A 128514-nucleotide genomic window follows, 5' to 3' on the forward strand; every position below is an offset into this window, starting at 1 on the left:
ATGTTATAATCCAGTTAAATACATAAATAAAATAATAATATTTGGGAAATTCAAAGATTCTGCTGACACGCAAGTGATCCAAAAGTGGATTTAGGATGAAGAAAATAAAGGTTATCAAATGCCCTTCTGGTGGGCTCTGGTTCATAATCATCCAGTTTTAGGATGTGTTATCAAATGATGTCGAATGAGCATTGGGATGTAATTTGAGGGGACATTTGTCGCTCACCTCTATCCATCCCTACACTTGGGCCCATAAATTGAGCCATGTAAACATGTAAAAATCATGTTGAAGTTCCTTCTACATTGGTAGGCATAGTGATTTAAAGTGAGTTTGTTATTGATCAAGGTTCTTGGTATAAATGTTTAATTGATGGTAGAAGGTAAAAAATAAGTGTAAGGATTCTCATGCAGAAACAAATTTTCAACATCCACCCATATCAATACATCATTATCCATCCTTATTTTCACTTTATATCTCATCTCTCTAATATCTACAGTTCATCCATCCTTCGATATTTCATAAATAATTACTATCGATCACCTTTTCCTCTCACCATCATTCAGATTCCTATCTTTTGCTCATATAAAATGCCCTTTTTGTCCCCTAATCCCCATTTATAAGGTTGTAATTCTCAATTCTGTTCATTTTGGCGACAAACATTGCTCATCACAATATCATACATTCAATGTCAATTATAAATACTACTGCATAAGCTCAATTATCAATGAAAACTTAACCACCGTAAATTTGAGTTTATTGAAGCAGATAAGGAGAAGCTATGTGCGAAGTACTGCATTGACACATCTGGAGGCCATACATTTGTGCAGCTAAAAAATACTTGTTCAAGGAATCATTCCTTTTTGCATATTTTGCTCCATGTAAGTGACAACAGATATACTAGGTTCATTCTATGGAATTTATATGTTTTAAACAACTATAATAATTATATATGTGCGTTACCAAGCTTGAAATGATTAATTCTATTTTTTGGAGTGATTTTCTAATCTTTTGATTTTTTTAGTATTTTATGTATTTTTTGACATCATAGTCTTAAAGAATTTAGTTTTTGAGTTGCAATATTTTTATGAAATTATGAACATTTTATTCATGATAATATTACTTTTTAAAGTCATAAAGCATATTTATAGCTTTATATTGCATTTATATGAATTCATGTAAGATTTTTAGCATCCTTATTGTTGTGTCACATGCTATCATTCAATTCATCAAATGGCTACTGGTCAGTGATTTACGCAATGACAAGTAAAAGTTGCGATTATGGTATAGCTAATAAATTATGATGCAACTAATTGTGATACCATAATAGCCAATCATTAACTGATGCCATTTAAAATTTTTATTTACAGTGATGACATGGCCCAAAAGAAAAATAATGAATTTAAATCACAATAAATTATGATGCAAAGATCGAGAGAGAAATAGGAAATAAATCTTTAAAAGTCAAAAGTTATGGTGCTAGACATAGCACAAATGTGTAAGACTGTCATTGGTGTGTGATGTGGAACTGACATGTCAGTGTGTAATGCTGAGGTATTTTATTACTTAAAGTAGCACTGACGTGGCATGCAAGAATGTGTTGCCACATCACACAATCATTGTGTAAATTTATCTTTTCTATGCAAATGACTCATGTCAATGTGTCATTTGATTAAAAAATGCATTGACATGGTTCATAGTGCCACCTCAGTATGTCACACAATCATTAACTAGTAAAATATTTTTTTCTGTCTATCTTTTCTGTGCAAGACGTGTTTCCCTCTCAGAATTGAGGTTCACAGAAAGAAAGGAGATTGTGCATATCATTAAACAAGAAAAATTTTGAACTTTCAACTGCCAATGAAAAATGAGTAACCAACATCATTGCTAAAGAGGAGGGAGAAAAATGGAGCACCAGATATTATCCAACTTCAAATCTTGATATCTATCTCTCTAGGAGTCCAATTGAGCTGAAATTTTGAGGGTAGTTTCATATTTACCCCTTTTATATATTTTCCCTTTTATCTATATAGATGTATTTTTGTAAAAATTATTCTTCAACTTTCTTCCTAATGTTTTGGCATAATTGAGTGACAGTGAGGTTTTTAGATGTATCAAGCTTGTTCTTGGTATTTTGGGTGTTTCAGAAGAGTCAATAGATAAAATGGGGAGCTTATCTACACTCTCAGGTTTCCTTGATCCTAGAAGAACATAAGGCTCTATGGTTAGCATCCTGACCTTAAATTGATTTTTAAGCATCAATGTTAGGTTAATCACCCTTCCATTTCATCATCTTATTTTACAATCACATTGTACTTATCAGTCATGTCTTACCTCTTTTACATTGCCATATCTCCATCATGCAATTTATTCGTTCATTCCATATTTATCTATCTATCTACATGCTTTCTTATCTCATTATCATTACTCCTTGGTCTCACTCATTCTTCTAACATACTCATCATCACTATTTACTCTTTAATATCTTAAATATTCATCTTAATTTTATTAATAATTATGACCCTCTCACATTACATTTTTTCATCTTTGGACCCCATATTTTTATACATATCTCATTTCATCCCATTAATCATTATTTAAAGAATATTAAATCCTTATGTAACATTCCTTCTGTAGATGATATGCGCTCATCATTAGTGAATTTTATTTAAATGAGTAAATATTTATATTTTTATTAATTAAACTCAAAAAACACCAATGCCAAATTAAAAGCCTTATTTTGAGTTCATCGGTAGGTGATTAGATTTTTTTTTCAATGTTTGTATCTATATTTTTATTCCATTTTACAAATGGTTTTGAGTTGTTGTTCACTGTAAGAACCCAAAAAAATATGATTTAATAAGTGAAGAAAAATATAATTTAATGTGATATTTGATAATAAATCATATATCAGTAGAAAAAATTAAATGAACTTTATGTGAGAAATATTTAACGTCTAAACTGAATCATCCCTGCTTAATGAGTCCTACCTAACAAAAAAAATCCCAGCTCACGGATATTGTTCTACATAGAATCACCATCTTCTCCTTTGAAAACTAAGTCTATATAAGACCTCTTTTGTTACATTCCGTCTATCAACTGGCTTACTAACTTTTATTTGAAATATCATCAATGTTAGGTTAATCACCAATAAACTACAAAAATATATCTTCATGTTTTAATTAGTAATATTTATGTTTCATTAATGAAGAGGTTGAAGCAAGATTTTTTGAAGAGTCTATTGCGGTTAACATGTCTATAACGGCCACCCATTCCACAAAAAATATACAACCATATACAATGACTGACTACATTTGGTTCTATAAGCATACCTGCGCCCATTTCTTCAACCACAATAAAAAAGAATATTTCTTTCTTAATGTTTATCTTAAACTTCATCATATTTATCTGTATTTTATATCCATCCTCTTCCTATAACAAATTTTCAACGTCAACTAAATATAGATAGAGTTACCTTCTTTACTTTGGCATAGCTGAGCTACTTGCTAAAATATTTAGGCAAGTGTAAGAATGTCTGGGGGATTTAGAGAGGTTCAGTGTGGGCGTACCGATTTCCATAAAGCCACCCTATGGGGACTGAAAGATGGGAGAGACTAGAGCCAGAGATAGATGGAGAGAGAGAGAGACAGAGAGAGACAGAGAGAGAGACAGAGAGAGACAGAGAGAGACAGAGAGAGAGACAGAGAGACAGAGAGAGAGAGAGACAGAGAGAGAGACAGAGAGAGAGACAGAGAGACAGAGAGAGAGACAGAGAGAGAGACAGAGAGACAGAGAGAGAGAGAGACAGAGAGAGAGAGACAGAGAGACAGAGAGACAGAGAGAGAGAGAGAGAGAGAGAGACAGAGAGACAGAGAGAGAGAGAGAGACAGAGACAGAGAGGTGAGAGAGAGAGAGAGAGACAGAGAGACAGAGAGTTGAGAGAGAGAGACAGAGACAGAGAGACACAGAGAGAGAGAGACAGAGAGGTGAGAGAGAGAAGGATAGCGACTACTGACTGGGGAGAAATGGGTAACCTCCCTAACGAGGGCTAGAGAGAGAAAGTAGATAAACAGGTGAACAACCCTAGGAATTCAGGACCACTCATGAGTGGCCGACTGATCGTTTCAACATGACAATAATAAAGTTGTCGACACATTATCCAAGAGATATGCTTCTTACAGGGTTGTCAGAGTTACTTCTCTCTCTCTCTCTAGAATTCTAGGTATCTCTCTTGCTCGTCAGTGTCATTTCACTCTATCAGTCATTCTCTGTCTACCCCTCTATATCTTTCTTCACTCAATCAGTCTCTTCGTACATTCTCTCTCTACCCCTCTATATTTCCTCCACCATATCGGTCTCTTTCTACATTCTCCCGCTACCCCCTATATCTTTCTTCACTCTATCAGTCTCTTCCAACACTCCCTCTCTAACCCTCTTCATCTTTCTTTACTCTATCAGTCTCATTCTACATTCTCTCTCTACCCCTCTACATCTTCCTCCACTCTATCAGTTTCTTTCTACACTCTCTCTCTACCCCTCTACATCTTCCTTCACTCTATCAGTCTCTTTGTACTTTCTCTCTCTAGCCCTCTGTATCTTTCTTCTCTCTAGCCTGTCCTTATCTCTTTAACAAAGTAACAGGGTGGAGGGACGGCAATCGGCGGTAGGCGCCCCCACACTCACGTGGGTTCGCCGGCAGATATAATACGGTAGAGCAATTTCACTGCCCTATTCCCTCTCCATGAGCCCGAGTCATGTTATTTCCCCTCTTCCTCCCGTTGCTCTTTCTCTCTCCATTTTCCTCCATCTCTCTCTCTCTCTCTTTCTTTTCCTTTCTATTTTTCTTTCTCCCACTCTCCCTTTCTCTCTCTCTCTCTTAGTCTCTCTCACCCTCTTTCTCTTTCTCTCTCGCGCTCACTTTCTCTCTCTCGCTCTCACTCTCTTTCTCCCTCTCTCTCACTCTCTCACTATCTCCTTTTCTCACTCTCGCTCTCTCTTTCTCTCACTCTCACTTCCTCATTTTCCTCCATCTCTCTTTCTCTCCTATCTCACTCTTTTCCTTTCTCACATTCTTTCTTTTTCTCTCTTTCTCTCTGTCCCACTCATTCTCACTCTCTCTTTCTCTCTCACTCTCAGTCTCTCTCTTTCACTCTCTCACAGTCCCTCCCTTTCTTATCTTCTCTCTCTCTCACTCATTCTCACTCTCTCTCTTTCACTCTCTCACAGTCCCTCCCTTTCTTATCTTCTCTCTCTCTCTCTCTGTCTCACTCATTCTCACTCTCTCTCTTTCACTCTCTCACAGTCCCTCCCTTTCTTATCTTCTCTCTCTCTCTCTGTCTCACTCATTCTCACTCTCTCTTTCTCTTTCTCTTTCTCTCTCACTCTCTCTCTCTTTAAGTCTCTCACTTTCTCACTCTCTCACAGTTCCTCCCTTTCTTCTCTCTCTCTCTCTCTTTCTATCAATCCGTCTCTCTTTCTCTCTCTCAATGATGAAGAAGGGCCAACCTTAGATCGTAATTATGGGGCATAACGCGAGCGAAAATGCAGATGACGAGGCGCGCTTCTCTCTATAAACCACCCCTCCTCGCGCATCCTCTTCCTCCCTTTTCTCTCTCTTTCTCTCTCTATATCGCTCTATGGCTTCTCAGCGAACGTCCTCTTTGTAATCTTCCACAGCTTTCTTGAACTGAACGGTGGGTGCTCAGCGAGGCCCTCCCATCGCTCCAGTTGAAGAACGCTGTGGAAAACTACAACGAGAGTCAAAGGAACCACGTCTTCTTCCCCGGAGAGAATTCTCCTCTCTCTCTCTCTCTCCATTTCAATCTCTCTCTACTTGTCTCTCTCTTTCTCTCTCTACTTGTCTCTCTCTTTCTCTCTCTCTCTCGCCTTCTCTTCATCTATCTCTTTCTCTACCTGTCTCTCTCTCGCCTTTTCTTCATCTCTCTCTACATATCTCTCTCTCTCTCTCTCGCCGTCTCTACATCTCTCTCTCTCGCCGTCTCTACATCTCTCTCTCTCGCCGTCTCTACATCTCTCTCTCTCTCACCGTCTCTACATCTCTCTCTCTCTCGCCGTCTCTACATCTCTCTCTCTCTCTCTATTTCTCTCTACCTGTCTCTCTCTCGCCTTTTCTTCATCTCTCTCTACTTATCTCTCTCTCTCGCCGTCTCTACATCTCTCTCTCTCTATTTCTCTCTACCTGTCTCTCTCTCTCTTTCGCCTTCTCTACATATCGCTCTCTCTGTCGCTCTACCTGTCTCTCTTTCTCTCTTTCGCCTTCTCTACATATCGCTCTCTCTGTCGCTCTACCTGTCTCTCTTTCTCTCTCTCGCGTTTTCTTCGTCTCTCTCTACCTGTCTCTCTTTCTCTCTCTCATATTCTCTACATCTCGCTCTCTCTATCTCTCTCAACCTGTCTCTCTATCTCTCTACCAGTCTCTCTTTCACTCTCTCGCCTTTTCTTCGTCTCTCTCTATCTGTCTCTCTTTCACTCTCGCGCCTGTTTTTCATCTCTCTACTTCTCTCTCTCTCTCTCTCGCCTTTTCTTCGTCTCTCGCTATCTGTGTCTCTCTGTCTCTCTCGCGCCTGTTTTTCATCTCTCTAGTCTCTCTCGCCTTTTCTTCGTCTCTCTCTACCTGTCTCTCTCTCGCCTTCTTTCCATCGTTCTATCTCTCTCTCTCTCGCCTTCTCTCCATCGCTCTATCTCTCTCTCTCGCCTTCTCTCCATCTCTCTCGTTCTATCTCTCGACTTCTCTCCATCTCTCTCTCATCTTCTCTCCATAGATTTCTCTCTCGCAACCTGTCTCTCTCTTTCTCTCTCTATATCTCTCTCTACCTGTCTCTCTCTTTCTCTCTCTATATCTCTCTCTACCTGTCTCTCTCGCTTCCTCTCCATCTCTCTCTTTCTCCCTCGCCTTCTCTCTCTATATCTCTCTCTACCTGTCTCTCTCGCTTCCTCTCCATCTCTCTCTTTCTCCCTCGCCTTCTCTCTCTATATCTCTCTCTACCTGTCTCTCTCGCTTCCTCTCCATCTCTCTCTCTCTCCCTCGCCTTCTCTCTCTATATCTCTCTCTACCTGTCGCTCTCGCTTGCTCTCCATCTCTCGCCTTCTCTCTCTACCTGTCTCTCTCGCTTCCTCTCCATCTCTCTCTGTATTTCTCTCTACCTATCTGTCTCTCTTGCTCTCCATCTCTCTCTTTCTCTCTCGCCTTCTCTCTCTACCTGTCTCTCTCGCCTCCTCTCTATAAGTGTACCCATCTATCCATCTATCTATTTATCTACCTTTCTTTTTTAGGATGATCGATTCAACGGTATTTATGAGAAGTTTTTGAAAGTCACCATGGATTGATTTTTTTATCTAATTTTTTCATCATAAAATGTATAACACTGACAGCAATCTTTAAAAAATTGGCGAGCCAAGACGAGGATACGAGAGAGAGGGAGAGAGATAGATTGCGAGGGAGATGGATTGGTAGATATAGATGATAGAGAGAGATGGATCGATGAGAGGTAGATATATAGATAGATAGAGAGATAGTGAGAGATTTGGATAGCGAGAGGGATACATAGATAGAGAGAGATGGATAGATGAGAGGTAGATATATAGATAGAGAGATAGATAGATAGATAGATAGAGAGATAGAGAGGGAGGGAGGGAAATATATATATAGAGAGAGAGGGAGTGAAAGCGTTTTTCCATAAAACATTGTGAACTACATTCGTTGGTATTTATAGTATATAGTTATAGTTATATAATGTAACAGTGATCTGTTATAATCATAGCCGTTATAACAAGTTATAACAAGCTATAATGAAATGAATCGTGGCCGTTAGATCTTATCTAGTGTCACCTATCTATGTTGAATCCTAACTATGTTTAATCCTATATTTAATCCTTTCATCAATTCTCATAACGAGTATAAGGGGTACGTGTCAGCATTTTACTAGTTACTCTTTATTAAAGTCCCTATTGGTGCACGTCAGCTCCATGTTGGCTAGTTTTCTGACTCCTCTTCAGGGAGGAGAGATCTATAGATAGAAAGATAGATAGATAGAGAGGGATAGGGAGAAGGAGAGAAAGATAGATATATAGATAGATGTGGGAGAGAGGGAGGGAAATATATATAGAGAGGGGGGGGGAGAGAGAGAGAGAGAGAGAGAGAGAGAGAGAGAGAGAGAGAGAGAGAGGGGATGGATGGAGGGAGAGAGAGATAGAGAGAGAGGAAGAAGGAGAGAGAGGGAGAGAGAGAGAGAACATCTCAGATGAGCTCCTTACAGAGTCCTTGGGGGTTGTTCTTAGATGACCAAGCTTTTCAATGGAGAGGTTATATAGCAAGGTTATTTTCTCCAAGCTTATTAAGTATGTGGTTTGAGGTTGAAATTTGTTGGCAATTGGTATAATTCTGTAAAAGATAATTTATCGTATAACTTCTAATGTATTGTATAATTTATTATGTAGTACTAACTTGTTGGGAAATAAAGTATATTGAACAATATATTTTAAAGCAGCATGAGTGGAATAGACCTGCTTAACCTTTCACAAGTTGTGCACTATTTTAAGATGAACAGATATATGAATACACTATTTTAGGTAGTTGCCTATTTAGATGAAAGAATAAATAGTTATGGAGAAAGGCGAAGTCACTTTCAGTAAGAAACTATTTTGCTTTTTTTTAAAATATGCTGAGATAAACTATTGTTGTTCTCATCAAGGTTTCCACTCTCCAAAGAAAAATATTTAAACTGCCCTCACAATTACTCATTACCTAAGGAAAAATATAGTTGACATATATAATATGGAAAACTGTAGCATCTAGAAATAGTCATTCAATTTCAGTGGCATGTGACTTCATTAATTTGCTTACAAATTCTTTGACAACTTTCCAGATGCTAAATTCTTTAACAGCTTATTTTGCTAAATCAGAATACATAAATAAAATATATTATTAAATCATCACAGTGTTCTACAAATTGTGGACAAAACTATTATCAGTTGAAAATTAACTAATTTTGAGCCATATGTAAATCTTATGATATATTATTAACTTTAATTATTGTCCAAATGGCTTACTAGGCTAAATCATCACAGTGTTCCAAAAAGCTGAGATGGTATCATGATACCGCATCATTAAAACCGGGTAATGTTCCAGTTCATGATGATAGACAATCAAAGGAGGGACTTTAGTTTGTATATAAAACCATTATCACTTAGAAATTAACTAATTTTGAGCCACATGTATATCTTATAATATAATATTAACTTTAATTATTGTCCAAATGGCTTACTAGGCTAAATCATCACAGTGTTGCACAAAGCTGCGGCGGTATCACGATCCCAAACCATTCAAACTGGGTAACATTCCAGTTCATGACGATAGACAATCAAAGTAGGGACTTTAGTTTGTAGACAAACTATTATCAGTTAAGAATTAACTTATTTTGAGCTATAGGTAAATCTTATGACATATTATTAACTTTAATTATTGTCCAAATGGATTATAGGTTAAATCATCACAGTGTTCCACTAAGCTGCGACCGTATCCTGATCCCACATCATTCAAACCGATTAACATTCCAGTTCATGACGATAGAAAATCAATGGAGGGACTTTAGTTTGTAGACAAAACTATTATTAGTTAAGAATTAAGTAATTTTGAGCCATAGGTAAATCTTATGATATATTATTAACTTTAATTATTTTCCAAATGGATTACTTGGTAAATCGTCACAGTTTTCCACTAAGCTGCGACCGTATCGTGATCCCACATCATTCAAACCAGATAATGTTCCAGTTTATGACAACAGAGAAATCTATTATCAGTTAAATATTAATTAATTTTGAGCCATAGGTAAATCATATGATATCATATTAACTTTAATTATTCTCCAAATAGATTACTAGGCTAAATCATCAGTGTTCCACTAAGCTGTGACGGTATTGTGATCCCACATCATTCAAACCGGATAATGTTCCCGTTTATGACGACAGAGAAATCTATTATCAGTTAAATATTAATTAATTTTGAGCCATTGGTAAATCATATGATATAATATTAACTTTAATCATTGTCCAAATGGATTACTAGGCTAAATAATCAGTGTTCCACTAAGATGCTACGGTATTGTGGTCCCACATCATTCAAACTGGATAATGTTCCCGTTTATGACGACAGAGAAATCTATTATCAGTTAAATATTAATTAATTTTGAGCCATTGATAGATTATATGATACTAGGTGGGCCCGCTCGCAATGCTCGCTTGGGGTAGAGAGAGAAGGCATGGCCGTTTTTATTTTTTTTAGAGCAGGTTTTGGGCATCAGTTATTCTTTAAATCATAAATCAGTATCTCGAATTCTTTAAATAATAAATGTTAACAATAAATCATCGCCAGATTTTGGAAAACTTAAAAAATCAACAAAAAAGGATAAACCTCTATAGAGAGAGAAGAGAGAAAGCAGGGTCGTTCTCATCCTGGGAGAGAAGAAAAAAATCCCATCTTCGGCCGCTTTGACAAATCACACGGAACTAAAGCTTGTGGATTTTCCTTGGCTGCCGGTGGAGGAAGGCGGGGCGAGAGAGGATCTGGATACTTAAATGCCAAGATGTATGCAGCGTCTTGGCGGTGAGGCAGTTGCACTGCCGCTTGTCTCCGGCGGCCCCGCCATACGACAGATGGCAGCAAACGAAGCAGAAGATCTTTTTACGAAGGAAGAAGCTAACAGAGATGGCGCCCTCGTAGGAAAAGATGATATTTTACAGAAAGAGAGAGAGAGAGGAGGAGCGGGAATTCATAAGGAGGAGTTGATTACCACCATCTGTCGGCTCATCATCTCTGAAGAATTCCTCGGACTGGCCTTCTTTCATGGGGTGGATCTTTTGCCCCAACGACGGCCATGATGATGATGTTGATTTTTGGATCTTTTGCCATGAAGAATTTATGAAGTCTTTGAAATCTATGGAAATCTGCCCTCGAAAATCAGAAATCGATTGTGTATTGGATTACAGAATTTAGATTTCCGTAGATTTCTGTAGATTTCCGTACATTTCTGTAGATTTCAAATTATTGTATTGCAGTACTAGGAAGGCTCCATACCTGCTTTTTGATATTGAGTGGGCTCAAATGGAAAAAGAGAGGCGGACTCTTCCATGTACAAAGTTTTTTGGGTACGGTGTTGGCTTTTTTTTATTCCTACGCAGATAAAGCTACATCAAATCTAGAACCATTTTTCGAATTGCAGTCTTTCTCTTCGTCCTTCTCCTTTCCCAAACACTTGTGTTAGACAGTTCGCTCAATGCAACAATTTCTTCAGCATCTGTTGTTGATCCATTTTCAGCAGAAAATACATTAATTTTAAAAAATTGATTCAAAATTCGAAATTCATCTACCGTTGATTCATTTTCAGCAGAAAATAGATTCAAAATTCATTAATTTCATTAAAATACATTGAAATTTTCACTGAAATACATTTTTAACAGAAAATATATTCAAAAGACATTAATTTCAGCAGAGAACTGAGCTGTTGCTTCTGCATCTTCTTCGCCAGCACCATCCTTTTTGCCGATTCGTCAGCCAATCAGCATCCAGAAGCGTCCAGAAGGGCTCGACCTCCGCCCGGCTTGAGCGGCGGCGGGGCGGGGGCGAGGGGGAAGGGGGGGCGTGGGCGGCAGGGAGGGGACGCGGGAGGCCGGGCCGACGGCGGGGAGGGGACAAGGGAGGCTGGGAGAGGAGGCCGGGGCAACGGTGGGAGGGGGCTCTCTCACTCTCTCTCTTCTCTCTCCCTCTCTATCTTCTCTCTCACTCTCTCTCCTCTCTCTCTTCTCTCTCACTCTCTCTCCTCTCTCCCTCTCTCTCTTCTCTCTCACTCTCTCTCCTCTCTCCCTCTCTCCCCCTCTCTCTCTTCTCTCTCCCTCTCCCTCTCTCTCTCTTCTCTCTCCCTCTCTCTCCTCTCTCCCTCTCTCCCCCTCTCTCTCTTCTCTCTCCCTCTCCCTCTCTCTCTCTTCTCTCTCACTCTCTCTCCTCTCTCCCTCTATCACTCTCTCTCCTCTCTCCCTCTCTCTCTCTTCTCTCTCACTCTCTTTTCAGCCAATCAGAGGCCAGAAGGCTACACCAATTCCTATTATAGTAGTATAGATAATAGTAACTTCAATTATTGTCTTAATGGCTGACCAGGCTGAATTATCACAGTGTTAAAATAGGCCGCCACGGTATCGTGAACCCACACCATTCGATCTGTAATGCTGACACGTCATTCGAGGTGTGGCCCAACTATGCGAGTTCAAGTCTGCGATGGAGGACAGCAGAACGACCAGCTGGACCTATAAAGAGGCCCGACTTGTTCGATCTGGCCAATGAACAGACTACGTTGAGAATTTGAGATTTGTTCGTTCGTTCCTCGTGGCCGGAGGAATTTGGCAATGGCGATCCAGTACGCGCTGGTGGCGAGGGGATCGACGGTGCTGGCTGAGTTTGCCGGATCAGCGCTAACGAACGCCGGTCCGATCGCCAGGCAAGTTCTTGATCGGATTCCAGGCGGCGATGATTGCCACGTCTCGTATTCGCAGGACCGATACATCTTCCATGTCAAGCGCACCGACGGCATCACCGTCCTCTGCGTGGCTGATGACGCCGCCGGCCGTGAGATCCCTTGTTTTTTCTTGTTTTTATCCGAATTTTCTGTCGTTTTGGTGGTTTTTTTCTACAATTTCTATTTAATCTTCGCATCCGTCGTGTTTAGGATTTTGCTGGGAGGTGTGATTTTGAATTTTATGAATCCTAAATGAAATTTTTGGGGAATGGAATATCCAGAAATGGGTTAATTATGTTACTTTTCGTTTTGAGTTTCTAGCGGAATTTCATTTTCTCCTGATGTATAGAGATTTGTGCGTTCGGTGAAACCTTAGATTATGCTTTCTTCTATCTCCTTTATAATGCCATATTTTTTCTAGGTTACCTATATTTCTCTAATTTCCTGGCTGTCTCAGCTTCCCTCCGGGTGTAGGACTTTGCAAAGAGGTTACCTATATTTCTCTACCGTGTGGGTTACTGAATCTTCGGTGTAAGCCAGCTATATATAAATTTCCAGTGGACGTTCACATTCTTCGGGTGTTTAGATATTTATGTGTTCAGTGAAACCTTAGATTACTCTCTCTCTCTCTCTCTCTCTCTCTCTCTATATATATATATATATATATATATATATATATATATATATATGTATATATATATATATTTCGACCAATTTTTTCTCCAATTTCCTGTTGTTCACGGCTTCCTACCGTGTGTGTAGTTTTAAAATTTCATGATACCGTGTGGGTTTCTGAATTGGCGGTGGAAGTCTTATGAGAGGAATGTCCTACGTCAGAGGATTTTATAAACCTTGTTGGAATAAGTTTTTGGTGGACTTTGATATTTACCAGATGTTTAGATTTTTGTTCCTTGTATCCCTCTTTGGAGTTAATCCGATTGTCTAAGATTTCTGACGGGGGGAGGGAACCTGATATGATACCCCCGACAATTCTTGATGAGAATTTGAGATTGACGAAGTCAAGAAGGGAACTTCACCGAAGAGTTGTCCAAGAGAAGCAACAGGACTAGACAAATCGCAGGATCATAAGGAACTAAACACAGTAAAGGATTGAAATGCGGCTAGGTTGGCGACTTTCGTCAGGATTGGAGGACCTCCGCTCTCTGGCATCTGGACGTAGCCTCTCACAGAATTCTTGTTTTCATAGGAGACCACTCTCTTATTTTAGTGCTTCTTCCTTGGTCGAAATAATTATTTTTTTGGATTTTAGGCATGTAGTAAAATTACTATTCTTTGGTATGACATACTTTCAGCTATTCCTTTAATTAGCTTTGCAATGCAATTATCGGCACCATGCTTTGTTTTTATATTGCTGTGTCTCCCATCATGATTTTAGAATAAATGACTGATATACTGGTAGAAAATAAGACCGTCGACCAGACGGTCTCAGTATACCGAATCAAGAAGACAAGTCGACTGAAGATCGAAATGACACAACGTGACAAGAGTTCGAAGTAGAAGGTGGTAAGAACGAAATGAGATCCAGAGATCCCCCGAGACTGGCAGCCGGGAAGCTCCTTCCGACTGCTCCAGCTCCGGTGCTGCACAGGCCTCAGACGATGAGAAGAATACCGTGATTCCCCCTTTGCCCCTGCGTATTATTTTATAACCGACGGGTGACGCTTCAGTCGCCTTTTTCCGTAACGGTTCCCGCCCTTTTGAACCGTCTTCTCTGATAGGCTCGACTGAAATGCTTATCAATGACCAACTTTAAACATTGTACAATCTGGCTTGTGTGATCACTTTGGGTGCCTCAATAATTTTCTGTATTGATATATACTATTGATTTTTCTGTAGCTTCTGCTAAATATGCTGTTTCTGTGAAACTAGAAATCTTATTCTTTTAAGTCTGAATTCAATTGATTTTATTATCAAGTATATATCCACGATTGACTCTGTGAAGTAAGTTTAGAATGTTTGAAAAAAAACCTTATAATATTATTTCGTTCAGATTTGGTACTAGTCTTATGAAACAATCTTACCTCTCACAATGGCAGGAAGAATTCCTTTTTCCTTTTTGGAGGACATCCATGCGAGGTTTATCAAGACTTATGGCCGAGCTTGCCACAGTGCGCCTGCCTATGCGATGAACGAAGAATTCTCGCGGATTCTAAGTCAGCAAATGGATTATTACTCTAATGATCCCAATGCGGACCGGGTGAATCGCCTTAGAGGAGAAATGAACCAGGTGATGGGTTGTTTTTCTTTTGATTTTACTGAAAATATTTAAGATAGTTAAACTAGAAGAAGAAAATCTACACCCAAAAAATGAAGTTTTGGAGATTACTTTCCATTCAGAAAATGTGTGCCAAATTAGAGACTGCATCGGTATTTTCGCTCCCAAAATGGAATATTCACACTTTCAACCCTCTATATTCTGCTTTTGCCTTTTTTTGTGAACGTTTCTATGATACTATTCATTTTTTATTGTGCATTCACCCCGTTAAGTTTTCCAGAAATATTCGTAAACAAGCCAAGAGTGCCAGACAAAATCTTCATCCGTGGTTTTTATTTTTCTTATAATTTAAGAACTATTTAATAAATATATGTGGTTTCTGCAGGTTCGGAATGTTATGATTGAAAACATTGACAAGGTTCTTGAAAGAGGTGACCGTCTGGAATTTCTTGTCGATAAGACTAAAGATATGCAAGCGAGCACCCACAGATTCAGGAAACAAGCTCGCCGTCTCAGAAGCTCTGTCTGGTGGCGAAACATAAAGCTGATGTAAGTTCTCAACTATTTGATGATACATCTCACTTTTTTTATCAGAAAATTTTGGAGTCTTTCTGGATTGTGTATTTACTTTTAAAAAAAATTAACTTTTCAGGATATTATTGATTCTGCTGCTATTGGTCGTGATCTATGTTTTGGTGGCATTAGCTTGTCATGGGATTACCTTACCGGCGTGTATTAGGTAAACCTCATAGGTATATTTATGATTATACATATCTTAACATGTCTTTTCTAAATATGGAATGTTTCTGTGTGTATATGCAAACAGTTGGTCAAATATGCAAATTTGGTCAAACCCACAGCTCCGATGTCTTATGAATGAATTCCACAATTAGATCCTCTTTAGGATGATACTTTAATCATCACAATTCATGATCATATTTTTTTTGGTGTTTTTATTCAAGATGGTTAGTTTATGTTATAATTTGATTTCCTTCAAGTAGAGAATGAGGGGAGATTGAGAGAAATAGGGTTTCACAAATATAGTGGGGGAAATTGAACCAGGAGAAATTATACAAACTCGGAGTCTCCCCTAGAAATCTATCTTACATGCACCAAATGGAGAACAACCTCTTGGCTGATTTTCTTTCCAAATTTGAGGTAAATTATTTATACCCTCAAGGTGCTTTTAAAATATGCTTTTATTTTTATTTTAAAATTACAAATACTCTCTTTCCCTCTCATTTTCTCTTTCCTTCCCACTCTATCCTACTCTCTCTCTAATTCAGTCCCCTGTCTCTGATGCCCTTGCAGTATCATTATACATTTCTCTTTTGTCTAGCTTGAGAAATTTAATCCGCTTGATACGCAGATCGTGTTTAGTGGAACCAGTAGAAATAGGAACATTACATTCTCCATGACTGACTTAATCCTTAATGCATTTGTCCTTGAAGCATCAATTCATGTCGATACTTTATTTTATTTGCTGCATTGGTTCCGCAAGCAAAATTACAGGTTTATCTTTTCGTATTAACTTTTAGCTCTTACTTTTAGTTAAATACTATGCCTTTGACTTTTTATTGTTGACTTTGAGAATGACGAGTCAACCTGACCAGACCAAGACCAGACCAAACTTCAGGTCTAGGTTTAGTTTTTTTGCTACAACCAAGACCGAGACCAGACCAAACTTAAGGTCTAGATTTAGTTTTTTGCTAAAACGAAGATCGAGACCAGACCAGACTTCAAGTCTAGGTTTAGTTTTTTGCTAAAACCATGACCGAGAACAGACTTTGGCTTGCGCTGCTTATTCCTTGGTCCTCTCCAATGAACTTTATGGTCGATATCTGGAAGGTTCTTATAATCTTTCAACCATCTAGCTGGATAAATTACTAATACTTGAATGTACACAAGTTTAGGTTCATAAATTGATTTTCCAAACTTTTTTTTGCTCCTGTCTCTACCCCAAAGGTAATTAGTTAATGAACATATTTTACTTGGGAACATGGACATAAAAACAATAAGTTAATGGCTCTAGATGAAGACCAAGTTTGGTTCTAAATGAGTTTCTTATTAATACATAATATCTAGCTCAATATACTGTGGTATACAATTTATCATCTACCATTATCTTATTTTTATTAAGTAAATATTATGTGGATTGACTACGAAATGGAGGGAACATGGGATGTAAGAAGACATTATTCAAATCTAAATTTTAAATTCTCCCATGTCCTATCTCCTTGGATTTTCCCATCTCCCACACCCAATTTTCCAACAAAATGCCCAAATTGACGTTGTAGTCATACAGATTAACTAGCTATGTAAACCTCGTTAGGGTTTGACGATCCAGGTCCAGTCTGTACTTAAGGATCGGTCTGGTTCTGGTCTGGTGCTGTCCGGTCCCCGTCTGGCCCTGGTCCAGTCACGTTGACTAATCAAAGTCGAAGAACAAAAGTCAAAGTAAAAAAAATCTTATGGACTTCTCATCAAAGTGAAAAATTATTGCAAAGTCACCCATAAAGCCCATCTTGAAAAAAGAAAAGAGGAATAAAGTAAAAAGAGAAAGAAAAAAGATTGAAAGAAGAATAATAGAAAAATTAAAGAATTAGAAAGGAAGAAGAAAAGGAAGAAGAAGGAAATAAACATAATGATAAGTAAGAAAACCAGGAGAAAGAGGAAGAAGGAAAGAGCAGGGGGAAAAGGTAACAAACAACGAAGAAAAAGTTAAAGAAGAAAAGAAAATGAGAAGAAGAATACTATAATAAGACAAAAAGAAGATGGAAAGAAGAACAGAGAATAACACAGTAAGAAGGAAATAAAAAGAGAAGAAAAAGAAAATAAAAGAACAGATGATGAAAAGGAATATAATAAAAAGGGAAGAAAACTAAAAGAAACAGTGAAAAGTTTTTCTTGAAGCGTAGAGTGATGGAGATAGAGAAAGAAGTGGGTAAACCTAACATATCTTGAAAAACAATGAAGCAAACTTGGCAGAGTTGGAGGAGAGAGAAACAAGGATAAATGAGATATTCTCAAGATCGAGAGCAAGAAAGAGGGATTCAGAGAGTGGAAGAGTGTTCATGAGAATGTGTGCGCGAGAGGGAGATAGATAGATAGAGATAGATAGAAATAGAGATAGAGAGATAGATAGATAGAGATAGATAGACATAGATATAGAGAGTGATAACACCCTAAATTCAGTCTTTATTTCATGCTATTCGCACAATTTTATGCATTTAAAGAGCATAAAATGGGGTTGTTATCATCCATTTACATGAAAATACTGTTTTCAAGTGATTTCTGATTTTTCCCTAATTTTCTGTTAATTCTATGAATTTTAAGGGATTTATTTGAGCTTGAAATAATTATTTTTGAATGAAAATGGTAAGTTTAATATTTAATTTCAAGCTTTATCAGTACAGGGATGAATCAGTGAATTTTCTAGAATTTTCTGGGATTTTTAGGATTTTCTAGGAATTTTCTGAGATTTATTTGAAGAAGAAATGCATTTTTTCTAAGAAAAAAGATATATTTATAAGAAAAAATTGAGTATTAAGTATATTTTTGAACTTTGAAGGGCTTTTTATAAAATTTCGTTGCAATGATACTCTCAAAACAGCTGTTGGTCATGGTTGCAGGCGTAAAGATATTATTTAAAGTATTCTAGGGTTTTATTGCAATTATATCATTTTTTAATGTTTTTTAGAAAAAAAATCGGAGGAGAGAGAATGTGCTGTGGACATATACACGATTACCTGTGGGGCAGCGTCAGGCGGCAATTCCAACTCTTAAGGAGGACTTTATTACAAAAGTGCTAGAGGGATTTTCGGGCGTCTGATTTGGCCTTATCACCGCCGTCGGATCAGCATCCGACGGCGCTTGATGAGGGTCAGCACCGTGAGGTAAGTTCACCGCCCGCACGGTGCGTACAACGCGCACGCACGGGTGGTGACGTGGTGCTTGCGGATTCGCCCGGGCTGCAAGAAACGCATGCGAAGGTGCATGTTATATTTACAATGCTGATTTTCTCACCTATTTTTCTTTCTATTTTTATTTTCGCCAGGGGGTACATGGCGCAACGAGAATGCACCCGCCTGAAGAAGTTGAAAAGTCGCCTCCAATAAAAAGACGACACCTCAGCGAGCGGTTAGAAGAAGAAAAAATTTAAATAAATGATTTTATCCAATGGCTAATATTGGTTTGAATTCATTTATTCATAATTTTCGATCCAGATGTCCGATTGAGATATTTTTTTATGGATTTTCTCGTCTTGATCCCCTCTTTCTATCTCTATTTGAGATCAAGCCTACATTGATAGATAAAAATTAATTACTAATTAGGGTTAAAATGGTAATTTTTGTCATTTTACCTAGGTATAAAAGCCAAATTTTTAGAGGGTCATTCTTGATGGTGCTCTATCACAACTGCAAGACAGAGTGGAGCTCTAGCTTGGATAAACCTATCTGGTACCTTTTTCTTCTTTGTATTTGAACTTTTAGTGTATTTTGGATAATGGTTTAGTGAAATTTCTTCTTCATTCTTCTTGATCTTGGTCTGAACTTCTTGATCTTAGCTAGGCTTGAGCGGAAGGTACAGGCCCTTACTGAGATTGAGAGGAGAGAATGAGAGATTTACCTAGCTATTCCAAGTGCACATTAAAAACTATAAAAACTTCAATTTCTAGGAGAGTAAATTTCCCTTTGTATTATCTAATTGTGTAGTTATTTTTGAATTATAAGACCTACAAAACCAACCAACTCAAATCAAAATTTCCCTCTCAACCTCTCTAATTGACCCCTTGGACCATTTTCTTTGGATCAAAGAAGCCAATTTAGAGCTCCCTATTTCTTCCCATCTCTTCTACCCCCCTTTCTAAATTTCTCATCTAATTAGGGTAATTTGATCTTCATTGAAGATCAAATTAACTCTAATTAGGGTTGAATTACCAACAAAACCATCAAATTGAATTCCTTACTAGCTTCCCTTGGACGACACTCGTACTTATCACTACACATCTTAAGTAGAGTTTTTATAAATTTTATTGTATAAGCTAAAATTGACAATGACAAGGGTTAAAAATTGCATAAAATTTACCCCTATTTTTGGCTTATCAGAGAGATAGAGAGAGATGGATATAGATAGATAGAGATAGATAGAGAGAGAGATATATATGGAGAGAGATAGATACATAAAAGAGAGAGATGGAGAGAGATAGCGAGAGAGATAAAGAGATAGATATATAGATAGAAAGAGGGGGGGAAGCGATCAGTGGGAAGGCGGAGCACGACCAGGGAGTATGACCAGGTGGGAGGGACCAATAATATATTTTTTATTTATTATTTATTATCCGGTTCCGATCTGCCTTGACCATCGGACTGGCTCCAGCTCGAGCAGCCGGTCCACCCTAAAATGTTGGACTGATGGTCCCAGTTTGGACTGGTATGACTGATCCCCAGTCCAAAATGTCAAACCCCAAACACCGTTATCCAATTACAAACACTTTCATCCTTTCTGATTTCTTTCATCATCGGTAGTCTTGGAGAGGCTCTAGATACATAGAGCCATCTTTCAGAGAAATCAAACCATAATTAGATCCTTCGTAGTTGTTTTTACCATACACAAGAAATTTGCATCAAAATTAACTTTGTGCATTGCACATGCTCTAATGTCAAATAAAATTTAAACTGTCCCAAAAAGGCTCAAATTATAATAAATGTGGTAGAATATCTCTTGATATTTTCATTGAACCATATAATAGATCTAACACCTGAAATAACTTATAATCATCGATTTTTCATTCCTTGGGTCAGGGGAAACAGAGATTTATACAATTTGGTTCCATTTAAACATCGATGAGACACACTTCTGGAATGGAGTGATAATTTTTTTAAGAACTCTTTATTTTCCTCACTGAATAAGGAATAACTAACATGCGTGCAGTCAAGTCTAGCAGAAAGTTCGTCAAAAACCTTACCAATGAAGTCATAGATCATTTAGAATATTGAAATAATATGAATCAAAGGGGAATATTTATTCAGAAAATTTTCCCATATATATATATTTGTTTAGTTTTTTATGACCGGGAAAACTACATATATCTAAAAACTAATATTATAGGGTTATAAAATAAATGGAACATAATAACCATATATTAAAAAACAAGAGATAAGATGATACACCTCATTACACATCTTATTATTTATGATTTCATAAATATGAAAATTCAAAACTATGGATCATGTATCAGTATTATAAACATATAAAATAATTTATTTGGAATCAAATGGTTATCATAAATGTTATGTGAAAGACGTTCTGGTTGAAAGATAAAAGTTGTGAATTTGACTTGTTTTATTTTAATTTTATTTTCATTCTTTATATGAATTTATATTATATCAAGGAAAAAATTAACTAATCAAATCCAATTGAGAACATTAAATAAAAAAGATAAAATATATATTTCTACTTGTATGATATTGTATGATCGGTATTGTGGTCTGAAGGAAAGTGAGTATGATTTAGAATGAATAATCAATACATATATGTGACTGAGACTTATCCGGAGTGATTGATAGTGAAATCTGAGAATCGAAATTGTTATAACTTTTTATGAAAAGAGAGTTGTAGAGAGGATGGTTGAAATTTGATTAAAAGCACAATATTTAGCTATATTGCTGATAGTTTATCAGAGATAATTATTTCACAAAGGAATTACATAAAAGGTATAACAGTAGGATCCCTCTGACGGAGAACATTCATGGAGACTGAGACGTCTAACGGAGATAAGCAAGGAGCCGACTGAAGTATGAGAATGCCAAGGTAGTTGAGGCAAGAGAGATGTGTTGGGTTTGTCACAACTGACATCCACGATAAGATTTCCACAACAGAAGAAAATATGAATAAAATCAGAGCTTGAAAACTCAGAAAAAAATCCTCAATGATCATATCACCTTGCACAAAATCAAAACCAGTACTTTTGTTATTTCAACTAGTCATGTCAACCCGTGTAGATGACTTGCCTCTATATGTATCCAGGTTATGCTTCGCAGGTCAAATAGTTGTTCTTCTAATCAAAGCGGCTAGAATTCTACGATAATGTTCTCACTATTCTAGTTACTCCATGAAGGGAGGGATCTTCAAGTATATCCTCCAACGACCAATATTTTTTGGCCATGCCCCTTCATGCCCAATATATCATTAAAATAGCTCCTTGTAGACTAGATAAGTTAATTAATTATGCGTATTAATTACTATGGAATATGTTTAACCTAATCAATAGGTTAAGTCTCCATCACGTAGGTGCCAAACTTCAGTATGCACCAGCCTGATAAATAACTCCATCAGCCAAATAAATCTTATTGACAATCTCAATAAATAGACTGCAGCAAACATGTTGATTATTTAATAAAGAATTGATTTCACCAGATCAATAGGTTGAATATCCAAAAGGCGAGCAGTTAAACTATATGTATTTGAGAAGGTGAAAGGAACTATATAAATTATTTCATGTAACATTTATATGAAAATATATAATATATATGATAAGCCAAAAATTGGTGTGATTATATGCAAGTTTTGATGTGTCGTTTGGATTTAAACTTATGCAATAAAGTTATAAATTCCCTTTTTCAAAATATCGAAAGAATAGGATGAGAAAGGGGTCGAACCACAGGGAGGCACTTCTCAAGAATTTTTATTCTAATTTCTATGAATTAATTCAACAATGAATTATTTTTCGTATTTAACGGGCCTTAATTGTGTTTAATTTTGTTTTATAATTACTCAAAAGTAAGTACAATATTTATAGTGATCTTAATATTTTCGATCAGAACACTCTGGATAGGATAATTTGGATTCTTGTGTCAAAGTAATTTGGATTGCCAAGATTCAAATCAAGATGATTTATCAAAACAATCTTTTATGTATTAAGAGTGCAAATTAATAAGCAAGAAAGGGATTTTAAAATTGGGCTTGAAGATTGACGACTTTTTGGATGAAATTTTGGATTTAGGTATTTTAGATGTGGAATTGAATTTTACAACAATAAATTTTAGAGAGAAAGTAGGAGAGCTAACCTAGAGAGAGAAAATGGAAAGAATTGGGGAAAATGAATTATACATGGAATTCGAGTCTAATCTAGGGATCTAAGATGTAATATGAGATCAGAAACAATGTAGAACTAAGAAGTTAAAGTCAGATCTTGAATCAAATTCAAATTCCAATGCTAATCACTATAAAAATCATTTCCAAGGGCATGTACAATTCGCCCATAACTTGGCGTTTAAAATCGTTCAAAAAGAAGTTCAAATGGTGAAGAAGAAACTTACAACTTTAATTCTTGAAGCAAGATCTGTCGACTTCAGAAGAAAATCCTGTGTCCATCCTCCCCAAACAACTTGGGGGAGAGCTTCCTCAGTTGTTTTCCCCTTCTTCCCTACCTCTATTTAAAATTTAACTCATGGACCGTAGAGGGTGAAAAGACAATCCTACCCTCAAATTTTGGGCACAATCGGACGACTAGATATCAAGATATTGCCATTTTACTGGCGATTAATCCTAGCTGTTAGATCTTTTTATCTCTCCTCCACACAGGTAAGAAATACAGTTTTCTGATACACCGACGCTATTTCCTTGTTTTATCCACCTCGGATCGTGTGCTGCCACGTTTTTGTGCGCTCCCAAAGGATTGAATCATTTGTTATTCACGAAGCTTTATAAGTGGCTAGGAGGGTGCAACGTCACCCATTCGCATTCCCATAAAAGATTAAAATAAAACAAGTTCTCTTTCTTTAATTCTTAAAATAAATGCACACAAAAGTGGTTCACCACATGCATTTGTTGTGCGTGGCTATCAATTTCCGTGCATTTATTGCATGAAATATTCCAAAAGGACAAAATTTTACCTTTTCTCCTTGCCGCCCGCGCCAGGTATTATCAAGGTAATGATTTTCTCATTATGGCATCACGCATTGCGATGCCATAATGAGCAAATAAAATGCTAATTTGGCGCATACAATCATTTGCCTGAATTTTCGGGCGAGTGATGTGGATGCCAAGTAATTTAACTGAATTTTTTTTAAAAAATGCCAAATAAATTGTAAAAAATATTCTTTTATTTCTAAAAATTATTCTTGGCTATATAATGGTCAGAAAATTATAAAAAACATGGAAAATCTAAACAAATTAGTAAAAACATTAACGACATCTAGCCAAGTATTTTATGTCATAAAAAATCTTTAATGCACCGAGGTATAGTATAATCTAAAAAATATAAAAAATTAAAACAATCATGAAACTATAGTGCAAGCCATTTATGTCCATTTAGTATGGTAACATAGAAATATGGCTACTAGAACACATATATGTACGTAATATTCATCAATTTTACATTATAAATTGCAAGTTATCAATATATATCATATATTATCTTCTCAAAACTCCTATAATGACTTAGGTAATGGTCAATCAACAACTCTAACCAGTAATATTAGTTACCTTAATCAAGGACTTGATTGAATTTTCTTCCTAAAGTTTGGCACCTTTCATACCAAGGGAAAGTGATCCCATCTTGGACATACAACCACCTTCATGCACTTGCTAATGTGTTTTAGGTAGGAATATATGAAGCCCCATGATTAGGGGCTTGTTGGTCATAGTCAAACCATAATCATCCATACACAACATGTTATTGGTGTCTCAGGCTAAAGGACAACTTATAAAAATGTGGCATGAATTGACTTGATTCAAGTATTCATATAAACTCAATAAAATTTGTCATTAAACTCAAACATCTCCACAAAATAATCATGGGATTAACTGTCCTTATTAATTGATCAAACGTAGAAAGTGAAATTATATATATGTATATATAATCATGTCCTTCTAAAATATCACATGGTAATAATTTCTATGATATTCATTTATATATAATAACATAATTTTATTCTAATATTTTCATCATTCTGCATATCCGAGGGATTCATTACTAACATCGCTCTTGACAAATAATGAATATAATTTATATCAAGGGATCAGTCCATATAAATCTATCAAGATGCACTTCCAATAATTATAAAATATATTTATTTTTTAAACCTTGTGTGTGTTGGGTTCTAGAGGTTTTGATTTGGATGAACATAAGGATTCCTCCAGCGGAAGGCTTATAACAAAATCATAAAGACATAAAAAAAAGCAAGAAATGAAGCACCTATGCAAGGATCACATCTATTATTTCTCTTATCCTTAATCGAATCTCCCTCTTCACCCTGGAAATACGCGGTCCATGACACATCGAATCTCCCTCTTCACCCTGGAAATATCCATTCAAACTCTGTTGGCGTCGTTACATCGTCACGGTTGCATCTGGAGTGGAAAGGAGGTGTGGCGAGAAGGGAGAAGAAAGGGAAGGCCCCTAAATAATTCTGGCCTTGGTGAATTTCATTCAATACCTTCCCCTATTTATACTTAGTGGGAATTTTTTATAAAATCCCGCAAAACTTAAGTACATATTCTGATGTCCAAAAAACCATTTGCTTGTGACCCTTTTCTTTAAAATAAAACAGGTTGCCTTGATTCGTCCATGGAAAACACATTTCCCTGGATGCGGAAGCGTGTCGATCGATGCAGAATCAATCTTTAAACTAAAAATTGAATGTACCTTTTTGGGGAACTTATTCTACCCTTGACATGCTCACTTTGAGATTGTTCCAAAGTTGTTCATGCGTTCAGTCTCTAAAAGTATCCACGCGATCACTCGGCACTTCGATATCCACCTCTTCTTGTTCAACTCTCCTTGGAGACTCTCTCCTTGGTTGAGTAGTGATGTACAGAATGAAGAAAGGGAGGAGCTCTCAAATTTGTCTTGCATGGGTGGTTAAAATGAGTGCCATTTCCCTCTTTATATTTCACTTAAGGTTTTTCTCAAAACCTTACAAAGTAAAATATATCCACCAAATGTCCTTGTGACCTTGTGTGTGACCCTCTAGGCCCGTGTATCATTCTAGTCAATAACTTTAGTGGCTCAATAACATTTATTGACCAATCTTATTAATTAACTATATCAAAATATATATTAATTAAATAAGGATCGATTTAACCCAATCAATAGGTTAAGTTTCCAGCCCGTGGGGTGCCACGCTACACCTTGTGGTCTAGAAGACACTGAGTAGTGTTGAACTCTCTCATGGAACCTTTATCGTCATCGGTTACCATATATGTATAATCCATCATCCGCGCGAGACTCTTGAATGACTTAGCGTATGGTTTATCATCAAACCTTAATCCGTCATTCGATTAATACTCATGCGTAATGGAGATCATCAGAGAACACCTTCTCCAATATCCTCACTACCCTGGCCAGGGATGTTTCTACATCGTCTTCCTTGAGTCGATCTCCTCTTATACCAAGGGTGGATGATCCCATCTTGATCACTCAATCATCTCTGTGAGCTTACTACTACGTCCGAGCTAAGACTTGCTTGAATCCCATGATTAGAGGCTCTTAAGTCGTAGTCAAAATGTAGTCATCCATTCACGAGATATCCTTGGTGTCTCAGGTTGGTGGATCACTTATACAACATTGACATGAATCAACCCGACTGAAGTTTAGGTATAATACCATTCAAGGATTCGTACGGATCAATTCAGTGAACTCTTTCTCCAATGAGCACCCGCTATTTGTCCTTAGTGTCGCCACACTAATAGCCACATGATCAGCTATACTTATCATATATGTAGGATCAGCCAGTGCTATTCTATCTGGATAATTCAATGTCCATATCTACTATCCATCGAATAGGAATATTTGGAATACATGTTTAAAGACTAGTCATCATTATATTATAATTTCATTATAATTTACGAAGTCATTGCACATATTCATGGACTTCATTATAAGCATCACACATAATAATAATGAACGTAAATATTTTATTCAATGAACTTAAATAAACACGGTAGTGTTATTGGCTTGAAAGCCACATAATGTCCATCACTAGGTCCATGTATCAGTCCAGTCAACGACTCTAATGACTCAATAACCTATATTGGCATCCAAATATAGACCAATTAATGTCAGACCAATTTATATGAATCGATAGGTTGAGTCTCTAACATGTGGGTGCCAAGCTACACCTCGTGCTCAAGAAGATACAAAGGAGAATGTATCATCTTCGGTTACCATGTACATATAGTCCCTCATCCACTTGGCGATCCAAGGCAAACTTAGCATATAGTCAACTTTCCAACCCTAATCGGCCATCCGAGTTAGTACTAATGCGTTCGAAAATCATTGGAGAACTCTTCTTTGATATTTCACTACCTTGGCCAAGGACCTCATCGCATCATGTTTCTTGAAGTGACAACTCAATCGTCTATTAATTAACATGAGTGAATGTGGTTTATTAATTAACATGAGTGAGATACGTAATGTGTGATTGGATTGCCTATCACATATATTTCCATTAATATGCCCATAATTTTCTGTGTTTAAGGCTTGGATGCCTTTCATTTGATAGGAATGTAGTAATTAAGTGAGGTGGTTCTAAAGAATAACACCTAGGATAAGATTTGGAAACAGACCACACCTATATAAATTATTATTTTCACACAAATAAGTTATACCTAAAATAGATAATATTAAATGTTTCAGTACATTCTAACAACACAAAAGAAATATCATAAAAATATATTGCATATAACTTTTTGATATTTCATTAATCTATCATAATTGATCTCTCCATGGGCCATCTTCACATAGGCAAAAAATATACTATCATGTAAAGCTATTAATGTGAATATCTGGCTTGGAATATTTACTAACTTATACATTTGTATTTACTAACTTATATGCGTGAAAATGATTCATTTTATGAAATAATACCTTACATAATAAAATATATAATCAATTAACTATACTTATATATTTATGATTTAATTATTTTTTATCATACTAATAAAATTAATTTAATCCAATATTTAATTGTCATAGTAAACTTATTTCAATAACCAATAATATATACATTCCAACTCGAAAAATATTTTCATAAATATTTAATTTTGTATATACTTCATGATTTAAATAAATGTAATGCATATTTTGCAACAGTAAAATGGGCAAGATGCATACATTTCATTTTAAGCATAAAATATGTTGTCTAATTTCAAAGAACTACATAAAATATAAATTAATAGGATTTTTTATGATAATATAAATTGTCATATTATTTTTCAATAACAATATCATGATATTGATGGAAATATATGTGGCCGGCAAGCCAATCACACATTCCGCATCTCGTTCCATGTTCATTCATACAACATATTCATTCTAGTACACGTGTGATGCATATAATGAAGTCCATAAATACATGATCGGACTTAGTGAATTATGATGAGATCGCAATACGGAGATCACTAGTTTTAAAGCATGTGTTCTATACATTCCTATTCGAAGGATACGCGAGAAGGACATCGAAGTATCCGGATAGAATAACACTATCTAGCCACACTCATATGATGAGTATGGCCGGTCCCGTAGCCATTAGTGTGGCAACACTAAGGATAAATAGTGGGTGTTCTTTAGTGGAAAGAGTTAACTGAATTGATCTGTACGAATCCCTGAATGGTATTATACCGAATTGTCAATCAGGTTGATTCACGTCACGGTTGTGTAAGTGGTCCTTAAACCTGAGACACCAAAGACATCTTGTGGACGGACGACTGTACTTTGGCTTTGGCCGACGAGTCTCTAATCACAGGATTCTAAATGGTCTTAGTCGAGGTACATGATGAGGCTCATGAAGATGATTGAGTGGTCAAGATGGGATCATCCACCCTCAGTATAAGAAGTGATAGCTCAAGGAAGACGATGCGATGAAGTCCTTGGCCAAGGCAGTGATATATCGGAGAAGAGTTCTCTGATGATTTTCAAATGCATCAGTAGTAACTCGGATGACTGATTGGGGTTTAACCTTTGACCATACCCTAAGTCGTCCAAGGAGCGTCAAGTGGATGAGGGATTATACATACACGATAACTGATGACAAACAGGTTCCATGAGTGAGTCAATATACACTCCTTTGTATCTTCTAGGACACGAGGTGTAGCTTGGCACCCCACGTGTCGATGTTTCGACCTATCGATTGGGTTAAATCGATCCGACATTAATTAATCTATATGATATAGTTAATTACTTTGGAAGGCCAATAAAGGTTATTGGGCTGTTGGAGTTGTTAACTAGACTGACACAAGGGCCTAGAGGGTCACACGCAAATGGTCTTTTTGACGTTGGAAGATATACTTAAGTTTTGGGGGTTTTTATAAAAAATACCCACTTAGTATAAATAGAGGAAGGCCCTGAATGAAATTCACCCAGGCCAGAACTGTTCAGGGGCCTTCGCCTTCTTCTCCACTCTCCCCACACCCCCTCTCCATCCCTGATGTGATCGGGATGACATAACGACGCCGACGGAGAAAGAATGGGGTTCATCAATGAGAAGAAGTAGATCCGACGTGCCGAGGATCGTGTCGATACGTCTAGAGGCTGCACACTTGAGCAGCTCAACTCGTCTTGCTCCGGGATCGAAGAAATCACGAATGAGATTCATGAAAAGCTACCTCATTTTCTTGATGCCATTCAATTCGCAAAAGTCTTTCGTGCGAATGGTTTTATTTTGTTCATCCATGTCAAGGCCTCTAGAACCCAACAGATATTACATTAGTAGTAATGAAAACAGTAATGTTCTAAAATATCGACATCAATGTTACCTATGAAAAGACTATGAATGAGTTTGGCAAACATTTTTTTCTGTATCTAATATTGACTAATTAAACTTTGTAAATTAGGCTTTTTGTAACCAATATGTGTTTATTAACTAGGTTCTATTCAATTTTCCAACAAGTACCATAGATGAAAACCATGCATCATGAGAAAAATCTTATTCGCTGACTTTATGATGGTTTGATTAAAAAGTTAATTTATTTTTGTTTGAAACTAATATTCAAAATAATATTACCTACTTTTTAAGTAATAATGGGAAATAATTAATCTTTAATAAAAATACTATTAATGATATTCCTGCAAATGATATTGATGATTTATGGATTGAGAAATGTTCAAAATAAATTGTATATCCTATTTTCCATGAGTGAAATACAAAAGCTGCACAAACCAGACATCAAGTGAGAGAATGGAATTCTTAATGTTGTTGTTCATCAGGAGAATAAAAATGAAAACATTCCACTATTTAATATATATATTAAATAAAATTAAAATTAAATACTTCACTATTGAATATAGTCAAGATATAAAATCATTTATTTAATGGATAATCATGTTATACAAAATCCACCAAAGTAAGTACCAATAAAGCTACGAAGTGATATGTTTTACTCGAACACCATGCACCGTTCCTGTAATTCCTCAACTTATTTTATTTTCGAATTATAATTTTAGGATATGATAAACTACAGTTTCCTACTTTTGAATGATGTGTGTTCTCTTAATGAAGCTTGTGATTATGTGAATTATTTAGGGTCACTGTAATGAAATACAGTAATCAGTAGAAACCATAATACTAATTTCTAATTATAATATCGATAAAGAGCCAAATATAGACCATATTTGGCTATATTCACACCTTTCATGTTTCCTCGTCTATTTGTATTTATATTTGTAGGTACCTACTAGTCCTATCATTATTTCATTGGAAGTTACAATAGCATTAGCTACTAAGACAAGTTTTATTTGTATTTTTATACCATATTAAATGAATATAAACAAATAAAATTTATTTAGATTTTTATAAATTATTAAATGAATATAAACCAAGAAAATTTATTTAGATTTTTCTCTTTGAGAAAAGAGATCCTTATGGATGAAATTTTCTTAATCTGATTTCTAAAGTAGATGATTATTTTAAGCACTAATAGTAGCTAAGGAATAATCATAGTTCTTAAAAATTACAAATAAGATACAAAATGTCGTCATGTTTAAAAACTTAATAAAAATATTATTCTTTATATATTCTGATAATTCTAAAATACATATTTTATGTATACTAAAAGCCACTTGATATAATGACTTATATGACTTAAAAAATCTAAAAATTACCAATATATGTGGAATATATATCTATTTTCCATGTATGATACAATAAAAATATCTTATTGTATTTAAAAATAAAATTTTAATTTTAATTAAAAAAAGATGAGCTAGAAATTTTTGGGTGTGAGGCTTCGCCGATCGAGAAATCCTAAGCTCAGTACTTGGAGGCTTTGCCAATTGAGAACTCCTCAGTTCAGCTCAGACCTTGGAGGCTTCGCCGATCGACAACACTTAGGAGGCTTTGCCAATGGAGAACACCTCAATCTCTAGAGGCTTTGCCGATTGAGAAAACCTTAGTGAGCCTTCGCCCATTGAAAACACCTTGGAGGCTTCGCCGATTGAGAACACCTCAAGCTCGTTAACTCAGGGTTAAGCCAAACCCTTATTTTTACAAGGGCAAGTTTCTATAAAATTTACCAATAAATTTAATAGTACGAGTTAAAATGATTTAAAATATTGACGCCTTATCTGTGTTAGCTTTAACTCATCCATCGATTTTTGGAGCTAAAGTTATACTCATCTATTTAATTTAATGGGTAGTTAGACCTTAACACTAAGAGGTAGTTGGAAGTTATAATGCTAAATATAAGTATCAATACATCATACCAGTTGACGGTAAAAGTGGATTTGGGTAGTTGCACTTACTCTTACTATTAAAATCTAAAAATCTGGGTAGTTACTGCTTTGTCTTGGTGACCACCTTAGATCATCTTTCAAAAAAAAAGATTTGTTGAGAATATCTCTGTTTTATTTTTGAATAAACTAAACATTATAGGCCTCTTCAAATTCATGAAAACTTCAATGTATTTAACATGATGGAGTTTGAGCTTAAAATCTTTTCTTAAGTTTTAATTTTAAATTTTATCACATGAGAAATACTTTTACCTGTGTTCTCCATATGAGTGATGTGAATCATTGATGCACATAAGCCGATAAAATCCAATGATTTGAATACAAAGACTAAAGATAAAATTAATTTAATGGTTTTGGAGACAGAGTTTAAAAGTATGTATTTTATTCTCTCATATTATAGAAATACGATACATCATCCAATGATCAATGTCCAAAATGTAATGATATTCCATCAAATCTTATCGAGGCTTAGGAGGGGTCAGCAGCCTAGAATTGTTATCCACCATAAATCATAACTTATATCAGAAGTAGAATCAGATCTACCTTGGGTAAAGCAGATATGCTTGGGTAAATCAAAGGGCAACATACATCAAGATATAAATTCACAAATAGTTATGATCTACCTAAATCTTAAATAATTTTATCCAGGTAATTATAAAATGATTCGTGGAATATTTAGATCATCAATATCAACTTAGATTTTAGTTCACCATTCCCGCTTCCTTATGAAGTAATCGTCATGACGGACATTGAAATTTAGTGTCTCCCATTATCAATCAAACAATACATCTGATTTCTTTTAATAGCTATCCCTGTAGTCTTAGATAAAGACCCGTATTTTGAAAGTTTACTAATGAATTAAGATTAAACTCAAGTTGCAGATTGCAGAGAGTTTAAGATCACATCAAAAAAATTGATGTTTAATCAATATACAAATATTGAAAATTTAAATTCCTGAATAAATAACATATACATTATTTATTGATACTGTTACCAGTGGGCAAAGAGACAGCAAGTATTAGCAGTACATAAGGAAATGTTTTATGCTACCTTTATTTGTACTATTGATGTCTTACTAATATCATTTAATGTGACTGATATTTTGTTATTAAGATAAAAATAAACAAACTTAAAACAAAAGTCCGTTTTGATTTCAACCAGCAGTTTCAATCCCTAATATCTTATATCAATCCTCACAAATGTCACATCAGATCTTTCATTGTTCACTTGAACATTTTATTCACATTCATTATACCCATAGTTCTCTCTTTTACACCAAAGTTACCTCAACAAAATACACTTCGCAATCTGGAGAAATGGCTCAAGAAAGATGAAAAACATAGAAGTAGTTGTTCAGAAACAGGATCGAATTCATTTAGATCATCTCCAGACAGTTCAGGAATCTAAAATTATGAAGAGAATGAGACTTTTCATCATAAAAAATTTTATGTCCTTGCACATAATTTTTTTACACTATTCAAGAACTTTCATGTAATTAAAGATCTGAGAAGAGGCCAAATGCAGGGGTTTATTGCCCTCCAAACCAACCCACATGCAACAGGAGACCTTTTGATGACGAAATACATACTCATCCCCCTCGTCTCCAGTGCCGTACAATGGCAATATACATAAACTCAGGTTATACTGCTCTTCTAATGGGACATCCTGATTGACTCGTCTTAGGGCCTGATATCCCACCCACTAGTCCGCCTCTGCTTCACGGGTCTGCTCCGGCTGCCGCCGCCTTCTGGGGAGAACCCATGGCCCGATTGGGTAGATCTTCGGTCCCCCGGGGCAGCCGGCATCGAAGATGTCTTTTCGTACATTTCCAGTGGGCATTGACCCAGAATTCCTCGTTGATCCTGCTTAGAAAGCCCTGGGTTCTGCTCGAATGCCAGAGACACGGGCCAGGACTTGGAACCGGACGGTGGCAGCGGCGGCGGCGGCGGAGGCGATGGCAATAGTGGCGGCGGCTGCATTGCCAGCGGAAGCTTCTGTCTCTCCACTGTTGGGGGGTGCCACTCCGGCATATCATCATCGTCATCGTCATCGTCAAAGCAAGACCTGCGTCCCGGCATCCTGGGATGACCAGATGACCCGTCTTTCGCCACCATGGGTCTTTTCTCCGTCTCCACCCCAACAATTGGGCAGGGCACAGGCTGAGTAGAGCCGCCAAAGTCGAACTCCGGCAAGTCCTCCTCATTGGCCGGTTCGGTCATGGAGCGTTGACCAGATGAGGAAAAGTCAACGCTGGGCTGAGATGGAGGCGGATGCTTCATATTCTCTGCTGCATCTTTCATGAGAAGGTTGACAGCGCTGGATAAGATGCTGTGTAAGTCCATCTGAGAAGTCAAGGGTTGGAGCTGGGGAAGGAGAGCCATCAGATCGCCGGGGTTGACGACGGAGGACGAGGACGAGCCACCATCGACGGCGTCGATTGGATCAACGGACTCGGCCGGTGGCTGCTCGTCACCCTTTGGAGGTTCTGAAGTGGGTTTGGTTCTGCGCCAGATGACGCATCCGATGAGAGAGTTTTGGTCTTGTTCGACGGCCTCCATGCCCTTTAAGAAGCCGTGTTTGGCCAAGATGGTGATCACAGCGTCGCTCCGGGGACAGACGTAAAGGTCAACGCCGGGGGAGAACTGGGCGTACCCGACTCTCTGTTGCTCTTTGTAGCTCTTGGCCACCTGCACATTTATAAATTATCATGCTTAGAACGTTAATAGAACTTTAATGCATTTTTCTCATTATTGGTCAAGCATTGTAGATTTGATGGTCAGCAGGCATCTCACCTCCTTCATGCCCTTCAGTCCAGACTGCGGCGTTCCCACTTTCCAGTGAATAGAGATGACCTAGATAACATCAATATGGGTTATCGCATAAGTAATGTTTTTAGATAAGCAGTAATTGGAGCCAGGTTTTATTGTAACAGTCTAAATATTTCGTGACATGAAAATAAATGTGGATTATTTTTTTTAGCAGTAGATATAGCTGCCTGAGAAGACTCACCATCAGCGCACGGTTACGGGAACGGGGGAGTTCTTGGACAAACTTTTCAAATGCTTCCAGCCTGACTTTTCCTTTGATGTCAACAAACTTTGCCCAGCTGGGATCCAAAATCTTCTCGCCGCTGCATGAGAGAGGCCACGGATGACTTCAATCTCTTAGCAGTTGCAAATTTGGTTTTTTGTGAATAAAAAATAAGAATCAGATTTTTAATAAAGTCAAGAATGACGCTCACAAGGCCCGAAAGTTTACTCATATGTCCAATTAATATAGTACGGCAAAGGAAGATATTGCTAAAATTGGTTATTTGAGACTTGCTAAATCATTTTATTCAGACTTGCAAAATCAAGTTTAGGACAAATTTCAAGCAGATTAGATAAGATTGAGCTAGCATTTTATCCAGACTGTCATTTGGTGTTATGTGATGATACCAAATGTACCGAAAAACTTCAATAGAACATGTAAGATAATGTGCCCGTACAGAACCTGATAGCCGAGAGAATATTGGAAACACAGGATTGCAGGCCGGATTCAAACCCAAGAATAAACAAGTGAAGCGCATGAGAGCTCCACACTAGTCTTTGCAATTGATACAGAAGAAAAGACATTAAAGGAGAACAAACTTATCAGGTGAAAATTGTACTTAGTATTTGAATAATTTGTTTGGATTGCATCAGTCAGACAGAGAAATGATGGCTTTCACCACACATGACCACAAATACTCATTGAAGGATGCCACACATGCAATTTGGAAGAAGTCCACCAAGTTTCAAACCGCCAAGTCTTTCTGTCATTTTTAGAACCACCAAGGGCGTTCTGGATTTTTTCACTTTAGATTAAAATGATAATTCTGCTGTATCTCTCTCCCTCTGGCAAAGTCCATATCAACCGCATTCCGTCGTCACTGTTCGTCTCCTCTCATGACCATCAATTATCTGCTGCCTCCATGTGATCTCCTCACCAGATTCTTTCAGCAGGCGCCTTCTGGAACAATCCTTATCTCCTTCCTCCAGACCAATCCTCTCCCTTTTCCTCTTTTGATTATCCTCAACACAGGAGCTCTCCTCTGTGATTCTGAGCCTTAATTTATATTCCTATGTAATGAGCCATCAGTGACCACAAGTTTTTCTATCATTTTTAATATTAAATGCTTAAACGTCTTTCCTTCCCTCTGCTATAGATACATCGCCAGCGAGTACCCCTCACCCTGTCGGAAGATCTTGTCTGGCAGGTCGAACCGGATGGGCTGCTCTGCTATAAACAAACAGAATTCAGGACACAGGTACTTATCAAATGGAGTCATCTCCCTAATTTTGAAGCGAAATGGGAGGATGCAATCCAGATTGAAGGATGCTTCCCCAACTTTCAACTTGCAGACAAGTAAGTAGTCTTTTCAAGGGGGAAGTATTGTTAGAGGATCCCGTTCCGGGTCTACTGCAAGACAGTCTGAGACCATTAAAGACCAGTGCCTAGATGCACAGGCCCAATGAGGCTGGTCCATTGGGGCAATTATTGCAGGAGCTACAACTGCCCTAATGGCCTACACGACAGGCGAACTTCCAGCGAACTGGTGGAGCTCTCTCCTTCTCTCTCTCTCTGTGGCTCTCCCTAAACCCTAACCTTGTTCTCTCACCCTGCCCTCTCTACTCAGGTGACTCAACCTCCGATGATCCAGTAGCACGCCACTAATTTGATGCTATTGCAAGCGTCTATGACCTCCCTTTCCTCTATCCTCAAATTTCCTATTTTTCTCCTTGCTGCTTCTTCTGAACTTATCACGTGCATTGGTCACAAGGAATAGATTACTTTTCAACATACTACCACGGGGTTCTACCAATTTTGAATCAAGATGACTGTCAACTCCAAACTATAGGTGAATACAACACTATTTTTTGTGAATGGGTCACCCAACAATGACAGAAAGAGAGAAAGATAGACAAACAGCATAGAGATAAGACAGCAAATTCTGCAGATTCTCAGGTGAGCATTCTAGTTTTCAGAGGTAAACCCTCTCCTGGACCTGCACGGGAAGTGATGGAACAAAGGGAGAAAACTGTCATTTCCCCTACTTCATTGTTAAAGTCAAGGTCTTTGTGGACCAACTTCCATATGTTCCAAAAACCGTAAGAAAATGCCCGCCATAAGGGTATGATGCTTTAACGGAATGATTATCCTACATAAAAATCTAGATATACAATATGACGTTCCAAAGTAGCTGAACAGTCGGAGCAGTTCCGATAACATATACGTTTTTGGGCTGAATTTACAGAATCAATCGGTAAGAGTATGTGATTATTGGCTGAATTGCTTCCAAAGAGTAACATAGGACAATCAGAAACAGCATATAATACTTAAAAATTAATGAAACTGACCAGAAATGAAGTAGTAAAAGCCGTCGTAGAAAGTATAGAGGTTGAAAAAGTATTTCGTCGAAGAACAGAGACCAGACATGATGATTGAGACTACAGTGGATTAGGATGAACAAGAAGGGTAAAACTATGGATTGCTCACCAGTTGGAAATGGTATGATAGATGTGAGTGAAGAAGGGGGAGATGAAACTTCTTGCTTGTAGAACATTAAAAAAGTATCAATTTATTCATTTAATATGGCAGGCACGAAAAAAAGAAGTGAGTTGAAGATTGGGAAATATTGTCCAGAACATTAGGATAAAAGAGGGAAGGATTCTAGAAGCCTGATGATTGACTAGTGCATGGATCTAGCATGTTTCCCTTCTGCAATGATGCATTTCATTTGGAATCAAGTTAAAATTTAAGGGTCTCACATTATTATGTTTTTTTACTTATCGATGTAGCATGTCTTCAAGCTTGATTCTGAAGCAACTGAACATCAAGCTTTAAGTAATATGTAGAAGAAAAAGAAATAACCGCATGGTGCTTTGGCAGACTGAGATGTTTCTTAATTTTCTTCAGTTTTTTCTTCTAACCAGAAGATAAAATGATGGCTCATCCGTGGGAGCGGACGAGTTATTGTGACTTCCTAAAAATCAAGGCTCAAGAAGAGATGAGGATAATCAATGAATTATTTTACAGAAACAAGTCATGATGTTATCAAAAGTTACTTTGAAATGCCAATCGAAGGCCATGAATGTAGTGCCTATATTTTCAAATGACTAGATTTTTCCATGGACAAGTTCACGGTTGTCTGCTTTTAATGAAATTATGATTGCCGCGAAGAGCTATTCATCCTAGAAGCAAGCAATTCTCTTCCTGATACCATTCCCTGATCATCAGAGAACATTTTATACAGGACCTCTGGAGGACATGATCCTTACCATTAGATTTTCAATTACTTGCACATTAAGTTGTGGATAACGATGGATGATCCATTTTATGGGCAGCCATGAGCCTCTCCAATCCAAATGAAGGCCACAGTCCGCTACCAGTTTATTTGAGACGAGGGGTACGAATGATTAAGGCTACACTAAAAGGGAATAAGAGGTGGCAAAGCAAATATACCAGGTGCGACTTCAGGAGTGAACCAAAAATGAAATCGAATTCCTGTAAGAAAGCAATTTTTCTGTTTTTATATTTCTTGTAATTTTCCTCTTTTAGTGTTTGTTCCCAAATTGAGTGTAAAAGTCACCACTCTGACGCGTGTACACAAGACTTCAAAACGACTGTATAAAAGTCACTGCTCTGACATGTGGAATTCCGGGAAACTGATTGATTCCTTAGTGTGTTTACACTACCAATACCACTCCTGTGATATGACATCTATCAACTGACAAAAAAAGTAAGGTGAAAAATCACAGGTCAAGGTTACTATTATTCAGAAAGACCAAAATATCAACCACTGCGTCTGTGGTTGATCGTACAAAAACTATCACTCATTCAGCCTTAATAACAGCTGTACAGAAACGGTGAGAATATTATCTAACTAAACATACTATAATTTCTCTAATTATTAATTCAAAACGCATCGAAACATAAGGGTAGGTTTGATACGATCACAGCTGGGGAGCGTGATCGATCCTCGGTAACAAGATTTCCAATAACAATGTTCATCCCCCGATGTGTCCAATGTCGATCACCAAGAGAGGAGAGAGGGAGAGACGAGAGAGTAGTTTCCTAGGTGGTAAGGCGAAAACGGGAATGGTCAAGGGAGAGGCTGAACAAAGGACGGGGTAGGGATCCACCGGAGGCTGAGTCGCCTGAAGACATGATGAAGAAGAGATAATCGCGCGGACCAGGATCGTAGAGAAGGGGAGACAGAGCTTAGACATAGAGGAGAGGAGAGGAGGGATACGAGTGACCAAATAAGATAACTTCCACTCTGCCCTCCTAAACGGAGAGCTGTGCCATTTAAAGGGAACATGGGAGGGGAGGGGCCCAGATGCACTGGGCCCAGATGCACTTAATGGTCAAAAGACAAGACTGTCCCCCAGAGGGCCAGGGATCATCAACCTTACCCATAGATGTACTGAACCAGAGCTAATCTTCCCTAAGCAAACATACTATATTTTCTCTAATTATTGGTTCGAAACACATCGAAACCTAAGGACAACTTCGGCAGTCGCGGGGAGAGTTGGTGCTCCGGTTATCTATCAGCCGGCTGAGAATTTGTCAGTGACGTTTTGCTGGGACTTTTAATGGAGCATTTGCGCACGTTTCTGAAAATTTATTAGCGAGATTGAACCTGAAGTGCTTGATGAATCATTTGGATCGATTTGAGACTTTGGATACCAACATGGGCCAAATATGAACCATAAAGAACTGGGTTTAGAGAGTTCATTGTTTCTGAAGCCATTCAGACATCATCTTTCATGTTTCTTGGGTTGGTGACAACTCAAGAGACAAATTCCACAGTACGGTTAGCAATAAACTTTCATATCACGAAACAAGTGACGAAGAAAAATTTATCCCCAGATGCTGGGAAGAACCTGTTGACAAACTCTCCCCATGAGCTTGGCTTTTGCTAAAGACAAGAGATTCAAGAGTTTTGTTTGTTCTGTTCTCCAGTACTCATCATTTCAACCGCAGAACTAGTAAATGTTGCTTTAGCCTTACATATTTGACTGATTTACAATATGAGCCTCAAACAATTTCAGCAGAAGTACGGATTTAGGAATGGTATAGTCGAACTTTAGATCACAGTTCAGAATATTTTATTGATCAGTTATACTACCTAGTCTGCCGGGAACACAATGTCCGGCGATGGAGAATCGTGTCCACTGAAAACAAAGATGAAGTATGAATTGACTCAAGGAACTGCAATTTATTCAGTCATGCAGAGAACAAGATATTGACATTAGAGATATACTGTGTAGGTTCTATGTAAATACTTGGACCAGAGCGAAATATCATCCTGTAGAAATATGATCTTTATTGTCATGTTTTTTAACTTTGTTTCATCTTTAAATCCTCCATTTTAATATATTGAACTTGCACTCTTATGGATCGTTTAAATAGGTTTGTTTCGGTCTCTTTTGAAACCCCCATATAAATGGGGTTTTCAGTTAGTAATCGATATTTGTGGGGCACTCCCGGAAGAAGATAAGAATCTTCTCTCAAAATGAAAATTACGCAGAAATCCTTCTTTGAGTCAGATATCTAAGACCCTTAATCTCTCCTAGATAGTTGTCCTTCCGTACCTGCCATAAACATTAGCAAAAGTACCTTCTGGTTGTTATTTACAAACCTCAGACATGACAAGGGTGATAACGGTAAAGTCGCATCAATAGAAGATTATGAATGATGATAATTAATTTATCAAGAATTGATTTAGGTAGGTTGCGAGTATTTGTTGCATAGGAAATGACCAGGCTACAAGCAGTCTTGTAAAGAGACGCATTCCCCGTTTTAAGAAACTGCCTGCGCAGAAATTTTATTTATTTACGGTATTACTGATAAAAATCTGAAGCTTGATGAATGCAGCTGACAGGTGGAGACGTTATTTTACCAGGAATAGGACAGCAAGGTTGAATACGACTTCAGAACGAGTGTCTGACATCTCTACACAGTGACAGGACTTTCAAATGTATTTTCTTAAAGAACTTTTATCCGTTTTACAAAGAAGTTGTTTTGATATTATGACATTTTGTGGTGAAACAATCATTATTTCCTTATTTTGGAATTTAATGGGATTTCAAAACCAGATCTAGTTGAAGGGATAGCTTCAGTGAGAAGGCACAACTAATTCCAAAGGTTCTACTGAATCTTGATTTTCATTTTCAAGACATTTGTTCACAAAGCATACGAGATTTGTAGAAAATAAATAACGAAAAATAAACATTAGAAGCTAACAGAGAGTTCAGGACGTGACATAATAACTTGTTTGCAGAAAAATGAGTGGAAAAGGTGTAAAAAGCAACAATAACAAGTAATTCAAAGAACCTTTTGAAGACAGCAACAGCCGAGACTTCAGTTGACAAATTGAGCTGCAATGTCCCATCCCACAATACTTTAACGTCTCCCGCAGGTCCAGCAAAAGATGGGGTTCCCAAATCAAGGGACGGTTCTTTCTCAACCATTCCAATAGGGTTGTCAATTACAGTTCCAGTTTCAGAAGGTGAAGCACCGGCCTTAACAGACCCATCTCCATTATCCAAACAACTCACACTTCTCTTCCTTTGTGCATAAGCTAGAAGGGCATCACATGCCTTCTTATAAGTCTCAGAAGAAATTTCAGAAGCACCAGGATCGCTCTTTGTTGACTCCTGAGAATCTATTTTAGGGTAATATGATGCATAACCTTGATTAGACTCAGTGACAGGAACATTAAGATGTCTGACTGGATCCATTGTATATCCGTGATTTAACAATCCTGGGGCAGCTCCCACGTAGAAAACGCTTCCATTATTATTCTTGATGTCAACGCTTAAATCACAAGCAGGGATTCCTGTCTGGTAGTTCACGAGCTGAGAGAATATAGGGGCCTTACTTTCAAAAGAAACATCTGTTTGGACTCCAGACATAAGATTCGGTTGAACAGAATCCCTCCCGACAGAGAAGTAGGGCAGATTTGGAATAAAATTTTGGGAAATGGGCGTCTGTGAGAAATCAACAGATGGAAAGTTTACAAGAGATGGTCCTGCAACGCCGGATGAAAATGACACCTTGTCAAAGCCAGATCCCTGAAATTCTGTGCCTTTCATTTGCAAACCTAATGCACAGTAATTTGGGTCAACCTGTGCCCAATTATTATTCATAAATTCAGGCTGATTATGCATTACAAGCATCCTTTGGTTGTCCCTTCGAGTGTTTAATTCAGAGAACACTTGATGTGTTCCATTCTGCAAGTTGTTTCTCGAATCCATATTACGAGCTGTAGACACATCGGGGGGAAACTTGTCACCAGCACAAAAGCTAGCCTCTCTATACACTGAAGATTCTCCTGAAAACTGTTGCGAACCATCAATTGAGGGAAATTTCTGACCATGCATAAACTCGGCTTCCCCTGTACCATAACGATTCTTCTGATCTTCAAGATTCCCATTATTTACCCGGAGATTCCACATCCTTTACTCAACACGATTGTTGAAATCACTGAGCTACGTAAACGAGAGTACCAATGCCTGCATAGAAGAAGATTAGATAAGCGAGAAACCATCAGTATTAGCACATAAATGCACAAAATAAAATGAAATTTTTATTTACAACAAACGAATCCCTCTTATACATGAAACCAAGGGAAGACCTCAAGTAAACAGAAAAACCTAACCAATCCTAAAAGTAAGTGCCATTCTAAGAACACAGTCAATCAAAGAAAGAGATGGTAAGAGAAAACATGGGTTTTGTTTAAATTTGGCGCCCATAAGGCAACAGAAAACCGTTTCATAATTCACAAAGACTTTCAGCAACTCTTAAGTTCACGCAATCAACACTGGCAAGAATGCAATCATACGAGAGGAAAAGTTGAGTAGGATGGAAAAACTATATCCACTATCTGCTAAAAGAAATTTACAGAAAACGATATCCCTATCAGCATTTAGATACCACCAATGACATCAGTGGAAAATTTCTAAGACAGTGAGGCAGATATGAAATAATCAACGACCTTTATTTGGAAATCTAGTCATACCAGTGAGATCTAAAATCTTGAAAGGCTCCTTGCCAGATAGGAGACCGAGTCAGGAAAGGCTCACTAGGGAAGAAATTACATGGTAACCACCCAGAGAAAGTTACTACAGGGCGAGGAATTAAAGCTGGGGAAGGAGGAAGATCAGGCATCGCCAGAGAGGAGTCATTTAGGGTGTGGAGCCATCTCGGAGGAGCTTGGCTGCATATGGCAAAAATGCTCGAGACAAGAGCACTTTCAGTGACAGAGATGAGTGCATAGGGATCAAAGCAGGAAGGGACTCCAAAGATTGTTCATGTCATTCCTGGAACTGCCATGCAAGGTGAGCGAACTTATCTTTATTCCGGGTTGACTTTGGCCATGCATCATGTTTCGAGCGGAATGCATTGGAACAGTCCCCCCTTGACACAGAACTGTTTCCTTCCTGCCCATCACATATCTTTGTAAGCCGGGCAGAGTCTTTCAATTTTGAAATTGTAATATTATGTCTGCCTATTCAAGACAGACAGAAGGTTAATGAAAGTAAGTTATTCTACTGATTAGTTAGGGTTTATTCCCTTGCTCCCAGGGCAGTGGGCTCCTCCAGTCACTCTGTCTCAACTTTCCCTCTCCTTCATTCATCAATGTCGACAATCTTCTCACCTGCGACAGAAATCAGGGGTCGACAAGATCAAGAAGGAAGAGGAGTAATATGTGCGAACTAAGAAAACTCCAGCTTCTGGATATCTTGATAATGGCAAATAATGAGCCTCCAATGAGCTCAGTAACAAGTCAATCAACGCCAGTAAATCAGTCCAGTTGTTTGTTATGGAGCATGATCGAAGCACCAGTATGAAGCATTCCAAGGCCTCATCGTGGATCCAACGGTTCAAAGCACCTGTGGCAGTTTCTTCCTCTTTCCTTTGTCTATTCTCTAGAATTTCTCTACATCTACTGCCTTATTCTCATCAGAAACTCTCAATGAACGTGAGAGGGGAATCCAGACTATTTTACCAAAATTTCCTGATTCCATCCAGTAAGTGGAGCTAATCCTTGAGGGAATAACCATGATCAAGAACCAATTTGGCTTCACCATTAGAAGTTTCAGATCAAATAATGTAAAACAATACTTCATACATGAATCAGTTTCGGACCAAGGAATCATACACGAATCACCAGGAGTGAACAAAATACACAATGGAGTGCGATTGGTGAGAAAAAGATTGGACATGTAGAAACTACAACGACCCTATTTATTCAAGAACAAGTTCCAAATATTTTTGAGCTGAAGCCCTTTTGAATGAAGTTTATCTAATCGACTGACTAACGTCAAGGAAATTAGGATATTTAAGACCGTCAGGATCGACGTCAAAATACTTTGCCAAGGTAAATTGGAAAAATAATCTGCCTCCTAAATATTTGGAACGTGCACAATGTTTGGAACTTGTTCTTTCATATGCATAATGTTTTACACAGGCATCCTTCCCTGAGTTTTTTATCTCTTTCCTTGTAACTGTTATTGGACTGTAAGTGGCTAGACCCATACCAGATAACTTAAATAATGTTGTCTATTATTATTCTGAGCCCATTAGTGACTAACTTCTACTATGTCCTTAAAATATACCTGATATTTAATTCAATAGTAACAGAATTATGAATTTGATTTTCTTATTTCCAAACCCTATTGAAATAAGCAAACATGACCAAGTGTAAACCATCATCCATGCCTATTGGTTCAACTGTAAAACTGGATGTCAGTGAAGAAGATCCACCCATGAATTGAGAGCAATATCAGAGGTTGATTGGCAAGCTTCTCTCTAAATCATACCCAGCCTGAAATAGTGTTTACTGTAGGACTTTCTGAGCCCATTTTATGCAAGATCTCTGAGAGACTCATAGGCAAGCATTCCTCTCTGGCAGCAAACATGGGATAGGAGCAGAACAAGTAAATGTAAAGAACAAATTCAGCCCTTTACCTGTAAATGGTATTTAAACCAGTGAACTATGAGAAATAGATTAAGATTCTTCTTTGAGAAATCATAATATGGCCGGAAACGGTGGGAGGAACATTAACTGCAGTGTTCTGCAAGGAGCACTCTTCAGCAAGGGATTTAAGATGCTTCTGAGCAGATGACAAAAGTCCAATACCCCTCTCTCATCTCCATTAGTAGGTTCTTGAGGACCCTTCACTTGTTTACATAGAGAGGCCACGCCACTCACTAAAGTAAAAGAACTCACCCGTCATCCACAGAAATCAATTCCAATGTGATCCGGACAAGAAAATGACTCCAATTCGGGTATTTCATTGCATTGGTATCTAGGATGAGTAGATAGCACCAAGGAAAAATGCAATGACGAACCACATTCAGTATAACTTGTATATGTGGCCCTGCCCAGGAACACTGATATACAGAAGCTCCCTTGATGGGAATACAAATTCTTACAAGCATATCATGTTTGATGTCTCGATGTTGTATTGATATGTGTAGATCACCCTAATTCAACTAAGTTTATCATGAAGCAAAAGCAGATAAAGTATGATATTCCTTTCATATATAGACACATTCAGATACATGATCAGACCCCAAAATCAAAGCGCTCTGCAAAAAAACGGCAGAATAGAGACATGCTGTAACCCACATGAGACATCAATGGGATACTACAACAGACTTATCGTCCGATAATAAATTGAATTCATCCATGTGGCAAGTATTTCCCTGATTTTTGGAGGAGACCTGTGATAAGAATCTCTGGAGGATTTACCTGGAGAAGAGGAAGAAGAAAAGAAGGCTAACTGCTGCCACGTCAGACCAAACATCAGGCAACTTATAGGCAGAGGACCCCGCCTATAAATAAGAAGTGTCAAGAGAGGAAGGAAGAAGATAATGACATAACTCAATAGAGTACATGGCTGGGTATACATATACCCTAGGAGAGAGAGAATGATAAGAGGGCTAATGGGCTTATAGAATAGGGCCCATTAGCCCATGAGGCTGACTATCTCACTAACACCCCCCCGCAAGCGAAGTATGGATGTCATCCATGCCGAGCTTGGACACTGCACGTTGCAGGAGAGGTCGAGATAGTCCTTTGGTAAGGACATCAGCAGCTTGATCAGCGGATGGAACAAATTCCAAGTCAAAGATGCCCTCGTCCACGCGCTCCTTGAAGAAGTAGCGGTGGAGTTCCATATGCTTGATCCGTCCCCGTTGGCCAGGGTTCTTTGCCAAGGCGATTGCCGACTTGTTGTCGCAGTAGAAGTGGATCGGGCCGGAATACTCCACACGAAGGTCATGGAGAATTCCGTATATCCACTGGCCTTCAGAGGCCCCATCGGCAAGTGCCCAGTATTCGGCTTCAGCACTGGAGCGGGACACTTTGTAATGCTTGCTGCTCTTCCAACTGACAAGACTGCCGAAGACAAAAGTGCAGTACCCCGTGGTGGAACGACAGTCCACAACTGAGCCGGCAAAGTCCGCATCCGTGTACACCTTCACGGTCCGCTCCATACTCTGAGGAAAGAACAAGCCCTTCCCGTGGCAGCCCTTTAAGTACGCAAGTACCCGGTTGGCCGCCTGACGATGGATCTCCCGCGGAGAGTGCATGAACTGACTGAGGATGTTGACGGCGAAACTGATGTCGGGGCGGGTGTGGGTCAAGTACAGGAGTTTCCCCACCACCTGCTGGTACTGATATGCGTTCACCGGTGCTGAGTCCTCCCCCTTACCCAACTTGACGTTAGGGTCGATGGGAGTAGTAACCGGTGCACACTCAGTCATTCCGGTCAAGGCCAGTAGGTCAACGGCATACTTCTGCTGTGACACAAAGATCCCCCGGGGGGAGTAGGCCACCTCAAGGCCGAGGAAGTAGCGAAGAGGCCCGAGGGCCTTGATTTCGAACTCCTTCGCCAACGCAGAGCTGAGGCGGCCGGCCTCTGCAGAATCGGACCCCGTAATGAGGATGTCGTCGACGTACACGGCCAAGATGGAGACACCCGCGGAACTGTGACGGAAGAATAGGGAGACATCCCCATTGCTCTGAGTGTAGCCCTCGGTCTTCATGACCGAAGAGAACCGACCGAACCACATCCGCGGTGACTGTTTCAGTCCATAGAGACTTCCGCAGCCGGCAAGCGGTGCCGGGGGCCAAGGGTATACCGGGAGGTGGCTGCATGTACACCTCCTCCGTCAAGTCACCGTGGAGAAAAGCATTCTTCACATCGAACTGTCGTATCGGCCAGTCGGAATGAGCATAGCGCCAAGAGGAGACGGACTGTTTCCATCTTCGCCACAGGAGAGAAGGTCTCGAAGTAGTCCACGCCATACGACTGAGTAAACCCCCCAGCCACAAGTTGAGACTTGAGGCGCTTGAGAGTACCATCAGCATGATGCTTCTTGGCATGAATCCACTTGCAATCCACCGCCCTCTTGCCAGGAGGAAGTGGGACGACTTCCCAAGTGTGGTTCTTGAGCAAGGACTGCATCTCCTCATCCATCGCCGCTTTCCAATGAGGAGAAGCAAGAGCATCGGATAGGCGGCGAGGAGGATGCGACTCGATGTGAAAGAAAGGACGGTAGGAAGGGCTTAGCCCATCAAAGAGAGATAGTGAGATAAGGGGTAGAGAGGTGTGCGGCGCACTGGCGAACCCCTTTCCAAGGCGATAGGCCATCCCAACTGAGCATCATCATCAGTAGACGAGGGTGACGCATCGTCCGACGGAGGAGCGGAAGCAAAAGAGGGAGAAGAAGATAGCTCCCCGGGGGTAGGGGGAGGCTCCCCGGGGGAAGATGGTGCACTAGGAGAAGGATACGGTGCACCAAGAGTAGGAGGTAGCTCCCCGGGGTGAGAGGTGGACTGCCCGGGGTTAGGAGGTGCACTGGGAGGATACGGTGCACCGGGAGGTGAGACAGTAGGAGGCAAGGGAGAGAAGGTGGCTGGGGGCCGGCGGTGGAGGAATGGGTCCCACAAAGCGGAAAGGGTTCCAAGGAAGGAGTCGAAGGCGCCTCAACCAGCGGAAGGCGTGGCGAGGTAGAATCACCGAAGTAAGACTCATGCTCGGCAAAGGTGGCGTTGCGAGATGAAAAATCTCCGAGGCGGAGGGTGGTAGCAACGGTAACCTTTCTGGAGAAAGCGTACCCGGCGAGCGCGCGGAGAGCTCGAGCATCGAGCCGTGCAGTGGGAGCCGTATTGTGGGCGTCGCCGTGCACCCGAAGATGCGAGGAGGAGTCCAGTCCGCAGTGAGAGATGGGGAACGCCGTGGAGAGACGATCCAGTGGGCTGACAAACCCGAGGGCTGGGAGGGAGGCGGTTTACAAGATGGGTACTCGTTAAGACCGCCTCACTGTCGCCCACGGAACAGAATAGTTCAGCAGAAGGGTGCAGGCGGTCGGCGTGACATACCCGATCCGACGTTCTGCCATACCGTTCTGTTCGGGGTGGCCACAAGAGGACTCGTGGAGAATCCCATGGTCAGCAAAGTCGTGGCCAGCTCGGTGTTGTGAAGTCCCGGGCGTTATCGGAGCGGAAGCGCTGAATACCTCGGCCAAACTGAGTACGAACCATGGTGCAGAAGTGACGGACCGTCGGGCAACCTCAGATTTGGCGGTCAACAAGTAGACCCATGTGTAGCAGGTGGCCTCGTCAACAAAGATCTGAAAGTATCGGTGGCCCTTTAGGCTAGCCTGCGGGGCGGGTCCCCAAACATCACTATGGATGCGAAATAATGGAGTGGAGGAGTGCGAGGTGGACGGAGAGAAAGATGAGCAGCGGTGCTTCGCCAGTTGACAGGCATCACACACGATAGTCTGAAGGTCCAATCCAGTACACATCGAAGGAAAGAGGCGCTGTAAAACTGAAAATGGCGGGTGACCCAGCCGTTGGTGAGCCAACTGGAGGCGTCCCATACGCTGCACATCCGCCCGGTCGGAGTTGGCGGTGAAGCAGGAAGCACCGAGCGCCCCATCGTCCAACAACAACAACCCGTTCTCCGCCTAATCGGTGTAGTCCGACCCACCTTGTCAGATAGAAACATCCGTCAGACTGGAGGTGAAAAGAACAGGACAAACTGTCAACCAAACGCTGAGGAGACATAAGTATAGCTCGCAGGGCGGGGACATGAAGAACATTGCTGACCACTCCGAGGCCGTCTACAAACACTGCCCCAATTCCAGCAACACGCAACCGTCCACCACCGGCTGTAATAACTGTACGGTCCCCACTATGCCTTTCGTAGGATACAAATCGGTCATTGAACGGGGTCATGTGTTCGGTTGCCCCCAAATCAAGAACCCAGCTCGTATCCGATCTGAGAGGCGAGTAAACCGTACCACAATACCACTGTTCAGACTGAGGAGAGAAACGCGCAAATCCACCAAAATGTGCCGTCGACTGAGTCGGAGTCTGCATAGTAGCCACTTGGTCACGGAGACGGGCCAAGTCGGCTTGGAGCTGCTCAAGAGTCACCGGGCTGGTAGAAGAGATAGAGGAGGAGGCAACCATAGCTCTCCCTTCGGTAGCCTCCTTTTTCCGGTTGTCGTACTGACGCTTCTTGCACCACTTGCGGAGATGTCCAGGCTTGCTGCAGTAGGAGCAAATCAGCCCGGAGGGGGCCGCCTCGCGGGGAGCAGGAGCGGCGAGGGAGGCCGGGCGAGGAGGGCAGTCGAGTCACGAGCTGCCTCCGAGGAGAGTGCCAATGACATGAAAATGACTCTCCTCTTCCTGGAGTTCCTTCACCAAGTCATCAATGGAAGGAAGGCCTTCCTTGCGATGGAGGGCACGGCGCCGAGTGTCGTCATACTCCTTGTTTAGGCCATAAAGAAACCCCAAGAGGCGTAGGCGAAGAGTGTTCTGGAATGACTTGCACGTCGGATCATCCGTCAGCAAGTAGTAGTCCACCTCGTCCCACAGCTTCTTGTGTTCCAGCGCATAGTCCGAGATGGACAGTGCGCCTTGGCGAGTTGCTGGCTTTAGCAACGAGCATAAGAGGCGCCAGTTGTCCCCTTCGGCCGCAAAATTTGTTGGCCTGGTCCCAAAACCCTTCACGGTGGAGCAGCGAGGAACCTTTCACGGAACGAGGTGCCAGGGAGGTCGTGTAGAGCCATCCAAGGACGAAGTGTTCCTCGGCTTCCCACGCCGCATAGTGTGGATGGGTCGATGGAAGCGGGGCTTGTGTGCAATGCTTGAACAGTTGGCGAGCCTTGAGAGTAGTCTCGACAAAGTGACGCCACTGTAACAAATTCGGGCCCTGGAGACACGTCGTGTCGGGAACCGCCGGCAGAGAATGAGTAACCTTGTGTGACAAGGGTTCTCGTTGAAAGTCTGCATCGGTGAAGCCATCATCTGGGACGGCCGGTTGACGCGTCTGGCCCGTGGAGTAAAGTTCCTCCGACATCAGAGCCATGGTCTCTACGGAGACGGCTGTTGTGACTGAGGTTGCGGCCCGTGCTGCGGCTGCGGCTGCGGCGGCGGCTGCGGTTGCTGGCAGTAGCTGCGGCTGCTGCTTCGGCGGCGGCTGCGGCTGTTGGCTGTGGCTGCTGCTTCAGCGGCGGCTGCGGCTGCGGTGGCTGCTTCGGCGGCTGCTGCGGCTTCTGCTGCTGCTTCGGCGGTGGCTGAGGCAGCTGGCTGCGGCTGCGGCTGTGCGCGGCTGTGGCTGTGCGCGGTTGCGGCTGCGGCTGTGCGCGGTTGCGGCTGCGGCTGTGCGCGGCTGTGGCTGGCGCGCGGCTGCAGCTAGCGAGCGGCTGCGGCTGTGCGCGGTTGCGGCTGCGGTTGTGCGCGGCTGTGGCTGGCGCGCGGCTGCGGCTGCGGCTGTGCGTGGCTGCAGCTGGCGAGCGGCTGCGACTGCGGCTGTGCGCGGCTGCGGCTGGCACTCGGTTGCAGTTTCGGCTAGGGCTGCGGCTGCGGCTGGCGCTCGGCTGCGGCTGCGGCTAGGGTTTTGGCTTCGGCTGGTTCTCCGGAAGCTCCGCGGGCTGGCTACAGCTCGCGCTGTGGCTGATCCGTCGGTCACGCTCCGGATTCGCTAGACAGCGAGAGGGTGATGTCAAACCCTAGATGGAAGAGCTCTGGAGCTCTGATACCATGTCAAGAGAGGAAGGAAGAAGATAATGACATAACTCAATAGAGTACATGGCTGGGTATACATATACCCTAGGAGGGAGAGAATGATAAGAGGGCTAATGGGCTTATAGGATAGGGCCCATTAGCCCATAAGGCTGACTATCTCACTAACAGTGGGCAATATGGCTTCACCGCAATGAGGTGGTGTACAAAGGGCCACATGTCTCTGCCAAGGGACTTATGTGCAAAGCTGAAGGCCTCATGGTGACTTGGCTTCCCCATCTTGTAAATCGAGAGGTTAGGGTTTGTATAGGGCATCCATGGTCCAATTGGGAGGTTCACTGATTCATCGGGTGTTCATCCCTAGTTCAAAAAAAAAAAAAAAAAATTTGGGAGGCAGAAGTCTTGTTAGGGATGTACTTGTACAAAGTTGGTGACCACTACTCTGTCGGTGATTGCCATCATACAATTTTCTTCTTCAAAAAAAAGTATTTCCCCAACTTTCTAGCTTTTATAGGACATTTCTAATTTTATTCCTGATTGAAAGCACATAAAACATCCGGAAAACAACGCAATTAGCATCAAATGGAGTCAGTATGAAATGTAAGTTTCACATTTAAAGTCGGACACATTCCTCTCTCTCTCTCTCCATGCAACTCCCTACGTCAATTCGTAAATCCAATAATCTAAGAGAATTCTCTAAACTTCTCAGGTTCCCAAGTTATACACCAAAGTTTGTGTTCTGCAAACTTTTTTTTCTTGAAGAAGTGTGTTCTACAAACATTATGCCCAACAAATTACCACTGGGCAGGCGTGTGAGATATATGAGAAGAAATTACGCACTGAAGTAACCTTAATAAAAGGAAGGAAACGGATTACTTCCACAAACACAATATAATTATCAAAAAAAGGCCAAAATGATCGGTTGCCCTCAGTGCGTCCATCATATCATTGACATCTACTATCACCGCGAAAGTAATTTGAAGGCAACTTCACCCCGAACAACCCACCACAATTAAAAAAACACAAACATAAAAAATACTTCAATACAATATGTCCCAGCGGATTCGATACGAATGCCTTCAGACGTAAATCAAAATAGCAAATCGGCCAGGCAATCCGTAAGACAAGCACACAGAACACCATAAGCGCAAACAGCGAAGCTTCGCAGCCATAGGAAATCCGTCGGAGAAATAATCATTCATAAATAAAATAAACTCCAAAAATTCACCTCAAATCGTCTCATTCCTGTACTGGTATGATACATGAGTTGTGTTTCAGGACTCAAATCTCAATTATACAAGAGTATGCTCTCACGATGGCGGAAGAACTCGACGATTTCACCAGGATCCTTTGCCCCATAGCCATCATTTCACCGGTTTGTGCAAGATCAACGCAGAAGAAGATTTGACGAACACGGGAGAAGAAGAGGAATAACAAAAGCCCTACTAGTAGCCCCTATTTAAAGGCGCTTAGACGGATGACGAAACTCAAACGTCCCGCTCCTTATCATTCCGGTTCTCAACTATCCGTCTTTTTCCCGTTCCGTCTTACTCTGTCTCGTCCCGTGCCGTCCTACTCTGTCTCTTCCCACCTCAACCCGTTCCGTCCTGCCCGTCTCGTCCCGTTCCGTCTTACCCCGTCTCGTCTTGTTCCGTCTTACTCCGTCTCGCCCCGTTCCGTCTAAAACCGTCTCGTCCTGTCTCTTCCCGTTCCGTCTTACTCAGTATCGTTCCGTCTCGTCCTGTTCCGTCTTACGCCGTCTCGTCCCGTTCCGTCTTGCCCAGTCTCGTCCCGTCCCGTCTCGTCCAGTTCCGTCTTACTCAGTCTCGTCCCGCCGCGTCCCGTTCCGTCTTACGCCGTCTCATCCCGTCTCATATCGTCCTCTTCATTTCCGTTTCTCTCTCGTCTCGCTCTGTTCCGTCCCATTCCTATGTCTCATTCCGTTCTGTCTCTATGTCTCGTCCCGTTCCAACTCATTCCGTCCCGCTCCGACTCATTCTGTCTCATCCCGTCATCTTGGGCTAGTGATTTAGTCTAGTTTTACAGTCGTTCTTGCTCCGTTCCATCAACCTTTCCGTTTTCTGTTCTGTCATTCGTTCCGTCGTCCATCTCGTCCAGTTCCTTGAATAGGCAGCAGACTGAAATAGCAGATGACTGAACGAGTATCCGTCCCGTCCCGTCATCAAGCGCTGGTGATTAGTCTAGTTTTAGATCCATTCTTGGTCCGTTTCGTCATGCATCTCATCATCCGTCACATCCAGTTCCTTAAATATTTTTAAGGTTTAGCATAAAAACATGAATACAAGTGGCATAAAACACATAGGTTCATCTGAATCTTAAAAGGACAAGATACCACCAAATTTGGACAAGATACCACAAACTTTCCTTTAGTTAATCAACAATATGCCATAGGTACTTCCGAATTTAAGTAATCAAATAAGATTGTATAGTTTGGATATATAATTCCAGAAAAGAGAGACAATCACAACTTTCATGTAAAGCAAGAGCACAGGAGAACCGTGTGCTTATCTAAGAGAAAGTTTTTGTGAGGGGGACCAAAGAAGTAAAATTTAGATTTTCTAGTAAACACAATTGTAAGGACACCTTTTGGTTAGAACTTAAGTACCAAGAAATACATGCAAGACAACAAGATATATATAGTGCATATCCCTATCCTCTATGATAACACTTCTGAAGTTAGACTGGTAAGATCATGTAGTGCATTTATTGCGGAAGTAATAACCTAAGATCATACATCAACAAGGCATATTGATCTCCAATTTTATGGAAGAGAAAAAAGAAAGCGTACACTTTATCCAACACACAGTGGAAAAATATATACTAACTCTAGGAGGGGTATAAATATGTTAATATAAATTATCGGGAAGCCGGCGGGATGATTATGATTCTTATACAACATATATTGATATCTTGAGTCCTTCAACTCCAATATTTAACTTTTGTCAATTGGGTCATCTTTCAAAGGGATATACAATTTATCTCACAAAGAATACGTTCATAATTCAACTTTAAGTATATCCACAGAAGTTCATGATTCACTTCTTCAGAAGACAATTATAAAATTTCCCAAAACCACTTTTATCTTGGATTTTCTTATCTTAATATTTTCCTTTTTTAGAAGATTTTATTCCAGATACTCTCATCTTTGGTATCCAAGTAGTCTTTATCGGCTTCACTTATTATCTCTTTATGGCTAATAAACTTATGGGGAGTTCATTAACATAACTTAGTATCAGTTTATAATTATTCTTACAAGTGAACACCAATAATCACCGAATCATATTTAGTCCAGGTAGTAGGGCATGAGTCTCTTCATATTCAACACTTCAATGTTATCATATCCTTGGGATTCCAATATAACGTTATTACTGATAATTAAATTTTTAAATTTGGTCATCTCTTGATTCATAATATTCTCCCCAATCTGGATACAGTATAGCCTTATCCCGGTTTTTAGTGAAAAAATAAAGCATATATTTCTTCAACTAGCCCTAATCCAATCATTAAAATCATGATGTATATTTAACTTTTGGTGACATATAGCTGCACTTATTAAAACACTTAGAAAGAAATGAATTTAAAGGGTTTAAGTTTTTTCAAGTAATTTTATTTATTAAATTTTTATATCCCAATAATGTGTCTTTGAGATTGAACAGTATACCTAATATTGGCGGGCATATGGCAGGATGGCCATCTATTTTTTCCCAATCTGTTGTGGACGGATCAATCTATGGTCACTTTCATCATCAGTTATTAGTCATACATCTAAGAGCATGTATGACTGATGATAGAAAGTGATTAACCGACAACGGAGAGCAGGAAAGAGTGAGAGGGAAAGAGAGAGGGAGAAAGGGAGAGAGAGATATAGAGAAAGATAGAGAGAGAAAGATAGAAGAGAGAGAGAGAGAGAGATAAAGAGAGAGAGAGAGAGGGAATGAGTCATTTATGCCATCCACTTTTTTCTTACTCGTGGACAAATAACAGAACTGGATTTATGATGAAGAAACATGGATGGAGGGCAGTCAAGAAAACAACAAATCATCTGAACAAACAGCCATCAAGTCCCATCCCATTCATTGTTGGCCATCATTCAACATCCATGCTCCATTCCTAGAGATATTCTTATCAGAATGTTCAGGTATTGTTTTGTGCATATCATTTAAAGGTATTCAAATTCAGTAAAGCAAAATTATATTGTATATTAGGGCAGGTGCCTTGGTTTGATTTAAATTTATAAAATCAAATTGATATCTTCAATTATTTGTTAAAGCAAATATGGAAATAATTATATGCTACAAATTCACGTTATGAGTGAAAGGTTTTCAAAATTTTATCCAATAATATGACTTTTCAAAATTTTAAATCTTTACTATATTATGACTGATTTCAGGTTGAGATCGCTACATATATTATTAATGTCATAAAAGGAGTAATGTAAAATAAAAGGTTTAGTAGATTACTTGATAAAAAGATGACCTTGAAATGTAGATTACCTCAACGTAAGACTTTTTGGAAAAATTATCATCTCTTTGGGAAAATCCCATCCATGTCCAAACCTATTTTTTGCAAAAATGAAATTTTACCTTGATTGAATAAGCCTATCTACTCTGAAATTTTTGGAGTTTCCTTTTGAACTTCATTAAGACCCATATGTCTTAAATCACATATTTCTCACAGTCAAACTAACTATCATATCATTTTTTCATTTAAATATTAAAAAAATCGCCAAAATATATTTTTTATGTTAAAATTGTTAAAGCTTATCATAAAAGTTACAACTGCATTACATTAACTATTTATTATAGCGCCATGCTAAGGACTAATTCATTCAAATATCACCAAGGGAAAACAATATATTTCATATGCTGGTAAATTCTTAGTGACATGATGAATTTTTCAAATGCCTTTTTTCAGTTGTCTTATCAGGTCAAAGAATAAGTTTATGTAAAGGTTGTTACATTGATAATTTTCATATGTCAATCTGAATAATGTATCCAACAAAAAATCACTAAGAGTTCAAGACCCTTTAAATTATCTAATAAGCCTTGTAACGTCGACCTCTCATAAAATGAAAACTAGGTTAAAATTTATGTTGTGAATTTGATTTTAATCAATATATTTATAGATTCATAAAATAAAAATTTACTCATCATATAATTGGATTAGTTAGTGATGAGTAAGGGTCATCTTTACAGAGAACAGATCTTAAGGAGGTAGCTCTGTTTATAGATTGAACATTAGATGATGAGGAGGGACACAAATAGTGTAAGAGGTAGCATAGAATGAAGGTAATTATCAGAAATAAGGATACTTCCCATTTGAGGAGAACAAAACGTGTACTACACGAGTAGGGTTCGTGATTGGAGTGAGTGAAAATAGAGAGTAAGAAGGCATGAAGTAGTGATGGTGATATGATACGAGAATTAATGATAAGAGGTATCTGATTTAGGGTTTAATAAAATATAAGAGGGCGTGAAGGTGAGACGGGGTAGAAGCGATGGGATGAAATGTCATAATGAAGGTAGTGAACTAGAAGGAGACTGAGGAGTGAATTTGGAAACATAGCGATTTATGTTTTCTAAAATGAAAGGAGAGGGGCACATGATGAGATTTTAATGGTGACGATCATACGTGAGGTGGACGTCAAAATATGATAGGTAGGGATGATGATGGATGAGAATGGATGTTGATGATGGATGGGAGTGCTAGATGATCTCCCTAAATGTGTTCAAGAAGAATCAATGTAACACAAGAGGCTAACCTTAGATCACAATGTTCTGTCGGGATGAAGGCATCTTCTTGATGCACATCAGTCTCCCTACTAATCTGTTGACCCTTTCCAAGCACTAAAGACACCAAGAGAAACCTTAATGGACCTTCAAAACTTCATTTTCTTTCAATCTACATATATAGGAGGAAGTTAGCTTGCAGATTTTTACAAAAAAATATGGCCTCAATTTATAGATTGATAAAGGACATAAAGGACAACTATAACGATGGATAAAGGACATAAAGTCAAGGCAACCCTTAAAATTTCAGCTCAACTGGGTTCTGGATCATAAGATATCAAGCCTAGAAGTTGGACAATTCCTGGTCATTTATTTAATCAAAATGTTTCTCTCTCCTCATCCTCATCAATGCCATCATGTAAGTTTGTTTGGGTTTTGTCTCGTCATCATAATAAATACAATCATTGGTTCAGATTGCCTCGCGTCGTCCTTGCTCGACGGCTCTTGTTGTGTCATTTATCACTTGTGGAGAAAGACCAAATTAATAGATAATTATTTAATATTAAAGTATGCTCTTTGATAAATATGATGTGGCAACCCGTAGTGTGTGGGACATCAGGGCACTATCTTTATAAGCCAATGACCGGCTGCCACTTATGCACCACTTGTGCGCAGTTGCGACTTTTGACCAGTCAAAAAATAAAGGAATACTTTTTTTAAGCCTTCGTTCCTATATCTTTGTGGAAAATTATTGCATAAAATAAATTTTTTTTTTACTGGGCCACATCATCCTGTGCTAAAAAAGCTAAAATAAAACCATTAAACATTAAATGTCATTATGGCATCACTAATTGTGACGCCATAATGGTTTATGTTAACGATTGTATGACCCCAATCATTAACTAGGTTTAATGATAGACTGTTACCAATCATTAACCATAACCGGTGGTTAGTCGCCATTCAGCAAATCAAACGACGATATGTGGCATTGAGAGAAAAAACTTAAAATAATTTTTCGAGAGTCATATTAAGTTAAATATAAGCCCAAAAAATATTAATATACATATTTTGACTCAGAGTAATCATATAATTTTGAATGTAATGTCAAAAAAATTCAGGAAAAATATAATCTGACTCAAAATGATTTTCTTTCAGAATATGTTGCTAGAAAAATCTATAAAAGTACTTAAAAATTCCTAAAATTTAAAATATCATTCTAACAACTAATTTAATTATTTAAAGTTTGATAACACATATATATAAGTGATTGAATGCAAATAAGATCAGATTAACCCACCTAAAATGTGTGATATCAACGTCTCAAGTTTGTCATGGTGTACTTCATAAATATTTCATGCAGAATATGTATCTTACTTTTATTTTAAAGATTTTGTCATCCCCTTTATATCAAACACTAGTAAGCTGTTCAACTGTTGGCTAGAAAAAAATATTTGTGGAATCTTCTAGGCCATATAATTTTAGATTACATGCTTTGTAACATGCACATTTAGAACTCTACAAAGTAACTTAGTACACCAAACGCATGAGTTTTATTACAAATGTGATTGATTATAAGGATTTTAACGTATGAGAATTAAATTTATCATTTTACTAATTTTTGCAGTTTTCATTCTTGACTATTACCTTATAATATCTCTCTTTAACTAAAACACCATAATAAATTTGCCGACGTAAAATTTCACTATTCATGTTGAAAGCAGCTGACTAGGTAGTCACTTTAAAACAAAGAATAAATATTATGTGATGTATTTGAGCCTGGTAGTCTGGGTTGAGATATTTTCTCCATTTTAAGGATTCTCTCTTGTTCCTCCTTTATCCCACTGGATGTGTGCTGTGGCATGGTCATTCTCCTGTAATGGAGCGAACATCTTGTAGAATTTTTTTGGAGATGTGGGGAGTTTTATCTCACACTGGTTTCGGACGGAGTGAAGGATGGATCGAAGATCATTCTGGTCTATCATGTATTTCACGATCCCACATAGTATTAAATTCGAGTTGATCATCACTCTTCGGTGACCTTCCCTCTTTTTCTTCAAAAAAATCTTGTAAAACTGTTACTTAAACTCAAGGTTTAAACTAGAGTGAGAGAAAAGGCTGCTCCAAACATTTTAATTTCCACCAGAAAATGATTGGAAAACAGCAAAACTGTCTTTGAAAAAAGGTGTCTTTGATTTTAATAAGCAAAGAAGAAAGGTAAACTAAAAATCAAGGAGATGAGAAAGAAAACTCATTGTGCCGTCCTTTTCAACCCAGGATGGGTGTTAAATTTCTATAATTACTGAGAAATAATAAAATTACAAGGAATCTGATACAATTTGTCATTAAAAAAAAGGGATCAAAATTCAATGACGCTTGATGGTGGCCACACCAAAGCAAGGGTGGCAGTCAAATTCGAGAGTCACACGAAGAGACGGATCAGACGGCCCAAGTTTATCGATTATTCCAAGAGCAATTCGGTTGTGCTCTGCCACCTGCTCTATCTGTTGCAGTTCAGCAAACTTGCTCGCGCCCTCGCCAAGCTTGGCCTTTAGAACAGCAACAATTTTTTGCACATCCACAAAATACTGACTGTACTTTCCGATGTTCTGGGTCAAGCACAAAGATGCAGACACTAGAGGTTTAGTGTTATTGAGAATATTTTTTAAACAAAATTCTACCTCATGAAACAATTTTTTTCAATGATGGTGATGATTGATGAAATCATGGCCCATTTGAACGACTGAATATTTCAAAAATAAAAATAAACACCTTAAAAATAAAAAAGGATGAAGTTGATAAACCACTACGACAATAATGATGCACAAGTTATAAGGGTTTGAATAGGCAAGCCAGAGTTTGGTTCTTCTGGGTTGTATTAAAAAAGATCCATTTCCGGGAAAAAAAATATGTGCGAAAATGGGTGCGGAAAACATTGATGCAGAAAATCAATCACTGACACTGAAAAAGTAAGAGTTTGGCGGGATTTTCAATAAAGAAAGAAGGGTTGATCCAATCATATGCACAGAAAGTTGTACGATAATCAAAATATGCAAGCTTTTGAGCAATAAAAGCTGAAGTAATATTCGGTTGTCAACTGATTTGGTCCAACCATGTTGCATTTGTTCATCAGAGAATGTTCACCAAAAGCAATTCACACATTCTGTTGGGAAAAAAAATAAAATAAATGTAAAACGAGATTCTTGAGAACAATAATAAATAATTATGCTTAATCAAATCCAGCCCGTACAAGTCCATCAGAAAATAAGTATTTTTATAAAGAAACTTAGATTTTGTTCCCGTCAATCAATCTCCACATTAACTAATGCAAAGAGTTGTGTGGGTTTTAAACAGAGAAACACTTACAGAAATATGTGCATGGGCAATGGACTCCCTGTAGAGCTGATAGGTTACGCCGTCAGGGAGGTGGGCTCTCTGGAGGAGATCAAAATGCTGGATGAAACGCTGTAAAAAGGACAACGAATAAAGCTCAAGCAGCCCTTCAGCAAAAAAAAAAAAAGCAGAAAAATCCTAGTCCTTTACCTCTTGCTCTGTATTGAAGATGTTAGGAGCCTGGAAGGCTCTATTCACTGTACTACTGAGCGCTGCCAGCATCTTTCAGACAAATAACATTAGGTTTAAAAAACAATTCAGAAGCTTCACAAAATAAACAATCCCAAGGTAAAATTAAATAAGTTCATTGTCGTCTGAGGAAATAAGAGAAAGAGAGAGAGAGAGGGGGAGAGAGAGGGAGAGAGAGAGAGAGACCATTCCTTCAGCAAGAAGAATTACATTGAGTGAATAAAATTTAGAGGTTTTGAAGAATTAATAATCCCAAGGTTAAGTTAAATAAGTTTGTTGTCAAGTGAAGGAGAGAAAGAGAGAGAACCATGGCCGTTCCTTCAGCGAGACAAATGTAGCATTGCAATAGAAAGAGTGATGGCGGGAACTCTGATGCTGCATCCTTCGGAAGATCCCTCCTCTTCTTCACGCTCCTCGGTGCTGCTCCTCACACAATTTCAAAAGCCGTTGTCAACCAAAATGCAATCTCCACAATATATTTTTGGAAATCAGCACGGGATCAATCTCAAACCAACATTTGAGTACGGTTGAGAATGATATTATCTCAAACCAAAATGACTCAAGTACCCCTGATTTCCTCTCTCGCTGCTCAATGAATATATCACTTGTCGGCGACGACCTATCGATAATTACCAAATACCAACTATAAAAGTAAATGTAGGCTTGTCAAATTTTGATGAAAACCTGATCTGGGTTCATGTCAATTCAATGGAGGAAGGGTGGCGATCGACCAAGGGGAGACCGTTCAAGATCCAGTGAGGCAGAGACTGCGGCCAGGGAGAGGGAACGATTGAGGGATGAGAGAGAGAGAGAGAGAAATGTGAGGACACTGAGAGAAGATAGGAGATGGGGAAGGACGACTGACCGACACTGGTTCACTTCTTCATACTTCTTCTTGGTTGCCCTTCTAAAGTAAGGGCAACACATATTATTAAATGGGAAGGAGAAAACTAACCAAAGACCAAAACACTACAATGCCCTTAGTGGATTGAAATGACAGAAGTACCCCAAGGGGATGGGGTTTGTATAAAACTTGAGTAAACATCACCAGCCTTCAACAATTCTTTTGTGAGCCAAAAAGATAAGTTTGCATACCATTGCTGTGGCTGGCTGATAATCTGAGCTGCATCTTCTCCAAGCGATTGATGAAGACAACATACATGTACCAATATACCATGCAGTATTCACAGGGAGAGTAGAGATCCAGCTCAAAACCTAGCATCAGGAACCGAGAGGCAATCCAGTAGGTCTGTTCTTCGGTCCAAATAAGGAGATGATTGAGAGTTTTTGCATACAAGTTCTGGAAAGAAATCAATCACCGTGTACATGGTCAGTAATTTTAAGATTACGGTCACAAAGTTCAAACTGGAGGGTATAAATATAAATAAGGGGTTCTGCGGGTTGGGGTGGTGTGTGATCTTTGATATCAGGAACCTGGTTAGTGGAAGAGGTTGTCATTTCCCCTTGTCCAGCGCTGAACGCCAATTCCAACTGTGACAAGAAAGAATGACTCATAGTAATTCATGGCATCAATAACACGCATAATGAAAATTGGTGGCTCCCAATTGATTCCAAAGATGCGAAGGAAATTGATAAGGAAACAGTAAAATCCCAGAAGAATCTCAGATAAAATGGCAGAGAATAAAGAACACCACAAATCACAAAATCAAAACCCCCCAAAAACCTATGAGCAACTTGGGAATCTGAGAGTCCGTGCTAGGTGCCCAATGGGGATAATGTTGGAAGGGTAGAGACAGAGAGAATAACAATGATTACAATATAGATTCGGGCCTGAATCGCCTCCAGGAGGATCTCCCAGCCTATTCAAAAACTTATTGCCTGCCATTAGGCGAGGGATACATGTCTTTAAAGGAACAGTAATATAAGTGAAAAAGACTCAAATACCCGTGACAGGAGTTGGGGATCCAAACAGAATCTTTGACCCCTCTTCTCCCTTGATGCAACATCACGAGATAAGACGGCCAACTCAATTAATTAAAATTTGCCCAGAAAAAAGGCCAGTAACCAGAGCGTACTTAATTTTCAAAACAATATTCAGCCAATAACTTTGTATTAACTTACAGAAATAATGAGAATTCATGTTTTACATCACTCAAGATAAACAGAATAAGGAAAGTATTTAAGATAAACACGGCGATTAGAAATCAAGAATGCATTTGCATCTGTGGATCTTGCCTGAATGGAAATGGCGCTCCATTCTTGCAGCATCTTTCCAAGTTTGCGCCTTTGCCATGCAGAATTTGTACAAACAACTTTCAGGAAATATACTAGAAACTGTACATAGGTAAAAAGATTTATAAGAGTTAGTAATGACAACTTGTACCATCAATTCTTTTATCGCACAGAGAGGAACTTGATATCAAACCTGCCCTAATTGTGTAAAAAACTCTGCGTTCTGAAAACCCTTATGCAACTCTTGGACCTTCAAATCCTCAGGGACAGGTAATGATTGGATGATCACATCAGAAAATGAGTGTCTTCCGTACAGCTTCATATCTTGAATCAATAATAGCTGTTTCATCGTTGCCCATATCCAGAAGAAAATTAGGAGTTAATCGACATAAAAGATTTGTATGCTTCCGCAGTAGGTGAAAAAACGGTAATGTAGACATGAAAGGAAATATTGGTGCAGCTGAACAAGATCGATAAGTTGGAACCGATATTCAAAATGCAAGAGATCTAGGTTTTAAATATAACACGGAATAAAAATATGCAAAACGAAGAGGTACTGAAAAAATATCAAACGGCAAAAGAGACGTTCTCATGGAATATAGGTCAGGAACAGGTTAGACAAAAAATAATGAATGAATTTAATTTAATCTGGTGTATGATTCAGCTTTTGCATGCACGACAACACTTAATAACTCTATCACAAATCAACTGGAAATATATGTGAAATAGAACCTGATTGGGGATCTTCCATTGGAATGCACGTTTCTATCATGTCTGTTGACTAGAGACATTGCTGGTTGCCCTAATTAAATGTTATTTCTTGTATTTAGTCTAGTAAATGAGCTACATGTTATAAGCAGCCCATATTGTTTGTTTTTCTTTAAATCCTTGTATGTGGCCCACAGTTATAAGTGGCCCACATGACTGTGTATCATGTGACTTACTCAAGGTATCCTTTTTGGGTCATTCAAACCCTAGACCTCAGTGTGTTTGTCTGCTGCCACCAGAGAGAGGACCATTAAAGGGAGCAGACGAAGACATTGAACTAAGTTCAACATGGTATCAGAGCAGTTCATTTATAAGGGAACTCCGATCCCTGCACTCTCTGAGGTTGGTATTGGTTCACTTATCTTATTGCTTTCTCTTGGCAGTTCTGGATCTTCCAGAAGATATATTTCACATTCATGGCAAAGGACAAGGAGGAAGTTCACTCAGCAGAACAGCAGCCACATATTATGGCGTTTCCAGATATCTGATAAGTACTTTTCAAGAAAATATAAACGGAGGCTTAACTGCACTGGCCATGCCATGTCAGCCTGTGGACACTAATATGGTCAACAACCCTATAAATAAAGACCTGGAGCAGCCCACTTCAAGAAGTTCATTTTTCTTCAAGAAACCGTCAAGGCCCGTCAGCGCACGGGAAAGACTGGGGAGCAGGAGAGGCCTGCGTCCAGAGGAATCGTGAGATCCTGGTTCGATCATCTTTCATTTCTTCATTTGTATGCGATAATTACCACCTCTGGTGGAACTCTATCTCGTTTCACTTGGTTCTTGATCCGAATTTCCATATTTGATACTCGTCGGTACAAGGAAAGCCTATTCGAGCCTAAGTTGGATCTTATCAATATTGAACCTAAGTTTTTTTTTTTTTTGAACTGTAACGAGGGATGAACACCCGACGAATCTGTGAACCTCCCGTTCGGGCCTCACAGGCCCTTTACATGCTTATCAGTCATCATCAAAACCTCCCTTCGCTTCCCCTCGCTTGCAAGGACCACGCTGCCTTAAGTCCTTCTGCTTCATGTATAGCTCCATCGGTAGAAGCCCTTCTTCCTCTGAACAACACCTCGTTTCTATGTAGCCAGATGGCCCACAACACAGCTAGTGCTCAGCCCCCTTCCTTGTTTCGTCTTCCCATGAAATGCCGTGCCGTATCCCAAAAGGCATGTTCAGATGTCACCTTCATCCTTGAGAGTAACTGGCTGGCCCAAACTGTGCGAGCAAAAGAGCATTTAAAGAAAAGATGGTTGCAATCTTCTTCCTCATTCAAACACAGCACGCATTGCGACGAAGTATCTAGGTATAACATTTTGCGAAAGACTTTTGTCATTAATCGTTTCCTTGCTAGCAGCCACCCAAAAAACCGCACCTTTAATGGGACTTTTTGACGCCATATGAACCTGCATGCGCTGACTAGTGCCATGTCTTCCTCTTGTCCTTCTCGGATCGTCGTATAAGCTTTATGGACCAAGAAGGGGCCATTTTTCCATGTCCAACTATCTCGTTCTCCATCTTCTGGTCGTAGCTGGAATAAGGATTGTTGCATATCTATGTAATCCGACACACGCTGGTCCGATAAGGCACCTTGTATGATCGGGCTCCACGCGCCCTCCCAGCAGTCGCACACGTGGGCATTCTGATCCTGGACAAGTGCATTCAGTCGGGGGAATATCGCACTAAGGATGCCCCGTGGCGACCATGGATCTCTCCAAATTGGAATGTCTTCCCGTCACCTAATTTGGCCGAGAAAAAACCTTGCACCTTAGGAGAGACCTGTCGCAGCCCTTGCCAAAATGGCGATGCTCCATGATACATATCTGCCTTTCTGTCCCAATACAGACCCTTACCATATATGTCATGCAATAACTTGACGACCAAATCCTCCCGTGGATTCATAATTCTCTCCACCCATTTGGTAAGTAGTGCCGTGTTCATGCTCTGCATGTGTAGAACCCCCAGACCTCCCGTCTTTTTGGGCGGCATACTTTATCCCATGCCACCATCGCCAAACCCCCACTTTGTTCCGGCCCAGATCCTCTCCATAGAAAGCGCCTCATCATGCCTTCTATTCTCTTCCCGACTCCAGCGGGCATCTTGATTACAGAGATATAGAAAATTGGAATGGTTGATAAAACTGACCTCAGTAGCACCAATCGTCCCCCTCTAGATAACACTTTTGCTTGCCATCCCTCTAGTCGTCGTTCCACCTTCTCAATGACCGGTTGCCAATCAGCTTTCGTCATCCTCCCCTTCGTTAGTGGTAGGCCCAGATATCTCATTGGAAGCCGCCCGATTGGTGTTCTCAGAATCTCCGCACACTGTGCTTCTTCTTCTTGCAAGAGCCCGTTACTCATAAAAGCTGATTTGGTCCTGTTTATTTGGAGTCCCGAGAAATCTGCAAACAGATCAAGTATGATGGATAAGTTCCTCGCTTCCCTCACCGAACCTTTGATAAATAAGGTGGTGTCATCAGCGTATTGAAGCAGGAGAATTCCATTGGATTGCTCAGATAGTTGATAGCCTTGCAGCAATCCCTTTGTGCATGCTTGCTCAGTACATACTGAGAGTGCGTCCACTGCCAAGACAAACAGTAACGGTGCCAATGGGCAGCCTTGTCTCACTCCTCGTTAAGGTTGTATTCGGCCACCTTCAGGGCATCTGTTTACCAGCACCGTACAGGAGTGCGATGTGATGCATCTCTTTACCCGGATTATCCATTCCTTGGGAAAGCCCCTCTTCTTCATGGATGCCCATAGGAAATCCCAGTCTAAAGAGTCATATGCCTTGGCAAAATCGACCTTCCAAATGAACCCTCGTGTTCCCTTCCTCTTCCATGCAGCTATTATTTCCCCGGCTGTTACTGCACTATCCACCAGTAGCCTGCCAGGAATAAAGGCTGACTGAGCAGGTCCAACTAGTTCACCAATCATGGCTCTCAGCCTGTTTGCTAACACCTTGGCAATAATCAAATAGATTGAATTTGACAATGAAATGGGTCTAAAATCTTCAATTTTTTCTGCCCCTTGGCCTTTCGGCAAGAGGAATATATGCGATCTATTGATCTTCTCCATGTTTCCTCTTCCCTCTCTAAATTCATCAAATGTGGCCATCACATCTAAACCGACCAGATTCCAACATTGGCTGTAAAAGAAGACTGGGATGCCATCTGGACTCGGAGCCCCCTCCCCATTCAACCCTTTAATCGCTGCCTTGACCTCGTCTTCTGAAAAAGGTTGGATCAATTCCTTTTGATGTTCAGGGCTCACCCTCCTTGCCCCCGTGCCGCACCACCTCCATCTACTACGTTTTCCCTTTCTGTAGAAGGATCTGAAATGGTCTGCAATGGCTCGCCCAACTGCCTGTGTACCAGTGTGTTCCCTCTGTCCCACCTTTATTTTCAATATTTGGTTTGTACGTCTCCTGCCATTCGCCACCAGATGGAAAAATCTCGTGTTTGCGTCCCCTATGTGGAGCCATAATTGTCTTGACCGCTGTCTCCAATCCACCTCCAATTTCTTGTCTTCCTCCGCTACCACGCCCAGCTATCTTCTACGTTCTTGAACCTCTTCTCCCTCTAGATTCATGATGCCTTCCAAATCATCCAATTGCTTTACTTTGATTAGAGCATCATTCCTCCTCTTTTTCCTGGTATCCCAAAACTTGTTTCCGATACCCCATCAAATGTCGCCACAATCCTTTCAATTTCTAGGCGATGGTCTCTACGTCGGACATTGCTCTTGGAAGTGTAGTCCATGCTTTTGCTATCTCATCATTGAACTTTTCTTCATGGAACCACGATTTATCCATCTTGAAATATGTGGGTCGCCTAAAAGCCTCATTGGTCGCCCATACGATGGGAGTATGATCCAATAACAGCCTTGGTAGTGATCTCACGTCGGCATTAGGAAACTTCTCTGCCATCTCTACTGAGCATAGAAACCTGTCCAGTCTAGATTTCATTCACCTCCCGCCATGCTCCTCCATGTGTACACGCAGTCTACTAGCCCCATTTCTTGCAGGTCTGCTTCAGCTATGAATGACCAGAAATCTGCTGAGTTAGGGTCTAGCCCTACCCTATCCTCTGGCCTGTCCCCAGACTCTAGTGTTGTATTGAAATCTCCCCCGAACAACATTGGCGATCCTTGGAATTTAGAAGCCACTTCTGTCAGCTCCCCCCATAAAACACTCCTTACTGCATTTGCCGGGCTATAAACTGATATTATTACCATCTCAAAATCATCGCTTCTCTTTTTAGCTTAGCTGCTGCTGTCGCTTGCCCTGACCAGGTTTCTACTTCATCAAACACTGTCTTATTCCAAGCTATTATCACGCCACCAGATCGTCCAACTGCATTGACCGCGAGGAAGCCCTCAAGAAAACCTCGACCAACTACGCGCCACACTCTTTCTTCACAGCTTTCCAACATCGTTTCCTACAGGCATACTACTGTGGCTTCCCATTCTTTCAGATGGCTTCTTATTACCCCACGTCTCCTTTCATCCCGGAGCCCACGAACATTCCATGAAATACACTTCATGGAAAACCATTGGGTCCCCTTATCCCATCCTAGGTCCGTTGCAATCCCACCTGCATCGCAATCTCTTCTACTTGGTGGCTGAGTAGGGTATTTTCTTCTCCTTCATCACGCTCTTCCCATCTGTCTACCTTTTCTGTTGTAACTATCTCCACATCTGGGGTTTTAAACTGGAACTCGATATTTGAGCCTTGTTCGTTGTGTTCCTCATCACCTTTCCCCCCGCTATTAGCTTCGACCTGTTGCTCATTGCAATCTTCATCAGCTTCGCCATTGCTCTATCATGCTTCAATATTGTCTTCTTCCTCCGGTAGACCATGCCTGTTCTTACACTTTTCTCTTTATCTTCTTGTGCTGAGTATTGCTCTGTGATTCTCTGGCTCGTCTCTCTTTCCGGCTTCCTTGCTCTCACTACTACATTTGGGTGTTGGAGGAATTTGCCTGTGGATGTTTCTACTTCTGCTCCTTTCTCCTTTTGTAGAGTTAGCTCCCCTTCTGTCATTGCCGCCTCTTGATTTATAGTCTCCACATTTATCATTTGACGGACTCCTTCGTCTGTTTCCCGCCTATCTTCAGTAGCCTTGGATTGCTTTCCTAACACACTTTTTCCCTGGTGACCAGTCTCTTCCCCTCGTGCTCTCTGCTTGCTTTTATCCTCTCGGTTTTCTTGGTTCACCCCACCCACCCAATGGTGCTTTGGGTTCTCTCTCCTGTGGTGTATCCTTCTCATTTCGAGCATCATCCTCTTCCCTTCTTGTACTTTCTTTTGATAGCGGTGGCGGCGTCCGTGTATAAATCCTGATCTCAAAGGACCCCTCTAGGCCCCACAAAATAACCTTGGGTGGAAATAATGCCCCCTTGAAATGCTCCACCTCTACTATCACGCAGTCGGGGTCACCGGAAACAAGTCCAGTTGAGAGGATACTTCGAAGAGTGCCAAAAGGTTTGACCATGGCTTCTATTGCCTTCTTGATTCTATACCCCATCGGAACATCCCAAGCCTTTAGTATGGTTATAGTACTCTCCTCTTTTGGGGCTCCATCCTTTGGCAAAACGCATCGCCATTGCATTTCTGCCTATTTTTCAGCTTGTTTCCAACAGTTGATCATTTCGTATGCTGTCCGTGGAGCCCCATGGATAAAAAAATGTCCATTTTCTAGGGCCCATAACTCTGCCCTTTCCAAACTCGGACACTTCTCCCAAAGGCCTTGTCTCATCTTCTCAATGTTCGGTGCTCCTCGTAGGACATCCCTTATTAGACAGCCTTGGAAGACATTATCTTGATTCTCCAGGTCTCGCTCGTTCACGAAACCCTCCTCTTCTGTGTGGCTTTTTCCTATGCTTCCCCTGGCCACCATATGAACTTTCTTGGCTGAGGTCTCTTCTTTTCTAAAATCACAATAAGCTTGTCGATTCCTGCTTGCTTGCATTTCCTGCATGTTACTGGGCCCCGCCATTCCCAGGCGTGGTGCCCTTGTTTTAGACATTTGTAGCAAATATCTGACCTCCAGAGTTTATTGGTTTGCTTTCCCCCGATCCTCCTTCGTCGCGGTTCAACTTGCACCCAGTCCCCTGCCTCTTCTGAAGGTCCAGCATCTTGTCGAGTCTTTTGAGCATGTTCTAGATCTTCCCTTCTCTCTCCAAGCTGCATGTTGATGAAGTCGTATTGGCCCTTGTGCTGCCCTTCACCGTTGTCTTCCCTTTGGAACCCCATTCCCCTTTTATGCTCTAGGTGACCTTTCCTGGCTTCTTGGGAGCCAGTGCCCTCACCATAGTAAAGTTCTTGTAATCTTCCACTACGCCCTCCCCGATAACCATCTCCTCTCCGTACGAGTCTGCAGTCCTTTTCTTCCTCTTCTCTTGCAACATGTTTGCCATAAACTACTGACCTTCCCTCCTCTGTCATGTATCCATTACTCCGACCGACATCATACTCTGTGCGGTCCCTTCTGCCTGTTTCCTTCTCTCTCCTTTTGTTGTGATGCTGAAGACTACTTCTGCCACAGTAGACGATGCCATAGTCCTCTCTGTCGCACAGCCGTATCCTTGTGAGGCGCCGTATGTCATCTGAGCGGTCGTTTGTACACCAGAATGACCCTCCCTGCCATCCTATCCTTGCTCGAACTTCCTCTCCTCCTTTGTTGTGCCTTGTCTTGAGACTTCCACGCCAAGTTCTCTCCCTTGAGCGAGCTAAAGTTCCAGTTACCCTCCATTTACGAAAGGGTTCGGCATTTGAACTGTACTTTGCAAACTGAACCATAATATCCCTCCCATCAACGATCTTCCCATAAAGTTTCTCGACTGCTTTCTTGGCCTCCTGAGCGTATTTGAACCGCACAAATGCGAAACCCCTCGATTCCCCCGCTCTGCGATCCCTCGGAATGAAGATATCAGCGACTTTCCCATAACAATCGAAAAGAGGAAGAATATCGTCCACGGTAGTTTGGAAAGCGATGTTGAGCACAATAAGCATGTATGTGTCTGTGGTGTCCGGAAGATCATTCTTGCGGCTGATCATCTTTTCTTGATTGTACTTCCACTGAAGTGCCATAATTGAAGGCTTCATGGTACCACCCCTCAATCTCAGAACGAGGTGCAGGGTAGACTCTTTCTGGATGTTGCAATCAGCGATGGTATGGCCATCCTCAAGCTGCTTCCCGGAAAAAATCAGACGCTGTTCGTCTATCAGGATTCCTTCCTTAGCTTGAATTATTGCCTTCACAGTATCGATGTTGTCTCTGCCGTCCACCTCAAGGGCAATTGTCTTCCCCGTCAGGGTTTTCACGAAGATCTGCATCTTGCTAAGAATCCTTAGTTTCCAAACAGGTTCATTGATGGGAGACACAGCGTTAGAATGATCCTCTTTACTTCCAGCGGTTAACTCGTTGACAGACGGAACCAAAGATTCTCCTTCCCTGGTCGATTCTTCGAGTGTATCCTTGTCCCACGTATTATCAAAGAAGTCATCGAAGTTGATAGGGAATTTGATAATCTTCTCTGCCGACACGCCTGGTAAAGACTCAGAATCTCGTCCTCGGAAAGACTTCCATTGATGTGGGTACTCCTTTAAAGAACCATTATGATAAAGAAGTTGAATGGAGAGAGAAACCTTCTGAAAATCAATCCCTGGGTAAATGATGTGATAGTTGGATAGTTCTCGAATCTTGTCATCAATCGCTTGCCTTTGTCATCGAATCATTGTTGATATATCAATAACTGGAAGTTTTGGATCAATCTTGCATTCCATTAAAAGACCACCGTCGTACTCTTTTAAGTAACCTTGCCATTTCTCTTTGTCCAATGTAATCTCCTTTGTGAAGCCCTGCTTGACGAAATAAGCAACGACATTATTGTCTGCATAGGTGAGAAAATGTGTAAGGCCATCAACGTCCCGTGCATGTTGCTTCAAATGATTCATGACCCTAGTTCCATAGCCTTTAAGCTGTTCACCGGATCTGATCGCACAAAAGGCAATCTCACCAAACCTCTGACTTTTATAGGGATGGTATGTTATACCGCCAACTACAATGTTATTTGTAATGACCATCATTGATTTGTGGCCTCTGTCCATAATCAGACGAGCAATGTACTCTTTAGGCTTATTAGGAAGCTGCCGGGCAAAAATGTTCTTCAATCCTGCCAACCAGATCATGTGCTCATCAACTCCATCGTTTGCATAACAAAGGAATTTTAGCCTCCCTGAGTCCTCCTCTCTCCTCAGAGCTTCCTCTCTAGCACAGTAAGCCCCGCTGGTCTGAATATTCTCGGTGAAGATCCCCTTGGCGGCCTCCTCCTTAGCTCCACGCTCGTCCTTGGCGCCAGTCTCCCCGATCGCAGAAAGGCTCTCTGATTTGGGCAAGTTGGCGCTTTTCGAGTTGGTTCCTTCGAGCCGAGCGGCGGTGAAGGTTCTCAGAGAGTCGTGATCATCGTCTCCCTCGTCCTCCTCCTCGTCTTCGTCTTCTTCCTCGTACTCCTCGCCCTCTTCCTTGGCGAAGGCGCCGATCGAAGAAGTGTACTTCCTCTTGCGCTGCACCGAGCTCGAGGCCGACACAGGGGCCGAGTGCGACATCTGACAAACCCTAGAGAGTTTGGAGGAGAAGAAGGGTCGATGGAGGTTGAGAAATGAGAGAATAGATTGACATAAGGAAGTAAGTGGCTTACATTAGGGTATTTATACCCTATGAGAGAGAGGAAATAAGAGCTCCTAAAGGGCTTATAGAATAGGGCCCAAGAGGAGGATAAGCACTTAACTAACACCCCCCCGCAAGCGAAGTATGGATGTCGTCCATATTGAGCTTGGATACAGCACGTTGAAGCAGCGGCCGGGACAGTCCCTTGGTGAGGACATCCGCTGCCTGGTCAGCAGAGGAGACGTATTCGAGGTCGAAGAGCCCCTCGTCCATACGTTCCTTGAAGAAATAGCGGTTGCGCTCCATGTGCTTGATGCGCCCTTGCTGTCCGGGGTTCTTGGCTAAGGCGATAGTGGATTTGTTGTCACAGAAGAAGTGGATTGGTCCCACATACTTCACGTGAAGATCGGCGAGGATGTTGTGGATCCACTGTCCCTCGGCTGCCCCATCAGCAAGAGCACGAAATTCGGCCTCGGCACTGGAGCGGGACACCTTGTCCTGCTTGCTACTTTTCCAGCTGACGAGGCTGCCAAGAACGAACGTGCAGTACCCCGTGGTAGACCGACAATCCACAACGGAGCCAGCAAAATCGGCATCGGTGTACACCTTCACCGTCTTGTCCGAGCTATGAGGGAAGAGGAGTCCCTTGCCCGGGCAGCCCTTGAGATACGAAAGTACCCGGTGGGCGGCTTGACTGTGGATCTCCCTCGGTGAGTGCATGAACTGACTGAGCAGGTTGACCGCAAATGCAATGTCGGGCCGAGTGTGAGTCAGGTAGAGGAGTTTGCCCACCAACTGCTGATAGCGGTGAGCATTCGTCAAAGGAGAGTCCTCGCCCTTGCCCAACTTGATGTTGGGGTCGATAGGAGTGCTCACGGGCGCACACCCGGTCATCCCTGTCAAAGTCAGCAAGTCGACGGCGTACTTCTGCTGTGAAACAAAGAGGCCCCGTGAGGAGTACGCCACCTCAAGGCCGAGGAAATATCGGAGAAGGCCAAGGGCCTTGATCTCAAATTCCTTGGCCAGGGCGGTGCTAAGACGAACAGCTTCAGCAGCATCTGATCCCGTGATGAGGATGTCGTCGACATACACAGCAAGGATGGAGATCCCGGTCGGACGGTGGCGGAAGAACAAAGTGGCATCTCCGTTGCTCTGAGTGTACCCTTCGGCTTTCAGAACAGCGGAGAACCGGCCGAACCACATGCGCGGAGACTGCTTTAGTCCATAAAGGGACTTCCGCAGTCGGCAGACGAGGCCAGGGGGGCCGAGAGAGTAACCCGGGGGCTGCTGCATGTACACCTCCTCCGTCAAGTCGCCATGCAAGAAGGCGTTCTTGACGTCGAACTGTCGAATAGCCCACCGGAAGTGAGCCGCGAGGGCCAGGAGGAGGCGAACCGTCTCCATCTTAGCCACAGGGGAGAACGTCTCGAAGTAGTCCACTCCGTAAGATTGGGTGAACCCGCGAGCCACAAGTCGAGACTTGTAGCGCTCAAGGGTGCCATCCGCATGATGCTTCTTGGTGTGGACCCACTTGCAATCCACCGCCCGCTTGCCAAGAGGGAGGGGGACGATGTTCCAAGTGCGGTTTCGGAGTAGGGACTGCATCTCCTCGTCCATCGCCGCTTTCCAATGAGGAGAAGCGATAGCATCGGCTAGCGGCGAGGATGGGACCCGCCTCGCTGCGAGCAAGAACCAGCCGGTACCGAGTACTCAGCCGGTCGAAGAAAAGAAAATGCGAAAGAGGATAACGGGGCGTCTGAGCGCACTGACGAACCCCTTTCCGGAGGGCAATGGGCCATCCCAACTGGTCGTCATCGTCGAGAGAGGTTGAGGATGGCTCGGCCAATGGAAGATGAGCGGAAGCAGTGGGGAGGAGTCCTCTGGAGGAGGGCGAAACCTCCACGGGAGAATCAGATAACGGAGCAGGGGAAGAAGACGCGTCATGGGAGGGAAGGAAAGGGTCATCAAGGGAGGAGGCGCAGCGGGGCGAGGAGGATGACTCGAGAGGGGACTGATCGGAGGAAGGAGGAAGAGGAGGAGCATGCCGGATGGCAGGAAGCAAAGATGGGGAGGACAGCACGTCCAAAGGCCCTCGGGGTCACCGACGGAGAAGAATCAAAGGGAGAGGATCATGGAATGAGGAAGAAGATGCGGGAGCGGTGGGCTCCAAGAAAGGAACGGGCCCCAAGTGGGAGCCGAGGGCCGCATCCAACGGGAGGCGGGATGAGGAAGAGTGGTCCCCAAAATAGGGTTCATGCGCGGCAAAGGTGACATTTGCCGAGATGAAGTAGCGCCGGGGCGGGGGATGGTAGCACCGATACCCCTTCTGAAGAGAGGAGGACCCAACGAAGACGCACCGAACAGCGCGAGCGTCAAGCTTTGTCCGGGCCGGAGGCGTGTCGTGGACATATGCCGTGCAGCCGAATATCCATGGCAAGAGACCCGTCCGCAGGCACGTGTCGGGAAGCCGCGCTCATCCGGTCAGGGGTAGAAACGCCAACAGCTGGGTGGGAATGCGATTGGCGAGATGGGTGCTCGTCAGGGCGGCATCACCCCAATACGCCACGGGCCTTGGCGTCGATAAGGGCGTCGGGCCGTCGAGGTGACATAGCCGATGCGACGTTCGGCTAGTCCTTTCTGCTCCGGGGTGGCAGGGCATGAAGATTCGTGGAGGGTCCCCCGGTCGGCGAAGAAGGCGTCGAGGTCGTTGTTGAAGAAGTCGCGGGCATTATCCGGCGAAACCGCTGGATACCCCGACCAAACTGCGTCGCCACCATCGCACAAAAATGACGGACATTCTGCGCAACTTCCGACTTCGCGGTGAGGAGGTAGACCCACGTATAGCGAGTTGCCTCGTCCACAAGTAGAAGGAAGTACCGATGACCTTTCAAGCTAGGTTTCGGGGCAGGTCCCCACACGTCGCTATGCACCCGGAACAGCGGGACAGATGTGTGAGCCGAGGACGGAGTGAAGGAAGAACGGCGATGCTTCGCCAACTGACAAGCGTCACACACCAAGGTCTTAAGGTCCAAGCCAGAACATAATTCAGGGGAAAGACGGTGAAGAGTCGCAAAAGGCGGGTGGCCCAGCCGCTGGTGCGTCATCAGGAGTCGGCCCCACCGCTGCTCGGCCCCCGTCCGAAGTGTCCGGTGCACCGCGAAGCACTGCGACCGTCCCCCATCATCCAGCAACAGCAGCCCGTTCTCCCGCCTAATCCGTGTAGTCCGGCCGACCTTGTCAGACAGAAACATGCCGTCAGGTTGGAGATGAAATGAGCACTGGACGGCATCAACAAGGCGTTGTGGTGACAGAAGTACAGCCCGCAGGTCGGGAACGTGGAGGACGTTGCGGACCACACCAAGGCCGTCCACATAGACTGCCCCGATTCCAGCCACGCGTAGTCGTCCACCCCCGGCCGTGAGAACAGTACGTGCACCACTATGCCGGACGTAGGAGACGAACCGAGTGTTGAGGGGGGTCATGTGCTCAGTGGCCCCCGAGTCAAGCACCCAAGTCGTGTCCGATACGACCGGCGAGTGAGACGCCGTATGGCCGCAATACCAAGTGTCGGCAGGGGAGGGAGACGCACCAAATGTGCCGAAGTAGGCGGTCGAAGAAGGCTGCATGGCTGCCACCTGATCACGGAGCCGGGCAAGCTCGGCTTGGATGCTGTCCAGAGCCGTGGTAGACGTGCTCGGGGCCGGGGAAGATTCAGATTGGGCCAACATGGCCTTGCTGTCCGCCTCTTTCTTCTTTCGCCAGTCGTTGAGACGTTTAGTGCACTTGTTTTTCCAGTGGCCCGGCTTCCCGCAATAGGTGCAGGACGGGTGTTTTTGCAGGGCGGGCAGCGGCTGCGGAGTCGGTAAGAGGGCCGAGGACTGCCCAGCAGCGGCAGCAGGTGCTGCCAGAAGCGCAGAGGACTCAGCCGGGTCGGAGGTGGGAGTCCCATGGAGAAGGAGATGACTCTCTTCCTCCTGGAGCTCCTGAACCAACGTCTCGAGATCCGGAGGGCCATCTTTGTTGTGCAGGGCCCGACGACGAATGGCCTCATATTCCCGGTTTAGGCCGTTGAGAAACCCCATGATGCGCAGGATAAGCATGTTCTGATAGGTCTTGCACTTGGGGTCGTCCGTTGGCAGGTAGTGGTCCACTTCATCCCACGCCTTCTTGTGTGCGAGAGCATAATCGGAGATCGACAGAGAGCCCTGTTTCAGGTTGGAAGCTTGAGCAGCGAGGGCGTAGATGCGCCACCAATCATTCTCCCGCCCGCAAAATTTCGTGGCTTGGTCCCAAAACCCTTTGACCGTTTTCTGATGGGGAAAGCGGTCGCGGAAATCGGGGGCCAATGTGAACGTGGACAGCCACCCAAGGATGAACTGCTCCTCGGCGTCCCAAGCCGCATAGTGATGGTGATCGGCGGTCAAGGGATGCTCGGTGCAGTGCTTGTACAGTTGACGGGATTTGAGGGTGGTCTCGATGAAGCGAGACCACTGCAGAAGATTCGGGCCGCGGAGAAGAGTTGATTCCGGGACCAGAGGCAACGGATGAGTGATCTTGTAGGAGAGCGGCTTCTCCGCAAAGTCGGTCTCTGTGTAAGGCATGGTCTCTATGTCGGTCTCTGTGCGGCTGACTGCGCGGCTGGCTGCGCGGCTGACTGCGCGGCTGGCTGCGCGGCTGGCTGTGCGGCTGGCTGCGCGGCTGGCGGTGCAGCTGGCTGCGCGGCTGGCTGTGCGGCTGGCTGTGCGGCTGGCTATGCGGCTGGCTACACGGCTGGCTGTGTGGCTGGCTGGGCGGCTGACTGCGCTGCGGGCTGCGCGGCTGGCTGTGCGGCGGCTGGCTGCTGCGCTGCTGGCTGGTCGCGCGGCGGCTGGCTGCGGCGGCTGGCTGCTGCGCGGCTGTGCTGGCTGCGGAGCGGGCTGCGCGGCGGCTTGCTGCTGCGGCTTGCGGCTGTGCGGCTGGCGGGTCGCGCGGCTGGCTGCTGCGCTGCTGGCGCTGCTGGCTGGTCGCGCGGCGGCTGGCTGTCGCGCGGCTGGTCGCGCGCTTGCTGCTGCGCGCGGCTGTGCTGGCTGCTACGCGGGCGGCGCGGCGGCTTGCTGCTGTGCGACGGGCTGGTCGCGCGGCAGCTTGCTGCTGCGCGGCTTGCTGCTGTGCGGCTGGCTGTGAGGAGGGAGGGAGGGTGAGATCAAGGGATCTCAAACCCTAAAGGGTGATGTCAAACCCTAGAGAGGAGAGGGAAGATCAGGAGCCCTAGAGCTCTGATACCATGACAAACCCTAGAGAGTTTGGAGGAGAAGAAGGGTCGATGGAGGTTGAGAAATGAGAGAATAGATTGACATAAGGAAGTAAGTGGCTTACATTAGGGTATTTATACCCTATGAGAGAGAGGAAATAAGAGCTCCTAAAGGGCTTATAGAATAGGGCCCAAGAGGAGGATAAGCACTTAACTAACAACATCGATTGAGAAGAGCTCCGCGACCGCCCCGGCGCCGGAGCCGCCCCCCCCCCCTGTGCCCTTCCATCGCCCTTCCCATCGCAGTGAATCATAACAGAGGATTGGGTGAGCCAATCTTGAGTTGATCTTTAAACTTCTGGAGCTCCGAGAAAGCCCTCCCGCGAGCGAAGCCTGCCTGCGCGCAGCTCTCTCCTGTTCCACTGGCTTCCTCGGCTCGAACCCGGAATATCTGGGTCGCAGCTCTCTCCTGTTCCACTAGCCTCCCTATGAGATATCTGGGTCTGCCGTTAACTAGGGGTGGACAACGAGGGCGGATTGGTTGTTGATGATAGAGAAGGTCGAGAGGCGGCTGGAAGGATGGCAAGCCAAAGTGTTGTCCACAGGAGGTAGGTTGGTGCTATTGAGGGCAGTCCTGTCAGCAATCCTTATATTCTATCTCTCTGTATTCAAGATGCTTACTGGAATCGGCCAGAGACTCGAAGGCTTGATGAGACGCTTCCTCTAGAAAGGCAATGGTACCGATCAGAGTCGAGGACTTGCACTGGTTGCATGGGACACCGTATGCAGGCCCACCAAACATGGCAGACTAGGAGTATTGCATATCCAAAGCATGAATACAGCATTATTAGCAAAGTGGGTGACTAGGATCCGCGGTGCAGCATGAATACAGCATTATTCAACATGGGTTTGAGAAGGAGCGCGGGCTGCAATTCGCGGTGCTATGGGCAATATGGTCCCAACGCAAAGAGGTCTTATTCAAGGGGAAGGCAATGTCGGTGGATAGGGCTATAAGTGAAGTGGAGAGGCTTGTGTTTTGTTGGTTTGGTCCTGGTTGAGGTGGAGGGTATGAGGGGCACGATGGGCCATTGTATTGGCCTAGTTATCTCCCCTGTTCACGTGTACGGAGGTTCACCAAGCTGGGTGATCTTCTTTATTTGTTCAAAAAAAAAAATTAGCAAAGTGGGTGATAGGATCATGCAACCAAGCGATGACCTCACCATACGGATCTTGAGAAACAAGTATGGTTGGGGATTGAACTGGGATAAGAAAATAGCCCCAATCAAAGGGGCATCAGCATGTTGGCAAGGCCTCAGACAAATCTTCCCCAAGGTCCGGGAGTTCTACTCTGTCTGAATAGGCGATGGCTCTCTCTTTAAATTCTGGACAGACCCCTGGTCATCACGCGGCCCCTTGCGAGAAGCATTCCCTTGGCTATTTGCACTCGCGCAATGCCCCGAGGCTACAATAGGTGAATGCTGGGACAGTACTTAGAATCCGAGGGTTGAAGGTGCCTTGTCAGACCAACGACTAACTGATTTCTTGGGCTTGAAACAAGCTCTAAATCAGATCCGCCCTAACCCGGGGGAATTAGATGGTTGGGATTGGACAAGATCTCCTTTCTCAGTGGGGAAAGCCTATGCATGGATCCGACAGGGCAATGAGGAAGACAAAAATATGATCCAAAAGCCATCTGGCATCTTAAGGTTCTGCTTAAGGCCAAGATTTTTGGGGGGCTCTTGCTCCGAAAGAGACTGATGACCCGCGTCTTTCTCAAGAGGATGTATCCAGATGCCCCGACGGTATGCGTGTTGTGCACGAGAGATGACAAAGATTGTAATCATTTTTTTTTGGATGCCCTTTCGCACGCACAGTTTGGGCCACCCAAGCACAGTTGGCGGAAAACACGTCATCAGAGGAGGCCTTTTGGGAGTCCATGCAGAGGACCGGTCCCAGACATAGAGAAGTGGGGGGCCGAGCATTGACAGTGGGGAATCTGGCTAAACAGAAATGAGGTGATCTTCAGAGGGGGGAAGGCCTCTACAGACGGCCTCGCCCATGAGATAGAAGGTCTCATAGCATCATGGTTTTCCTTGTGACGGGGATGAGGGAAGAGGAAAATGTATACATGTAATACGTCCTAGGGCTCGAACCATGTACTTGTCAAGTGGTTACCGATTTGTTCAGGTGACCGCCTCATATGTTTTCAAAAAAAAAAAAAGTAGATACGAAAGATATCAGGTGAGGGCCTAAGCCTCCCCAAGCACTCAAGCTGTACTTAAACAGCCGCCCACTGAGGAAAAAAGTGGAAGTGCATTTTAATGCCTGTAGATTGAGCTTACATTCCAGAGATTGATGACAGTGGGATACAGCCATATCAGATGCTTTGTAATCGAAAGAATTCATCAATGATTTCAAACACATTCAGGTAAAAGTATAAAAAGTAGAGGGGATTTAGATTGTTTGTCACACTCCCTTCTCTTTCTCTTTCATGTGTAAGTGGGCCATGTATTATCAGTGGCCCATTGATACGACCCAATCTGGGTTCGTATCGGGAACGGGCTAACCCTGGCAGGGTGGACAATGCCGAAAGGATGGAGAGCAATGAGGAAGCGGCAGAGTGGACGTCGCCGGAGGAAAGGGGCTTGATGGAGTGGACATCGTCGAGAGAGAGGAGAGACTACTGGAAGGGAAACTCAACTAACAACTCATGTCCTACCCTCCAACGAGGAGGGCTACATATTAAAATGGAAATATCAAGGGAATGCAGAAAGACGGTAATGGCCCTAGTGGGCCTAGTGGATTGTAACACCCATCCTTTTTTTTAATTTTTTCATTCCGTTCATTTGTACGAACGGGCCATGAATTATAAGTGGCCCACCTTTCTTTCAAGTGGGTGTCAATGTCACCCAACCAGTAGGTGGCCTATTTCCCACGTGGTAAATATAGCATGTAAGTGATTGGGCTCCGGCCCTCTGTAATGGGGACTGGTGTTTAAACTTCCCCCCACCTAATGCAAATATGCCTTTCCGTCCTTTCCAACTTAGGGACTGGGCCACTGCAGGGAACCAAATCTTCCCAGTCAGTTCTGTGTTCTGACAACTATAATGCTGTAAAATTTCGATTTGAGCAGGCGGCCCAATCCTTAAGAGGAAAAGGCGGGATATATAAAACATGGGAAAGAACTTAAATAATTATTGTTTGAGGAAGATTGCAAAACTACAATGAAAAAGGATAATAAATATGACCAAGTGTAGCATACAGACCTGCAGGAGGGATCTGGAAACTAAGTCTGGTTGACATTTCTGAAATTGGACCACAAAATGAAGAATTCCTTCTAAAGAAAGTTCCATCGGACATGAACAGATTGTATCCAGGTCATGCAAAAGTTTTTCGAAATAACTGATAGTCTGCGAGAATTTACAAATATCAGAGGTGAAAATGAAAAGCGATCCAAACAATATTCTTCTTCTTGCTTACCTCATTCCAGCTGAGCAGCTTGATTGAACGTGGAGGAGCCGGTGCCATCAATTTGGAGTTCAAATTAGCTGCAAACCCAATAGGCTTATATCCAGAGGCCGTAGTCAAGCAGTTTGGTTCATCTTGCTGAAATCGTTTTGCACTAAGTCTAAGGAAATCCACTGAAGAGAGAATGAGGGACAACTCTGAAAGACAAGCTGCGATGTGCTTGCGGGCCAATTCCAATCCTCTTCCTTGAGATTTCCTCATGCACGTAAGGACATGGTAGAAGTGCTGGAGAAAATCAACCAAGTATTATTGCAAGCTCCATGAATGTTTCTTACATCCAAGAAGAACAACTTAAAAGGTTAATAATAGACTATTTCTGTATGACAGGAAACAGGTTATTAGGCCAAGACCTTACGGAAGCGTAAACGACATAGCAATGCTTTGCAGAATCCCTCTTCCAGTTCCACGATAGGCTGTAAGGAATCAACATCTGCATGAATTGAAGTCACCAATGTTTGGAAGCTGACATCATACTTTTCACAAAAACCCTAAACAACCTGAAAAGGCATAGTACAACCCAAAAAATGCATATAACTGTTCTTACCCATTAGTGAAAAAATGCAAAAGATTATTTTTTTGAAGAAAAAAAATGTGCAAGATTGTCAACAAATTTCTTTGCACAGACCATTCTTAGCCATTGCAAGATCCTATCAAAATCTCATTCAGATGGAGGAGAAAAAACCAAATCCTCCATTCAGATAATGGCTATAGAAAAAGGGTTTTTTAGCAAAATTTATTTCTGTATTCTTGTCACAAATTTGCAACAGAAATTAGGGGTCTTTAATCTGTTTTGTTTCTTAGTTTAGATGCGACTTCAAGTAGATCTATTGGGTTCTTGGATTCTAAAGTTGGATCCACTTCAGGATCAGAGATGGGTTAAGCCCATCACCTTGTAACCTGTATATAAACAGACTATAAATGGAGTCATGTGTGCTTTCTTTATGAGGGAAACCCTAAACTATGGCCGCTGATGTTATGGCATAGAGATTATTTGAGGAAGTTTTTCACGGAATAAGAGCAGGTTTGATCTAGAAACCCCGCAGGACTTCATCTGAGAGCGAGGATGAAGGACAGAATCGTGTTGAATACTACGCCATGGGGTGTGCTCCAAGTGCATGAATGCACACGCATGACATTTGGCAACTAACCCAAATCAGGTCCAAGGAGACAAAATATGTTGAATATCCTTGTGTATGGGCTGAGCATGTCCTCTGTTAGGACTCCACTCCAAGTCTACAAAAGGAAGTTCCGTGGGCCTCCGGCGGGCTCGCAACCCGCATCTGCGCCCATTAGGGCTGAATTAACGGAAGGGGCGTCCCTTTTAAGGGGAGGGATGGAGACAGAAGAGGCTATCGACGAACTGGTATTGTCTCTTCCCTGCTCTCTCTCACTCCCTCACATCTCCTTCACCCTACCCCTTTCCTCGACCCAACTGTCTTCTTACCCGAGCCTCTGACCTTCCTACTCCCACCAGGTTACCTAGCGTACGACGGTCGCGCCACAAGGAAGGGCGTCCCCGAGCCAAGGCGTCCCCTGTCTCGCCCCACTGGAACCCTTTCTCCTCCCCCCCCCCCCCCCGTGTTCTGTACCTTCGGGAAACTAAGAAAACCCCCTTTGTTGCTTAACTCTTGGATTGTCTTCTCTTTCTCTCGACGGGAAGTTGGGGTTTTATCATCCTCCCACTTCTCTGGCATAAATTTGTCGTCCCACTTCTCCCATGTTGCTCTGATTCAAAACACGTTATTTGGTCCTGACCAAGAGTCAAGGCTGACATGCTACACAGCAACAGGCACAGGTTGCTAACCTAGCCAAGTGACAGCCATGGCAGAACCCTGGCTTCAGCTGCAGCCGATCCTTGACTCATGCAGGTCCAACCATGGCCCACCACCCTGCTTGGGTCTGCCAAGCCTACACAAATAAAAATTGCAACTCCCACCTTGAGAGCTAGCTAGTATTTACAGGGGGTTGTACATTTTTTTGAAAGGATTAAAGGGGAGGTGTTTTGACATGATTCTAAACCACTGTTAGGGTGTTTTTGCCCGGTAAGACATTTGCTCTTTTATTATTTGGGTAGTTTCTATTAACGTATCTGTAGCCTTCCCTAAGGAGGACAGACAATAAGTTGTAGATAAATGGCAAAATCATCAAGGAGGAAGGAAGCAGGAGATGTAGTGCAAGAGCCAGAGGGCATTTGCTATTTCATTATTTGGGTCCTTTCCCTTAAAGTATCTGTAGCCTCCTCTAAGGAGGACAGACAGTAAGTGGTAAATAAATGGCTTATTTGTGAAGGAGGAAGCAGGAGATGTAGAGGAAGAGCCAATTCAGAACATGAGATCCTCTCGAGAAGATACATGTGCAATCAGCTGCCACCACACCTCAGTTTTCTTAATAAATTCTTCGCCAACCATTTAATCCTCATTCATCGGTTCCTGTTCTCTCTCTTTCCATGAAAAAATCCATTCCTTGAATATACTATAGCTTACAGTATATTCGGCAAAAATGGCAATCTTCTTCGATGGAAGAAATAACGATGAGGAAAACAAGAAAGGGAATCTCTACAATGACACTGTACAAAGGGGATGTAGTGCTGCTTCGTAGTGCATTTGATTTGTGTAAAAATGTCACAGGTTCAAATCCTTTCATCCCTACCAGTTATTTATCCTATGGGCAGTCATGAGGGATTAATCGAGATCGATCATAATTGGGCATAATCTTGCATTTTATGAGACTATATGCATGGGTACAAATTCTTTTCCATACAGTCTTGTCTTTGTCATATGAAAGTGCTCTTAGTTCAGTTTGGCAGAACGTGGGACTCCAAAAGCCAAGGTCTCTATCAATTGCCAGGCACCATTTTGGAAAAAAATGTATTGTATAACAATGGCTTTATTAAACCATTCTTCCAAATGCAACTTAGAATTGAACTAAAAAACTGAAATACACTTCTCTGGATCTATTATTTACTGACAATTGAATTTTATTTGGTTGTATCACTTTCTACAAATAATAATCTTTTGATTTGGTTGGTGCTTATATGTCTTTCAATGAGTATCAGAACTGGGAACAAAATGTCTAAGCATACAACAAATAATCATCCAATTCATCCACATTTTTGTTCATGTGAGGATGCAAGGAGCTTTCAAGATTTTAAGAAAGTGAAGATGAGATAGAGGTAGAGTGGAAAAGAACCTCTGCCATTCAAGAATATGTTCACTAGGGTGAGTCTGTATTAAATAGGCAAACTATCCAGAACATAATTAAATACACTTCTGATGAAGAAAGCGAAATAATGAACCCAGCTGATTTTTGACAGATGCAACCCCTAAATTACAGTTCAGAAAGCACCCATTTCAGTAAGGTTTCGTTAAAATGAGATGTATTAAATGGTTTAAAAGCTTAAGTTCAATCAGTAGTAGACATAAAATAGTAAAATTGAACAAAAAGATGATCCCAAGATTAGAAATACCTTCAGAAAACTTTTTCTTAGAAGATGGAGCTCTACAGGCACGCAACTGACGGGAAAGAGTTTCCTCCACAGAATTTAGAATGGATAAGCATTTTTCATCACCCTGCTCTTTCAACGGTAAACCATAGGACAGAGCAAAAAGGTCTTCTTCCTGCAATAAGTTGGGAAAAAAATTAAAACATTCAACGGAACATTTCTTCTAAGGAAGTAACATTCAAAACATTCACAGGAAAAAATTCTGATTTTTTTGAAAGAATACAGGAAAACTTCTGATATATTAACTCATAGATATCAGGACCTAACATAACAAGGCATATGTCTTTTTACTTGTTCCTTCTCTATACTGCACGTTAGTAGGTTTCCTTTGATATTCAGTATTGGACTGTTTGAGCTAATTCTGGGTCTGTAGTTGCACTAAGAACCATATCTCCATCAACGAGAAACTATCCTTCTGGAAATTCTGTGTTTATCCCTCTCTCCATATCCACGGTGGAACTGTCTTAGAGCTTCAAGGAAGATTGATTTTCAGAGACCTCCCAGCAAACACGCCATAGTCCTGTTTTAATGCCACTTAAGTAGGTGGGCCCGCTTATGAGTTATTTCATAGTGTGTTTGCTGAAGTTATAACTGGTATTTCAACCAGTAACTCATCATGATGGAGAGCTTCTTCGTTATCCCCTGACATGTTTGCAAGAGGTTGGGCAGGTCGGCATATGTGGAGCTTGACATATAATCAAAGCTGTTTGTACTGACGTAGAAGCTTCGAATTCGCTGTTGATCTCCTTACCTGAGTCAGCCTCACCCAGCATTGTTCTCTAGCAGCCACAGGGAAGAGGAAATCCCAGAAGACTCATGGCAAGTTCATATGATACGTCAGCGGGTCTATGTAAGGAAGTAGGCCCAACAGCAGCCCAACCCAGAAGCACAGTGTGAGGTCCCCAATCTGTTTGGGTTTCCACAGCGGCGGCCATGTGCCCAACATCAGTGGTGTGACTGCAGCGCAGAGGCCCGGGGTGCCTGCCGGAGCGCGCCTTCAGTGGCACTGTGCACGGCGGCAAGGCACCACCAAGGTGCGCTTCTGGTGGCGTCCCACACAGACGGGATGTCTTGCTACCAGTCTGCAAGAGCGGCAATGCTACGCTCGCTTTTGGCGATGGTGCTGACCAACATTGCGCTGCATGTGCGACGAGTCTACGGGAGCGCCGGTTTGCACCAGTAACGGCAGACATGCCACGACTGACGGTGGGCATGCGCAGGCGCCGTGCATGCCCTGCGTGCAACATTGGGCGGTGAAGCCTGTCCTGGTCCTAGGCAATGACTTACACAGCGCCAATGCCAGTCTTTGTGCGAAGCATTGGCTGACCAGGGGTGGTGCCAACATGGGTAGGGAGACCTCGTGCGCGGTACCACAGCCTCTGGATGCTGCACATAGGGTGTCAGATCCAGAGGAGGCATCGGTGTGCATCCTTTGCCGAAGACCCACAGGCATGCGGAATGCTAGGCAGGATCAACCGCATACACACTAGCACACTGCAGAAGAGGAGAAGTGGAATCAACATTTCAGCAGCAAGGCCAACAAAGGGGGCCTTGGCAAGGCGAGGCGCGGTGCCTTCTTGCCCACTACAATGTTGACTTGTCCCAGAAGGCTTGTACATCCTAGGCCGCAGTCCCATGAGTGTGCGGCGTGCCATGGTGGGGTCAACTACGGTTGTGCAGGCGCTGCAGGCTGACAGCAGAGACGACACTCACAGCCACAGGTCGGGAGAGACAACTGAGTGGAGCGGGGCGTGGTGCTCTTGTGCCACAACTGACGTAAGGCCAAGGGCCATTTATCTAGGCCGCACTAGAGCGCAGCCAGGCGTGGCTGACTTTGTAAATTCTATTGGCAATAGACTACATAGCATTCTCTCTCAGGGGTCGACCCCACTACTTTGTAATTCTAATATACTCAAAGACTTCCGCTGCGTGGATGACTGCTGCTTGACTTGGTGATCAAGATCAAGGCCAGTGTGCTGTTAGATTGCAAACTGTGCCCTTGCAATTTAGCTTCATGACACACGGGGCCAGCCCACGAGGCCATCTACTTAAGCCCCACCTCTACGGAGGTTAGGGCAGGAAATTGTGTAGTGAGCTCTCTTCTTCACTCTGGAGTAATTACCTCCTCTACCTGACCCAGTCGTGACTCTCCCTCTCTTGTGCTCCTAGGTCAACTTCCCCTGCTACAGGCAAGGCATTGAACAATGCAATGCTTGTAATCTTGAATCCAAGAGTCATGTCAGTCTCCATGAGGAGACTACAACGCAAAGCAACGATCACACCCCCGACCGGGAATATATCACCAGCATCACCAGAAACCCCCAAAATGGAGCCCAATGCAACTTTGAGTATGTGCAAACCCTCAGATGGAAAGATCCATGCAGAGAAACCGTGTTTCCATGAAGATTCTTCAATCTCTGCCTGCTGCACCTGAGATGATCAAGTTCTAGGGCAAAAATATCTATCGATGACACCAGTTTATCATGCTGACACTCAAGGCTAGGGGCTTGGAAAAGCACTAGGTGAATGACCTAATGCCAGAAACTGACCCTGGATTTGAGGCATGGAATGCTGAGGCTGTACTTTTTTCTTCATTGATCTTTTGCTCCTGCTTCTTGTTCCTTTGTTTTTGTTTCTTTCAGAATGTGTTCTTGCAGAACTTTTGGCTCTTTAACTTTTCTATTCTGCCCACCCCTCTAGACACTAGTTCTTTACCATAATCATCTGCCACTATTTTCTGTCATTACTTCAGAACCTTCACGCGTCAGGGCATGAATGCAAAATGCCCGCAGAATGACCGAGCACAGAGGCTAGGACTGCTTCCCACTGAAGCCAATTCAGATTCAGGCACGACGTTAGGAGCAGAATCATGGATGAAGAAGATAAAGATGAATTAGAAGAAAGTTACGCTATCTTTGGTTGGCTCCTTGGCACAATGAACCCTGCAATAAAGAATGTTGGTCTCCCTCTCCCTTGGTGCCCCTCCTTCTCTAACAACGAAGTTCCTGAGGCGACTAGGATTTTGAATAAACCAAAACAGCTGTATTATATTCTGTTCAAGCTGGTTTGAATACCAACAAATACAAAAAGAGGAATGTAGACCCCGCTGACTTATGTGACTTATTCCCACATGGTATAAGTCACTAGAAGCACAGTCACATGGACCACTTATAAAAGCTGCCCAATGCCAATAGCTTCTAGAAAGGACATATGAGCCATTTATAACATGTGGTCGATTAAAAAGCTTTAAGACAAAAATTACAAGATTTAAGACTCCATGAATCAGCAACCCCCAATATGTGTATGTATACTTGTTGAACACAGACAGTTTTTCTCGCATTCTCTCTTCACTGGTGTATTTCTCTTTTATTTACCAGGTATTGGGCCATACATCGGCTGGCCCAATACAAAATCTCATATGATTTTTCTTCCTTTCACTTAATCGGTCGACTTATGAATCTTTTCTATGTACACCTTTTGGGTAAGTGGCATTTAAACCTAATTTCACTAGTAATCTTTCTGAACTTGTTTTTTCAAACCCTAATTACTTGCAGACTTCTGGGAAAAGACTGGAGTTCCAACTCGTGGCAATTTCCTGTACAATCACAATGAAGCAACTGTTGAAACAGATACATTCCATCTACCCTAAACCGAGCAATAACTGGCACATAAATACGCTTATTGATACAACCCAGAAGAAGATTCAAGGTAACTGTACTATTATGAATAGAATATGCCTACGAGTTTGAGGCAATATGGCACAAGATCAACCATTACTGACCTGTTCAGAATCCAGAAAGCCATAAAAGAACTTGAACTCTCAAGCACAGAATATATACTTTTCCAGTTGGCCCCATTGATATCTTTGAAAGGAGGTGATCCTATGAACTATCCATGAATCTTTCGGTTTGGATTTACACAATAATGGCACGGCAGAAAGGCAAATTGGTTATCTTGTGTCAAGTGCATGGACGTTATTTTTTTTGAAAGGAAGGTGTCTGGACGTTATTAGGGCACAGAATTGTATCAGAGCTATTGGGGAGAGACCATATTGACCAGAACTCATCTGTTTAGTTGTATTTAATCCAGAAATCTAAACTACTGGAGTCTCTGGAGGCCTTTCTGGGGTAAAGCCGAAAACTGGTCTTTCATGCCTGTTTGGTTGCATAACATATGTTCCTGAACAGTCTCCAACATGGAGAAAACTTGATCCCGGGGCTTTTAAATATATTTTCGTGGGCTACTCATCCACCAAGAAGGTTTATAAGTGTTATCACCCCTCAACCAGGAAATTTTTTATTCCCGCCAGAGTGACATTTTATGAATCAGAATAATGTTTTATGGTGATGGCTCTCAGAGGGACAGCAGATGCCCAAGTCAGTGCAGATTAATCTATTGATAATTCGTTGGTAAGGATGCATCCACCCAGCATACTGAATCAGGTTGATGACAGAAATTAGAATCTATCATCCACTGATCCTGATGGCAATATCAGATCAGGAAGTCCTACAAGATGAAGGCGAACAAGAGCTTGAAAAAGAAAGATCAGATCCAGATGGGGAGGTTCAACTGACTGAGGAGGAATTGCACAGGCCCCTTGCATTGTGCAAGGGACCAGGCACTGAGATAAGAAGCCATAATATCTGATCTCCACTTATGTCCCCTATGGACAATTGCGCAAGAATTACTGGGTATTTCTCCCAAGGATTGAATCGATTGAAGTACCTAGTTCTGTTGAAGAGTCATTGGCAGACAGGCTCTGGATGAGTAAATGTCAGATTTGAAGAAGAATGGTATCTGCGAAATGGTACCACTACCTGTCAGCTCTTGGCTGATCCTAGGAGAGAGAGAGGAGGCAGGACAATGGGAGGAGCCACCACCCAGGGGCAGGAAATATAACCCTAGAAGATAAGTAGAATAGCTCGATATCATTAACATTCTATCTAAGTCAAATGGGCAAATAGACTATTAGACTTCAACATATACCCCCTGATATATTATAGAGTGACAATTCAACCCTGCAGTCTAAAACTAACATCTGACGGGGAGATAGTTTGGTGTAAATGAATGTATAACCCTAAGTACAGAGCTGATGCAACATTGGAGAGGGATAAGGCCACATTAGGTCAACAGACCGGAAAACATTGGCAAAATTGACAAGTAGTTTTTAATTCAGGAAATCTCAACAGAACGGAAAACATCTACAACCAAATTTGACAAAAAATTTTTGCATAGTTACCTCATGAGTGCGAGCATCAGAAACAGCAGATACGACCATATTACATGTAGCCCTAAAAACCCGGCAGTATGAATGTAGCAATGCATGGGATGATGTCCTCTCCATCTTCAGCAGATAAATGCATGAAAAAACAGTCTGTGCCAATGAATGTCCCCTGTGCCACGTGGCCTAAAAAAAGGGGTAAAAGATAGTATCCATGAAAAAATAAGATTCATGAATTCAGTAACAAGCGGATATGACCTCGCAAGCCATAAGATGATCCATGACATCAATGCAGCGCTGGACGTCAAGTGTTCTGTCCAGACTGAGGGGAATAGGAGCAGCTCCAGTTTCAATTGCTTCTTCAACAGACCGATAGCCACATTTCTCCATCCCCGAATCCATCTTAGGGTCCATAATCTAAGAAAAATTAAAACAAAAGACTCCAATTAAAAGATATAAAAAAATAAAATTTTCCTCGATTATAACTGCAAAAAGGCGTTTGTAAACCAAATAATGCTCCAATTAGATGATAAACCCAAACTTCCTTGGAGACAATATTCGCTGTGAAAGGACAACCTCGTGAGCAGAATGGTAGTGTGCGCTGTCGTTGATGACAATGACAAGAGGAGATGACAAATTATCATCGCCCTTATCATTTGTCTTAACTGGGATGGCAATGGCAGTGACGAAGTTGTCATTATCGTTGTCATTTGAGTGAAGGCATGGATGAAGATGACAAATCCTCATTGTCATTGTCATCCTGGAGGGAGACAAATGATGAGGATGATGATGATGATGATGATGATTAAGGGATAGATTTATTTTATATAATGCTTTTATTTCCCTCTCAATATGACTCTCTGTCTAGATTATTTCAAAATGACAATAACCAGTCTTCATCCTTTTCACCGGCATTTGTACATAGCTAGGATGACAATGATGATATAATATACCATATCCTCGCCGTGGATGATGACGGCGATGATGATATTGGTGATGAATGACAATGATAAAAAAAAATTCCTCATTGTCCTCCAAACCAACACGAGGGACATTTCACAGGAGACAAAGCTTCATGACAACCGGAAAGTACCTATTACCTCCAAAGCAGACATGGCAGCAAACAAACTGAAGTTTTCTCCATAAATAAGTTCTCCATCCTGAAGATCTGAAAGGCATAAATAAAATAAAATCACACAATTGATCTTCTAATGACAACAATGTATGAAGAAAGGAATGACATGGAATATCCTTCCACTAATACAAATTAAACTAACTCTGACGCATCAACAAAGCATTGCAACGCTACACGAAGATGCCCAGCCCCATCCTCTCACTCGTAGAAGCCAAAAGCAACCACATTTACACCGTAGCCTTGGTCAGCGCGAGAAAAACGAGAAAAAAATCGCGATTTTAAAATGCAAAAACCAAATGATTCGCCGAATACGAAATAAATCTCAGCAGAACATTCAATAACCAAAAAAAGACCTAATTATGTGATAAGGAACACGATTTATGAGCAGAAAGACAATTAAGAAGCGATCCACGAGTGGAAAGAGTATACGATACCATCGCAGGCGGCCTGAACGAGGTGGGAAGCGTCTGCCCAGACCGTCTGCTCGCCGGACGGGATTGAGGATCCCAGCAACGTTCCTCCTTCCATGGACTTCTTCCTCCCTTGTACAACAGATCAACCGGCAAAACAGATGAACAAGCTGCCTGGGCAACTCCCCTTTTGGGCCCTATTTATAGGTCGCAATGATAATGATATTGAACTATATTCTTTCTTTCTTATGATATCATAAATATTGTGGGTACTAACTTAGAACTTTAATGTTAGTCATTTATGTTGGGGCAAATATTCCCATATATCCCGGGTTTTTAAAAAGGTCCGCGATCTATCCCGGGTTTTTTAAAAATTCCGCCATCTATCCCAGGTTTATTTTATTCCGCGATCTGTCACAGGTTTTCTAAAAGTTCCGTGATCTATCCCAGGTTTTCCCGACGATGACGTGGCGTCCGACGCGGACGCCCAAGTGGGCAACTGGGCTGACCGTAATAGACGTGGCATCCAAGTCGGACGCCACATCATCGTCGGGAAAAAACCCACTCTCTCTCTCTCCGTCCGCGATCTCTCTCTCTCTTCGCAGAAGAAGAAGAAAAATCGCGGAAGAAGAAAAAATTCGCAGAAGAAGAGGAAAATCACGGAAGACAAATACCGGTTTTGCAGAGACGCTTCTTCGGGATCGATCCTTTCACCCTTGAATGGATCGCTCGTTGAAATCGCCAGAGAGATGAAAAGGGTTTTTTCCCCGACGATTTCCGATCAAAGATGATGACTTATTGGGTTTTTTCCGACGCTGACGTGGCGTCCGACTTGGATGCCACGTCTATTACGGTCAGCCCAGCTGCCCACTTCGCCGTCCACGTCGGACGCCACGTCAGCGTCGGAAAAAACCTGGGATCAATTGCGGAACTTTTAAAAAATTGGGGATAGATTGCGGAACTTTTAAGAAACTGGGGATAGATCGCGTGAAAAAAAAACCTGGGATAGATCGCGGACAATTTAAAAAACCTGGGATATATGGGACTATTTGCCCTTTATCTTGTGAGGGATTTTTAGGGAGTTAGTTTTTCCATCAAATGTATCCCTCCCTTTACTCCTAGGGATTGTCTAATCATGAGCAGTGTGCAGTTCTCGGGCGGTATTTTTCGTTCTTCAAGAAATCTTCTGGATAACGTAACCTCTGAACTTTTAATTTGTTTCATCTTCGCTCCCACTCATAAATGCTCCTAAAGTTGTGCCTTCAATTAAAGCACAAGATTCACGTCTTTTTTTGCTCCCGCTCTGTTGCTTTTGCTCATTCGCACGCTCCTAAGCACCTGCTTGTAAATGCTCCAAATGGCGTGCCTAAAGTCGCGTCTTCGCTCCGCTCCCGCTCATAAACTCGCGTGTTATAAAGAAGAAAAAAGCTGACATGTCGCTGCCGCTGCTGCTGTTCCACTCCTTCGTTTTGTTCCTTTTCTCTCTTGGGTGGGTTTGAGCTGTGAGCGGTTTGGATCCATTCCATTAACTCCCCAGGGAGTTAGGGTTGTCTAAAATTCACCCACTTGATGAAAATGTATGCATTGAGCGGCGCAATCATCCCTACTTTCATCTTTCAATATTTACAACTGGTTTACCAATTCTAGGCTTAAAAAAAAATTATTAGAACTGAGAAATTCCTCTTAATCTTGATCCTTCAGCTCTCTCTCTGGGATCTACAACTCTAATAGCCTTAAAACAAGTACAAGCGTAGTAGAATGTGACTTTGAGTCCATACAAGTTTATTCTATCAAAGGAAAGTGTATAACTCGTTATCCTGAATTTAATTGAGATTAGAATTCCTCGAACATCACACCAACACATATAACCTTTTACTTTGTGCATTATGCCCTTTCCGGCTTTATTCTAGCTTTAAATGTCAATTCGTACATATCATGAGATGGTCTATGCATATTTCTCAATGCATTAACTTTGATCAAATCAATTATTATATCCCCAAGGTTCCATCTGATTGTTTGTCTTCATCCTTGAGTAATTTCTCTTCATTATTTCTTAGAGAAATAATCGTTTTAATCCGATCGTTTGCTCAAAATAACAAGGATACCTTTTCATTTTACTAGATTGATTTAAATATTATAAAATTTTGTATGAATAACAATCAATCCATAGGTGGCCCCTAGAAATAAATTTATTGAGAATATTGTTAAACAACAGTGTTTGAACAAAATATTTTACCCAGCCATTCCATAACAAGATTAATGTACATATGTTTTTTTAAAGTTTTTGAAAGATTAAGAATAAAAGGTAAACATATGTCTCACATCACGAGATGAGTTTCAATATATGCAAAACTTGGTGCATAGACTTAGATCCTTTATTTTTTTTGTAATTGTCCTATGTGAAGTCATTGAACAAATGTGATAACCAACTGAATTTTAATATGATCATAATACAATGATCACTACTCTTTAAAAATGTATTCCAAGTATCCTATTCGGAGGATGTTCGAGAAGGACATAAAAATATAAAGATAGAATAGCATTATTTAATCCCACTCATATGATGATTTTCGGTGATCTTAAAGCAATTGTCCTGGAGACTCTAAGGATAAATAGGGGTTTCTCTTAAGTGAAAGAGCTTACTAGGATGGTATGTATGAATCCATGAAAAGTATTATAACTAACAATTAATGAAGTTGATTCATATCAATGTTGTGCAAGTTGTCCTTAGACCTAAGATTCCAAATACTTTGTGGATAGACAATTGTGTTTTGACTATGACTTAGGAATCTCTAACCATAAGATTCAAGTCAGACTTCCCTCATATGTAACAAAAAATCCACAAGGTGATAGTGTGGTCAAGATAGAATCATTCACCTTCCATATAAGAAGATATTGGCTCAACGAATAAGATGAAATTAAATCCCTATGAAGGATACTAGAAATATCAGATAAGCTATTATTTGATGATTTCCACAACACATTAGTAGTAATTAAAACTACTTAATAGAGTTTGACTATTATTCATATCCTAAGTTGTTTGGGAATCTTCGCATACGAAGAATTATTCATGTACTAAAACTTATAAAAATAAAAGTTCCATTAAATAGTGGACACTCTTTTTGTCTTCTACATAATCAAATGTAGCTTGGCACCCCATGTGGTTGGTAACTTAATCTATCGATTGGGTTAAATTCATAATTCATTAATTACTCTATATGTTGATAGTTTATTAGTAAGGTTGGTCAGTAAATGTTGTTAGGCCATTAGGGTTATTAACTATTCTAACACATGTGCATTGAATGTCATGCAGATAACATATTTTGGCGAATGGTAAAGATACTATAATTTGAAGGATTTTTTATGAAAAGTGATGGAAGAGTATGAATAAAGGGGGAAGCCATTTTCAGGTCCTAATGCAAGCCAAACCTGGGTTCTCTCTCTTTCTTGAATTTCTATAAAAAATCATGCCTCCTAGTGAGAAGATCAGGTGAGAAGATCTTACTGGATTATGTAGACCAGGTGGTGAGAAGATCTTACAGGATTTCAACTAGTGCTGTTCAGGGGAATGACAAGGAAATCTAAGATTTTGAAGGTCATATGAGTATGTTTGGATGCCAAATAGTAAAAAATAATCATTTAAAGAACCCAATGATAGCAGAATATGTTTTTCTAAGGTGATGTTGTCATATCATTTTCTTTAAATTTTATTTTTTCTGTGTGATTCATTTTATATCTTCAGTATAGCCTACCAATCCCAACGGAGTGATTGTGGATACATGATTCTAGGACAGGGATGATTGTGATTGAACCCATGATCATGGATCATTTTAATGATATTATCATAAATTGAAATGATTTTTTTTTGGGCTGGCGATTAGGGTGATCCAGTACGACTTTAACAAGACGCTCATAATATATATATATATATTTAAAAGACCAATGTCCTGAAACCGGTGGTTATATAATATGGATATAAAACCACTGCGAAGAATCTTTTGTGCATATAATAGTATAATATAGTATAACAATATAATAGTACAACATAAAAAAATTCCAATAGAAAGCTCCAGAAATTTAAGATAGAATACAAAAGGGTATGAGATACAAGTTTTGCTCGCAGCTATTTTCCATTGCTTGACGTTTGCTGCTACTTGTTGACTGCTAAAGACATTTTATGCAGGGGGGCTAATGGTTCTCACACTTCTAGTCATTTTAGCATTATGGGCCGAAAGGGGGAAAATATTTGCAAATAATTCCCTCTCAAAACATGCTTTGACTGGTGTTTGGATCCCCAATCAGATCTATGTTTTGTGTTCTGGATTTCTTAAGTTATTGACTTGATCTACTTTGCAATCAATCAAAAAATGATGATCTTGATTACAACCAAAAACTGTTTTAGCAATGATCATGAATAAATTATTGGATAACAAGCTATCATAGTCATGATCAACACAATCATGATTCCCACACCCTTTGTGAAATGATATGTTCGCCAAGATCACCATTACATATACATAATTCCTTTACTTTTGCTTTTCTTTGGCTAGGTTCATTATAAAAATGAGAGCTCAATGAAAATAGATTTATCTCCCATGTTTCATATTTATTAGATCTCTCTGATGGCTATCATGTGGCTGTCAAGCTAAATAGCACAATTGTGTTTTTAATTTAAGTTCATTGAAGAAAATATTAGTTCATTATGATTCCAATGTGATGTTTATGATGAAGTCCATGAATACATGCAATAACCTAGTGAATTATGATGAAATCATAATACAGTGATCACTAGTATTTAAACATGTATTCTAAATATTCCTATTCGATGGATATTTGAGATGGACATCAAATTATCCGAATAGAACAACATTATTTGATCCTAATTATATGATAAGTATGGTTGATATTGCGTTCTTTAGTGTGTAGACACCAATGACAGATGGTGGGTACTCTTTGAAGAAAGATCTCACAAAATTAATCCTTATGAATCCTTGAATGGTATTATACCTAAACCTCATTCAGGTTGATTCATATCATGGTTGTATAAGTGATATGTTGACTTGAGACACCAAGGGCATCTTGTGGATGGACGACTATGTTTTGAGTGCTTACAAGTGTCTAACCATGGGATTCAAACAAGTTGTAGCTCGGAGATAGTGAGAATCTCACGGATATGATTGAGTGGTCAAGATGAGATCATCCGCCCTTGATAAAAGATGAGATTGACTCAATTAAGATGATACAGCTAAATCCTTAGCATGGGGAGTGAGTATAGTGGAGAAGCCGTTCTCTAATGATCCCCATTATGCATCAGTACTAACCAAACGACATATTAAGGTTTGAGGATTAAACATACCCCAAAGATAAAAATAATGGTGAGATATTATGAATATATGTGAATGTATGGGGAGAACATGAATACATCTATTATGTGAAGCAAGGTGATTCACCTCAAAAATAACTAATTTTATTTTAATAACATATATTTTACCCTCTATAGAAATAGATAATGGACTCAAGGCTTGTAACTCCACCTAATCCCTTTATTTGTGTTCATGCAAAACATAAAAAAATACTCCTTCAAGAGGAAACTCCAAATTCAAAGTTTCAGAAGTAGTATCAACTCAAACAAGGAATCAAAATTGATGAATCACTCAACGAGATATGGAAATGAAACTTTAAATATATTTCACTAATTTCAAGACAACCTTGGATAATTACATAGCAATTTAGTTTAGATTTTCTGTAATATATACATTGGGAATACAAGTGATGCAGCCTGATAACTCCCCTCTCATGCACCTGGGTCATTTATCTTGCAACTTTTATTTTTAGATCTTGAAAAAGATCATAAATACATAAAGGGATTCTTTTTCACTTTAAGAAAGTCAGATATCGTTAGATGCTAAACCACATTATGTCAAATTAATCATATGTGGTTGTAATATCAATATAGTTTTCATTAAGCGAGAAATTATAGGTAACATGTCAAATGTGTTATCTCATAAATTCATAAATTTTTCATGATACTGTTCTTACCCACCATCATTCCCCTTTTCAACTTTTCAGCGATAATTATTGCAGCTATTATTTGTGTAAATAACCAAAAAATAAAATTATGATGCCTTGTGGCATGAAGATTGAGCATAAATGCGAATGACTAGGCCACCTAAACTTTTTCCACATAGTGTTATTTAGTTAAATAGAATCTTACTACTAGGATGGCCCAATTGGCCCATTTAATAAGGCCAATTCTGACCACCATAGCCCAGAAAGACCAAAGTATGTTAGGAGAGAGGGTCTATCTCAGTCCCTCTCTGCCCCATTTTTTCACTGGGGCCTTCTTGGTTGCTTTTCTCTCTACCTCCTAAAATACTCCTATATAGAATCATTTCCTGGTATACGATGATATACAGAGATAAGATGTTATGATTTGAGATAAATTAGTCTACTTCATAGAAAAAGAGAGTGACAAATGAGAAAAGTCATCAAAGAAGATCATGTAACATGAGTCATCGTGAGTCATAAAAGACAGACATGATTTGAAACTATACGTCAGATTATAATTTCATACTAATACTGATATCAGTGTAAAAGAGATTGGATACCTGAAATGTGAATAAATATTCTCATGAAAATGTCATCAGCATTTGGAATTTTAAAAAGTAGGATCTATCTTTTGGTGGGTAGAACATTACAGTGTGAATGAACCTATTTAAAAAAAACAAGTAAATGGACCGATTCTGTAAGAGGAACTGCACTTTGTTTTCTAGGGAGAGAGATCTTCAAGAGAAATTTCTTCCTGAGGGCAAATATCCTAAACAGAAAATAACATACATTTTAATCAATATTTCACCACGAACAGGGGCACAATGAACTAGCACAGAAAAACTGGAGAAATTGTGCTTTTTAAGCACAATAGCATTTCTTCCTTTTGCTGATATGGATTCGTGAAAGTAGACAGATTCTTTTATTTCATGTTGCCTCTCTTAATTTTGTTTTTGAGCCCCAACTTAGAAGTGACATTTTAGTTGTAGGACTGAAGATGCATCAAATGAGATATAAAATCTATAAAAAATTAATTTCCAATTATGCCCATCTGCGAATTATAGAAAATTAGTTTCCAGTTTTCAAAATCATACATGTATTGAATGATTCAGATAGATAAAAAGTGGGAGAAAATAATACTTCCGATACCATTAAAGAGTTTTGATCGAGAGAGAGAGAGATTGATAGAAAGACATAGATACCATTGTAAAATAATCACACATTTAATTATCTGCTATTAGTATTGATAAAAAATACATGAGTTCTCTTCACGGCTTCACCTCTACAAAATATTAACGGTGTTCTCCCCTACTACCATTGAACTTTTTAATCGATATCTCTCGGCACACATTTCTATGCTCTCTTTACATCTTTCAGGATCCACCACTCTTCAATGTTGTCCGTTCTTTATTTCTTCGACCATTCCAGAGTGTTTTTAGTACGTGGGAACGAGAGAGTGAGAGAAAGAGAGAGAGAGAGAGAGAGAGAGAGAGAGAGAGAGACAGAGAGACAGAGACAGAGAGACAGAGAGAGAGACATAGAGAGAAAGGCAGAGAGAGAGGCAGAGAGAGAGGCAGAGAGAGAGGCAGAGAGAGAGGGAGACAGAGAGAGACATAGAGAGAGAGGGAGACGGAGAGACATAGAGAGAGAGGCAGAGAGAGAGACAGAGAGAGAGAGGGAGACGGAGAGACATAGAGAGAGAGGCAGAGAGAGAGACAGAGAGAGAGAGAGGGAGACACAGAGAGAGAGAGGAGACAGAGAGAGAGAGAGGAGACAGAGAGAGACAGACAGAGAGAGAGGAGACAGAGAGACAGACAGAGAGAGAGGAGACAGAGAGACAGACAGAGAGAGAGGGAGACAGGAGAGAGAGAGACAGGAGAGAGAGAGAGAGAGAGAGAGAGAGAGAGAGAGAGAGACAGACAGATAACAGCTGTAATCTCCCGTCTTGTTCTTAAATCAGAAAAATCAAAGAGAAAATATGTTCTGGTAAATAGATAGGGAGAAAGACGAATATTAACTATACTGAACACAAACATATATTGAGAAAGATAAAGATAAATATATGTATAGAGAAAGAGGGAGGACACCTGCAATCTCCACTGTGATTTTTTATAATCAGAATGACAAAAGAGAAATATTGCTCAGGATTCTTTTCTGAATTCGGAGGAATTGAGGGGAATAGATAGTTGGAGAGGGTGAGAATTGGATGGGCCGAGACTAGTACACATATATATATATATCAAGGGATCATTGTGGCATCGTCATCGTCATCGCCAGGCACCTCGTTGAACATGAACTGGCTCTGGTACTCCATCAGGTACTGCGTAGACCGCTTCACGTCGACGAACAGCTGGTAGGCCCGGCTCACGTCCTCCATCTCCACTGCCCGCCCCCGCCTCTTCTGGCACGCCAGCGCCGCCACCGTGATCAAATGGATCGCATACCTCAGCGACGTCTCCACGCCGATCTTCGTCAACAACACCATTGCATCTGCCGCCATATCCACTTCCTCCTCTTGAGCTCTGATCTCCAAGATCTGCCTGATCTCCGTCTCGTTATAAGGCTGAGTGGTGATGATCAGAAGCCGGTCTAGAAAGTCCAAGGGGATCCCATGCGGAGATCGGTAGGAAGTGCCGCGGATCGTGGTGATCCCGCGGTTCGTGGCGGCGACGAGGATCGGCGCCATGTCGTTCTCGAGGGCGCGGTTGAGGAAGGAGAAGCACTCAATGTCCAGCATGTGGATCTCGTCAATGAACAGCACGCCTGGCACGATCTCTGCCTTGCCTTCCTCTCTCCACTCCGCTACCTTCGTGTCGATCTGCTCCCGAACCTCCGCTCGTATCTCCCCCGTGTCGCCGGTGAATAGCGCCAGAAAACCCTGCGTTCTGTTGAAAGGAGTGACATCGGTCAATCGAATTTTCACTCGATTTATAGGAATGATTTTGCAGGGTTTGAATCGATTTTTTTTTGAATTAAAAGAGGGGAGTCCACCCAAACTCGGTGGTCAACCCAAAAATTACTATTGATATATGCAATCGTGACATAGTACATGCCCGGCCCGCCAGGCCCATTTTCCCTTCCTTATGTCCTACTGAACCAGTAGGATATACATCTCCCTACAGCTTGAATCGATGAACAGAGGATCTCGGTAATCGTTGCTTAGAAATGGTTCAAAAAAAAAAACTAAACCATGGCATCAAGAAAATCCAAGAAAAGAATCTCAAGTCAGAAAATCCGAAATTGCGATTGGATAAGGATTCTACTGGCAAAAGCTCAATTTCAACAAAAAAAAGGTTTGATCTCAAGAAATTTCAATGATCACAAGGTCGAAATTATGAAAAAAATCACAGTGACATAATGAAGATCCAAGAAAAAACTAAAGCCAGAAAAGCGCAAAACATCATTCAAACTGACAACCTGATAAGATTTAACTTAAGTCAAATTCCAATAAATTTATTATAAACGATTTGACCACATTAGATCACAATGACATCAGGAAGAAACAAAAGAACCAAAAGCCTAAAAACTTATGACCAAACTAGATTCTTACCTGCTGTTGATGACATCAATTTCATGAAGAGTGACGCAGTGGACAACCTCCTTTCTCTTCTGCAATTCCCCCTCAGGGCACCTCACAAATCTTGTGTGTGGCCCCACGGCATCATAATCTCGAGACCTCCCGATCGATCTTCCAAGCTTGGTGACCTTGCCTGATGCCTTGTCCAGGGAAATCACATCCCCACTCTGCACCTTTTCCTTGGATAGTGCCTCAATCAGCTTCCCACCGAGCTCGTAGACTGTCTCCATGTCAGTCGTCTTCAGCGTCAACTTCCCCGTCTTTGTTGCCGACACAGACGAGGATGAAGATGAAGGCGGATGAGACGATCCCCCACTGTCACGAAAGTTGTGATCAGGATCAGCGAAAGAGAACAGATGAGAAAACTATGGCTAATGAGAAATCTGAAGGTAGAGATTGAGCTGATTCATGTCGATATAGAATTAAAATAGATATATAAAATGATGTAGATGAAGATGGAAATGCAGATTAAGTAGTAGACATAGGAGAAAAGAGAGTTGTACAAAGAGATCCATATCAGATGGAGATGTAGATGGAGCTTTTACTTTTGGGTTGATCAGGTGAGAGAGACGGCTGGGCAATAAGAGGATTCTGCTGCCATGGGAGAGAGGGAAGAAACCCAAGAAAAAACATAAGAAAAGTTCATTTTCACTCACATTCTAACTGCCTCAAATAGGCAGATAGACTTTTATAATTTTTACATAGAAGTCCCTACTAAAGTAGGGAGTGACACTTCAACCCTGCAGTTTACCATCCCCCCCCCTTCAAGCTGGTAATAATGCCCATCATTGCCAGCTTGGAGATTGAGTACAGGGTAGAGACGAATATGCCAATGACACGGCACCTCTGATGGCATGGCAACACCTAATGATGCGGCAATGGTCGCTGCCATGGTATTGCCTGCTGATTTGGCCCACATGACGCCATTGCTAGCCTGATGGCATCTCTCTGTGGTTTCCCTATTGAAGCAGCTTTTCATGGCAAGGCATTGACACTTACATGTTGGTGCCGTTGCCATGGCGCTACTGCTGATGCAGATATTGCCGTTAACCCAATAAATCGGTGACCCACTTGATGTCATAAATAGATAGGATTAATAAGTACATACTAAATCTAAAGGGGCCCCACGCCCTCTGATCGCGGCCCTTTACACCATGAAGAGGCAAAATTCACCACAGCTTCTACAACACCATCCAGCAACGTCTCCCTTCCATTGAAGAAAGACTTGTTACTACTCCTGTCCCTAGGTGCACCAACCTCTTTGAAATCCCAGAAGGCCTCCCTCCCAGAAGGCCTCCGGTCCCTCTAACACATTCAGAAAAGAATGGGAGTCTTGCTGCAAAGCCATGACACACAGCTATTTCATTTACATGATGCGGCCTGCTGATTTAACGCTCCTCCGACCCCGATTTAGAGCTCCCTCCTTTGTCAAACTGAGAGTCATTGATGCAGTTCTCACTGAAGTCTATGCATGGTCAAACGGACTGCCAATGCAGTCACCAGTTAAGTCCCCTTGCTGCAGTCAAACCTGCAATCAACTACCCACTCAGCGTGAGATTCTCTACCACAGCCTACAATAGTTTTATGTCGTGGTCAATCCTGCCGTCACGTTTTGGCCAATGCCAACGTCTTCTCTGGGCAATCCCCTGGTCAATCCCATGGTCCGCGCCAAGTTCTTCTGACATTGTCAATCCTGCCGTCATCTTTTGGTCAATGTCACAGTCAACGCCAAGGTCTTCTGCATGGTCAATCCTAGGTTGCAGCCAAGATTATATGCAGTCAAGGCTGTGCTTAACAGCACCGCCTACTCCATAGTTCACGATGAGGACAAGCCCAAAATCGACACCTGCTGTCAGAATAAGTCCTTATCTGCAGTCATTGCCACACCCAAACCTAGGTCAACACTGAGGTACTCTGCCAAGGTTAACACCCATGGCCAACACTAGGGCATTCAGCTGCGACAGAGAGAAAAGGAAGACAGGGCTTGGAGAGGAGCCTACTGCCCTGGGAGAGAGGGAAGAAACCCTAGAGAAACCAGGAGAATAGTTCATTCTCATCCATGTTCCATCAGACTTAAATAGGCATACAGACTATTACATTTGTACATGAAACTCCATTATAAAGTAGGGAGTTTAACAATTGTAGAAAGATGCAGATGTAGATATATTGACATAGATATAGATTTTGATACAGAAATTGAGACATATGTAGTGGTTGAGGTGGTGATGGATTGATAGAAACTATGATAAGATCGAGTTATAGAAACTGATAGAGACGGAGATAGGGATGAATATCCCGATAGAGATGGAGCTGGAAACGAGTGGAGGTAGGATAGACAGATAAGTGGCATATACACCGATATATAATGAGCATAACTTTGGCCGTAGAAAATCAAATCCAGAGCCTAGATCGTACAGAGGCAGAGCTGGAGATAGGGAGAGATAAAATTACATATAAAGACGGAGATATAAATAGAGACAGAGATCGAGTGATAGATAGTGATGAAGGAGATAAAGATCAAGATATTGCAGAGATAGAGCAATAGATGGAGATATAAAAGGAGATCGAGGTGGAGATAGAGGTAGAAACTTAGATTAAGACTGAGACAGAAATTGAGATAAAGATATAGACTGAGGTAGAAATTGAGACATAAAAAGAGATAGAGGTATGGTCTGAGATAGAAATGGAGGCGGAAATAGAGACTGAGATAGAGTAATCGATAGTGATAGGGATGGAGACAAGGAATAAGAGACAAGAAGAGATGGATATAGATAAGTAAATAGAAATAGAGATAGAGATATGAGTCGGTGAGCCATAAAGGATATCACGAGCAACCAAAAAAGATGGCGACAAGGAACAACCAAAATATGGTGTCTGTATTTGTGTTTGATTCGTTCGCGAATTTTCAAGAATGTTTGGGAACGTTCAGCTGTTCATAAGTAAATCAATCAATAAATAAATGATATGAAAAGGCCTTCAAAGATATAACTTAAACTCCCAAATTCAAATCCCAACATACTCCTTCCATCAGAAATGTGTCCTAAAAAAATAGTGAAAGAGTAAACTAGGATAAATAAATTACTGCAGTATAATGCTAAGTTTACTTCTTCAGTTTGTGTAATTTAACTGAGTATGAATAGTACTTATGAACTATATTTTTTCAGAGTCAGAAGAAGCGTAGCTACACGTATACCAAGGTAGTATGGATGAATAAAAAATCCTAATTTAACTACGTTTTTGAGACATAGTCTCGATCTTTGTCAGAGAGACAGCAGAGAGAAGAGAGAGAGAGAGATTGAAGACAATAAAGAAATAGAAAGAGGAGACGGAGATAAAGCAAGGAAAGAGGCAAGTAAAAAGACAAGAGAAAAGTTTTTAACAATGGAAAGAAGAGAACAAGAATAAAAAGGTGAGAGAGGATTCAAAGAGGAAAAGATATGAGAGGATAAAAATTAGAAGAAGGGAAATGAGAGAAAGACAAGAGACAATGTGAGTGGATAATAAGGAAAACAGGACTAAAGAGAGCAAAAATGAATCAATTTCTGGTCAAAATTAAAGCACGAAGCATCACTCATAAGAGGGTAATAAAAGTAAGAACAGAGAAAAGAGAACAGTTTATTAGGAGAGAATGCAAAGAGAAGATAAAAAAGATAGAAGAATGAAGAAAAAGAGATCGCGAATTCCTGACAAATATCGAAAAATTCTTGTCTCCTAGTCGAGAACAGGAGTAGAGGAACAGAGAGGAAGGGAAGCACCTGCTGTTGGTGGAGGCCAAGGAAGCGGGCCGGTCGATGACAATCTCCACAACCTCGCCTTCAATGATCTCCGTCTCCTCCTTAATCCGCACCCCAATAGCCCGTCTGAAGGCCTGCGTGAGCGCCTCCGTCTTCGACATCTCCAGCGAGAACAGCTCCGACCCGGCCATGACCGCGAACGGCGTCTCCTCTCCCAGAGCCTTGGCCATGCCCATGGCGATGGCCGTCTTCCCCGTGCCCGGCTGCCCCGCCAGAAGCACGGCTCGCCCCGCAATCTTCCCCTCTCGGACCAGCTCCAGGATCACCCCGGCAGCGCGCCGGGCCGGGATTTGGCCCACCATTCCCTCCGACGAGCCGCGAGCTTCGAGCCCCGAGTCCAGGCCCAGCCCACGGATGTGCGAGTGCGCGCCGATGCGCTCGATCCGCGTCAGGTCCTTCGTCTCCGACAGCTTCCGGAAGTCCGCCATGGCCGGAGCTTCGAGGTCTAGGGCTTTTGCAGGGTTTAACAGTCGGAAAATCTGGAGAGGGAAGACTATTTATAGGAGCTACGATGGCCGTCCCTTTCAAACCCGTCATCCGTCATCCGTCATATCTTCAACCATCAAATCGTCGACCATCGAGCCAGTCATCCATCAACCGTCTTCCATTATCCATTACCCGTCATCCGTCACATCGTCGAACATCAAATAGCCAGTCATCCATCAACCGTAATCCGTTATTTGTCATCCATCAACCGTCTTCCATTATCCATAACCGTCATCCGTCATCCATCATAGCGCCAACTGTCACATCATCGAACATCGACTAGCCAGTCATCCATCAACCGTCTTCCGTTATTTGTCATCCATCAACCATCTTCCATTATCCATTACCCGTCATCCATCAACAGTCATCCGTCAACTGTCAAACCGTCATCTGTTAACCCTGTCAACAGTTATTGTCATCCGCCATCCATCAACCGTCAATCCTTTAACCCCGTCAACCGTCATTGTCATCCGCCATGCGCCATCTGTCAACCGTCATCCGTCGTCGGTCAACCGTCATCCGTTAACCCCGTCAACCGTCATCGTCATGCGCCATGCGCCATGTGCCATCCGTCAACCGTCATCCTCATCTGTCATGTGTCATCATGTTTTCATGTTCAGTCGAGTGAGATAGTCTGAACTCTGATGTATGTTGAAAGATATGTGGTAAAGTGTGATGTCTAGTTTTCAAATCATGAGTAAAACCGTGCGTTAGACATGCAGCAATTTTTCAGAAATTCATTAGATCTTATCCGTGCATAAATTTATACAAAATTTATCTTTTTGCAGGATTTTAGAGTGATCGTCCCATTCGATTCTGTCATGTTCAGACGAGTGAGGTAGTCTGAGCTCTGATGTATGTTTAAAGATATGTGGTAAAGTGTGATGTCTAGTTTTCAAATTATGAGTAGAAACACATGTTAGACATACATGAATTTTTCAGAAATTCAATAGATATTGTGAATCCATACGCAAATTTATACAAATATTATATTTTTTCAGGATTTCGGAGTGAAAGTCCCATTCGATTTTGTCATCTATCGTCCTTTATTGTGATTATTCAATTGAGATAGACTCTGAAGGATTCCTAAAAACCCAATACAAAAAGGAAAGATTTTTATATATGTTAATATGTGTGACAGATTTCTAGCTTCAAATCGCGAGCTTATCCTTTAAACATTCTAAAGTCTCATGTTATCCAGGTAGGTAAAAGAAATTTAGTAATTTCTGTATATTATATATTCAATGTTACACTAATTTTTATGAATGCATAATTATTAGATTCAAATTAAGTATCGTGATTGAATGGAATTTTAGGCTTTGCTGTGGAATATAAAAATATTTTGGACCATTTATATAGCACTTTCTTGGGATCCAAAACTGAATGGTATATGGCTCAGATCAGTTAAACTAAATGATCAATCAAAATTGAATAGTGATATCTTCATGTACTAAATTTTCATTAAATCATCAGTAAATTTAGCCTTAAATATTTAAAGGTAGTAATTAGAAATTTGAATGAGTCATCAAATAAAATATAATGGAGTCAAATTCAGACAAATATTTGAACAGTGTTAGAAAATATGTTTATCTTCATGTCATAGAAAATACAAGCCCTGAATACATGATTTGACTTGTTCACAGTATGGTCAAACTAAGCAGCCTTTAAAATAACTAAGGCTGCTATTTTATCTTCACTTATAATCAGTCAACTAGTTGACTGAGGGCCTATTGTGCTTTGATCACAACTCTTATTGAGGCATGCCTTACTTTGAACATTCATTAAAACACACATTAAAACATTATGCTAAAATGCCCTTGAATCTCAAATCATGCATTGTGTAATCGACCCTAATAGGTAACAAATATATTTGCAAAATCAGAAGCTATAAATGACTATAGTAACCTCAACTAATTTAGAACAAACAAGGTAAAGTGGATTCAAATGCTCTCATTTAGGTTGTGCCATAAATGTATAATCATCCATTGACATCATCATGTGGACCATCTAGCACCGAAGACTGGTCTTTGCCAGCTCGAGGAGCATGGGCTGAAGGGAAAGAGCCGGACTTCCAATATCCGGCCTAGTCAATGACCCCACGGAGGTTGATGGTGTCTTCTTTTGTGATTTTATGGCTTCTTTGTTTTGAAGGCCTTAAATGTGAGCCTTTATGTTTGTATGTTTGGGCCTATGTGTGTTGGCCTCTTGTGTTTGTGTGTGTGTGTGCTAGTGTTTGCCCAACCAGTATCCGTGCGTCACTTGGTATCGGACAACCGATATCCGATATCTGGGAAAAAGTGGGATGCTGCTGGATATCGGATATCAGATATCGGACGATATCCGTCTCTGAGGGTTAGACGGATATCGGTACCGGATACCATAGGTAAATGGACGCGACGGATACATGATATCGGATATCGGTTTTCGATATCCGGATATCAGTTTTTTCGATATCCAAATATCGGCTTCCGATATCCGGATATCGGCTTCCGATATCCGGATATCGGCTTCCGATATCCGGATATCATAAATCGATATCCGCTTATTTTTTCTCATTCCACCGCGATCCCATATGGGAAAATTCTAAATTCTTTTGGAGTTTATATTTGCGTCAGCCGTCATATAAGTAAATCTCATTGCGTGCACCCACATATGCTATGTATTGATTAAATTAGATATGTCCTTTCACGTATTGCTGACATATGTTGAAATTCATATGTCGAAAATGCAACATTATGTGGGCCATAATTAATGTTAGAACGAAATTAATATAATGTAATTTTAAGGAAATAAAATTGCATAATATAATTAATACTTTTAATAGATAATAGAAATAGTTAGTAAGAGGAATAATAAATCTGACGGTTTAATAATAAGGGAAGAGTGTAAGATATTAGTGGAATGGGTTATTTTAGACTTACAATTAATGTTTTAACGAAATTAATGTAATGTAAGTTTAAGAAATTAATACTTTTAATAGATAATAGAAATAGTTAGTAAGAGGAATAATAAATCTGACTGTTTAATAGTAGGGGGAGAGTGTACGATAATAGTGGAGGGGTTATTTGAGATTTATAATTAACATATAGGAGGAAGGATATTAAGCTTAGCATGATATTTAATGAAAATGATTATTCATTTTGAGTGATATTAAGATTATATATAGGATAGGGTAGAGAAATCTAGTAATGACGGATATAAAGAATTGTTAATTTTGGGAAATTTAACAATTATTTCAGGAGAATTAAGTTCTAATTAGGTTTTAACAAAAGGCTATTATGTTTTAATTAAGTTCTTCTCCACCTTTAGGTGCCTCAATAAGTTTATTTAACCAATGTTAATGATAAGTAATGAAGTTCAGATTTGAATTAATTATTTTACTTGTACGGTTAAATGTGATTTATTAATTTTTGAGAGTTCAAGAACTTTTTCGGAATTTAATAAATTCTCCCCCACTTTATGGTGCTTTAATATGGTTCATGGAACCAATATTTATAATACTGAATAAAGTGCATATTTGAACTAAGTACTTCACTTGTTTGGTTAGGTGGGAATTTTTAATTTAGTGAAATTCAAAAAAAAATCATGAGAATGTTGCAAAAATCAATAAAAAATATAAAATTATATACATGGACAAGTCTTAATTTTTAACAAAATTCACTAAATATATAGTACATATGTGCAAAGTCTTAAACAAAGGAGGCTATGTCAAAAACACGCTCTTCCCCTGGGCATTAGACGGCTCTGTCAGAGGTTTGTACTTACTTGATCGTCACGTGCGTAGTGAAAGTTAAGAAATAAAAAAAAATGATTACGTAAAAAATGGGAAACATGTATTTCATGAACTTGATGTGTACCTCTAGCACATGCGACCACACCATTTTGCTCATCATCGCCATCTGAATCCAGCTCAACATTAGTGTACCATCATTTGTTGTTCGCAAGGAGCCAACACTTCATAGTGATTAGTATTTCGATGCTTATCAGCGACATATGTGATCTCTTGTACGTGACAATAGCATTGCCCACAGAGAACATGCACTCGGCAGGAGTGCATGTCGCACATACGGACAACAACTCCCATGTAATGGCTGCAAGTAAGGGGAAACGCTTTGCCCATGTGCTGGCCCACCAAGATAGGGGAGTAAACACTCCCTCATCAGGCACGACCTCCGTTAGGTACTGGTTGAACTCGTCCCACGCCAACCTTGTTGATGCACGTGCTAGTTGCACTTTCTGCATAATGCTCCGAAGCCAAGTGTCCAACTCTTTACCTCTTGAGGGTCCCTCTTCAGCGTCCCCTCTCGGTCGACGCGGCGGTGATTCACATAGTAACAAGGACCGTACGTATGCGATGGTTGCCTCTTGAATGCCCTGACGGAGCGTTGATCCTTTGTGGAATGGATCCATCAATGTTGCGGCGGTGATTGCCTCATTCGCCCACAAGATCTCTACATACTGTGCAAGCTTCCAATGCATTGCCTTACACGCTTGCGCCATGTTGGAACAATATGTTTCATGCAATTGTCGTACGCCTGTGAAGAAATTGCCATCTTCAATTTGCTGGACCACTTCCCCCATGTGTTCTTTGAGGTCGTCTATGAGGTATAGTACGTCACATATCGCCGGTGTCACTATCTTGCAAACATGGTCTGTGGATACGGCGAAACAACCAAGGATGGGACAAAACTCTTTCACTAACTCCCACTCATCCTTAGACATCTTTGTCGCCATCCCCTTCCGGCCAAAAGCCTTTGACACTTCATCAATTACATCCCACTTCTTCATGGCGGCCGATAGCATAGCGTAAGTGCTGCTCCATCGGGTCAAACAGTCTAAGATGACCATGTTAGAGTCCTCAACTTCCGGGTTGTCTTCACATGCATTCGCATAAAGTTCTCTCCGTTGCGTAGAGCTTCGAATATTGTGCACTAGTGTTCGCACATTTGCAACTACATCACCCAAACATAATGCCTGACGTGCTCCATCATGGTCGTTAGATGTTGAGAACATATCTCCAAGCTTGTTGTCCTGGTCATTGTCGTAGTGGTATGTTGTCCTCGTCACGTCGCCCTCTTCGGGCTCCACAGCTTGGGCCGAAGGAATGCCGAAGCTTTTTATTGTGGCTTGAACAACAATGTTCAAATGTGCGCGACACATGGGACGTGCCTTCTGGCACTAAAGGTCGAGTTCACGATCTTTATCTTCCTCGCCATCAAGGCCAACATCCTCTTATTCGCTGTCGCATTGTCAGTAGTCACGGCGTAGACCTGCATAATATTGGTCACATGTAAAGTCACGAGTTCAGTGATAATCTCAATTTTAGGGTTAAAATTCATCGTCGGTGATTGAGATTATTCAATGAAATACATTTATTCGTACTTAAAAAATACTTAGTTAGTGATGAGTACGGATCGTCTCCACAGGGAACGATGATTAAGAAAGTACTTTCTTATACTAGTGATGATGGGCGAGAGGACCGACGAAAGCAAGAATTGAGGACGTGAGCTAGTGATATCGATAAAAGATATGTGACTATAAGCTAATTTAACTTAAAGAAAAGAGTAAGTGATTGTGATGGATATGACGATGAACGACGGTATGAACGAGGATAGTGGTTGGATATGGAGTGGTACGATGGCAAGGATGGAGAGATGAGAGAATGGGGACGTAAGTAAGTGAAGTGATAAATGAAATGTTGATAAAAAACTATAACTATGATAACGATGATGTTGGGAGAGAAACAACGTAAGGCGAAGACACTTACCTTAGATCCTTACACTCCGCCAAGATCATGGCGATCTGCGAGTGCCGGTAAGCTCCCCTCTTCTCTTATGTCTCTTCCCACACACCCAAGACACCAAGAACACTCTTGATGGATCTCAAAACTCACTATCTTTCAATCAGCCCACAAAATTAGGAAGCAAGTTCAAGATGATTTTTACAATAATACATGCCTCTATTTATAGATCAGAGGGTATGGATAGAAAGATGAGGGGAAGATCAAAAGTTATGGCCATTGGAAGTTGAAGCAATCCTAGCCTTTGTTAAGAAGTCAAAGCACTTGGTATTCTGTGGCTTTTCGTATTCTTTGGCTTTTCATATTCCATGGCTTTTTGTATTCCGTGGCTTTTCGTATTCCGTGGTTTTTCGTATTCCATGGCTTTTCGCATTCCGTGCCACATGTACATGTCAAAATGACATAAAAAAAAAAGAAAAAATATCTTTCTCGACACTGACGTGGCGGCGCATCGGCACGCCACGTCACCCTATGCCATAAAAAACAAAAATACTTAAAATTTCATATTAAATAAAATAAAATCCCAAAAAATATGTATAAATATATATTTTTACTCAGAAGAATAATATATTTCTAAATTTAATATCAAAAAATTCCAGAAAAATCATATTCTGTCTCAAAATTTATATTCTTTTAGAATATATTGTTAGAAAAATCCTAAAAAGAAAATTCAGAAATTTGTTCTAAAAATATATTTAATCATTTTAAGGTTAATAACATGTAAATATCAGTAATTTAATGCATAAAACACGTAAAATATAATAATACAAGGCACTAGGAATGCATGTTGTCATTTAGTTAGTAAGATAAAGTTTGCCGTTGAATACTGACCTTCGGCCGTGGACAAAATTCATCTAGAGCCTGGAGAAAGATGGCCACCATGATTTCCCGATCATGCTTGCAAATGATTTCTCGGATGGCAAGTACCCGCTCTCGGTACCATTTATCGCCCACGCAATGGATGGTGATGCCCAGTAGTCTGGTACCGTTCTCAGCGGTCCAAGCATCTACAATGAGTGACACACGGTCCACGTTCTCCCATAGCTTCTTCACATCTTGTTTCATGTGACCATGCATTTGGATGGTCCACTGCTTCATGACCTTCGCACTTGGAGGATCCAAGGTCGAGAAGTATCGCGTAACGCCACATCTCCTTGAAGGCGACATTTTGAACAATGCTCCACGGTGAATCATCCATGCATATGAACCATGCAATGACATTCTTAGTTTCCTCCAGCGTGTGCCCCCTCATCGGCCCTCGTTGACTTAGTTCTCCATGTTGTCTGCTTTGTAATCTGTTAGATATATGTGGCTGATCAGGTTCTTTCGACACCTCGCCCTTGAGCTCCACGTGATGAGCTGGATGGCAAGCTTTGAAATGTCGCCAAAAAACGTTGGTGCTTTTGTCGGCCTACCGCTTTATCCCTTTTCTCTTATTGTGTGGGTTCATCTCTTGCCACAGTAAGCATGCATAGTATCCATCTTCCATGTGTTCAAAGTAGTCAATGATGACTGACTGATTCGAACGAGGGTGACTTTGTACGGCACGAGAAGTTCTCGTGTCTGTATGTTCAGGACCTATAGCTCCCGACCCAGATCTGTCTTGGGTTGGGCCTCGCCTCTAGGTGGGTTCATGTTTCTGAAGGCATAATTCGGTAAGCAATGATTGTATAATACGGCATCGCATGATGCCGGACTACATTTTAAACTCCGAAGAAAGTAACCGATACAATGAATGTAACCAATAAATAAAAAGAGCACTTAGGTAGAATGACAGAAGCGTGGAATTCACTAGGGGAGAATAACAGATGGGTGAATTCAAGAAGAGTTATGTAGAGTTAGTGAGTAAAAGAGAATGAGTGGGGAGGGAGAATTAGAGTGTGACAGAGGGTGAGAGAGAATTAGGGGTAATTAGGGAGTATGAGATAATGAGAGGAACGAAGGAGAATCAGAGAGTGGGAGAGAGTGAGAGGAGATAGGCAGAGTTAGTGAGTAAGGGAAAATGAGAGTAGGGAGGGAGAATTAGATGTTAAAACTTTAAATAGATGGGAGAGCAATATAGATGGTAGACGAAGGCAAAGGAGAAATAGGGAGTGTGATAAAATGAGATGAATGAGGGAGAATTGGAGAGTGGGAGAGATTGAGAGGAGAGAGTCAGAATTTTATAGTGGGAGAGAATGAGAGTGGGGATGGAGAATTAGAGGTAAAAAAGTTAAAAAGAAGACAGAGTGATAGAGGAGAGTAGCAGAGAATGAGAGGAGAATGAGAGAGAAATAGAGAGTAAGAGAGGCTGAGGGAGAATGAGAGAGATTTAGAGAGAGGGAGAGAAAGAGAGTAGAGATTAAGAATTAGAGGGTGGGAGACATTGCGAGAAGAGAGGGGAAGAGAGAATTATAGACTAAGGGAGAAAGAGAGAGAGAGAAGAGAGGAGAGAGGGAGAATTCAAGAGTAATAGAGGGTGAGAGAAGAGAGGGAGAGAGATGGAACTGTAAGTCTAAAAATTTCAGAGCGCAAGGGAGAATGAGAGAGAGAGATAGAATTAGATTGTAAGAGAAAATGAGAGAGGGAGAGGGAGAATTCTAGAGTAAGTTAGAATGAGAGAGAGGGGGATTTATAGAGTAAGAGAGGGTGAGAGAGAATTAGGGAGAATTTGAGGTAAAAATATGAAAATGTTACAGAGCGTGAGGGAGAGGGAGAATTATAAGAGTAAGAGAAAATGAGAGAGGGAAAGGGAGAATTATAGAGTAAGGGAGAATGAGAGAGGGGGAAGAGAGAATTATAGAATATGGGAGAGTGAGAGAGAGAGAGGAGAGAGGGAGAATTTGAGAGTAATAGAGGTGAGAGAAGAGAGGGAGAGATGGAACTGTAAGTCAAAAAATTTCAGAGTGTGAGGGAGACTGAGGAGAGAGAGAGATAGAATTAGATTGTAAGAGAAACTGAGAGAGGGAGAGGGAGAATTATAGAGTCAGTTAGAATGTGTGTGTGAGAGAGAAGAGAGGAATGAGGGAGAATTAGAGAGTAATAAAGTGTGAGAGAAGAGAGGGAGAATGATTGAGATTGATAGATAGAGTAAGGGAGAGATAATGAGAGGCAGAGCGTGAGAGAGAATGAGTGATAGATGGAGAATTAGATTGTAAGAGAGACTGAGAGAAGGAAAGGGAGAATTATAGAGTAACGGAGAATGATCGAGAGTGAAGAGAGGGGCGATGGAGAATTGGAGACTGGAGAGTAAGAGAGAATGAGAGGAGAGAAGGAGACTTAGAGGTAAAGCGGTGAGAAAGAATCAGATAATTAGAATTAGAGATAAAAAATCGAAGAAGAATCAATGAATGAATAAACAAATAACATCTTTAATGATATCTGCAAATAACATCTTTTAATTTCACTATAGCATTGGGATGCAATGCTATAGTCATTTTAACTACATAACTGAGAATCAGCAGATGAATTAGGATTAGAAAACAAAGAAAATTTAGGAATATTAATCAGCATAGTCTAAGATTAAACCGACAAAAAATACGAGTCTTAAACGGACGAAAACGATGGAATGTACCCCCGAGTCCGCCGTGCATTGATTCTGCCGATGCTGCCATCCGCCGACGCCACCGTCCACTGTCCGTTGTCTGCCTATTCCGCCGTCTGCTACCTTTAGTTGATCAGCTATCTTTACCTCTTTCGTGTATTTTTTATTCAAAGTTTCAAATAAAAAATACACAAAAATTATTAAGTAATTAATTTAATGAAATTCGATGTGGATATCAAAAACCGATATCCACACCCCATATCCGGTACCGTCATCCTTCCCCCTAAGATGGAGACGAATGACGACATCGAGACGGATATCGGTATCGGATATCGGCACTGTAGCAACCTATATCCAATACTGATATCTGGTTATCCGGATATAAAAAAAAACAGATACCAAAAATTCCCTTTCTGGTATCCGATGCAGCATTGGTCCTGATACCGGCATCCGGTATAGGTATCGGGAGGGGTTAAAACTAGTGTGGCCTTTGTATTTGTATGTTTGGGCCTATGTGTGTTGGCTCCATGAGTTTGTGGGTGTGTGGGCCTATGTGTGGGCATCTCCTTTCTAGAGGGGCCCATAGGACCCAACATGTTGCCTTTTCCCCTTTCCAATATTTTCCATTATGAGTATGGGACATTTCTTGTGAAACCCTAACTCCGCTGCCCCCCGGCCACCACTACCCTGCCACTGCCTGCACCGCCACACTACCCCGTGCACTGCTGCCCAGCGCCCACCCCCAGGGCCCTATGCAGCATGCCCCACACCGTCGTATTGTGCATCGTTGTTGTGCCGATGTGCCACTTTGCTCTGCAACGTCCTCCCAGCACCGCCTGTATGCCAATTGCACCACCATCCGCGTGCCGCTCACGTCAACCAATCGCGTTCGCATGACATTCGCAGGCCATCTTTTTGCGACCGTTGCACCACCCCATTTCCACCACTGCTGCTCAGGCCGTCGCTGCATCCCTCGCCATTGCTATGGCTTCTGCCACCATCGTATGCAGTACACCACTACCAGTCCACCACAAAGATGCCCTGTGGCACCACCATTGCCTGCCACCGCCGCCCGTGCTCCACATGCCATCGCAACTGCCACTCACGTTCTTCACGCCACCGCCCGCTGTCCACCCGCGCTTCTCCATATGATTGCTGCACAAGCTGTTGGCCATACCACTTACCGACGTCATCACCATGCAACCGCTCGCACCAATATCTGTACCACCATGCCATTGCGGCCAGTACAACTCATGTCGCCCACACTGCCGCTGCACGCCGTCCTTGCGAACACCACATGTGCTGCTCAGCCCGCCATCTGCGTCACTAATGGGTCGGATCTATTATGGTATGCTCGCATCTCTCCCGAATTATGTGTTCGTTATTTCCTTTAGTACTTCCCGAACCAGTCTCCACCACCATGGTTAGGTTAGGGATATATAGGGTTATCGCTTTGAGCGTTACGTTCACTATCGCTATGTCCCTGCTTGGACTTGTTTACGGAGCACGCGCTAGTGGCAGTAGCCGTGCTCACATTGTCAGTCTTCAGTCTGACGACAAGGTCATTGGGAGCCTAATAGGATTCCAAATCCCTTTCACCATGATTTTACTAGCAGCCTGATAAGCCAAAACTAGGGGTCAATTATGCAACTTTATGATCCCTTGTTGTTTATTTTAGCTTATACAATGAAATTTATAAAACCTTAATGTAAGATGTATAATTATAAGTAGAGGTATCGTCCAAGGTAAGCTTGTAAGGTAATTAAATTGTGATCTGCGTAAATAATTTAACCATAATTAGAGTTAATTTGATCTTCAATGAAGATCAAACCACCCTAATTAGAAGATGAATTTGGAAAGGGGGGTAGAAGAGATGGGAGGAATAGAAGAAGTATAGAGCTCAAGATTGAATTCTTTGATCCAATTAAAAGGATCAATGGAGCCAACTAAAGTGATTAAGAAGTAAATTTGATTCGGTTAAGTTGGTTTTGGGGATTTGGTAATTCAAAATGCACTAACTATTACATCATAAAGGGCAAAAAATTAAACTTTTTTTTTGCAAAAAAAATTTATCCTGAACTTGGAATAGCTAGGTAAATCTCATAATCTCTCTTCTCAATCCCAGTAAGGGCTTGTATATTTCGCTCAAGCCTAGCAATTTAGAAGTTCAAACCAAGATTGACAAGAACGACGAAGAAATTCATTCACAAATCATCCAAATTATACTAAAAATTCATATACAACCAAGAAAATAGTACCAAACAGGGTCGAATCAGGATGAAGCTCCTCTCTATCTTGCAACTGTGGATGAACAACCTCCAGAATGACCTCCTCCTCTCGAAATTTAGCTTTTATAGTTAGGTTACGTGATAAAAAATACCCTTTTACCCCAGTTTAATAATTAATTTTTATACATAAATGTAGGCTTGATCTGAATGATCCTTCAGGTAGAAAGAGGAGGTTAAGATGAGCAAATCCATAAAAAAATCACCTCAATTGAACTTTAGGATCAAAAGATACTAACATATGAGTTTTGACCAATCATAGTCGTTCATTTATTTTATTATTATTATTATTTGCACACAATGATGTGTTGATGGCGGATTGGCTGGAGAAATTTTAATTCATTCTTTGGGTTGATTCTCTGAATGCCACATACCTGTTGGCGACAATAAAAATAATGGAAGAAAAACATAAAAAAACTTCAAAGTGCATTTAAAACACACTTACCTATGTGTTTTCATAACTCGCCCAATCAGCAAGAGCCACATCACCGGCTGTGCGTGCACTTTGTATGCGCCCCATGGGCGGTGAACTTTCCGCCACGAGGAATATTCCTCGACTGCCGAGATTTGACCACGTGGGTACCCCAAAAAATCCCCTTTGGCATTTTGCAGTTAAGTCCTTTCAAAAGTATTATGCATCATTTGACGCCGCCCAAAAGTATTTGCGTATAACGCCTTACGCATTCTCTCTCCTCCATTTTTTTCCTGAAACCATTAAAACAATCCTGAATAATTGCAATAAAACCCTGTACTTATTTTAATCCTATCTTTACGTGTGCAGACACGACCAAGAGTTGTTTCTAAGGGCATAATTACAAAAAAATGTTAAGAAAAACTCTTCCATATTTAGAAATTGCTTTCAAACTCATATTCCCCATATAAATATATCCTTTTCTTAGTTAAAAATTCATTTCTTCCACGAATAAAGTCCCAAAAATTCCAATAAAATTTCAAAAAATTCTATAAAACTCAGTAATTCATCCCCACATTAATTAACATCAAAATCAATGTTTAAACCTGCCATTTTTTTAAAAAATAATTATTTCAAGCTTAAATAAATTCCATAAAATTCATAAATTAACATAAAATAAGGAAAAAATCAGAATTCACCTTGAAAAATTAATTACATGTAATTTATGATAACAACCATATTTTTAAATATTTCAATGCATAAAAATGTTATAATTGCTTGAAGTAAATACCAAATTTGGGGTTTTATCACCGCCATTGTCGGTCGATACTGGCTCTATACTTCTCATTCAGTTTCTCGTCGCATTAGCATCAGCGTTCACTCGCATTTCACCCCTCCAACTGATGCTGTAACAATCATTTGATCGTGACCTATCGTTCTGCATCACACCATAAGAATCTAGGTGGAGACATGGCTTGATAGTCCTGATCATACCCGTCATAATAACAAGTGATAAGTTATGTTTGACAAGAAATTTATTCAGTAAGTCACATAATATATTGCTTTCTAATTTTTCTTCCTCAAATTTTCATGATTTGTGAATAAAAGAAATGATAAAATACCATCATTATGCAATGATTATTCACTGATTTCATATGGTTTGACCTTCATTGGTAAAAAAAAATATCTGATATTTTTGGGAGTTCATACTACTTTCAGCAATTTATTGAAGAATAAAATAATTTTTAATTTATTAATACGCAGTGTAAATTGCACCTGGGCCGCATTGCAAACTACAGGCTTTGCTAGGATCCTAGATATTGCAATACTATCAACATATTTAGCATTCCAAGGGTAATTTATGCATGTAATCAGCCTTTAAAAATTCAGAACTACTTTATTATATTTTCAAAAAGTAGTATGACATTATATTCATAAAGAAGATAAAGTTTCAAGTTGGAATATATTTTTATGAAATATGTAAAGGTTTTTTCTAGATCAAAATATATTTTACCTTAATTTCAAATCATCCTGAAATCTGTTGAAATTCTATTCACTTTGATTGCATCCAATTAATGATGAAAGCACGAACGAAGATAACATCAACCTAAGGGGTCTGAAGGCCAGGTCTTTCACCTCAGCCCTGGTTCCTCCAGCTGGTTGAGACCGGTCTTCAGAGCTAGATGGTCCCCATCACTGTCTTGATATAGTATAATTTCCACACTCAAGAGGCATCCGTGCAGTTCTTAACAAATTAGATATCCTCATCTTTTCCTTTATCAGAGATGACATTAATTTGAGAAGATATTTTCATTTGTTCTAGTTGCATCTAGAGGGAAGGAAAATCAAGGAGAGATGGAGAGGGAGTGGTGTCCAAGGAGAGACTTGCATGGGAATTTCTCTGTTAAAGCCTCAGGTCCTTTTATACATAATGTATTTTTCATAAAAACCCTAGAAATTTAAGTATATTTTGTGACTTGAAATAAAACTGTATTTATGATCCGCTGAACCCATGGATTAGTCTATTTATATAACCTAGCTCAATAAGTCCTTTAATCTAACCAAATTAAGTAAATATATCCAAAATATAGATTGTAAATAACATAAGTTAAGTAAATGCATGAGGTGCCAAGCTACACCACATGTTTTTAATGGTACAAAGGAGTTCATCAACTCTTTTATGTCATTAATTAGTTTTTTTGTAGAATTCCTCATCCATTAAAAACTCTACAACACTTTAGGACATGGGAATTAATCAAACCTTAATCAGACATCATAGTTACGATATGCATTCTTTGATATTTCCACTTCTTTGGCCAACAAATTAATCACTGCCTTCCCTAATTATCTGCTCTTAAAATGATGGAAAATATCCCATCTTGACCACTCAATCACATTCAAGGAGTTATTGTTGCATCCAAGCTGAGGTTTATCTTAACATCAAGGTTAAGAACTCATAGGTTACATGCAAAATATAATCATCCATCAACGAGATGTCCTTGATGTCTCACTTCTTAGAATCATTTACTCAACTATGACATGAATTAACTTGATTGATATAAAACCATCCAGGGATTCATACAGATCAGTTCAGTGAACTCTTTCCTTAGAGAGTGCACATTATCTCTCCTTAGTGTCTGCATATTTTTCATGACCCATAAATGATTTGTACTACACAACACAGTGGGATTTTAACCATCCTTTACAATAATTAAACCTAATGACCAAATAACCTTTTCACATATCGATTATGTGATTTCAAGATTTTTTCAAGTGAATTGTGCTAAATTGTTTTAGTGTCGTGTCTCTAGAAGTATACATATGATCCTTGGGACTTCAAATCTCCTCCTCTTTATCTTCATGAGCCGAGCATAACTCCAAGGAGAAGAAGGATGGGTAACTCAAAACCCTTATATGGATGCATTTTTTCATGAATTCCTTCTAAAAATAACAGATAATTTTCCAGCTAAAAGTTCCATAAATCCCTAAAATTTAAGTATATCTTGTAGCGTCTAAAATTTCACTTGTGTGTGACCTTATATGCCAATGTATCAGTTTGGACAATGAATCTAATGGCTTAATAAACTTTATTGTATAACATTATTAATTAGTTAACTATATAAATATAAATATTAATTAATCAATCACTGATTGAATAAATTAATATGTTGAGTTTTGAGATGATCGCCTGTAAGCTACCACTTGTGCTCAAGAAGATAAAATGACTATGTTGACTCTTTCATGGAACTTCTCTCTCATCATTTATTGTGTACTTGTTGATAACATGCATTTTTAGTGCCTTATGTTATTATATTTATGCATCTTTATGCATTAAATTACTCATATTTGCATATTATCAAGCTTAAAATGATTAAATCTATTTTTAGAACAAATTTCTGAATTTTCTATATTTTTAGGATTTTTCTAATAGTATATTCTAAAAGAATATAATTTTTTGAGAAAGAATATGATTTTTATGGAAATTTTGGATATTAAATTTGGAAAGATATGATTTTTTTGATTCAATATATATATATATACGTATTTTTTGGGCTTTTATTTGATTTAATATGAAATTTTAAGTATTTTGGTTTTTTTTGTGGCATAGTGTGACGTGGCGTGCGGATGCGCCGCCATGTCAGCGTTGAGAAAGAGATTTTTTATTTGTTTTTTGTCCTTTTGACATGTACATGTGGCACGGAATATGAAAAGTCGCGTAATACGAAAAGCCACGGAATACGAAAAGCCATGGAATATGAAAAGCCACGGAATACAAAAAGGCACAGAATATGAAAAGCCACGGAATACGAAAAGTCACAGAGTACCAAGTGCTTTGACTTCTTAATAGGCACAAACTGATGACATTGATGAGGAGAGAGAATAAATTAAAGGCTAGGATTGCTTCAACTTCCAACGGCCATAACTTTTCATCTTCCCCTCCTCTTTCTATCCATACCCTCTGATCTATAAATAGAGGCCTGGATCATTGTAAAAATCATCTTGAACTTGCTTCCCACTTTTGTGGGCTGATTGAAAGAGAGTGAGTTTTGAGATCCATCAAGAGTGTTCTTGGTGTCTTGGGTGTGTGGGAAGAGACAAAAGAGAAGAGGGGGAGCTTACCGGCACTTGCAAATTGCCGTGATCCTGGCGGAACGTAAGGATCTAAGGTAAGTGTCTTCGCCTTACGTTGTTTCTCTCCCAACATCATCGTTATCATAGTTCTAGTTTTTATTATCACCGTTTCATTTATCACTTCATACGTTCCCATTCTCTCATCTCTCCATCCTTGTCATCGTGCCATTCCATATCCAACCACTATCCTCGTTCATATAATTGTTCATTATCGTGTCCGTCACAATCACTTACTCTTTTATTTTAGTTAACTTTACATATAAACTAAGTACTTAATCGATATCACTCGCTCATATCCTTGAATTGTGTTTTTGTCGATCGTTCATTGATCATCACTAGTTTAAGAAAGTAATTCCTTAATCATCATTCCATGTGGAGACGATCCGTACTCATCACTAACTAAGTATTTTCAAGTACGGTCAAATATATTTTATTGAATAATCTCAATCACCAACGACGAATTTTAACCCTAAAATTGAGATTATCACTTGTAATACTTGCTGAAAATATAGGTGTCCAAAAAACCATTAATAATTGCATATCTTGTTCATGTTAGAGGATACACTATATATTCATATACACATGGAATAACTAAGTGAATCATGATGAAAGCTATTATGGAGATGACTAGTCTTTAATAATGTTATCTTATGATAAAAATACCCAGATAGAAAAGAACAATTTAATATCACTCTCACGATGAGTGTGGCCCACCCCATATCTATTAGGGTGGATACACTATGGATAGATGGTTGTTGCTCTGTAGGGGAAAAGTTAACTGAATTGATACATATGATTCCTTAAATGATATTATGCCAGATATAGGTTTGACATGTCAATGTCACAAGGGTGCTTTATAACATGATAACTGCATGTATATTTTCATAGATTTTTATGTTTTTGATATTATTATTTTAGAACTTATAATGTTATCATTCTAATTAACTAAATATTTATGCACTAGCTATAAATTCTAATTTTTGCACATTATGGTTATTTTTTACTAAACTCCTTGACTTCTTTGAAGTCAATCAATTGTAGTATTGATGAGTATCCTATAGTTTCACACGTGCATAAATTCACAGGAATGATAAGATGGCAACTCATAAAGAGTTGGAGAATTTGTGTGAGCTTACTGATTCTACAAAGAAGCTTGAAAGGATCAAGTGGATTTGTGGACCTTCAAAAGAGAAATCTGAGGAAGATGGACCACTACCTGACTTGTCCATTGGGCTCTCAAATCCTTATAAAGAAAGAAGCTAAAGATTACAAGGGGAAGCTCCCAACCAATGGAGAAAAAGAGGCAAAATAGTAAGAAAAGATAATAGAAAATGCCAAAAGGGTTTTTTTAGTAATTCTCTAAATGTATAAAGAGAATTTTTCTCCCTAATTTTCCCTCATTCTGGACATTCTCTAGCAAGTGGTTGGCCAGCAGGACACTGCATTTTTCAGAATCCAGGTTCTTAAACCTGCTTAATGTAAGTTCATTGAAGTTTTATCTTAATCCCATCTCTTGTTTGCATTGAAAAGCCTGATCCTGGCGAAATATAAGGATTCAGAATTGAGAGGAAACATTGAGGACTCAGTGAACTTGCATTAAGCAGGATTAACAACAATGAGGTTTTAGGATCTCAGATCTCTATTTTCTCCATCATTATCCATCCATTTACCCTTAAAATTCATTTCCCACTCTTAACACTCATTTTCTCTACTTTCTCTCTCTATAATAGGTTTTTTCTGTCTATACCTTCATCCATATACCTAGATACTACCCAAAAAAATTTACAAAAAGTTTCTTCATTTGCACCTTCAAATTCTATCTCAAACTGCTACACTCTCTCTTCATTTTCTCTATCTATCTCCTCATTTTGACCTTCTCTCTCTATAATTGCTTCTTTCTCCATCTAGACCTTCATCCATATCACTAGTTCATCCCTAAAAATTTCATTAAAAAATCTCCTTCATTTACTTTTTTAAATTCCCTCTCAAACTCTCTCTACACCATCTCTTCATTTTCTCTCTCTATCTCTTTATTTTCTCTCTCGATCCTCTCATTTCAACATTTTCTCTCTCTAAGCATGTTTATTTATCCCTATAAAATATCTCCCTATCTCTCTCTAGATCCTCAAGCATTCCCCACTTCAAATTCCAAAAAACAATTGCATTAAAATATCATTTTTATCCTTTCAAAACTCAAATTTTCCGTCTTGTAGTCGCATTGTGCGTTGTCGTGTGGTGCCGTGCGGTGCTTGTGCAGCAAGGACAGCCCTCTGCCCACTGGTCCACGCGTAGGTAGTGCACATGACCGCAGGTCACATGGTAGCCTGATGGATATTATGTGGCCATCAAGCCAATCACACTACTTGTTTATTTAAGTCCATTGAATAAAATATTTGAGATTATTATTACTCCATGTGATGATGTTTATAATGAAGTCCTTGAATACGTGCAATGAATTAGTGAATAATGAGATCATAATACAGTGATCACTAGTCTTTAAACATGTATTCTAAATATTCCTATTCGATGGATAGTCGGGACAGACATCGAATTATCCTGATGGAAGTAGCACTAGCTGATCCTACTTATATGATAAGTGTAACTGATCCTGTGGCTATTAGTGTAGTGACACTAAGGACAAACAGTGGATGCTCTTTCGAGAAAGAGTTCACTGAATTAATCCGTATGAATCCCAGATAGGCATTATACCTAAACATCAATCACGTTGATTCAAGTCACGGTTGTATAAGTGATCCACTAACCTGAGACGCCAAGGACATCTCGTGAGACTACGTTTTGACTATGACTTACGAGCCTCTAATCGTGAGATTCAAATAAGTTATAGATCGAAGCTTACGGAGATGATTGAGTGGTCAAGATGAGATCATTCGGCCTCGGTATAAGAGGAGATTGACTCAAGGAAGACGATGCATAAAAGTCTTGGCCAAGGTAGTGAGGATATTAGAGAATGTGCTCTCTAATGATCATCATTACGCATAAGTACTAATTGAACGACAGATTAGGGTTTGACAATAAACCATACCCTAAGTCATACTAGAGTCTTACGCGGATGATGGATTATACATATACGGTTACCGATGATGGTTAAGGTTCCATGAGAGAGTTTGAGACTACTCGATATCTTCTAGAGTACGAGGTGCAGCTTGGCACCCCACGGGCTGGAAACTTAACCTATCGATTGGGTTAAATCGATCCTTATTTAATTAATATATATGTTCATATAGTTAATTAATAAGGTTGGCCAGTAAATATTACTGGACCACTAAAGTTTTTTACTAGAATGATACATCAGCCTTGAGGGTCATACGCACAAGGTCATAAGGGCATTGGTGAATATATTTTACTTTGTAGGATTTTTGAGAAAAACCTTAAGTGAAATATAAACAGAGAAAGGGGTCATATTTTAAGCACCCATGCAAGCCTTATTTGAGAGCCCCTCCCTTTCTTCATTCTCTACATCAACCAAGCAGAGAGTCTCTAAGAATAGTTGAAGAGGAAGAGGTGGAGATCCAAGCACCGAGTAATCGCGTGGACTTCTAGAGGCCGGACACATGAATGGCTTCAGAACGATCTCAAAGTGAGCATGTCAAGGGTGAAATAAGTTCCCCAAAAAGGTGCATGCAATATTTCATTTTAAAAATCTATTTTCAATCGATCGACACGCTTCCACATCCATGGAACATATTTTCTATGGACGAACAAAGGCACCAAACCCAACATAGGACTGACCGTTGGGTTTAGCCCAATAGGGTTTAAGTCCATTTGGCTAAGTCTTCACTTAGCCAAATTGGGCTAAACCTTAGTGGGTTGACGCACTAAGGCCAGCCCTTGCACGGGCTACACCAGGCCCACCAGCCCATTTGGTCTGCTGCTGCTCTGTCGTCCCCGCCGTAGCTCCTCCACAACCGATATTGCCACTACCGCCTTCGCCGCCCCTACGCGCCGCCGCCGCCGCTGCTGCACCGCCGCTGCTGCCGCCATCGCCTCCACCATCGGCGTTTGCTGGAGTAGGTAAATTGTATATTTTTAGTATTTAAAAATTATTAAAAAATAGTAAAAATCAGAAAAAATAGAAAACAAAATTCTGCATTTAAAATTTCTGAAAAAAATAGGGAAAACCCAACAAATTCATATAATAAATTTACTGTTATTTTAACAACTAAAAAATTCTTAAAAAGTGCCTAACTCTTTTTTTGATATTTCTAGTGGTTTTTGGTGTAAATTAAATTCCATGAAATTCTAAAAATATTTATTTTCAATTTATTTTGTTAAGAAAAATCAGGAAAATTAGTGAAAAAAACTTTTGTGTTTTTCTTTGTATTTTGGCTTTAACTTAAATAATAGGAAATTATAGAAACTACCTAAAAATATAAAAAAATCCTAGAAATTATATTTTTCACTTTTAAAATCATTGTATTTACCCCGATCTTGAGAAGAAATTCTGAAATTAAATTTCTGCCTCTCTATGGATCGACCCCTTACTTTCTCTATTTTTAACTATAGAGTATTAAAGTGAAAAATTTTCATAACTATTGTTGGTTAAGTGTGAATCAAAACAATGACATAAAGCCCCTTAATTTGGACTTATCAGTGCTCAAGCCACACGACACTGCCAAATTGACCCCTGGGGCCACACGGCCATACCATATGGGTTCCCAGGGTTATGTGGCAGTGCCACATGGGTGCCTAAGGCCAGATGGTGGGTCGTGTTAGTGCCCATCTATGTGGACGTGCCACACAAGTGTCATAGCCTATGTGGTGGCACCATAAAGGCAGGAGAACCTTTTGAAAATGCCACATTGATGTATTGAGGTGTCCTTCTTCTCTCTTCCCAACCTGGCTCCCCTCCCCCCCCCCCCCCCCCCTTCCCGATGTAATCAAAATTGTAGAATGACAATGGTAGATTGATAATGAGATTAATCAACATGAAGAATGAGATTTGGTGTGTTGAGGCCCATGTGGATATTTGTAGAACACTTGTGCAACTCAACATGTCAGGCTTGAGGAACTAAAATTTTTGGATCTGATTTGTTATAAGGTTATTTTATCATCATTTTTTAATTTTTTTTATGATTCTATTTTTACAATTCTTACACTGTGTGTATCATCATAGTTTCATGTCAATCACATCCATAGATCCCAAAAAACCCTTAAATGTTTGTCACTCGGAGGACAACTTAGGTTAAAAGTAAGTATGAAACACTAATCAGGCATCCCAATAACGAAATTGAAATATTCAAATAGAATAACATTCTCTAGTATGACACATGGTGAGTATGGTTTATGAGATTGCAACGAATGCAGAAACACTATAGACAACTAGTAGGATCTTTGGAAAAAGTGCTCACAATGGATCTGTTTGAGTCCCTGAATGATATTATACCTAACAGTAAGTAAGGTTGACTCATATCACATTTACTTAAAGTGGTCAATAAACATGAGACGCCAAAGACATCTTGTGGATCAACAATTGTGTTTTGACTATGACCCATGAGTTCCTAAATATAGAATGGCAAACTATCTTATCTCAAATGAAATCAATTAGTAGTCAAGGTAATTAGTATTCAAGGCAGGGTAATATATCATACCAATTAATATTGAATGAGATGTGGAATATGTGATACACTTCCCACTAATATACTTTCATCAAGATCTACCACTATTAGATGAGCAGGATCAGAAAATTTTAATTTCCTTCAGGAATATCTGGTTTATAATTATGAAATCAGATATGCGTGAAAATATAACTTGTCATTGTAGTATGATCTCAACATAGTTCACTAATCAATGAACCCATCACACATGAATAGTGAACATGGTTAGTATGAATGAATTCAAATAATGCAAAAATAAATGATTGGCTTCTTAGCCATATAATTACATCATTCATCAGCAATACCAAGATTCAATAATTGTATTTATAAGTTAAATTAAAAATTATGAAAATTATATAAATTAAAATTACTTATTAGTCTAATATTGGAGCATTATGTCACAATATTATTCTCATATGGCATAAATACAATTTGAAAAATGTCATTTATATTTAATGCAACCCTATATTTTTCCAACTCACCAATTCTACTCATTCGAGGATAAATTAGAGTTTCTTAAAATTCAAAACTATTAACCAATGAATCAATAAAATATATGCATTTAATAATTGTGGTTATTATTTTCATAATCGAGTTAATCTTCATTACTATTAATTTTTAATACAAATTTTCACAGCATATCACAATAAATCACATTTTTTGTCTTTTTTACTGTAATTGAGACGTAAAAACAATAAATAAGTAAGTATTGATATAGCTGAGTATTTTTTAATAAGCTAAAATGAATTATTTCAGCACATGTCATCTACTAGATATTTCTATTTGCATGTTCGTCTCAAATCGACAAAATATGTATTTAACTCAACTTAGTATCTTATTATTAAAAGTTTTCATAAGTAACCTCATATATTTTAATGTTATTTAATGTATCATGAGTTTTAAATTTTATTTTCAATTATTATTTCAAATAAAGGGAGTAAATCACATAAATCTACGAAAGTGGAAATGTTTATAGATCAGTGACCTAAGATCAAGAACAATGTCACTTTATTAGTGGAATTCTAGTTAGAAAGATAAATAAGGACCAGGTGATTCTGAAATCAAGTGTTGAAGCATAATTCAGATCTGTAACCAGAATCAATGAACCACAATAGGTAAAGAAACTTTTGATTCTGTAGAACCACGTTCATATCAATATTAATGGTTGCTTCTATCTCAATAATCTTTAATCCCTTAAAAATAACTTAGGTACTCAAGCGTTTCTTTTTTAAAAAAACTAATTTTCTCATTGAAATTTACCCGTAAAATATTTGAAGCCTAATTTTTTTGCATGATATCTATCACGATTGTTATTATTGGGTGGATAGTTGATATCCATTTGATAACAAATAACTGAAATTGTGTTGATTTCATCCAAATATTGGATATCGGCTGTCTATTATCCGATATCAAAGGAATATTGGACAAGCAAACACCATGCTATAGTCATGGATCGGGAAATTTGTACACAATCTATCAAGGAAGAGGTTCCAAGAAAGCAAGAGGTTTTGCCATTAACTCATTGCAGTTTCTTGATTGGGAGTGTACTGGAGATCAATATTACACAAAAAAACATAGCAACATGAAAATTCTTAATCAAAACAATGTACAATAGAGCAGGCCCCATGAAAAATGGCCAAATGTAAATATATATAACTAGAAAGTAATCACATATTTGAATCGTCATTTTTTAGTCATTAATATAATATATTCATTATAATACACTCGCGGTCCTTAAGTTGAAGCCCATGAATAAGTAATCAGATGTACTGAGTTTTGATGTTATCGTAATACAAAGATCACATATTTAAGCATATGTTCAAAAATGTTTTTCAAATAATGCTTTAGGAGCACATCAAAATATCTGAATAGAATAACAATATCTAGTCGCAGTAGTATGGCCAATCTCATTACCATTAGTGTGGAAACATTGAGGCTAAGTGGAGCTCTTTAGTAGAAAGAGTTCATTAAATTTATGTATACAAATCCCAAATGGCATTAAATACAACTAGTAATCAGGTATTCACATATGTAAGTGATCCATCTAAAAGACACTTGTGGATGGGCAATTGGACTCGAATTTGGTATATGAGTTTCTATTCACGAAATTTCAAACTGCCATAGGTTAGGTGCAACAATAAGTTCAATATATTGATTACAATATCTCTTGAAAGATAATGATGAAGTTCTTGGCCAAGATAGTGAAGTATTAAAAAAAAAAGTTCTCCAATTATTTCCTAATGCTTAATCTAATGATAAGGTAGGACTTGATAGTTAACA

At 40.7% G+C, this 128514-nt stretch overlaps 4 protein-coding genes and 1 pseudogene across 5 annotated transcripts; 1 reads left to right on the forward strand and 4 right to left on the reverse strand.

Annotated features, from left to right (window-relative positions):
• The first annotated feature begins 12332 nt into the window (after window positions 1-12332).
• LOC144708470 (vesicle-associated membrane protein 711-like) lies at window positions 12333-15619 on the forward strand. Its single transcript, XM_078581827.1, has 4 exons — window positions 12333-12632; window positions 14580-14770; window positions 15144-15307; window positions 15411-15619. Exons 1-4 carry the CDS (start codon window positions 12413-12415, stop codon window positions 15499-15501), a joined length of 666 nt encoding a protein of 221 aa, XP_078437953.1. The 5' UTR covers window positions 12333-12412; the 3' UTR covers window positions 15502-15619.
• Window positions 15620-32894: 17275 nt separating this feature from the next.
• LOC144708389 (uncharacterized) lies at window positions 32895-52004 on the reverse strand. Its single transcript, XM_078581670.1, has 5 exons — window positions 51797-52004; window positions 40851-42031; window positions 34500-34620; window positions 34283-34342; window positions 32895-34177 (listed from the first exon to the last, which is right to left on the reverse strand). The coding sequence occupies exons 2-5, from the start codon at window positions 41972-41974 to the stop codon at window positions 33170-33172; spliced, it is 2313 nt and encodes a 770-aa protein (XP_078437796.1). The 5' UTR covers window positions 41975-42031; window positions 51797-52004; the 3' UTR covers window positions 32895-33169.
• Window positions 52005-58577: 6573 nt separating this feature from the next.
• MAK10 (MAK10 homolog) lies at window positions 58578-90747 on the reverse strand. Of its 2 annotated transcripts, none has more exons than XM_078581502.1 (16): window positions 90588-90747; window positions 90119-90186; window positions 89277-89435; window positions 89037-89204; window positions 83762-83912; window positions 80646-80725; window positions 80248-80520; window positions 80034-80177; window positions 62284-62430; window positions 62094-62192; window positions 61332-61388; window positions 60993-61197; window positions 60205-60317; window positions 59859-59930; window positions 59682-59780; window positions 58578-58924 (listed from the first exon to the last, which is right to left on the reverse strand). In XM_078581502.1, the coding sequence occupies exons 1-16, from the start codon at window positions 90679-90681 to the stop codon at window positions 58682-58684; spliced, it is 2172 nt and encodes a 723-aa protein (XP_078437628.1). In that variant the 5' UTR covers window positions 90682-90747; the 3' UTR covers window positions 58578-58681. The 2 variants fall into 2 exon arrangements, with proteins under 2 accessions (XP_078437628.1, XP_078437629.1); XM_078581503.1 differs by having other exon boundaries at window positions 90112-90186; window positions 90588-90653.
• On the reverse strand, window positions 63689-71501 carry LOC144708248 (uncharacterized; annotated as a pseudogene).
• A 7945-nt stretch (window positions 90748-98692) lies between the features above and the next one.
• LOC144708609 (P-loop containing nucleoside triphosphate hydrolases superfamily protein) lies at window positions 98693-104459 on the reverse strand. Its single transcript, XM_078582012.1, has 3 exons — window positions 103944-104459; window positions 100162-100503; window positions 98693-99496 (listed from the first exon to the last, which is right to left on the reverse strand). The coding sequence occupies exons 1-3, from the start codon at window positions 104408-104410 to the stop codon at window positions 98851-98853; spliced, it is 1455 nt and encodes a 484-aa protein (XP_078438138.1). The 5' UTR covers window positions 104411-104459; the 3' UTR covers window positions 98693-98850.
• Window positions 104460-128514: the final 24055 nt, after the last annotated feature.

Source organism: Wolffia australiana, chromosome 10 (genome assembly GCF_029677425.1).
Source record: "Wolffia australiana isolate 7733 chromosome 10, ASM2967742v1".
NCBI classification, from domain to species: Eukaryota; Viridiplantae; Streptophyta; class Magnoliopsida; order Alismatales; family Araceae; genus Wolffia; species Wolffia australiana.

Excerpts from the sequence above, each read along its gene's own strand:
- LOC144708470 (XM_078581827.1), top strand. The coding sequence starts at position 12,413 with ATGGCGATCCAGTACGCGCTGGTGGCGAGGGGATCGACGGTGCTGGCT. Across the intron at positions 14,771-15,143 it reads TTAGAGGAGAAATGAACCAG|GTTCGGAATGTTATGATTGA; the intron begins GTGATGGGTTGT and ends TGGTTTCTGCAG. Across the intron at positions 15,308-15,410 it reads TGGCGAAACATAAAGCTGAT|GATATTATTGATTCTGCTGC; the intron begins GTAAGTTCTCAA and ends TTAACTTTTCAG.
- LOC144708389 (XM_078581670.1), bottom strand. The coding sequence starts at position 41,974 with ATGTGGAATCTCCGGGTAAATAATGGGAATCTTGAAGATCAGAAGAAT. Across the intron at positions 34,621-40,850 it reads GCTGTTGCTGTCTTCAAAAG|CGGCGAGAAGATTTTGGATC; the intron begins GTTCTTTGAATT and ends TCTCTCATGCAG. Across the intron at positions 34,178-34,282 it reads GACTGAAGGGCATGAAGGAG|GTGGCCAAGAGCTACAAAGA; the intron begins GTGAGATGCCTG and ends ATAAATGTGCAG.
- MAK10 (XM_078581502.1), bottom strand. The coding sequence starts at position 90,681 with ATGGAAGGAGGAACGTTGCTGGGATCCTCAATCCCGTCCGGCGAGCAG. Across the intron at positions 59,931-60,204 it reads TCGCTGAAGGAACGGCCATG|ATGCTGGCAGCGCTCAGTAG; the intron begins GTTCTCTCTCTT and ends TTTGTCTGAAAG. Across the intron at positions 58,925-59,681 it reads TTGCCCATGCACATATTTCT|AACATCGGAAAGTACAGTCA; the intron begins GTAAGTGTTTCT and ends TGCTTGACCCAG.
- LOC144708609 (XM_078582012.1), bottom strand. The coding sequence starts at position 104,410 with ATGGCGGACTTCCGGAAGCTGTCGGAGACGAAGGACCTGACGCGGATC. Across the intron at positions 100,504-103,943 it reads TTGGCCTCCACCAACAGCAG|TGGGGGATCGTCTCATCCGC; the intron begins GTGCTTCCCTTC and ends CTTTCGTGACAG. Across the intron at positions 99,497-100,161 it reads ATTGATGTCATCAACAGCAG|AACGCAGGGTTTTCTGGCGC; the intron begins GTAAGAATCTAG and ends TCCTTTCAACAG.